Here is a 111,769-nt window from a genome sequence, read left to right as displayed (position 1 = left end):
ACTGATTAGCTTGGGAAATATTACTAACAGTCATGCAAACCCTTCTATAGTAGATATGAAAATCTGCATAACTATGATCCTATCTTATGAAGTGCATCTTCTCTGACTTTTGTTATCATTTATAAGAATGCTAATACAGTATTTGCAGATCTTGGAGGCAGGCAATTCACTGTCCCCCAGTTTTGTTGAATTATAACTCTCATGAACACAATCATGCTTTTGAGTAAAGTGGGCATTAAGAGGACAAAAGGTGTATTTATTTTTATTCCTTTATTACTTTCATAAATAAATCAAGGTGGCAAACACACATAACACTCTTTCTACCTATTTTCCTCACAACAACGCTGTGAGGTGGATTGGGCTGAGAGAAAATGATTGACCCAAAGTTACCTCTCTGGCTTTCAGGCCTAAGATGGAACGAGAACTCATAGTCTCCTAGTTTCCAGACTGGTGCCTTAACCATTAGACCAAACTGGGTCTCATTTTCCTGATGAAAATTAATATAATAAAAATAAGTTTCCTAATGCTAGAGAGCATATAAAACAATGAAGCCATAAACTGTTGCTTTGTTTTCTCTTTTGCTGATCTATGTTGCTTGATTCTATGCATATTTTAGTTCAATTCAGTTTCTTCATTTTTCATAGAAAAATAAAAAATAAGAGCGCAAGTGGCAAACAAGTAACTGTCCAGGACACTTCTCCATGAATAAATCTAGAGGCAGGGAAAGAATTGTGCTACCACTTATTAATATAGCAGCTGGAGTCTTTCTTTATGAGCAGATTTGCTGGCATGAAAAGATGCAAATTGCTGCTAGAAATAGCAGGTGCACTTCAATTCTAAGCAATTTTACTCACAAGTAAGTATATTAATCTGCCATTACAAACAGCAATTTGCACAGCTGCTGTCCAGCCTGCAAAATAATAAGCAGGCAAGCAATACAGGACCATGACAGCTTCTTTAATAAGATGCTTTAGCTGATTTTTTTAAAACCTGAAAATGGATTTTGGAGAGCCTTTGTATTTGTATCAATTGTTTCAGAATGTGGTCTTATTCAGGAAAAAAAATCCTGAGAAAATTTAACTCAATGGTTCAATTTATTTGTTGGATTAAGCATCATTTGTTTAAAGATGCAATTAACTTGATTACAGAGAACAATACTCTTTGAACATAAACATATCTTATTTATGTATCTTGCTACACCTTTGCTTACTCTTTAATTTTCCTAAAACTGATGTCAGAGTCTGAGAAAAAAAGATTGCTGCTCCCTTCAGATGTTCCATCCTAATGGTCAAGGGAGAGCTCAGACATAATGCAATGTATCAATCACAAGACAATTCTATTAGTTATATAAGCTAAATAATTAGGTGATGGGACAGATAAGGGGCTGGTTTTTTGCTCTTCAATCACCTTTTCTTTCCTTCACCAGGTGAAGCCTGTTTTTTCTCTGATTGGGTTTTCTGAATCAGAACACAGATGCACACATAGCTTGAAAAGCAATGTGACAGGCAAATATGAAAGCTAGGTTTTCTATACAGAACTTTGAAAGCCAAAGTAATTATAGCGTTGTCATGTAAATAAATTGAGATCATCAGAATCTGTGATTTGCCATTTCTGGATGTGACCATTGTGCTAATCCAGAATTCATTTTAGAATGAATTGTTCAGCAAACCATAAATTACACACAGTACTGAATCAGTTATGGATTGCAACACTTGTATTCATGCATCATCCTAAAACATAATATGCATAATATATCAAGCTAGCCATTCAGCTTATAAACTACAGCTCATAGTTTAGTTTGTATCTGAAGCTAGTCACCTAGCTATCAATAGACCATGGTTTTAAATCATAGCTTAATGCTGTGTGTTAAGCTAGTGTAATTATCCAGTATTATGGTTTCTTCAATAAATAGACTGTGGATTAGCATGCAGTGTGAACACAGCTCCTAGAATTTTTCCCCCCTTTTTCTTTACGGTGAAATTTCACATCAGGCAGTATTCCCTCTATTTTAGTATTTTTCTTCTAGCATTAACAGCTGAATGTTAAGTCAGCTGCTTTTCTTACGCTCTATGTGCCACTAAGCCACTAATTTCTGGTTGACTCATATATTTTACTGAAATTGACTGCTGTCAGGAGCTCAATAAACTTTATAATACCTTTAAAAACAGGAAACAATAGAAATCCGTTCCATCTAGATTCATCAGAAAGGACATTGGTGATACCAGGATTCTTGAGTCCACATTTGAAGGGGAATATCCCAATGCTTTTTGTAGACAACTAAATGCTACTACCGCACATTTTGCCCTTTGTGTTTTCATGGCTCTAGCATAGACACATTGGCTGCTATTGTACAAAAGGATCAATATTGTACCTTGATTTGAAATCCCACATCAGTATAAATGACTGCTGGAACTTTTTCTCATTCAGGTTGACAAGATTGAGGTAGAGCATTCATAAATTGAACTCTGCCATCCTATTAAAGAGATGTAATTGTATGAGTTATGAGATTAGTAAATTATAACTATTTGGAGACAAGCTAATTACAGTTCCATAGCTGTACAGGTGGGAAGCCTTCTTTCTTCCTTTAGAGATTATTGCTACTGGACACCCCAGTTCTAAAGAGGCATTCCCCTTCAAAAAGGAATGCCTCTTCTTTGACCAAGTGTAGAATCCTAGAACTAGAACCAACTTGAAGATTATCTACTCCAATCTCTTGGAAAAAAAGGACATATGCCATTACAGCAGCCTGATGTTTCTGCTTTTAAAAGCAGTAATGAAGTTACTAGGACTTTCCAAGGCAGTCTGTCCACTCTTGAACACCTCATACCATCAGAATGTTCCTCCTACAGTTAATTCTAATAGTTTGGAGGGGGAAGAGAGAAGAGGCATTGAACATTATACAGATTGCCTGCAATTGGGTTCAGTACTCAGCCACCATCCCCTTGCAAAAAAGGAGGAGTTAATAAGTTAGAAAGGGACGCGATGGCTCAGTGGGTTAGGACGCTGAGCTTGTTGATCAGAAGGTCGGCAGTTTGGCGGGTCAAATCCCGAGTGCTGTGTAACAGTGAGCGCCTGTTACTCGTCTCAGCTTCTGCCAACCTAGCAGTTCGAAAGCATGTAAAAATGCAAGTAGAAAAATAGGGACCACTACAGTGGGAAGGTAACAGTGTTCCGTGCACCTTTGGTGTCTAGTCATGCCGGCCACATGACCACGGAGACATCCTCGGACAAGCGCTGGCTCTTCAGCTTTGAAACGGAGATGAGCACCGGCCCCTAGAGTTGGAAATGACTAGCACGCATGTGTGGGGGAACCTTTTTCTTTACCTTAATAAGTTAGAAATAACTCCCCCTTTTTTTGCAAGGGGATGGTGGCTGAATACTGAACCCCACTGCAGGCAATCTGTATAATGCTCAATGCCTCTTCTCTCTCCCCCATATCAAACTATTCTCTGAGTAGATAAGGCCAGGCCAGTAGAACAAGATGAAAATCATAATCATCTGGAGAGGAAAATAGCAAACAAAATAAAACCCAGAAAATCTGGAGCTGTTTCCTCATTTGTTTGTAAGGGGAGAATAGCTCTGCATTCTCTTGTTTTATCTCCTGCGTATAGACAAAGGAAATGGAAGTTGGTAAATGGATAAAATAGAAATATTGGAACAGAAATATAGGTAAATCTTTGACATAAGCCCATGACTGAGACCAGAAATTTCTATTGCTAAGAGATATAGTTGATGTGCACCTGATTTTATTATCTTTTGGGCAAACATTATTATTATTTATAATATTTTATTAATTTTCTCATTTTACAATTGAGTATTTTAAAGCACTGTGATGACTGGGTTAATCAATAGTTCAACAGCATACATAAATCTTTAGTATAAACATCATGTTACAACATCAGATATTTCCTCTCTTTTTCCCTTAATACCTACTATCTCATATTAAGCTAATACAGTTCTTATTATTATCAACTAAATAAAAATATCTTTGTTACAATTATCAATAGTGTTTAGCTTATAGATATCATAATTGAGTTTGCATTCAATCCTTATATATAATCAATGTCCTGTTATTGCTTTCCCCCCCAAACTTTAATTTCCCATCAATATTCAAATTAGCATTTGTTATTTATGATTTCCAAGTGTTTTATATTTAGGTGACTAAAGTTTCCCTTATCTCAACTTCTTCCTTTTTCCCTTTTCATAACCAAGTCTAAATACTCTAAATACACATCTTATCTATTTGATCATAGTTATTTATTTTCCCCCATGTTAAACCATCTAATTAATAATACCATATCCCCTCTAATAAGTCAAAACCATTATATGTGTTATCTGGGTTAACCAATAATTCAGTAATATACATAAATATCTCATGTTGGGCAAACAAAATTCTTATTTTCAACTAAGTAAAAACATTCTTGTTATATTTATCAATACTTTTTAGCCTATCCATAAACTTTAATTTCCCATCAATATTCAAAAAAAAAACCCAGTTATTTATGATTTCCAAATATTTTATGTTAGATGATCAAAATTTCCCTTATCAAACGGAAGGGCTGCCGCCATCCTGTGATAAAATGGGGGTCCCCTCCTTGCTTGTCACCCCTACAGAGCGACTTTCGACCCTTTCCAGGGTCCCCCAGCGGAAGAAATTCAGATGTGGAAGACGGAGCTTGCCTTCTTGTGTCCATGCCGCCACAATGGCAAACTGGAAGTCCCTTTTTGGCAAACATTATTAAGCAAATCACATGATCATTAAATGAATCCCGCATTTGTTAAGTGAATCCAGCTTCCCCCATTAACTTTGCTTGTTGAACCTAGCTGGGAAGGTCACAGATGGTGATCATATGACCCTACAATGTTGCAACCACTGTAAATACATGTGGTTTACCAAGTGCCCAAATTTGGATCATGTGACTCTAGGGACACTGCAATAGTCATTAAGTGTGAGTTGTAAGCCACTTTTTTCAGTACTATCATAAATGAGGTCCAGGCAGAAGAACATCATGGCTTCAAAATCTAAGGGAGTGGTTTGGACAAAACTCAGCAGCACTTTTTTGTCTGACTGCTGATAAAAACAGGATCGTCAACATGTTCGCCAATGTCCGATAACAGATATGGCACAAGAAGAAGACCATAATTTTAGAATGCTTGTTAAACAAATGGTTGTAAGTCAAGGACTACCTGTACTCTCACTCTCCAGGTGGGTGATTCAAGCAAGGACAATGGGATATGCATCAAGACAGACTGTGGTGGGGTTTCTTTAATAGGTAGCTGAAAATTGGCAAAATATTATTGTTCATTACTGTTCATGAGGAGTACATGACTGTGACCTTTTAACTTAGCTGATTTTGATTAAAAAGTCTGTTTGACCTGACAGTTTAATAAAAGACAGGATGGGTGTCTGTGAATATCATAGGAAAGTAGTGTATATATCTATGATTCTGGCTGATAACCAAAAGACTTTGATTTGACCTTTCCAGTGCTGGCAATGCCTTTTTTCAAGAACTAAATTGCATATGACAGCTTCTGTTTTCCTTATGTCCTTTTTCTTTGAAAGCCTTTGATCCTAGAGCTGAGGGAGGTCGCTGAGAAAGCTTTGGTCTTGCCATTCTTATTGACCCTTAGCTAGTAGAAGTAAATTCTTACTGATATTTCCTAGGCATAAAATTGAAGTTCAAGCTGCTGATCAAAGGTTGAACAAACTTTCATTCTGCTGTTACCCACCCATAGACTGGAGACAAACCAATTGCCTTAGCTAAACCTGTGGTTCACATTGGTTTCTTTGAAAGGGAAAGCCTTAACTACTCTGCTCTTAAAAGAGCAGTTTTAAAAACTGTAGCCTTATCAGAAGCCTATATAGCGTAGGAAGTTAACATAATCACCTTGTCCCAAAATTTGGAACTGTTTCTCCCAATATTGCCAGTCAGTATTGTTCTGGGAAGTATATTCCCAATATACTATCAGTGTACTGTATTGCATTGGGACAAGTTTGCTAATTACAGCAAGCATAGGAACTTTGAATTTTGTGATTCTTGAAAATATGTGTCACGTAATATAATACCCATCTGTTTCCCACTATACTTTAAAAGTTACAAGACCTTTGTCTCTTTTTTGTATCTCACTCAAGGCAGTCCTGTATGAGTTCTAATAAAACTGCAGGATAGTAGATAGGAAATACCTTTGGATAAACTTGGAAAGTTATATATCAAACATGATATATAACTCAAACTCTATTCTCTTTCCTTCAAGAGAGGAAAACTATCTTGAAAAGATAGTTCAACCCTAGTTCTTGTATGGCACAACAGTGCCCTCTAAAGCATCTGGTAGGTTGACCCAAGCTGAGAGACCTGAATATATGAAACTAAGACTTCGTTTCCACAAAGTACCTCTCCCAGATAATCCCACTTATACATTGGCATAGCTGGCAGATAATGAGAGTGTATACCTTTTTAAAAGTTCACATCAAGATGCCAAGGCACTCAATAATTTCTGATCGGTTGGTTAGATCCAGGGCATTAGAGAAGACATAGGGTGTAATAAGATGTGCTCCTAAAAAGGCTAGTTTGCAACTATCCTCCATATTCTGCCAAATTAAAAATAATGCCACAAAGAAAGTCAGCCTAACCCCAAACAAGAGGCTCAGACATTATTTCTGCAAATATTCCCTCTGCACTGAACCCTCAATATGTGCTGAAATCCAAGAATATATTCAAAGAAAGAATAACTATAACAATATAAACAATGTTATTACATAAGAACAAAAGAAAGTATTTTGTTACATTGTATGTGACAAAAGAAAGAAAAGGTAGTGCCAATAATAAGAAATGGCTTAGGTGCAATCCAAAAGCACCACTTGAATATCATCAGCGTTGACAAAATCACCATCAGTCAATTGCAAAAGATAGCTTTACCTGGACCAGCTTATATCCTGTAACAATACCTTTACAACATCAATATCTGCCTATACCATGTCCTTAGGTGGATAAAAATACCAAATCCAGTATAAACATCTGACTAACTGTGCAATAAACCATTACATACCCACACAGAGAATACACAGATGTGTGTAAAAACTATAACTATTTTTCTAAACATATAGTTTAATTGATTTAATAAGCACATTTTTTCATTCAAAACTTGTCCATGTGCAAGGCTGCACAGTTATGCTGTCACTTTTTGTATTTCAAGATTACAAGAAGATTCTGCATTCCTGGGTTTTAGACAGAAGACGCAAGGTATCTTCTATTCTCATGTTCCCAGGATTCAGTTGAAGGAAGAAACCCTTTGTTAAGTCGAAACAAAATTAGAATGTGCAGAATGCCTTATACAAAGCTGGCAATGCACAAAGGAAAGTGTACTGGGACCTTTAAGAAGCAAACAGTAAAAGGCAAACTAACTTGAGTTGTATCATAACTATATTTTTACTCAGACAATATAACACAAAACAAAAACACAAATATAGTCCAGTTTTCAATCCAAGGTCAGTAACGAAGTATCACCGTTGAATAACAGTTCAGGAGTAAACAAAGTCAAAGTCAAAAAATCCTTACCAGTTAAAAGTCAAATATCAATACACACAGTAACAAGTCAGTCAGAGAAAAAACACTAGAGAGAGTGTAAGTCTAACATCTGAAATTCATTTATGCTGAATAGAATTAGTCACACCCTTAGGCCATTTCATTTCTTAAAGGTACACAACCATATTATATGTATTTCACCCAAACCAGGTTAGGACTTTAATTCCTAACACCCTTCAATGAAAACTTTACAGCTGCACAGACTTGAGAAGTCAAGAAATTGAAATTGATTGGTGGCAGCAAGTTACGATTATGTTTCAATGGGGAATTCATGGAAGAAGGACCATGCCAGCAGAATTCCTTCCAATTTGTAAAAAAAAGGTATGAAATGGATTTAGCACACTAAAACTAGCATGACTCAGAACATGTGAACCCCAAAGAATTCTTATACATACAATTACTTTTTTTAAAAAAAAAAGATAGCTTGGTATGAGTGAATCTAGTCTATACTGTCTCTTCCATCAGGAGTTAGGTAGCATCTAAATCAAATTAAATAAATATTTGCTTGATTAGATCTAGAATTCAAAACCAAGTTAGTCACTTGCAGAAAAATGATACTAAAATATTGGTAACACATTTGTTTAAAAAAGAATGTAAGCATTTGACATAACTGTTGCAAAACGTCATTGAAATCTTCTATGTGGACAGAATACACTCAAGGGATTCTTAACATTATGTATGTGTTAATGATAGTGTCATAAAGGTCTGTATCACTAACTGAAACTTCATGAAAGTTTTCTCAGAAGTACAGTTCAGTGATTAGTTTGATTAACCATGATTTCTGAAGTAAATCACAACTGGCTATGCTTACACAATACATTAAATCATAAACTGTCCTTTATAAAACATAATAGTTGGACTCACAGGCATATTCAGTCCCTAAAATCTTACAGTCAGGTAATTCCCATGAAGAAAACTTTCAAAAGCCGAACAGTATTTACTATGGATGAACTTGCTGATTACGAACCAAGAGAAAAAATTAGCTGTTCTTTCCTCACATTAACAACAAACACAAAACATAGAATCAACAAAACAATCATTTTAAGCTTTTTTCTGGGGAAAAAATTAAACCATCTCCCTCACTCCTAATTTGCTTATCTTTGCTGGCTCCAGAAGATCTAGACAATTTGGTACTGTAACCTGGAGAAAATAAGAGTTTAGAACATAAGAATGGACTGTGAATTTTAAAATTCAGACAAGATAAACTGCTGTCATGCGCGACTAAATCATAGTTTGCTTAACTATAGATTTCAACATAAATTTTCAAATTGCTGAGTCACAAACTATTATTTAAATCATAGCACCTGGATTCATACAATAATCTAAGCCATACATTATATTTTCCAAACTACAGTTACTGGGTTTCTATAGCCCGCTAAATCCAGATGAATGTGTCATTTTGATTTAGTATAGGGTATAAAGCTATGGAATATCCTTTATGGTCTCCCCCCCCCACAATCTATAATTACATTTGTATTATAATTTATATCATCTCCTAACAATATGGCCGATTATGAGAGTTGGATTATTTGGCTTTTTTTCATTGAACCTCTACCCCATATTCTTTCAGTGTCAAGTTCAGATTCCAGAAATGCAGCTCTCTGGAAGAGCTCTCAAACTCATCTGCATAATGTTCTTTCTTCTCTAACAGACAATGCTGTGGTAAGCAGTTGTCATTAATGAGGCAAAGCAGAATGAATAGAGAACAGTTTTCCTTAATTTCCTCCTCCATCTTTCATGAATAGAATCAGAGGCAATTCAAGAATGTCTTGCAGGGAAACTCAAGACAATGTTGTCAAGGTTTCTAGAATCAAGTTCAAAAATTAGGATTCCCTAGAATGGCACAATGGAACAGCTAGAAAGATATGGTAGTATGCAGGCTTTCTGTGAAAGACTTCTGGACTGGCCAGTAAGTTCTTGAACTGCTAACCTTTTCCATATATCAGAATCTAAATCTTAAATCAGACATTCCCAATCTGTTGGCTCACCTAGGCTGTGTTGAATGAAGAGGAATTGTCTTGGGCCGCATTATATATATATTGTATATAAACAAAAAAAATCCTTTATTTTTTATATGTTTTAAAAAAACTTTATGGGATGCATTGCTAGCTGTCCAAGGGTTGGATGCACCTGGTCTAAATATTTTAACCTGTTTCCCAAGACTTTATACAAAGAAAAGACTATTTAGCCATAATAAGAGAGCAGGCTATTTTTTATTTGGCTATTTATTCATATTCTAAACCAGTACAGTAAGTGTTTAGCCTGAACAGTCAGGTCTATGTGTAATCTCTCAACTTGTAAATATTAAATTGATGGTCCACCTCATGATTCCTCAATTAGATTCTAGTTCCCCAAGTCTGCTTCACAAGTCCTGCCTAAGTCTATTGTCTGTTTCTGCAGAATAACACATTCTACTTTGTAGATATCCCAGTCTCCCAAAAGACCTTTTTTGATTCCTATATTAAAAAATCACAGAATTCTCCCTTCCTGTCTCTAGTGATAATATTTCTGCCAGTGTAAAATCTGCTTTCCTCTGCCTGCAAAAGACCTTCTTTGAAAAAGTTCAACACTTCTGCCTTTTCCCCAATTAGCAATCGTTAAGTCACATTCCTGCACTCAGTTTAACACTTCTACCTGATCTGCAATTGTAAGGCCACATTCCTACATTCCATCTCTGCCTCTGGTGATAAAACTCTTTTCTTATTTACAACCACATTCCTGTCTCTGATTCACATGTGTATACAACAAAGACTTGTTTCATTTAAATTGCCCAGTATATAGTTTTCCTGTCTCCTGAAGTTGTCCTTGCTTCAAGATGGGGCCTCTGCCTTCCCCCATTTAAGTCTGCATTCCTGTGATAAACCTTTGCTCCTTGCTTCATTTATAACAAAGACTTGTCTTTTATAATTGTCTATGTTTCAAGTTATGTTTCAAGTTATGTTTCAAGTCATGACTTTCAAGTTATGACAACCCTTGTATTCTCTGTAATATGATAAGCTATGCTTTATTGTTTCCTGTGATGACTTTTGCTCTATTCATTAGCAGATGTGTACAATGAGTTATGTTTTCCTTTATGTTAATTCCTCATGTGTACTTTCCCCCTCCCAAATGAAACAGCCTAATAAAAGGAGGGTTTGTGGAGCTGTTCGGGGGGCACAACATCCACCCCGGGCACTCCTGTGCTCCTCACCTTGAGCAAACTTGTATTGGTGTCTCAGTTTGTCCTAGGACTCTGCTCTAAACTATCGCAGTTCCCAAGTGTGACCGTTGAAAGTCCGGCATACTGGGTCGGTAGCAAAGGGCCAGATCCTTCCATATTCAAGGTGCTCACCCTTGCGAGGGTCCCTCTAAATTCTCACCCCTGTTACGGGGCTCTAAGAGTTGAGGCCAGAACCCTGACCGGTCACTCATCGCAACAACTGGGGGCTCGTCCGTTGGATCGCTCAGCTTCAACTCCACAGTACGACTCCTGTCCAGGGGTGTGCTGCCTGCATTCTTGTTACCACGCACCTCGGAGAAGGCTTTTACTCGTGAGTAACGGGCTCACCTTTCAAAGTTTCGTCAGGTCATAGGGACGAACTTTTTAATATAATGCAGAAGGCTAATTTTGTTCAAAAACACAATGGCACCATGCTCCATCTTGTAGGAAAGAGACTTTTAACAAAACTTTTACAATATATTAACAAAAATTGTCTGGCTTATCCGGACTCAGGCACTTTGTCTGTTATAACCTGGGAAAAGCTAGGTAAATATCTTCACAATCATCCCAGGGTGCCTGCTGACATTCTGTCTGCATGGCAAGCCGTGATGGCAGCATTAAAACTCTTGCCATCTCCTTTAGATCTAACATCTTCTATCTCTAAACCTCTTGATCACTCTTCTGATCTTCTGCCTTCATCCGTGCCGCCCCCACCCTATGAAAAATCAGAGAAACTTCCTCCTATTGCTGTGCATGTCCCCCCCTCTGCTCTGCCTCCGGAGAATCTTCCTTCTGCCTTTTATTTTTGCCCTGCTGTGCCTGTCTCTCTTTCTGCTCTCGGCAAAGAGGAAAAAGCCTCTGAGCTTGTTGCCATTTCTAAACCCCCCCCTCCCCCCTTCCCTCCTCCTCCTTCTCCAAATCTCTCTCCTCACTCAAGCGACACCTTTTGTTCACTCTATGCTTATGGCTCATGCCTCCGGGACATTTCTTTTCCTCTTAATGATTCTCTTTTTCATTAAGCCTTTTCAGTTTCTCCGCCTCCCCCTCCTTATGAGGAAGATTTGTCATCTTGTTATCTTGTTAATTTTTTGCCGCCACCAGCAGCCGGAGGTTAACCAATCCACCCTTGCATCATGACTTCATCAACTATGTGCAAGGATTTTTTTAAAAAGTATAGGTAAGCTAACATGATTTTGACTCTATCACAATATCTTGTTTGGGAATCTGAATATAAATAAAAAAGAAATAGAGAAAAAATTCTTGCTGGATTACCTCAAGGAGTAAATAGGGATCAATTATTTGGCACGGGACAATTCATTACTAATGACCAACAGGCTCAAAGCCCAAGGGAGGCTTTTAATTTGAAGGGGCTTTAGCAACTTTCCACAGGATATCCTCACGGAAAAGCTAAAATGTCTTTTGCAAAAGTTTATCAAGATCCCAATCAGGCTTATTCAGACTTTGTGGATAGATTGCAGGAAGAAAATACAAGGCAAATAGACAATGAATATGCCCGAAATGAACTCCTGTTAAAATTGGCTTATGTGGGGCTTGAAAGAGCCTCTTGGGGCGAGCTGTTCTCAGTAAAGTCCAGGGGCGCGCCTGTTGATTTCAACTGCCTGGACCTGCCTGAGATCTAGCTAGCTCTCTGGATTATTGTTTTGGCCTAAAACCCCAAATTGATATGTGTGTTTTGTTCTGTTTTAAATAAATGATGTTTTATGTGTGTTTTGTTCTGTTTTAAATAAATGTTGTCTTAATAGTATCTGTGTATATATGTCTGTCTGTGTTGTTCTGTGTTATTTCCAAGACTTGGAAGAGGGTCAAAATCCTCTCTGATAACACCAAACAAAAAGGCCTTATTTAACAATGTATGGTTTGTCTGGAGAAAGTATGAAATGGAATTTTTGTAATGTATGGTTTGTCTGAAGACAGTATGAAATGGAATTTTTGTATGTGAAATTGTTTATGCAAGCAGTCAGAATGGAAGTGAATGAGTTAATTTGCTGATATGTAAATGTGAGTGTGTTACCCTCAAAACTGCAGATTTTATTGTTGTAAAAGCCATGGATGATGTGTGAGAGTAAATGCATGTAAAGGAGAGCAAACTATTTTTATTTATTTTTTTTGGTGGTGAGATTTTTGTAAAGTTTCTTTTACTCCCCCCCAACCCTGCTGTGTTACTTTAAGAGTGAGAAAGGGAGAGACAGCCAGAAGGAGGGGGGGTGGCTGGTCCTTTTAACCATTTTTTTTCTCTGCTTAGAATTCCAGTCTGAGAAAGGGGGGTGGATGTGAAACTTGATGCCCACTCTTGCAGTTTCAGCTTGCAATTTTTTTTACTCGAAAGAGGAGAGATTCTTTGTTGGAGAAGTTTTTTGGAATTCTTTGAGTTTTAGTTAAACATCACCCAAAAGAAATTACTCTGATCTTTTTGTGGAGTTGTTTTTTGTTTTTGCTTTTTTGTTTTTGATGTTTTTGTGTCTGTGTGCAGGACACATTGATAGAAGGTGATATCTGGGAGAATTTCCCTCCCTTAATCAGCACTAACCTGTGGATTTTATACCTTACAACAGGCTCTGAGATTGTTAATACAGGAAAGGAGGAACATATACACTGACTCCAAATATGATTAGAAATGTAGAGGATTGATTAATAGCTAAGAGAAACAGTTGGCTCATGCAAAAGTTGATAGAAGCTGCAGAAGTTAGGCCAGAATGGCAGAAGGGCAGTGACAGAAAAGTTGGTTTTTAAGTTGGTTTGCACAGATTTGTGAATTGCATGCATGAATTGTATGCCTTAACACAAGCCTTAGAATGCTGAAGGAACAAGAATGTACTATAGAAATAGAGAAAGGTGGATGTTGCATGATGGGACTCGGATGTTCCTTTTGCTGCTATTATTTTAAACACGCCTGGACTATTTACTGTTGCTATTGTTCAATATGCTAACCAATTGAAAATTTTGGAGTGGATTCATTTATCCCACACGCCCAAAGTTTCTATTTTAACCAGAGAAGCACAATTGGCTCAATTGATTTTTAAAATCCTGGAGATAGACACTCTTTTTGTGCCTATGTCTTTGCAAATTTGGGACTCATTTTTTCAAACCTCGAGTGAATTGCAATTTTCCTTAGCTGATTGGCATGGCAAGGTTTCTTGCCACCCACCACCCGATTATCGTTTGCAATGCAAATTGTTCGCACTAACCAAGCAAACAACACCCCAGCGGTCAGCTCAAACAGCTGAACTGGCTGCTTCAATTTTGGCTTGTCAACTTTTTTCCTTTCAACCTTTGAATCTTATTGTGGATAGCTTTTATGTTTATCACACAATGCAAGTGATTTATGGATCTTATTTATCCCCCTCCATTCAACCAGATTTGTTACAACTTTTTTTTTAACCTTGCAAAATTTGCTTTTTGAACACCAACATCCTATTTTTGTTGCTCACATTCGTAGTCATCAGCCTTTTCTAGGTTTTTTGCAAGAGGGAAACAATGTTGCAGATCAGGCTGCCTCCGGACCTTCAGCCTGTTCTTTGAAACCCCTCACCCCCTGGGAAAGTCATTCCTATGTTTCAATTGACACCTTCTCAGGATTCATCATGGCTACCCCCCTAAGGGATGAAGCCACTAAACATGTCATTAATCATTGTATTCGGACCTTTGCAGTGCTGGGATGTCCAAAAGAACTCAAACCAGATAATGGCCCTGCCTACAGCAGTCAAGCCATGGCAGAATTTTGTCATCATTGGCAAATAACACACAAATTCAGAATTCCATATAATAGCCGAGGCCAAGCCTTGGTGGAAAGAGCTAACCAAACCTTGAAGCATGCTTTAGATCATTATAAAAATCAGAACAGGGGAAAACGAAACTCCAACCTCCCAGCAGTGCAAGAAATTCTTAACCTTTGCCTCTACACTCTGAACTTTTCCAACTTGACTGGCTATCCCTTAACCACAGCTGCAGAGCAGCATTTTTCTTCTTCTTCTTCTTCAGATCTCCCTAAGCCACAGGTGTGGTATCGCCAACTTCCAGACCTAACTTGGAAAGGCCCTGCAGACCTTCTCACTTGGGGAAGAGGCTACGCAGCTGCTCAACTGCCAGACAAAGTGCTGTGGATCCCAGGTCGCCACATTCGCCCGTATCATGCCTCCACAAACACAACTGCAAAACCCATTAAAGATGACAGCATGGTTTGTGACTTTTTTCAGCTTTAACACCACTGACTGATGCCACTAAAACACAATTCCATCTGAAAGCTAACCCCAGACGTCAAAGTCTTGCCGCCTCTCACACCTTTGACATTGCTTCCAGTCAAAAATGACTCCTTTCACACTGTTTTTGCCCATCGCATGGACCCAGAAGGAACAACCTGTTGTTAACAACGAGTCTACCATCATCATCTATGTGAACTCTGTAGCTCATGTTCCTGTCCAAACTTGAAATGGTTTCAACTTTCAGGAATTACTTGGCTCCTGGTTTCCCAAAGTACCTGGTTTACAAGCTATTGTAGCTTTTATTAGTATGATTGTATTAGGATGTATTATTTTACCTTGTGTCTTGCCTATTTTTATCAGAAGTATTACTAACAGTATTTCTTTGACTGTGCTTGACTCCATGGCAGAATTAGACAAACGATTGAAAGACAGAGAAAGGGACCGCTCCCAGCATTATACTTGGTATCAAGGGATGTTTAACTTTTCTCCCTGGCTGACCACCCTTTTCTCAGCTATAGCTGGTCCTTTAATTTTATTACTACTTGCATGCGCAATTGGCCCATGTGTTATGGGTAAACTTTTAGATTTTCTACAACGAAGGCTGAGCAGCATTAGCGATGACATTCTGTTGATGAAACACACTGTTGACAGTGAATACAAACACCCTCTTTTAGAATTCACTTCTGACCCAGAGACTGATGCACCCTCACACCAACACTCTTTGAAAGGAACATTGACGCAGGCTCAGGAGGTATCGGAGGATTTCTCTTTTTCCCGCGTAAGTATCCTAGAAGAGAAAGTTCTGGAAATTGAGGGGCCTTCTCAGTAATTGGCTTTAAAAAACAGAAAAAGAGGAGTTGTAGATATCCCAGTCTCCCAAAAGACCTTTTTTGATTCCTATATTAAAAAATCACAGAATTCTCCCTTCCTGTCTCTAGTGATAATATTTCTGCCAGTGTAAAATCTGCTTTCCTCTGCCTGCAAAAGACCTTCTTTGAAAAAGTTCAACACTTCTGCCTTTTCCCCAATTAGCAATCGTTAAGTCACATTCCTGCACTCAGTTTAACACTTCTACCTGATCTGCAATTGTAAGGCCACATTCCTACATTCCATCTCTGCCTCTGGTGATAAAACTCTTTTCTTATTTACAACCACATTCCTGTCTCTGATTCACATGTGTATACAACAAAGACTTGTTTCATTTAAATTGCCCAGTATATAGTTTTCCTGTCTCCTGAAGTTGTCCTTGCTTCAAGATGGGGCCTCTGCCTTCCCCCATTTAAGTCTGCATTCCTGTGATAAACCTTTGCTCCTTGCTTCATTTATAACAAAGACTTGTCTTTTATAATTGTCTATGTTTCAAGTTATGTTTCAAGTTATGTTTCAAGTCATGACTTTCAAGTTATGACAACCCTTGTATTCTCTGTAATATGATAAGCTATGCTTTATTGTTTCCTGTGATGACTTTTGCTCTATTCATTAGCAGATGTGTACAATGAGTTATGTTTTCCTTTATGTTAATTCCTCATGTGTACTTTCCCCCTCCCAAATGAAACAGCCTAATAAAAGGAGGGTTTGTGGAGCTGTTCGGGGGGCACAACATCCACCCCGGGCACTCCTGTGCTCCTCACCTTGAGCAAACTTGTATTGGTGTCTCAGTTTGTCCTAGGACTCTGCTCTAAACTATCGCAGTTCCCAAGTGTGACCGTTGAAAGTCCGGCATACTGGGTCGGTAGCAAAGGGCCAGATCCTTCCATATTCAAGGTGCTCACCCTTGCGAGGGTCCCTCTAAATTCTCACCCCTGTTACGGGGCTCTAAGAGTTGAGGCCAGAACCCTGACCGGTCACTCATCGCAACACTACTTTTTGCATATTTTACTGCAACTCAAGACTTCTGATCTAGGGTGACCAGATCCAATTGTAAAATCTACACAATCTGATTTGATGCTGAGCTCTTAATCTGTAGACTGAAAACAAAGTTTGGATGTTTATCTTGAAAAAGATTTTAGCTGGGGGATACAAATAGAGGAACTAAATTCCAGGACTTGCTCAGCAAATAAACAGGAAGTCCATAAAATGTACAAGAATGGGCTAAATATATTCTAAAGTAAGTATATGTAGTACAAATTTAGGTACCACATTTGTGACGCCAGATATTGCTGAATTATAAATTCCAGCAATACTCCTTATTGGCCACACTAGCTGAAGCTACTAAATATTGGAATTCAGCAAGTTAAGAAGTTTAATAATTTCTAAGGTTAATAATAATAAAATAATTTGATAAGTGATAAAAATGCCAAATCCAGTCTAAGCATCTAGCTATGATAGTAGCACCTATCACATAACACCCCAGACCTAATAACTGTCAATAAGAAAGACAAAAAAGTCTGGATAGTAGATGTTGTAGTACTTGAAAACAGCAGAATTTAAGAGAAAATTACAATAAAGAAAAACCTGCAAATAGAAGCAGAATGACTATGGCAAAAGAAAGCAAAGTTAGTACCAATAATAGTACGGTAGGTGCCTTGGATGCAATCCCAAAACATCTGTAGCACCACTTGAACAGCATTAGCATTGACAATAGCCATCATTCAATTACAAAAGGCAGCTGTACTTGGAACAGTTTACATCCTACATCTTTAAAACCTATACCAGGTCCTTGGGAAGGATATGTGGATAAAAATGCAAAATTCAGTCTAAACATCTGGCTGACAGTTGACCAACAATAATAATTTGTAGTGATGCTTCCCAATTCTGGAGTCTCAATCTGCTAGAAATCTGAACATTGTTGCTCCCTGCTTCTTCAAATTCAGTAGTGATGTTTATAAATAAATGAGGTCCGTTTTTTGTAGACTGTACTGCAGGAAGCAATAAGAAAATATCAGTTAAATAAGTCTAGAAACAAAGGGGAAATCATCATCATCAACAACAGCATCACCACCACCACGATTTCCAGATTCATTTCCCCGTAATGTTTAATTGTTATTGATGGTATTGATTGTTTTGATGTAAATTGTGGTATGGTAAATCTAGATTCTGGAAGGCTATTGCACTTTTCAGTTAGGCTTTGCAAAGGTGGGTCTAGAGGTCATTCATTATAAATAAATTATCTACACTTATTCTAGAAATAAAAATAGCAGATAGAACTTTACATTTGGAACTTTACATTTACATTTGGAAGAATGCCACCTAATACATTTATTATGCAGCAGACCACCCTCAAACTGAAAAATAAGCCAGAAAAAGAATGTATTAGTGGGGAGACAGATATAGATGTGGAAATTTTCTCATTGTTTAAGTCTGCAAAATCCCAATAGCAAGAGTTTACCAAAGCCAAGGCTTAAACCAGTGTTTCTCAACCTCAGCATGTTGACTGGAAAATTCTGGGCATTGAACTCCAACTACCCCAACCATGGTGAGATGAGAAATACTGGAACAATTGTCCTTATTTTCAATAGATAAATTTAGAAATTATGAACACTATACAAAAAGAGATGATAATCTTAGACAATTGTATACAGGCAACTGAAATGTTCATAATGTTCTCATGAGCTGATGCTCATGAAAAGATGAACATGGAAAGAGTTAGAAAAAGAACGGGCACATCACAGAAGGTGAATAATAGGACAGATTGCAGAATTTTGCACAATTTCTGTTTTTACAAATCCTTATTCTCAGTGCCACTGTTTTGGCTTCCCCTTTTGTAATAACCGGAGACCTGTACAGCTTCTCTCCTTATTTTTCTACAGAAAAAAGGGTACCATTAAACAAAATTACAACAAATTTAGTAAGAGGCAACAAGAAAAGGCTGGCTGGTAGGCAGGCAGGCTCTTGTGATTTCTCCCACAAATTCCTACCCCACACATCTAAGACATTTTTTACTGCTAAGCAGAGTTGTTATCTGAAGGGTGCAGTGAGCAGGCAAGCTTAGGCTCTCTATGATAAAAATCAATAATGCCAGAGGACTATATTACCGCGACCTCCATTTCCAGCCTTTCCAGTTTGACTGAACACGCTGTGAAGCTACAAATCCATTCGGGGATGAACAGTATTCTTTCTCTGTTGGAGGCTGATTACCTCTTTGCAACAGTGAGTCTTTTGACTACTAGGACAAATGGCCAGAAGCAAAGGAAGGAAATAATGTTTGCACCCTGGCCCTGTATTTATCTCTCACTTGGCCTATTGTTACTATAGTAAAACGAGTCTGTATTTAAGAAAGTCCCCACCACTTTCAGTTATAGTTTAGGTAGCAACATGGCTTTCCTATCCAAAGAATCTTAATAAACCTATATTTTACCTCAAATATAATAAATCTCTGCTAGCGTTCAGTGATAACTGGGCTAAGCCTTGTGTCTGCACTCAAGTTAACTATATTAGGAGCAATTTTCTTTGAAGGAGACCTGCTGCTAGAGAACACTTTTAGCCCTTTTCATTTGTTCAGGAACACAGCTTCCGGTTGAATTCAAATTCTCTTTTCATCTTGCTGACATTTTTCAAAGCCTATTAATTCCAGGCAGATCCTATGAGAAGATGTTTTGGCGCTTTAGTTGGACAGAGAACCTGTGGCGGTTCCACGTAAGGAAAGCTGGTTTACCAAAAGCCTTTCTCATCCATGCTGAAGCATGCTTTGAGTTTCATAGAGCAGGGCTTTTCAATCTTTTCACCCACTTTTAGGATATTGCAATATCCGAGTACCACCAGTTGCCTAGCAAGGTGTCAAAAACTTGATGACCAAAAAAAAGAGGAAAAAAGTGATAAAGTACAGGTAGTCCTCGTCTTACAACAGTTCGCTTAGTGACTGTTCGAAGTTACAATGGCACTGAAAAAAGTGACTTATGACCATTTTTCACACTTATGACTGTTTCAGCATTCCCAGGGTCATGTGCTTTCCATTCGGATGCTTGGCAACTGATTCATATTTATGATGGCTGCAGTGTCTCAAGGTCATGTGATCCCCTTTTGCAACCTTTTGACCAGCAAAGTCAACGGGGAAACCAGATTCACTTAACAACCTTTTATATCAGGGGTGTCAAAATCAATTTCATTGAGGGCTGCATTAGCATTGTGGTTACCATTGTGTGGGGGGTGGGGGTGGTGTCCTTTCTGTTCTGTACCAGCCTGCTACCGGCCCTGCAGAAAAGGCAGGTACAACCCCTTTTACAAGAAGGCAAGAGGCTGGAATTAAGCCTGCCAAATTTATTGATACAAAAACAAACAAGACACGAACCAAGAAACAGGAGCTTTTCAAGCGGTTGCCTTCAGCAAACCAGCCCTCCCACGCATTCCCCTTTTATACAGTTTAGGGCGTGGCTTCTCTCTGCCTCCTTCCGAGGTGCCCCATTGCCTTCCTCTGTTTACTCCTGATTGACTGCCTCCTGCGTCGGGCGTCCTTGAACAGGGCCAGCTGTGGGTCATCTTCATCCATGCTGTCAGGCTCACACAGCTGGGTCTCCGTCGTGACCAGGTGGGAGGGGCCTGGCTGAGGGCTCTCATCAGCAAGCTCTTCAACACCCCTCTCCTCCTCCTGTGAGTCGTCCGACCCAACTGCCGAACCCACAGGCTGACCCTGAATCACAACACTTTCTTCCTTTTCCCCTCTCTCCCTGCCTCCCTCCTTCTCATTCCCATCTCCTTCCTTCCTTCCTTCCTTCCTTCCTTCCTTCCTTCCTTCCTTCCTTCCTTCCTTCCTTCCTTCCTTCCTTCCCTGCTTCTTTCCCTCCTTCTCATTCCCATCTCCTTCCTTCCTCCTTCTCATTCCCATCTCCTTCCTTCCTTTCAGTGCTAATCCTGGCGCTTCTGCTGAGCCCTGACAGCTGATTGGTGCATCTGCAGGGTTGTCAGGGCTCACCAGAAGTGCTAGGATCAGTGCTTGGTTCCAGCTGATCGGTGCTTCTTCAGGGCTCAGCAGAAACGCCAGGATCAGTGCCGGGTTCCAGCTGACCAGCACTTCTAGGCAGCTCAGCAGAAACACCAGGATCAGCACCAGGCTCCAGCTAATTGGTGATTGTGCAATGGCAAAGCAACAGTAGAATTAATATGCCCGTATATCATCATTATTGAATTCCCTACGTGCCGTCACATCAGTGTCAACTTTTAAGAGATGAAATTGATAGATTTTCTATTTGATCTGTCCCTAATCTGGTCTTTCAGGTCTCCCAATGTTACACTTATCACCACTTTAACTGAGTCCATCCACTTTAATGCTGCTGGTTTTCTCTTTCCTTCCAGCTTTTCCAGAATCAGAGCGTCTAGGGAGCTATTACCATTACAATTAATCTTCAACTTATGATTGTAATTGATCCCAGAAACATTGTCATAAGTAGTGAAGGTGGTGAAATAGGACATCTTGAGATCAGACCTAATTTTATGACTTTTGCAGTGGTCATAAAGAAAACACTGAGGTCACAAAGTGAGTGCAGTGGTTGTTAAGTGAACCCATTTTTTGCCATGGGACCAATTTTGCCAGAACCTGGAAGTAAACACTGGTTTCTGGCAAAAATGCCAAAAATCGTGACCATGTGACTGTGAGGCGCTTCTAATGGCTGTAAATGTGTGCTGTTTGCCGAATGCCCAAAATGCAGTTATGTAACTGGGGATGGGGAACAAAACCAGAATTCAAATTCAGATCATAAATCCCATTTTCTGGGTCCATCATAATTCTGAATGATCCATAAGTAACCGGTTGTAAGTTGAGGATTACCTGTGCTTCAGAGGTATTTCAGGAATTCCCACTGAGCAAGTTTTTTCCCCCCCAAGGAATGCAGCACTTTGGCAAATGAGGCTTCCTTCCATGACTATAATATTCGCACATATATAATAAAGAGCTATTTTCATCAGAAAAAATCCCAAGAGAGATGGAAAGATGGGTGAACATGTGCATAAAGGCCAAGAGGAATGGGTTACAGCAAAATTCTCCCCAGAAGCATCTTTAGGGTGGGGCCTATTTCTATGTATCCAAAATTTCCTGCTTTTCTGTCTTCCTTTTTCTTGCATGTCCTTTATACTGGCAGCTCTTGATTTTCTGAAGGTTACCTCTGCCTTTGAGGCTAAGGAAAATATCAGGCAGGTTGATTCCACGCCTGCTCTAGAAATAACCATTCCCCTGAAGAATAACCTAATTTTATTTTGGAGCATGACTTTGAAACTGCTGCTGCAGTGCATTGTACACATCTCCCTCTACTTTTCAGGGGCATTGGGCAGGTCAATGACATGAATGACCTGAAAGGAGAATTTACTTTGGAAACATGAATTAAGGCTTTATAGCATGTAGAGGGAGGGCAGGGACATGATCTGACCTGACATATTTTTAATCAGTTGGGTGAACAAAGCAGGCCAATGTGGGGAGGTATTCAAGGCAACTATAGATTTCACCACAAAGACACTGGATGCAGAAAATAAGATAAGGCAGGCAGTGCAGGGTCAATAAATCAATCTACTCTTTTGACCTAATAAATTTCACTCAGCTCCTCTCAGAACTTGTCAGCCTGACCAGGTAGATCAGGCAGGAAATATGACCACATGATCTAATTCTACTTTATTGTAAAGCTACACTGATAAAACTCTTTTAAGTCTGAAAGTACAATTCTCATTTACAGCCCAAGTAATAGGGAGAGTCCCTTGTTAGCCTCTTGCCCAGCCCCATTATTCAGCTGTGGGCTATGCTGTTTCTTACCTGTTTCCTAGACAGTATCTCCTTGCTCGTCTGCCTAGGTCTTTCTTAAATATCACTCCAGGACTCATTAAGGGTGGGAGAGCCAAGTGAGGCTTCAATCCCCTTGATTCCTATTATTTCCTTAAAAGCTTCCATTACATCTCCTCCAATAAACAAAGAGTTTGGGCAGACTGAACCCTAGAGGAAGCCAGACTTGCACCCCACCAGAATAACAAAATTGGAAGGAACCTTGGAGGTCTTCTAGTCAACCCCCTCCTCAAGCAGGAAACCTATACCATTTTAGACAAACGGTTACCAGTCTCAAACCATTGGCCAGGCAGTTGATCTCTGATTCCTGCAGCCATGATGGCAGACTTTCTTATGCTGTCCAATAAAAGGAACTCAACCCCACACAGAACTATTACGATTATAATTTTTGTGCTCATCTAATACAGGGCCCAGATCACAACCTTGCCTCAAACTGTCCTTGGAAATAAGCAGCACAGGAAAGAGGTTAGGAGATGGAAAAGAATGGGTGGTCATGTGGCTGGAGAGGAAGGAGTGTAGAGAAGCATTCAAACCAGCTGTGCTCCATGGTCCTGCTGGCTATTTTGTGATTTTTGTTGTGGGGGTCACCTTTTCTAAGCAGGCTGCCATCTACCCCTCATCTTTTAGGCAGCTGGGAACAATATCTAATTTCTCCCTCAATTAGCTTCTGATTAGTACCATCCCCTGGCTCTGGGCCAGCCTCCATTTAATGCACCATTAATAATTCATTTCTCACGCAGGAGGAATCCAGGGAATGAAAGGGCTGGCGAAGATCAGACTTTTGCCGGAACAGAGAAGGGAGAAAAGGTTAAGAGCAAAAGGCAACACTAAAACATTCAGTGCCCAATCTCATTTAGGGAGGAAGAGGCTCAGAAAAGCCTTTTTTTTTACAGATCATGTAAAAGAATAGAATGAACATTCTGCCATGATAAAGCTCTATTTAGATTCTCCATGATATGTTTTCCCTTTTTTAATGTTTTCTTTCCTTTTCTATCCTTTTTTCCTTTTGAAGTATGCATGTGTACAAAGGTTTGGTCTGGAGTTAGAGGCTGAGTACGCCAGGTGGCACTGTGGTTTGTGCATTATGATTTGTGGATTATTGTGAAATTATGGGATTATAGGTTAATCAATAAACCATAGTAAAAAAATGCCACAATCGTTAAGCCATGGAAAAAGCAGATGTTTGGGGGCTAAATAGTGATGTCAGCATATCAGGTATTGCTGTTTATATGCCATCTTATGAAAGTGGAAACTAATGCATAAAATGCTTAGGAGCATATTCATAAAATCTTGTTATCTGAGAACCCTAGACTTGTTGTAAATGTTGTGATTCAGGGTCAGCCTGTGGGTTCGGCAGTTGGGTCGGACGATTCAGAGGAGGAGGAGGGGGGTGTTGGAGACCTTGCTGAGGATAGCCTTGAGGCTCCGCAGAGCCCTCAGCCAGGCCCCTCCCATCTGGTTACGACACAGACCCAGCTGTGTGAGCCTGACAGCGTGGATGAAGATGACCCACAGCTGGCCCTGTTCAAGGACGCCCAACGCAGGAGGCAGTCAATCAGGAGTAAACAGAGGAAGGCAATGGGGCACCTCGGAAGGAGGCAGAGAGAAGCCACGCCTTGAACTGTTTAAGGGCTGGTTTGCTGAAGGCAACCGTTTGAATAGCTCCTGTTTCATGGTTCGTGTTTTGTTTTGCTCTGTTTGCTCTTTTATGTTAATAAATTTGGCAGGCTTAGTTCCAGCCTCTTGCCGTTTTGTAAAGGGGTTGTCCCTGCCTTTTCTGCAGGGCCGGTAGTAGGCTGGTACAGAACAGTAAAGTTCTGTTTGCTGGCAACATAGGATTAGAATGCAAATCCAGAAAAATATATTTTAGTACTATGCAAAGAAAAATTATGCTAAAAGGACTGAAAGGAATAAGGGCACCCATTTTACACACACATATATACAGTTCAGGAGCGATTACCTATCCTTTTCTGCTGTTTTATTATTGTTAAGAGGCCACTGTGGAACAACCACAGAGGAGCTGAGGTGGACCCCCACTCATCTGGCCTTCTATACAAGTATAAAAACATGGCTCAGGTGAGCATGTAGCTATGGGATTGACTGGTGATCTGAAAGAGCCCCTTCCCCACCTTTTAAGGAATTATTATTACCATCCCTCTTTCAAAGTTTATATTTTAATTTTAATTTTAACTGGGGTTTTATTTATTCAGGGACGGATATAATTTTTTAAATTTGGTTTTAACTTTTGTATTTTTGTTTTTAATCACCCTGTAAACCGCCCTGAGTCCTTCGGGAAAGGGCGGTATATAAATGTAATAAAATAAAATAAATAAATAAATAGAGTTTTTTATGCTTTTAATATTTTATTGTACATTGCCCAATCCCTCTATGAAGAAGTTGGCAGTTCTTAAATCTGACAAATAAAATGTTGTTTGCCAACCTTGGATGCTCCTGCCTGCCCTTGCTTTCCTGCATACACTATATAGAGCACATAGGGATAGTTGATGCAAATTACAAAAAAACTGCAAGTCTGAAAAAAGAAGTATTGCTTTAATGAGTTGAAGAGAGGTGTTCTGTACATGCTCTCTATACCTTGCAAAGCACCTCATCCGAAAAATTTGCACAACCCTAGGAAACAAAGATGTCATCATGTAGTAACTTTTCCATGAGAAAAGATGTAAGTCACAGTAGTACAATTTGTGCACAAGATGGCAGTAGAAAGCACAAATACATGACTTCACCGGGAGGAGGAAGAAAATGTATCATCTGAAGTTAAAAAAAATACACAAAAAAAGAGGGTCAGATTGTGATTGTTATATACCGGTATGGTAACTGCCTGTAAAATGATCTTTCATGTTTTAACATATTAAGTGAAGCATGATCCCACAATAAGGCCAAGAAGCTTATTAGACTTTATTCCTAACCATAGAACTGATTTGTTTTATACCAGAATCTCAGAATCAGAATAGGTCTTAATCCAACCCCCTGCTCAAGCTGGAGAACCTATACCATCTCACACAAGTGACTGTCCAGCCTCTTCTTAAAAACCTCCAGTATGAAGCACCCACAATTTCTGGAGGCAAGCTGTTCCACTGGTTCATTGCCCTCACTATTAGGAAGTTTCTCCTTAATTTCAGGTTGCTTCTCTCCTTGATTAGTTTCCATCCATTGTTTCTTGTCCTGCCCTCTGGTGCTTTGGAAAATAAGTTGACCCCCTCCTCTTTGTGGCAACCTCTCAAATACTGGAATACTGTTATCACGTCTTCCCTAGTCCTTCCTTTCTCTAGATTAGCCAAACCCAAATCCTGCAATCATTCTTCCTATGTTTTAGTCTCTAGGTCTTTAATCTTAGTTGCTCTTCTTTGCACTTTTTCCGAAGTCTCAACATCTTTTTTGTAATGTGACCAATACTGGATGCAGTATTCCAGGTGCGGCCTTACTAAGGCTTTATAAAGTGGTACTAATACTTCAAATGATTTTGATTTTATGCCTCTGTTTATACAACTAAGGATTATATTAGCTTTTTTGGCTGCTGCCGCACACTGCTGGCTCATAATTAAGTGATTGTCCACTAGGACTCCGAGGTCCCTCTCACAGTTCCTGTTTTTGAGCCATACAAATGGGTAACTAAAACTCAATGCACAATTTCATTGAGACTGAGAATTATATCTGACTTTGTGCTGTTAATTTGAGGATTTCACTCCGAAATAAAGGACAGAATCTAAAATGGGCCTGATCAGGTGAAGGAGGTCTCAAGGTGAAATGGGTGTTGTAAATCTTTGTAAAACTCCAATTTTATTCCTTAAATTTGCTCCAATTCAAAAAAAAGAAGAGTAAATTATTTACCTTGCCTAGCCTAGAGGATTACAAAAGTGATATTAGTGAGCTTTGACCCACTAACTACAGATTTTGCATTTTTGCAATAAATAAATTGTTGTTAATGAGGCACTCTAAACCTTGGATTCTGTTTTTAGTAATAGAGCACTGCAACTTTAAAACTTATCAAGATATAGCAGAGAACAAATTGTATAGTTTTTTCAATTCTATAGCAAAAGAATCTAAATGGCATTTTTGTCCAATCTCTGTTCTTTCAAACTTGAGATTATTATTGCTTTAATGCAATCCAACATGTGGGAGCATTTCTAACAAGGGGGCCAAGATATGGATATAAAACAATTTCTGAGCAGTTGGAAAAGCTGACAACAATTTTTCACAAGATTTTTTAATGCTATTACAGTGCTGCTCTTTTATATGTAAGCTGAAACAAAAACACTAAAACTCTATTACACAAAGGTGATGATTACAGGGAAACGATTCAGATTAAGCTAGTTACATTTATGACTCACTGAAATCAGTAAGAAAAGACAGTTATAACATAAATCTGAATTATTCTAGTGGAAAGCAAGCACAATTCATTTTTTGTTTGAACAGCATGTTTTGTTTTAACTAATCACAAACACCTCAAATTTCAGACGTTTTTAGAAACTATTACCTTTAAGAGGTGCCAGTGTGAACGCTATTAAATACAAAAGCAAGATTACAAAAATAAGGGTAATTCTTCCATACATCCGTGTGTCTTTTAAGTTGTGATCAAACGAAACATCTGATTCTTTAGGTAAGTGCACAGTTGATTCATTAAGTCTCTGTTCTGTCCATCAATCCAGTGCATTTCTATTAAAATATCAGGACCTTCTTTCTTCACAATTAATACACATTTGAAAAGGAACCATTCCCCTGAAGTACTATCATTCTGTCCAGTTTCAAGGGCCAGGATGTCAGTAGCAAAGGTCTTAGTCCCTTCATTTTGATTACTGGAATTATCTTTGGATTCTGAAATAAAGGATGGTTCCTCTGTGCTACTGCTTTCCTCAGTGTATCCCTGGATACTTTCATCCTGAATTGCAGGTGCATCATTGAGTCCATCCCCCTCTGATGACTCAACATCAAGACGAAGTACCTCAGATGATTTTTCAGTAGATCCATTTGCATTTCCTTCACACTCATTACTGGATGTTTTCTGATTCTTTTCTTCGGCTGATTGCAGAAAATCTTCAGACGCTCGAGGAAGTTCACGTAATTGCCTAACTCTGTCCCTCTTTTTTCTCCTTAAATGAATCCAGGAATTTTCCACAGCTGTTAGAAACAAGCTGACCTCATCTTTCCCACACGGAAGTGTTTTATGCTGAACCTATTGAAAGGGAATACACATCAAACTGTAGCGTGGCTCTTTTTTGGCTACTAGCCGTTGCCCGAAGCAGAATTTTTAAAAGTTAGCCTACCTTCAGGTCAGTGAGAAGTTTTCTAATCCATGCTGCAACCACTCCTAATCCTTCAACAGCACTGATTCCTACAGATGAGGCTTTCATAGCTAACTCTTTGGCTGTAGATGCCAAGACAAGAAATATGATTGGTTTCCGAGGTTTTTCTAGTTTCCTTTTCTTAGAAGGAGGTGACTGAGGGGGAAAGTACAACATTCAAGTTGAACAAAGTAATTAGAAAACAAAATGATATCCTGAAGAACATGAAGAGAACACTGAAAGGACTTTGATCCTAAGGTATGTATACTTAGTGAGTTCACAGAAAGATCTGCTATCCCATTCTTCACTAGGCAGCCACCCTCCTCCCCACAAAATGCCATTGGAAAGCCACGTCTGAACATGGTGAACACAACAGAAGGGATTATCAATGGGACTGGGAAAGGAAACGGAATGTATGAAGACAGAAACCTGGTTTTGCACTAAAGAAATTCACAAAAGAGAACCCCTTAAAAAGGGATGCCTCGTTATTTAGAAAGCTTCTGTCATTTTCCAGATATATATAGTTGGGGAGGTAGATGTTGCTAGAGAAGAAAGCCACAATGAGGTCGTTTCCTTCTGTGAATTTTTCTAATGTGATGTTCCCTACACGTTAGCATGCATCTTGTATATTTTTTGAGCCAGCTTAAGGATAAGTGCATATTCTAAGTATTCTGGAAACTGCAGAAATATAATTACATCACATCTGAGGGATGTGGAGCAGTGGGCTAATGCCTCCTTAAGTAACACCAGCTGCCTGCAATTAGTGCAGGTTCGCATCCCACCAGGCTCAAGGTTGACTCAGCCTTCCATCCTTCCCAGGTAGGTAAAATGAGGACCCAGATTGTTGGGGGCAATTAAGCTGACTTTGTAATAATGCCGCTTGGAGTGTGTGTGAAAGCCCTAATAAGCAGGCATATACATAGAATGAAGGCTACTGCTAAGCTTGTAAGCTGCCCTGAGTCTTCGGAGAAGGGCGGGATATAAATGGAATTTTAAAAAAAAACAATTCTAGAATTATCATCTCCTCCAATTACTTACTAATAAGTAGTTGAATTATTTTCAGTATCTTCACTGTTTGCTGAAACAATGAATACCTTTTGACTGACAACAGTCAAAAGGCTATCTCCCTGGGGATACGAGATGACATTCCAGGGGGTGTGAAAACTTGGGTTTAGAAGTTTTGAAAATTATACTGTATGTGAATAATTTGTTATTTTGAGCTTTTGTAAGGGGTGTGGTGGCTCAGTGGGTTAGGACGCTGAGCTTGTCGATCAGAAGGTCGGCAGTTTGGCGGGTCGAATCCCGAGTGCCGCGTAACAGAGTGAGTGCCTGTTACCCGTCCCAGCTTCCGCCAACCTAGCAGTTCGAAAGCACGTAAAAATTCAAGTAGAAAAATAGGGACCACTACGGTGGGAAGGTAACAGCGTTCCGTGCGCCTTTGGCGTCTAGTCATGCCGGCCACATGACCACAGAGACACCCTCGGACAAGGGCTGGCTTCTTTGGCTTTGAAACGGAGATGAGCACCGGCCCCTAGAGTCGGAAACGACTAGCATGCATGTGCGGGGGAACCTTTACCTTTACCTAAGGGGTGTGAGGTATAGAAAAGGTTGGAAGCTGCTGCTGTAAATGATTCCCCACAAAGACTCAAAGTAGGTACTGAAAGAGAACCACTTACTGGAACTCTGACATTTTCATAGAAGCTCCAAGCCAGGGCCCACCGCATAGTACGACCTTGGCAGAATTCAGTATGGGTGACTTTAGGAACCTTCACAGAAAAATAAAACCAGTCTTAAGTTTTTTCAGTTTTCCAAAAGCTATGAGGGCAATTCAGAAATAAACCTCCATTTGGTTATCAATGACAGACACTTGCAGATACAGAACTTTTATTATACATGTTAAAAACTACAACATTACTTTTCAAAATAATCGCCATTCAAATTGAGGCACTTGTCGTAACATCTTACAAGTCTTGAAATTCCTCACTTGTAGTTGCTCAGCGCCAAATCTAGACTCTGTGTGTGTGTGTGTGTGTGTGTGTGTGTGATCAAAAACATCTCAACAGAACTGCTTCAAAAGTTCTTGGGTGCATCTAGCGGTGTGTGAGCATTATTGTGAATCAACACCACACTAGAAGGGATGCCATGGAAAATCCCGCCAAATGTGAACATGCCAAAAGAGTACTGCTAGTGAACTTCATGAAGCATGGTTCAACCATCAGTTCAGAAGTCTATTGTGAAACGTTACAAAAACTCAGACAAGTCATCCATAACAGGCGTCTGGGCATGCTGACTTCTGGTGTGGTGTTAGCTTATGGTAACACTCGCCTGCACACCGCTAGATGCACCCAAGAACTTTTGAAGCAGTTGGGGTGTTTTTGATCACCACCCTCCATAGCCCAGATTTGGTGCCGAGCAACCACTAATGAATTTCAAACCTTGTAAGGCGTTATGACAAGTGCCTCAATTTGAATGGCGATTAGGTCAAAAAGTAGTGCAATACTGTAATTTTCTAACATGTATAACAAAAGTCCTATATCTGCAAGTGTCTGTCGTTGATAACCAAATGGAGGTTTATTTCCAAATTGCCCTCGTATATTCTGCAGTTGTCTAATGACAATTTAAGACATCTGACATAACATCAAAAAATATCTCATATTGATACTGTATTTTTTTATAATTAACCTGTTACAAAAATAAAAAAATAAAAATAAGGAATAGTATGAAGAGGAAATCTGGATAGGTTATAGCCCACACAAGTCTTGAAATATAGTGTCCAGCTCACAAAATGCACTTCCTCAAACATGCTGATTGGCAGTTCAGTAGGTTAAAGGGAAAGCACAGGTCTTGCAGGAGAGATGGTATGTGGAGTCTAAACTCTGCATGCTGTTTTCTCATTTTGCTGTGTGTGGGTGGGGAGGGCTGGATTTGAGATTATGTAAATTGGTGAGCATATATAACAGACATTGTACATATACAAGCTTGTGAGTGAAAATAAAAAACATAAGAGACAAATTTCTATAGGGGACATTTTTGCCCAATTTGCATAGAGCCAAATAAGACTGTATCTAAATATGCAGATAACAGCTGGTCTGAAGACTACTATAATCTGAATATGATCATAATATGATCAAATTTGAACTGACAACTTCATGTTACATGTGATTCAGCCATTATGTTTAAGCAATGCTAATGATAGTCTTGAAATGAACTTTTGTACATGCTAGTTGTATGATGTCCTTTGACTGTCAGATAGGATGGAATCAGCAATTTCACATAAACATAAGAAAAACCATTGTTTCTGCTCCAGATGTCTATGTAAAGTCCATATGGAAAACAAACAAGGTACAGTTTACTGCAAAAGCAAATTCTGAAATGCGCATCCCCAAATAATATTGGCTTCTAATATATCTATACTCAAGAAAACAGTGGTTTAATGCTTCATTATAAGAGTGTCAGAGCTACTGTTTTTTCTTCTTAGAAGTTTTTATTGTTTTAACTAAAGCTAATAAACAACTTAAAGACTATTTTTTCAAGATGTAACTTTATTTAAGTGGCAGTCTAGTCACGAATTTTAACTAACAGATAACATTAGTGTCTTTAAAGAACTACTTACTCCATGGATTCGTAGTTCTTCTTTCAATGGTGCCAAACTGCATTTCTTTCCCAACATACAACTATACCACCTTTAATAAGGAAAAAAAATTTCAGAACCACGTAATGGGAAATAAAGTTCAAGTAAAGGAAATATATTTCTATATCAGCAGAAGAAACCATAGACTGGATGTATTGGGATGGCTCGCTTTCTTGGAACCAACCTTTTTCAAACAGACATGTCACTCTGAGTTTTTTGAAACAGTAAAACAACTTTACATTAAGATACAAATAATTAATATTTATTCTTGCTTTATTTAAAACTGATATTCTGAGTTTTAATTTCTTGGTTGATTGTTTGGTATTAATCCCTGCTTATCTGGAAGCTGGCTGCTGGAAAAAAATGTGCTCTGGTCTTTTTTAATTGTGAAAATTAAATAAAAGAGAATGAAAACATGTATATTTGCCACCACATAAACATCATGATTATGGGCACCTTGTGGGAGGGTGGATTGTTATTTTGGTAATGGAGCATTTGATTAGCGTGGACTGATTTTCAATAAAACTTGCACTTCTAATTTGCTGTTGTTTCTATTGATGAAGGATAGTATGCTGTTTTCTTCCTCTCTAAATCTTACAGCAGCACTGATGTTATTTCACTGGGTAATGAAACGTTTGCGAGCAAAGAACCAAGCTCAAATTCTCCTTTCATGGACTCCTTTGGGATATTTACACATGGCACCTTGAATTAAACAGACTATTTCGGATACAAAATATATTCCATTAAAAAATCATTACACATATTGATTAGACTTTCAGTCAAGTTGTAATATTTGTGGATGTCCATATTGTTGTGAATTACATACCTACTACATAGGAACTGATGACTGGATAATGAAAATGGATTCTTTACAGCCTGCATATTGTTTCTTATTATTAAGAAACTTGTTCTTCAACATTGGAAAGTTAAATTTATGGCTACAATTCTTCACTGGATTGAAGGAAGTTATTCTGAAGTTAATTATGATGTATAGGCATCGTGTGTGTGTGTGTGTGTGTGTGTGTGTGTGTAATAATACCATCATTTTGCTTTTCTTTAAATACATACAGTTTATACTAAATATCAGTGTTTTTTTAATTCAATGTAACCTCTTACCGTAATCTTTTTTTAAGTTGCAAACTATCATGAATGATTCTCTTGACGAATTCTAGCTCTCCTCCTTCAGCCATGATCTCAGTTATGCCTCCTGTATTGACCGAACTAGGAGGGGGCCTTCTAGGATTACGAGAATTTACTCCCTAGAAAAGAAAGTATTTGGGTTGAAAACTAAAATGTAAACAACTAATAGTTATTACTGATTTTTCCTGTGAGATAATTATGTCATATCTTATTTTCCTTTGATTAACATTTTATTTTTTTCTGCCATTATAATATTAGTTCAAAAAACAAAACAGATAAAAGCAGATGAAGCAGTTGATAATAGAACTGGAGTAATCTCAGGAACCAGTAAATAAAAAGCGGGAATAGCTTAAACTAAAATGTGCCATTCATTAGAAAGATGAAATTAATTGCTTTATCATAAACAATTGGATAATGGTCAAATAAAACAGAGTGAGCGCCTGTTACTCGTCCCAGCTTCTGCCAACCTAGCAGTTCGAAAGCATGTAAAAATGCAAGTAGAAAAATAGGGACCACTACGGTGGGAAGGTAACAGTGTTCCGTGCGCCTTTGGCGTCTAGTCATGCCGGCCACATGACCACGGATATGTCCTCAGACAAGCGCTGGCTCTTCGGCTTTGAAACGGAGATGAGCACCGGCCCCTAGAGTCGGAAACGACTAGCACACATGTGCGGGGGAACCTTTACCTTTTACAAATAAAACAGAACACCTGTTGGTAAACTGCTTAAGAATAGATTCTAGTAACTTATATTTTTACATTTTCTTAAAAAAAAATATTGGGTGGCTTTTCTAATTACTTTCTACTGCCAATAACCAGGATATCAATAACCTAACCTCTCAGCCCTGTGCTACATGTATTCTCCACTACTATAACAGTAGTATCAGGACTTGTATTATAAAGCACATAATAAAGAGTTAATGTACTGTTTTGTAGATTTGCTCTAAATAAGAAAACATAAAATTCATGTAAGGACTCATACTGTTTTACTTTAATAATAAACATTAAGAGCATCAAAATGTATCAGAATCTTATCTATTTCACAATGAAAAATGAATCTTTTACTATTTGCAATTCTAATGCCCAAGAGATAGAATGACAAAGATGAAAAAAATTATCTCAATTTTTAAAAAAGTAGTGAAGAACTGTAGAACAATTTGTAGTAGCTAATTATAATAAATATATTTAATAATGGCTTTAGTCTCACTATTTTTTATGATGGAAAGATTTTTGCTAGAACAGAGAGGCCCTTTTTCAGAAGATGTGCTAGAAACATTTGATTTATACTTTTACTGTTATCAATTTACCTATATAAGCACTACATACAACACTCCCCTCTTGAATTAATTTGGGTAGAATTCATTTGTATAATTGTTATATAATAAAAAATCTAAAATCATTAGTGTGGTAATAAATTTGTTATAGAACTTTAGCAATATTTGCTACTACTAAAATGAGGTCATAATTATTGGAAATACACACCTACACAACCATGCATAAATAAACACACTTCACAAAAGCAAAATTGAAAAATGCAACATTGTTTTGATTTAAAAAAAATAAAAATGGTTGGTAACAACTTTGATTAATAGAATTTTCTTAGATTTGAAATTATGAGGTCAGTACATATTGTCTTGTAACAAGTTGAATGATTCACTTTACAATGATTGGACCTTACAATTAACAATTCTCATTAAAACAATAAAAACCGTATCTAGTTATAGTAAGACATATGTAGTTCATAATTTTAAACATTAGTTTTAATTCTAATCTCCCCCTCCAAAAAAACAGAAAAGAGGAAAGATTGTTAGGTAAAAACATGAATGCACTCCTGAATATTTAATCTAATAATATCTGTGGTCCAAGACATACTTCCACAACATCTACATTTCTGTTTCATTCCTTTAAGAGGCCAAAATCTATTATAACAGTAAATAACTATTACAAAAATACATTGGATAATAAGGGTCTTTATAGCACAGTATTCAGATTTTTATGTCCACATTTCAGCAAATTCTTCAAAATTTTCCTGGTAACTCACAAAAATACATTAATTAAAGGCCAAAAGAGATGATCAAAGGTATTGAAATAATTATGTAAGATACATAAGTGAAGCTGGTATTAAGAATGGAGAAATTTGTTGGGGGGAAAAATACTAAGTGGCAGTTTTTCCAATTTTATGGCCTCCAAATGTCTGATTTCAAATACCATAATGTAAAAAACATCCGGGTTGGGAATTTATGAGAAAAGTCCATTATATTTTTAACTATTCACACTAAGAAACCTCTGTAGATTTGGCAGCAAACAAATATTTATGAAATATAAGTAATAATGCTGGTATTATTGCTCTCTACAAATAACAATGAATGCATGAGATAAAGGTGTTCATTACCACAGGTGATAAGATGAAATAGACTGACACATATTCAATGGAAATATAAAATGTAAGTTCTCAATTAAAGTCCATTGTGAACTTAAGAAATTATATGGTAAACAGGGATAGGAAATCACCAAGAAATTACAGCAATATAGGTCGCAGAGTGAAAAAAAGTGAGACGCTTTCATAGTTCTCAAAGAAATAAAATGTAGGTATGTATCTACTCACCAGAAACGAGGGTAAAAGACTGTACATCTCCTGTTTGTAAGCATCTCAAAAGAAATACTTTTTGCTAGTATGAGAAACAAAAAGCTGGACTAAGATGGGTCCTAACCTGAGGGATGCTTTACTTTAAGCATTATGCAAATAAGCAAATGGGATAAAACCATTTTTACATGTTTAGTTTCAATTATCAAATCACCATTCAGCTTCAAGAATTATAAACATGAAATGTCCTTTCAACAATAATATTCATCAAATGAAGAAAAGGCTCATTGATAAAATCATAATAAACAAACCTTTGCTTCTAGTTGATTGGCAAAAAATGGAGGGTTGCACATACAGAAATCATAAATAACTTCAGACTCTTCTTCTAAGGCATCCAGGAGTAATGTTTTTTGTGGTACTTTAACCACTAGAAGAAAAAAGAATAAGTAATTAGTAGACAATCTTTCATTCAAACATTAGAGATCGTTCCTAATATGTCAAAATGAAAAATAAACATTTATGTAGTTTATATTAGTAAAAAGATTTTAAAATATTACACAGCCTTTTTGAGCTTCACGTTCAGAACATGTGAAGTATATAACTCACTCTGGACCTTAGATTCTCAGTTTAATAGCTATATTTTTATTATAAACCTAGTGGTACTTCATTGTAACAAATGAACAATTAAAAGAGATCACCGGAAACTCATATAGTCAAATAAATTTAATTATAATTAACCTTTAACACCTTCTTGTCATTATTTTATGTTCTTAATAGAGTGACTGGAAGAAAAGCTAGAAGTTTTGTTAATTGATATCCTATTAATTGCCAGTACTCTTTAACAAAGTAGTTTAAAAAGAATCCTGTGAATCAAATATAAATCATGTAATTTATATATAATTTTGTTTTTAAACAACAGATAAAGAACTCTGCCTAGGCATTATAAAAGAGAAACAAAGTGTTACCTTTTATAAGATCAGATAAGTTATTTTGCTCTACATTTTTCTTGGCATAACTGAAGCACACATCATCCACTTCTGTTGCAATAAAATACCATCCATTCAAAGTTGCACCAAGTAATGGGTAAATACAGGATGCACCAGTACCTATATTACATTCAAGGAGAAATCTGATTAATTAAAAGTGAAAAATAGGAGAGAATTCTGGCCCTGTGTGGTAAGAGATTGGTCACCCCTGCAGCTAATTTTCATCCTGCCTAGAGACCCTAATGGGCCCAAGCCGCCCCGGAGAGGCGGCGAAGAAAGAAGGGTGCCCCGGCGACTCTGGAATGACGGCGGTCGTTCCGTTCGTCTTGGGGAAAGCCTTCTGACCTGACAGGAGAAAGGCTGTATTTCACCGATCAGCCCAAGCTACTTGCAACAAAGTTCAAAAGAACTAACCAGCACAACAGTAAACAGCTTGTTTGAAACTGGGTGAGGAATCTGATTTTCCCTTTTCTATTCTACACTTAATTTCCTGGAAAAGATCCCCAAGAAGCAAAATACCTCCGAAAGTGAAGTAGGGGGACTTCCACCCCACCCTTATAGTAACGGAAGTGGCGAATTAAAATTTCCATGGAGGATCAAAATATATGGTAGTGAAATAAATTTATAAACTTGAAAGCTAAAATTTAACTTTGAACAAGTTTAAAATTGTTGAATAGTTAAGACTCTCATTTTAAAGACCATTGTTCATATTGAAAACTAAATATATGCTGACATCTAATGGTGGAGGAAGATTATGACAGTTATGATTTCCATAGAGAACTTGCCAAAATCTGGGAAAAACTAATCTGTGTTTGTGACCTTCAATGCTTTAATAACAAAGAACAGTTGTGACAAAAAAAGACAACAATCTGGGCTGCAGACAAAGAGAGAATTATAAACTTAAGGAAAAAAAATATTTTTTGAACTCTTTGGATTACAAATATCTATTTAACCGGGACTCTAAAGCTATTTGCAGATAAGAAGGAAAACTTCAACTTTTGGCCATCATGGATCAGAGACATGTGGATAGAACACACCAAGAAAACAGAAATACCAATTAATTCAAATAACACTGAGTTCAAATCACAAAAAAAACAAACACCAAACATAAATTTGAAAATATAAATCAATCTATTTCTAAGTTAACTCTACAACAAAAAAACTTTCAGGAAACAACAACAGAGAAGGAGCAAACAAAACAAATAAGTGGACATAAAACTGAAAGACAGAACATAACAAAGCAAGAAAAAATGATTTAATCCTAGTGGGGAAAAATTTACAAGAAATGAAAAAACAACTCATTCCTTAAGACTACAAAATAAATCTGAGGACAAAAAAACAGATTGGATTAAATGGAATGTAGAGATGTTGAAAACATCAGAGAGAAAGGAAGTGATAAGAGAAGCAAAGGAGAAAAAGTTTTTCAAGAAACATGGAAAGGCAAAAGCCTCATATAAAGACACTTTATTCAATTTTACTTCTTATACCTACAGCAACAGTCATGAATATATGGAAAAACTTTTTGATTCAGCAAAACACATTGATCAAGAAAGATACTGGTCAAAGGAAAAAGATTAAAGTGAAAATTAAGAAAATAAGATGATGGGATCTACCAGAGAGAATATATAAAAAAGAAACATTTGTTTGAATATGGTTAAAGAAATAGAAACGATTCTAAATACATATGTCATTCTAAGAGGGATGAATTCTTTAATATTGTATGCTTTTTTCCCCTTTTAATTTTATTTCTTGATGTTTTAGATAATTAAATGTGTTTGAATTTAGGGAAATTATAATGTATAAAAAAGAAAAAAATGTTTTGAATAAGAGTTGAAGGACTAGATGACTAGACACATTAAATGGAATATTTAAAGATTAAATATATTTTAATTATGGTTAAAAAGAATGAGAAATTTGGGGAATGAATATATATTAGTGTAGGAGGAATATATATTTTAAGTAGTATTTTACTTTTCATGTTTCTTTACTCTTGCTCTCTTTTCCTTTTGTTTACTATTTTTAACCTATTCTTTAAGAAATGTAAAAGTGTTGATGGTTTATATGGGAAAAATGGATTTAAATCTTTAAATGTAATTAACTGCTGACAAAATCTTAATCAGCAAGAATACTTTGAACTTTATGGGAGAAACAAATCTAAATAAGGACTGTAACAGGATATAAGATGAGGCAACCAGAATGATTAGATAGAAAAGAAATATACTGATGTGATCATTATTTCTAGGAATATTGGGAAAATCATATATGTAACTGTTATTTATCAAAATAATAAGAACTGTATTAATTCAAGCTTTGCAAAGAAAACATTTTGGGGAAAAGGGGAAATCAACTAAATGTACTATGTGGATTATGGATTATAGAAACCAATTGTTAATTATTTTTCTTTACAAATGTAAACCCAGCAAACACACTGTTTACCAACTAAGTGATTTATGTTTTAAAAAATCAATAAAATACATGAAAAAAGGTGAAAAATAGGAAAAACATACTTTCATGCCTTTTCAAGGAAATCACACTTAGTCTATTGCAGCAATGAATTACTAAATGAATTCTGCATGAAAAAGAGAATCTTTTTTGCTACTTTTTAGGACATAAACAGCAAGTAAAAAAATAGGTTCATTTGAGGTTAGCTCAGGGGTGTCAAACTCAATTTCATTGAGGGCCGCATCAGCATTGCGGTTGCCCTCAAGGGGCCGGGTGGGTATGGCCAGGGTGGGCGTGGCCTACTGGGTGGGTGTGGCTAGTGCGTATGGCCTACTGGGTGGGCGTGGCCAGCTCTACATCGTTGGCATCAAGGGTGCCTATGGGGGCCTGGGCAGGAGTGGGAGAGATCTGAGGGTCTCTGGCAGAAGGAGGGTCTCTGGGCCAGGGCCAAGGCAGTGGGGGCCATTCCCTCACTGTTTCCAGGATGGCTTCGCGGGCCACATGAAACCACTTTGCGGGCCGGATCCGGCCCCCGGGCCTTGTGTTTGACATGTCTGGGTTAGCTTAATTCCTGGTTGACTGCATGATCACATCCATGTAGTCTACAACATACCTATGTCTATTCCCCACGTAACAGAACCTTTAGTACCAGTATCTTGCTGAGCAATTAGATCTTCAACCCAGTGGATATAGTTAAGTCTCAAAGGAACAGTTGGAATAAGCCTTTCTAAAGGTATATCAATCTGAAGTCCAAAATCTTCTTTCAGCAGTGTACATGTCAGGGCTCTCACTGCTTGTGGATCCTTGAAATTTACACTGGAAGATATAAGAAACAAATAGAGAACTGTGGAATGAGTAAACAGATAAAAACAGGCTTTAAATAATCTGCTATATATGGAGTAAACTGCTGTTGTTTTATAATCATATTCTCAAAATGGGAGATCAAAGATAAAGCAGTATTTATCTAGTACGAGTCTAGGGACGGTAATAGTTGCCAAATATAAATGGATCCACGACGGACCCCTTAGGAGATGGTGTACTATAGTCTCTTTCAGAATTGCTGCAATCATTACCTCTCAAAGAGAGGCATTGTAACCACTGGTAGCTTTCTTTGTCCCCTGAATAAGCCATTTAGGTTCTAGCCCACAAATAGAGAGAGACAACCTAAAGCGCTCAACATTGCATTCACCGGAATTGCCACAAGATAGCTAAAAAAAAACAACCAAGCACCTGTCAGAACCCATTTGGATTCATAAGGTCAAATCATTTTAATTAACCAACTTAATATATAAATCTGGCTACTATTTCCCATTCAACAGGCATAAGTGCACACTATGTGAAAAAAGTGGTAGTAAAATCTCACGTACATTCTATAAGCTTGTGAATACTATCAAAAGGACATTCATGATTCCTTTTTATTATGGATAATTATCTGGCAGATAGTGCAGCAGAAATAATTTTAAGACAGGCTGAATGAGCATTGTCTATCAAATAGAAATCTCTAAAAATGTGCAGTAGAGGTACTAATAGTAAAGAGGCTTGAAGATCACCAAGGTGGTAGTGCATCCAAGCACCTATTGTGCATAAGTACAAATGTTAAAAACTATACATTTGCAGTATTTTAAAATTAGTAACTGGAGAGATTTTTTCTTTCTTTCTCTCTGTCTACTTCCCCTTCTTAGGAGTGAGATTTTAGACTGTGAATCCTATCCCATCAGATGGGAATTGATGTTACCTAGTTAGGGTAATGAAACGTCTGCAAGAAAACAACCAAGCTGAGAGAGCACCGAAGACCCTTCGTTTCAACCCTGAGCTACAAATATTTTCCTTTATTGGTACTGTGAATCCTCTTCCAGAAAACCTTTTCTTATCCGGTGAAACACTGTCTTCACTGACAGATATTTATATAAAGAAAAAATATAAGCAGGTGCGCATGCTGACCTACCTCACTCTTCCTGACAAGTTAACTTGCACGTGCTGCTTAAATTCTGGATATTTGGACGCCAGAAAAGCGAAGTCAGGAGGTTTGTTTTTGTACCTATTTCTCGCATGCATAGATTTGTTGAGGGCCATCTGGAGGGCCGAGCAATACCTACTGATACGAAAAGATTAAGAGATCACCTCAAAAGTGCGCGGTCCACCCAAAGACTATCCACTCGGATGTCTTCCAGCTAGATCCCCTCCCCCCTCCCCCCCCAAGAGAAGAAGGCGCAGAGAGAGAGAGAGAGAGACGGAAGCTCGCCCGTCCTGAGGGAAGAAGCATTACAAACCACCGTTCAAGTCTCTTTGGCGCAACTGCGCTCCTCCTGCCACACACCGGAAGTGTACCGAGTGATTTCGTTTGCTTTTTTTAAAAGGAAGTCGTATAGGGCCTCTCTGGACGTCGACACCTCTATGGTTAAAGCCGGTCTGGTTACCCACCTTCCCTTGGGAAGCGGAGGGGCGCGAGGCGTGTCGGGGATGTATCTTTTCTTCATCGTGAGCGAGAACTAGTACCACCACCCCTCCCCACAACACACCTTGGGTTGCTAGAAGTTGTCGTTCACTAACTGGAATCTCGCATGCCTACCACTCTCAAAGTTTAAAAGAACACTGAAGTGTATTTTAAAAGTACAATAACGAATAAAGAGCAGGTTGGGAATTATACAATATTATGGCGTACTAAACGTGAACCTCTAAATAATTGTGTAATTAGCACCACTCAGTTGTACTCCATCTCCCAACATTTAAAGCATGATTTGTGCCTACACAGATAAAGTTTAAATTAAAATTTAATAATAATTTACTATTTGAATTCTTTTACCATGCCATATCAACTATTAACCCGAATGTCTAGAAATTTCTAGATATCAGAGTAGGAGCAACTGGATCTCCAGACTAATAAAATATTTAGACATTTGCAGATGAATTGATAAGTAATAACTTGTAATATAATTCACAGGTAATACTTTTAATTTGCATAGTTTTAAATTTTTAATTGCTTTTCTATTTATCTTATGATCTGTAAACTTCCCAGTTTTTTATCAAGGAGATGGGTGCCATATAAATTAAATAACTGCATTTGTGTCACCCTCAGTAAGTAAATCAGGCAGGAATCACAACCAGCTTAGCTGATGTTACTGTATTGTAAAGTTACATTGTCTATGCTGCACACATGAAAGAAACATGAAAATATGGAACTGTTGAAGCACATCCAGTACACCAAATACAACTGGTATATCTGTGGAAATATAAAAGTAATGGCTCTGCCCGGAATGCACTTGACATATACCAAATACTAATTTTACATATGCAAATGGGACAGCTGTGCAAGAGAGTCCCATTACATTAAAAAGAAATGGCCACCATTTCAGGCAAAAATGTTGCACATGAACCACTTGTTGACTCGGCAAAGATGTTTTTGCCTCTGCTTCACATAAAACAGATCGATGAAAAATTTTGTGAAAGCATGAATGAGGAAGGTGTGGGTTTTTGTTATTTGAGACAGAGGTTTCAAAGAATTAAGTGATGCCAAGATTAAGGAAAGTATTTTTGTTGGTCCACAGATCAGATACATCATCAATAATAAGTGGTCTGAAGATCTGTTAGTGGGGCCAGAGAAAATCACCTAGTAAACATTCAAGGATGTTCTTGAGATTTTTTTTTTGGCAATTACAGAGCACTAAATATATTCAGCTGGTTGACAAACTGTTTACAAGGCCATGAAATGCAACATGTCACTGAAGATTCATTTTCTGTATTCACACTTGGATGTGTTTCCCCAAAGTCTAAATGCAGTAATGAACATAGTTCATTTCATTAGGGTATTGCCATAATGAAAATATATCAGGGCAACTGGAATCCATCAAGGCTGGCTGATGCACAAATGAAACTCAGCGACAAAGTATTTTTAATCCTGTTAAACTCATGGATTATGTGAGAAATGTTATGGTATATGATATAGGGTCGCCTTGAGCAGGGATTAGACTAGAGGACCTCCAAGATCCCTTCCAGCTCTATTCTGATTGAATTATGCAATTAAATACATTATATAGATACTTCTGTACTTACAACCATTCATTTAGTGACCATTCAAAGTTACAACAGCACTGAAAAAAGTGACTTAATAACTGTTTTTTCACACTTATGACCGTTGCAGCATGTGATCAAAATTCTGACATTTATCAGCTGGCATGTATTTATAACAGTTGCATTGTCCTGAAGTCATGTGACCACCATTTGTAACTGACAAGCAAAATCAATGCAGGGGAAGCCAAATTCACTTAATGACTGCATGATTCACTAAACAACTGCAGTGATTTGCTTCAATTGCAGTAGTGAGTTGGGGATTGCATACAGTCATTGAAAGTTAATTTCATATTTCTTGAGATTTGTATATGATATAGTCATTCTGAAATTATATTTGATGTTGTTGATCTACTTTGTTTTAGGTCCCTTTTGTGGACGCTTTTTATCAAGTGGGATCCATTTTATGACTGCCTTGGTCCACTTGCCATCAGTTCTTCTTGCTATGTGACCAGTCCATTTGCCAAGCTAAGCATAATTTTCAAGAACAACCTCTCACTATGCCTGAAAAGAAAAGTTTTCAATCAGTGTGTGCTATCTGCTCTAACATATGCCAGAGAAACATGGACACTAACCTCACAATTGATACAAAAGCTAAGAGTGGCGCAAAGAGCCATGGAAAGATACATGCTCAGCATTCCAAGACAAGATAGATAGATCTGCACATGGATTAGAGAACAAACGGAAGTATACAATATCATCAAAAGAGTAAAAGAATTGAAATATTCCATATTATTTCCAGGAATTCAAAGTGGCATCAGCAGTATATATTTTAATGTATCAAAGTATACATTAAAAAGGTATAAAAAGGTACATTAAGCAGAGAGATACTAACTGGTTCTAAATCACTGAGTAATCTTAATTATAAAGAGAGAAAATGAATTACTCTGCCAGCTCCAGTTTAAAACTTTGAGGAAAAGCCAGTATTCAGTTACAGAATGAAGTATAAAGTGTAAATACAATCACTTTAAATTTGTAATGTTAATTAAGAAATGTTAGTCATTTTATTTACCACATTAGAGGTTGAAGAATTTGCCATACACAAACATATAGCACACATAACTATTGTACTGTTTATCTTTGGGATAGGAATGTTATGCAGACGATAGAAAAAATGTTAAAGCCAGTAAGACAAAGGCAGAAGAAAAAGGAAACAGCTAAAACTAGTTTATCCCAATACTATGCCTCTCCATATTTTTCTGTCCTTACAACTCATCCTTTCTTTCACTAGATCGATAAGCTGCTGCTTCACACATTACCTCTTCCTTTTTCTTTATCTCATCAGTTGGACTTAATTGGAACTTTCTTGGTATTCCTGTTTCCCTCAATTCATTCACTCTTGTCTCATATATACATGTTCTGATTCATCCTCATTCCCTTGTGCTATAAGACTAAATCTGGTATAATTCTTTCATGATGCTCATTCACATTTACATTCAGTCTGTATCTTCCTTGATACTGCTTCTTGTTTTACTATGTAATGCCTACGTGCAGTACTCCATTCCTGCTGCTTTCAACTTTTTTTATATACACGCTCAACTCTCATACAACAAAGTACACAGGAGCATGTTCTGTGCAACATTTCTTTTGACATATTGTAATAAATTTAGTCACCACTATTTTTTAAAACATTTGCACATCTTAAAAATTTCTCCATTAGTTTCCCCAATTTCATTCAGATTATATCCTTCCCCTTTCTTAGTTTCAAAGGCACATAATGTATTTTATGTCGGCTTTCATTAGTTAATTCATATTTGTTATGATTTACATTTCATGTCAAACTCTTCCTTGTACCATGGTTATTGTCAGATAAGTCCATGGATGTTTACCCCTAGTGTCCATCACTGCTTTGGCCACATGAGGCTTTTATATTATGCTTGTTAGTTATTTACAGGCTCTTTCTCTTCGACCTCAGAGAACCCTCCATACGGCGTTGTTATCTCGTTTCCTGTCATTGCTTTAAAGGGAAACTTTCACAATGTCCAGAGGGCTTGATGTTCTACAAATGAAGGAGGAAGATGTCCTCAAATTCCTTGCTGCAGGAACCCATTTGGGAGGCACCAATCTAGATTTTCAGATGGAACAGTATATATATAAAAGAAAAAGTGATGGTATTTACATCATCAATCTGAAGAGAACCTGGGAAAAACTGCTCCTAGCAGCCCGTGCCATTGTTGCTATTGAGAATCCAGCTGATGTCAGTGTAATTTCTTCCAGGAATACTGGGCAGCGTGCTGTTTTGAAATTTGCTGCAGCTACTGGTGCAACTCCAATTGCTGGCCGGTTTACTCCTGGCACATTTACCAATCAGATCCAGGCTGCTTTTCGTGAACCTCGCCTTTTGGTGGTCACTGATCCAAGAGCTGATCACCAGCCACTGACTGAAGCTTCATATGTAAACATTCCCACCATTGCCTTGTGCAATACAGATTCTCCCTTGCATTATGTGGATATTGCTATTCCCTGCAACAACAAGGGAGCTCACTCAGTTGGTCTGATGTGGTGGATGTTGGCTCGTGAAGTCCTGCGAATGCGTGGTACTATTTCCCGTGAACATCCATGGGAAGTTATGCCTGATCTCTACTTCTACCGAGATCCTGAAGAGATTGAAAAAGAAGAACAGGCTGCAGCTGATAAGGCAGTTACCAAGGAGGAGTTCCAGGGTGAATGGACAGCACCTGCCCCTGAATTCACTGCACCTCCACAACCTGAGGTGTCCGACTGGTCTGAAGGGGTACAAGTGCCTTCTGTCCCAATACAGCCTTACCCCACTGAGGATTGGAGTTCACAGACTGCCACTGAAGATTGGTCTGCAGCTCCCACTGCTCAGGCTACTGAGTGGGTTGGTACTGCCACAGAATGGTCCTGATTAAGCAATAACAATTCAAGAATTACAGTTATTTACAGAAGATGTAGATAACACTGCCAGCCTTAGTTATAGCTGTGCCACATGCAATCTTGTGTACTAATAGTAAGGATAAGACTAGTCAATTTTGGCCAGTGTGCTATAAGTACAAAGTTTAGTTTCACTTCAAGTCTGCTCATATTACTCTATGCCAACTAGAATCTCTAGGCTAAAGGCTACACATTGATGCCTGCATTCCATCAACAACTCCCATTGCATTCAAATTACTTTCATATTTCCCCGATATAAATCACTCAATTCCTTGTAACAAAATAGATAAAGGCATTCATTCCTCATCTCAAATAACATATTACTCACCATCTGACTTAAAATTTCCATATCTGTTTTTCTATATTTAAGTGGATTAGCTTTTAGGACACTAAAATAATTATTCTTTTCACAGAGAAAAACAAACTTTAAAAGCTTCCTAAATTGTACTTTAAAACACAGGGAGGGGCAGCAAGTTTAATGCTTCTTCACAAAACAAGTTTTTTTTAAAAAAAAATCCTTTATTTTGTTTCTAAGAAAGATAGCCCATCAATTAATTTTCTTCCCAATCAACTGGCATATAAATTAAACTGAAGTTCAAAAATATCACAGAGAAACAGTGAATGAGCTCATGTATGGAAAAAATGCAACACAAACTTTATCAGCACAGTTTAGTGATTTTATTTTTGAGATTTTTTTTAATCACACCTTTATTCTTTTTATAACTAACTCAAGGTGACAAGCATATCTAATACTTCTTCCTCTTCCAATATTCCACACAACAATCACCCCAAGAGGTGTGTTGGACTGAGAAAGTGTGACTGACCCAATGTCATCCAACCAGCTTTCATGCCTAAAACAGGACTAGGACTCACAATCTCTGGGGCCTTAACAATTAGACAATGTCTATTTTGATCACATGGGTACTTCTTTGCCTTCTGCTTTGTTATTTTGGCCTTAAACGTTGAGGACTGAATCCTGTACTGTAGCCAGACTCCACGTCATCTTCCTCTTAGATAGCATCCAACATTTTTAGTGAACAAAGCTACAAGAAAATGAAAACTAGAAAGCAGGTATATCAGATCTGGATTGCAAAAATCCAGATGACCATTAGATGGTATCAAAAGGATTTGGAAAACACATGACTACCATCAAGAACAGTGGTCTTCAAACCTGGCCCTTTTATGACTTGTGGACTTCAACTTGCAGAATTCCTCAGCCAGCATGCCTGGCTGAAGAAGTCTAGGAGTTGAAGTCCACAAGTCATAAAAGGGCCAAGTTTGAAGACCCCTGATTAAGAAGATCATATTAAATTTTTGCAATCTGTGTACAGTAGATCTAAGAACTAAAAGAATAAGATGTAGACAATACTGGGCAAGCACATTTCCATTCATGCAACTTATTGAACAACAAAGAATTATGCCCTCTCATTTGCACTTGTTTTCCATGCAACTCAAATATGCAGCACAGCTGACGTCCACCTTACTGGGTTGGCTCAGAATAAATATTGGCAATACACAAGGAGTCCCTTGAGTAATTTGTTTACTCTTCTTCAATCTGTGACACCAGTATGCACAGCCCAGTATCCATTTCAGGAATAGGTGCGGTTTTATTAGCCATTTTACTTATTCTTTACATTAATTGTTAATTTTTTATTTTTTAAAAAATCTCAGTTGCCAATTGTCTATTCAGAGTCACTTGTTTGAGATAGGCAGCTATACACATTGAATAAAGTTCAATCAATCCATAGTATAAAGAAAATATTGTTGAGATCTCAGGTTCCATTTCCTTGTCCTTGAATTAATATCCTATGCTGACTTGGAACATATTCAAGCTTCTGAACTGTGATTCCTGCTGGAGAAAAATACATTCTTGATAACTTGCCACAAACTCAGGCAAGAGGTAGGATACAGCTATATCATGAGCATTCATAGTTTGGAAGAATATTGGCTAGGATTAGATTTGTGCTAAAAATTACATTTTCTGTGATCCAAATTTTGTGCTTGGCTGCTGATTTGAAGGCTTTATTGATGGACTTTTACAACTACACTAAAGAATATTGGGTTGGATCCAAAATAAGTCATGTTTTAGTTTCATAGATGTTTATGGAGTAAGTTAGCAATGACTAAGACCTATTCATTTCTGAAAGACTAAAGTATGACTTAATTTGGATGTAATCTAAGGCTATCAAGAGATCCAGTAATATTTAGTTGATCATCTGCATTGTAATAGGCTGTTTTTGGAATGCAAATAGAACCTAGAGAAAATAACACTAACAACATTGTGTTGGAGTATTTATTTCAATGATCACTTTTATTCTCTATCAGAAATAATTTAGCTTTTAAAAATTATTGATAGTTTTTATTACCTCTTCAAAGGAAAATTGCATCTACTGAAGAAAATTGAGTCCAATTAAAGTTTAAACTGATTTAAGTTAAATGGGAGGCAGGCAGACCTTGGGTCATATTTTTTTCAGCTTCTAAACTGCATGGTAAAATTTAGTGACAAAATATATTGAGCAGCATAATTTTTGGCAAAAATAAAAAAGATTTCATCATTTTCATCACTTATCACTATATATAGGTAGTCTTCAACGTATCAGTTCATTTAGTGACCAAAGTTACAACGGCACTAAAAATACTGAGCTATGACCATTTTTCACACAACCATTGTAGCATCATCATAGTCGTTTAATCAAAATTCAGATGCTTAGCAGCTAGTTCATATTTATGACGTGCCAGAGTCATGTGACCACTTTTTGCGACTTTCTGATAAGCAAAGTCAATGAGGAAGCCAGACCCACCTATCAACCAGGTTACTAACAATTGCAATGGTTCACTTAACAACTGTGGCAAGAAATGTCAGTAAATGGGGCAAAACTCACTTAACAAATGTCTCACTTAGCAACAGGCCCAGTTGTTCATAAGTTGAGGACTACCCGTATACTTCCTGCATCCCATGGAGAATGAACTTTCTTTAAAAATCAAAGTACAACTTCTAATGAGAAAAAGAACCTTAACTGAACTAAATTAAATAAAACTTCAATTTAATTTAATTTAGTTTCAATTTTAGCTGAAAATTCAACTCTGTTGGTCATCCACATTTTAAAGGTTGAAATATAAGCTTTTCAGATTCTAACAGAATTATTTAGCTTGTCTGTTTAATTAGTGCTTATGGACTTGGAACATTTTGTTTCAGAGATACAACCTTGAAAGTCCTTGCAGAACCAGTATTTGTGTTAATTAGTATAGAATCCTTGTTCTTGAACATTTAACTGGTAGACACTGGAATTTTTCTTTATTCTTAATATGATAGAGGAAATGAGTAACCTGGATAAAGTTCACGGGATGAGCTCTCTTTGACAGTTGACAAGACTTATCTGCCTAAATATTTATTTCAAAGAAGGGGTTTAATTGAGAGGTTGGGTAGTAGCCACTTAAAATAGCAAAGGCATGGTGCAGATCTTGTTAACACCTAGGGCAGGGGTAGGCAACCTCGGCTCTTTTATGACTCATGGACTGACTCAGGAATTCTGGGAGTTGAAGTCCATGAGTCATAAAAGAGCCGAGGTTGCCTACGCCTGACCTAGGGTGTATTTTAATACAAGGACATAGGACAATACTCAAGAACCTATTTATGATGATCTAGAACAGTCTTTTAGAAGACGTTCAATATGAAGACTGAAGTGGAAACTTCAGGTGAAGAAAACTAAGTATCAAGGTTTATATACCTAAGCTCTTAATCTTCTTATCCTTCACATATGAGACCCAACCATTCTGAGGTGTTACAGATTAGCAGAGGGCAATAATGACATCAGCTTGATCTTTCTTCTTCAGTGAGATGACGGTTTGAAGAATTAGCAATACATTTGCCTCATGTAGTTGTTGTAATTCCTGTTTTAGCCCTTGAAGGTGGCTAAATAAAAAAACAAAACAAAAGTAAAAGATTAAAAATGTAAATGAATGCTAAAAGAGAATTAAATACAGAGAGAAGTCCAAATAAAAGCTTAGGAACTACATTTCATTATTTCAGAGCAATGCAGAAAGCTTAGCTGCTGTATTTTGCACCAATTGGAATTTCTGGGTATTTTTCAAAGATAGCCTTACATGTTCCCATAGCCAAGATAGGATGGAACTAAGGTATAGAATAGATGAAATCTTCACTAGCTTTGAAAGTTTAATAGTTGGTATACTAGGTTTAATTCTGTAAAAATACTTGTTGCAGCTGTCATTCAGTGACAGCTGAGGATTAAAGAGCTCTCTCAGGGTGTGGACCTGCCCTTTCAGAAATTGAATCGGGTCCAAAACTGACTAAACAGTCAATAATTGTAGTTTCCTACTTATTTGGACTTTTGTCTTCATTTTTTCACTTTCACTCAGAATATTATCATACTTAGGAAATTTGAAAAGGAGGAAAAAGGAAGAATGGAACTGAGTACCATCAGTATAATGTTGGGATAGCTCTGACATGATCTCCCCTAACATTTTCATATAAATCAGGGGTCCCCCACACCAGGACCCCTTTGAGAACTGGGCCACTGAACCAGTGGGTGAGCATGTGAAGCATATGCACAGGATTTATGCTGCACACATGAAACCATTCACTGTCCACTGCTGAAGCCATCTGTTCGTGGAACCAAAAAGGTTGGGGAGCCCTGGTGTAGACTCTGAATGTGGGTCAATTGGGTAGATATTAATCAATAATAATCTCCCAGCATCAGTTTTGGGTACAAAGGATTGAAACTACTGGGGAATGGCAGCCCCATGTGACACCACTGTACAATATTGGATCATATGATCCAGAAGCACTGTGAATGATATGTACTGAAAATTGCCAAAAGGTCCAGGATAATTAATAACTTATTCTCCCATTTGTGTTACAGAGCTTTGTTGTGCAGCACTGGGGTATTTTAGATAGTTCGTATCTTTCATAAAGTTTGTGAGGCAACTGCGATATGACAGGGCTTCAGTAATAATTCTTAATGGAATACTACTGCCCCAGAAGTACTTGCAGCCCCTACCTTGCTGCAATTCAGTAGCCAAAACTGAAAGGCAATCTTCTCATTTTTCCAAAAATAGATGGAACATCATTGTTCAACTTTCCTGGGATAAGTATGGACATTAGAGGGCTTGTAATTCCAATTGAGGGCTTATAATTGCAGTTTTTAAGCGGGTGGGTGGGTGGGAGACTTTTCCCAACTGTAATATTGCACAGATTTACATTGGATACATGAAAGGGGATCTTATTTGCATTTTTAATCATTTTGTTGTGTATATTTGTGTAAGACTTCCAACTTGCAATCTTTCCTGCAGGTTTCCCAGGAAGAAATTTTTAAGTCCAAAGGCACTGGTATGCTTCCACCATCAGCTGCTATAACAAGATCCACACTGACTTTCTCCCTGCAAGTGTTCCAATTCACTTGTGGGAAGTTGTCAAGCTGATCTCCTCTTGTTGCAAATAAGGATCAGTCTCATCATTTTAAGTATTTGCTTACTTAGAGAAATAGGATTATCACTGGAGAGCAAAAAATCAGTGGGAGTGAGAGCTACTTCTAACTTCCTATCAGTTTCCCCACTGAATGCCCTTGTGGAAATCTGGCAGACAGCATGAGAAATCTTTCCCTTCCTTCCCTTTTTTCTCTCTTTCCTTTCCTCCCTTCCCTTCCCAGCCAGGCAGGCTGTGGCTATTTCTGAGTGGGGGAGAATTGAGGGATTGCACAAGTGATTGGGAAAATGTTATGGAATTTTGAAAATGTGAATGACTGCATCAGCAACCCTGCAGCTCTGACGCAGCCACAACTTTCCCAAATTTCATTCCATCAGGAGTAAACGGTTCCATCAATTTGTAAGTTAGCCTGCTTGAAATACCTTTGTTGACTAGGTTTTGCTCCATGATGCACCATTTCATCCAGTTGAAAGTTGCAGATATGAGAAATTTAAATAATTTATAGATTATTCCTTATCATTAGATGTTTACCTGGTTTGAAATTTTGCCTTCCTTTTCTTAATGAAAGCAAAATATTTTAGGAAAAAAAGTAAAAGGTGCTATAAGAAGATATAATGAACTATGTTCCCATAGAATGTATTTTGGACATGATAATGCCAGTAATTTATCACAGGCTGGTGTCTCATAAACAAAAAATATCATAAGGATTTTTTGTTTGAAAATGAGTTGGAATTATTTGAAATGTTACATGAGAACACTTCGCTGCAATTCACCAAAGCAGCCTGACTTTTTTAGGCGCTTGCATACATAAGGATGAAAAAAAGATCCTTTTTTATGCTTTTAAAAAATCAAGTGAATCATTTGCTACTTTTTAAAGGAATCATTACCTTCCTTAAAGAGTGGCATCACTGGTGCAAGTATGAAAAACAGAAGACACCTTTAATCATTAGAAATGAGCTGTGTTTAGGTGAGGTCCAAAGCAGTTTCTGAATACAGTAATTCTTGAAGTATGCACAGCTTTAGGCAGTTGTGTTTAGTCTGTTGTAGGGCTCTTATCACTATATTTCTGTACTAATGGATGGGGAAATTTTATTTCAAAATAAAGAGATTAATCCTGGGAATGATATTACTATTATGGGAAAAGGCTACAGCAAAAAAGTAAAATTATTAGAAATGGATATTAGCTCAGGAATTCAGTATGTTGCTGCCTTCAGGAATTATAGTAGCCTATATTATATTGGGGACAGAGGTCCTGTCCAAATATCTATCTGGAGAAAATTCTAAAATTTCACTAGGAATTTCTGATACTAAAGAACATTTAAGGCAAACAATCATGGAGATTTTCCCAGCATGATGGATTTGGCCTCCAATTTAAAACTTTTGCATTTGACGAATCATTTACATGATTATTTATATTTAAGGGAGGGCAGCACTCCATTTCTGCCCACTTTGCTTTTTTCATTTTACATCTTATTGAAGTAGTATTTTTACGTACTCCAACAATTTGCTTACATTGTTTGATCAGGATCAGTGAACGTCTTTTATGCAGCTCATGATTTTCATGCCTCCCATAATAACACAGCTTAAATATAAAACTAGGCAAGTGAAAAGATTCCATTTTTGAAAACGTGTTTAATATTCATATTTTTGTCTGTAGGGCAAAGCCAAAACAGTCTGGCCTAGTTTCAAGTCACAAATCCATACACCTTTCTTTTCCCCTTTCAGTTAAATGAACAGTGTGGCAACAAAAAGGCTTGGATACCTGAAATAAAACAGTTCAGCAACCGCTTAAAGAAGAGTCTGTATTTCTCATCCAGAGTGATTTAGCCAGGTTTAGTGATGAACTCCATGAAAAGAGTAGAAGCTTCTGCTCAGGTACAATTAATGAATATCAATATATCAATATACTATTTAATGGCTGAGCAGACAGGGAGGGTCATATTGGAATTTTAAAAAATTATGAGATTCCTTTTAAAGCAAAATTAAGTACTGTAAGCTTTATTTGGGATAGGATTCCTGCTAATGATCAAGAATCAACTAAATGATAAAGTACGAAATGCAGATTTCTATCTATTTCCAAGTAAGAAAACTGAAAAGCAAAAGACTACAATGTTAGACCTGAAGCACTGACATGGACAATCTTTCATATTTTGGATTCAGCTATGGAAAAATAAAGCAAACCCTATCCCAAAATAGATGATAATGGGTCAACCATTACTGTCCAAACAAGCTGAAAACAGCCTTATCTTGTCATGGCAGCAGTGATTTCTGCCTAGGTATTTTGATGTTTAATGTGAACTGCGTTTTGGTGAAAGAGCTTCGAGTAACCATGGCATATATGAACCCTGAAAGAAACAGACACACGAGTTGACTTCTTTTAAGACAAGAAAGCAAACTCAAAGCTGGGAGAAGGGAAAAAACAAAACAAAAAAATACCTATTATTTTCATAGGTGTCAAAGGTAATTAACCACTTTATTGGGAGAAACAGGTGCAATGGATGTAATTCACCAGCAATCTAGATAATCCTGGAGACTGCTTACATTCTGTCTCCTGTAAAAGATACTTAAGTATCTATCAGTTGTTTCTCTAGGAAAAGAAGCAAGAACTATGATTGAGAGTAAAAGAAAAAAGGAAGACACCGTCCATACTGATGAGAACCTCCCATTCTGTAGGTAGTCATAGGCTCTATTTGGGGGATATTATTTTAAAGATGACCACTATGAGCTTTCATATGGAATCTTTAGTGGTGAGAGTGACATATTGCATTTTCCTACTCTTTGTACAGGCTCATTTAATTCCATTTAAATAAGAGGATCATCTTCTCACCAAACGCTGCATGCACTGCGGTGCTTCAGAAGCAAGGGTGGGGAGTCCAAATAGACCTAATAATCAGGTCTTAAATCACCTGGTCTGCAAATATAGCCAGAGGATATCCTCATATTAGTTTACAAAGCCCTTATGTCTAATTTTGCTCTCTCCTCCCAATTCTCTTGACTTTCAAAATGTTTGGCCTCTGACTGCTTCTGTTTGTACTATTACCTATAAGACGTTAAGGGAGGACTGAGAATCATCAGCTGTAAGTGAAGAACTGAGGTCTGTGCCAGGGTACTTGATCATACAGTACTGCTCAAATAATTTGGGGCAAACATCCTTTCAACTGTTTGCAGAAGTAGCATTTTGCCACAGGTTTCAAGCAACTGGATTCTTCTTTGGTTTTTAAGATATTTTTTTAGAAGATGAAAAAGTTAAAGAATGTTAAAAAAACACTTCCTAAGAAAGAAGAAAATTAAACACAAGACAGAAGATTACAAAAATCTGCCTCTTTTACATACACTTCCTTCGAGGTGTAAATGCAGCAAATGCATCCACAACAATGCAGAAAGAAAGTATGAAAAATTAGGAAGGATAAGAACTTTGGCTAAAGGATTTGCTAGAGCCAGCATTTGTGTGCATGTTAAAGAGAACAGTTTTCTAAAGGAAACACCAATGAACGGATCAAAGAACTAGGTGGAGAAAGAAAAAATAAAGAGAAATTCAACATTTATTCAAAGGGGAGAACAGACAACTGTCAAATTCCTGACAAAATAGTAACTTTCTTAGGATGCTGAGAAGGGAGAGAAATCTAAGCTCACAGTTGTTATGTAATCTCTGCATTGCATTCCTTTCTCACAGATTATGAAGTCACTCTAAGGAAAAATTGCTGCCACACTGTCTTGTTATTTATTTCATCTTGTATCCAGAAAACAAATTTGTTACTGAAGATGAAATTATTTGGGATAACATGCTAATAATGCTGGTGCTGTCAATAGGCAGGACACTGCACTCTCTTGTAGAGAGCACAAAAATCCTATGCCAAGCCTTCAGTGCAACCTTATACCATTGACCTATGTGGTTTATTCCTCTTCCCTCCAATGAGATGTAGTCTTACAAAAAAGAATTTTTTTTTAAATATTGATGGCGGGCTGTCTCCAGCCTCTTTACCCTGCCACCAAATCCACATTTCTTCACACTAAATGTGTGCATCCTGCATCATGGAACCGCACTCTGGGTCTGTAGTGTTTGGAAGTTCACAGTACATGGAACCATCTTTTTCCTTTCACTGCCCAGAGCAGCTAGTGCTTTTGCAGTTGCTTAGCACTAGACCAACCAATCTTCTTTTCCTTGGCTACTTAACTTAAGCTGCCATAATCCTTGCTGAGAAGCAATGATGCCTTGCTCTACGGATGGGACAAGAATGCAAGAGGAAAACAAAGAACCTGATCCTGGTTTCTTGGAGCCATTTTGTGGACTTCTTGCCAGTCCCAAGGCTGCATCTCAAAACATGTCTGACTCTCTCTGTTTCCTTCTGCAGTTCCAGTTATATCTATATTTTTGGCCTATTGTTCCTGCTCAGTTTGAAGAGCTGTTATTAGAAGATCCAGAAGTTGAGGCGACAGCAGCACCCGCTGGGCTACTTGTTGATACAGATTTGCGGATGTGAGGAAGCAAGTATGGGTCACATGCCAATTGTTGGACATCTATCCGATCTTCCTTCCTATATGCTAGGCAGCGCCTAATAAATGCCTAAAAATAATGAAAGACAAGGAGAAAATAGGCACCAGAAATGAAAATTGGTATTCTCTCTCTTTTATAAAGATAAGAAACTAGGAGCACTAGCAAAAACAAATCAAATTTTTGTGTTAACGAAGTGTTATAGCAAATTAAAGTTAGAGAAAAATCTTCCTATCCTATATGAAATTTGCCCTAGATTTCTCTAGATCAAGTTTTCATTTGTGATATAGGAATTCCTCTTAAAAATCTGACTGAAATGCAGTTATGACTCTTCCCTACATTTATTTCACTGGTCTATTATGTTTTAAAGCAGGGCTTTTCAACCTTTTCACCCATTGTACCACTTTTTAGGATATGGCAACATCCAAGTACCACCAGTTGCCTAGCAAGGTGTCAAAAACTTGATGACAAAAAAAGTAAAGAAAAAAAAGTGATGAAGTACTTACAACAGATCGCTTAGTGACTGTTCAAAGTTACAATGGCACTGAAAAAAGTGCCCCAAGCCACAGCCGAGCAAGACCTGCCTGCCTGCCTGGCGGCGCTCTTCCTCCTGTCCAAGGTTTTCATTGTGAACATTTCTGTTGAGGATTGGCAGCAAGAGTGTGGTGGGTGGTGTTTTCTTTTTATTTCCCCCCCCCTCTGCTGGGGGTTGCAGCAGGCTTTGGTCCCTTCACATGACCCTGGGACACTGTGACCATCATAAATATGAATCAGTTGCCAAGCATCTGAATGTAGAGTAGATGCTGCAACATTCCAGCTGACTGATGCTTCTTCAGGGCTCAGCAGAAGCGCCAGGGTCAGGGCCGAGCTCCAGCTGGAGCCTGGCGCTGATCCTGGTGCTTCTGCTGAGCCCTGTCAACCCTGCAGCTCCAGCCGCCTCTCGCTCAGGCTTGTGCGGTGCTGCCACCGGTTCAGTTCATTCCCCTCCCTGCTACCACTTTTCTAGGATGGTCACATACCACCTGCCAGGTGCCAATGTACCACAGGTGATACCCGTACCACTGGTTGAAAAGCCATGTTTTAAAGAACCTATCTCCATGGAAGAAAGATAGGCAGACAACAGGTTTATGGAATGCCAGAACATTTTCCCCTTCTCAATCAGAAGTACGTGATAAGCAATCCAAATGATGAATAAACTCAAAAATTCAATGCTTTTTTTGTCCAATAGGAGAATTAAACAAACCCCTAAAAATAGACTAATCCTATTCCACTGTACGAAATATAACCCTTTTTACCTTTGCTTCTGGTGTTACCACTGGCTTAGGAGGAAATTGCACTTCTGTAGCTTTAAGGATTGTGTTTTCCTGCAGAATATCTTGCTGAGATTGGTTGTGACCGAAGGGCTGCAGAGGAAGAAAAAAACTCATCAAGTACAAGGATAACTACAAAACTAAAAAGTTCTAAAAGACGAACAAGAAGTGATATGAGAACATTCTGCTCTACTGAAAGGGATCATACAGAAGGCTGTTCACCACTGTCCCTGGCATGGCATGGTCAAGCTGTTGTAAGAAAGCTGGCTGGTAGGAACACCTCCTAATAGTAAGAGCAGTTCAATTGTGGAACCAGTTAACGAGAAAAACCGTGGCTCTCCTTTGCTGGATGTGTCTAGGCAAAGGTTGGCTGATATCTTGGGAGAATGCTTTACCTGAATTTCTTTAGTGAGAGTAAATTGCATTTGAAGTGTGAAACAAAACTGCTAGCTGTAATCATTAATCAAATTCCAAGTATATTTTTTCAGAAATCCTCTCATTTTTCTTTATATCATCTTTCCTTTCCCAAATTTCATCTGACATTCCTTTGAGTTAAGACAGCTAATCAAGATTTTTTAAAATATTACAAGTTCACAAATAAAAAAAAATGATTGAAATCTTCAAAACATTCATATTGTTGGTTAACCGCATTTTATATATAATGCTGATCTAATAGTTTTAACCATGTAAGTGTTAATGTTAATATGTATTACCTGTAACTACTGGGAGTCCTTGGTATTAATGGCAATATTAAAATTTGTTAAATTCAGAAACTTTTAATATATAAGCACAGACATTTCTAACAGAATCTGTTTGCACAAACTCAAGTTATATCAACAGGATAGAACAGGGCTTTTCAACCTTTTCATCCATTGTACCACTTTTAGGACAAGGCAATGTCTGAGTACCACCAGTTGCCCACCAAGGTGTCAAAAACTTGACCAAAAAAATAAAAAGAAAAAAAATGATAAAGTACAGGTAGTCCTTGATTTACAATTCACTTAGTGACTGTTCAAAGTTACGACGGCACTGAAAAAGTGACTTATGACCATTTTTCACACTTATGACCATTGCAGCATCCCCAGGGTCATGTGATTTACATTCGGATGCTTGGCAATCGATTCATATTTATGATGGTCACATTGTTCCAGGGTCATGTGATCACCTTTTGCAACCTTCTGACAAGCAAAGTTAGTGGGGAAACCAGATTCACTTAACAATCATGTTACTAATTTCTCTCCCTCTCTCCCCCTCCCTCTTTCTCTCTCCTCTCTTTCTCCTTCTCTCCCTCTCCTTTTCTCTCCATTTTTCTCTTTCCCTTTCTCCCTGTCTCTCCATTTCCCTCCCTCTTTCTCCTTCTCTCCCTCTCTCCTTCCCTCCCTTTCTCCTTCTCTCTCCTTCATTTCTCTCTCCCTTTCTCCCTCCCTATTTCTTTCTCCTTCTCTCTCCCTTTCTCTCTCTATTTCTTTTTCTCCCTCCCTATTTCTTTCTCCTTCTCTCTCTCCTTTTCTCTCTCCCTCCCTCTCCGATTGTCCCTTCCTTCCTTTCTTTCCTTCCTTCCCTCCTTCCCATTGTCATTTCTTCTTTCCTTCCAAATCCATTTTTATCAAGAAACCTGACGCCCACTTAACTCTTTATGAAGCATCGGAGGAAAGTTGGGGAAGATCTATCAATGATACTTGGAGGTTGCTAGCTCATTTAATAAGCTTTATTCCAGCAACAGAAACACCTCGTATTCGCTCAGTCAATCCACGCACGCCAACAATGCTGCTGTGGACCGCGGGGCAGGAAGGTGCCCTTCACACGGGAGGGATGGAAGACGCACCAAAGCACCCTTCGCCCCGCTTGCCTTCTGCAGATGCGGCCGGAGTCCCGGGTGGGGGGAGATCCGGCACTCAGGGAAGCGCACGTTGCAACTCACAACCAGCTGCTCTTTCCCAGGGCGGCCCCCGCAGTGGAGCACAGTGCAGGGCACCAGCATGCCCCACTGCCACAGAAGCGGCCCACCGGAGCAGCCCCAACTCCTTCACCCCCAACAGGCTCTCGTCCCGGAGCCTCCCGCTGCTGGAAACCTGTGGCAGCAGCATAGCAGGGCTTGCGAAAAGTGGGGCGGGTGGCTGCTCCCGGCAAATAGGGCAAGGCCGCTCCTGCTTGAAAGCTAGGGTTTGGTGGCCGGCAATGCGCTGGCGCAGGGCTCTCCCAGGGCTGGCGGGCCGAATGGGGACCGGCCTCTCCCTCTTCGCGCTAGAGCAGCACCTGTGGAGGCGGCCCTGCTTTCTCTTGCACAAAACAAGGTGAAACGGAGCGAGGGAGATTACCAGGAACATGAATCGGCCGATCTTGCGCTGCTGCAATCTCCCTCGCTCCGTTTCAGCTTGCCTTGCTGTAAGAGAAAGCAAGCTGAAACGGAGCGAGGGAGATTGCAGCAGCACGGGATCGGCCGATTCGCGTTCCTGGCAATCTCCCTCGTTCCGTTTCAGCTTGCGTTTTCTTGCAGCAAGGCAAGCTGAAACCAAGTGAGGGAGATTGCAGCAGCGTGAGATCGGCCGATTCGCGTTCTTGGCAATCTCCCTCGCTCCGTTTCAGTTTGCTTTCTCTTGCAGCAAGGCAACCTGAAACCGAGAGAGGGAGATTGCAGCAGCATGAAATCGGCGTTTCTCAGCACGTGCCAATTCGTGCTCCTGGCAATCTCCCTCGCTTTCCACTTGCGGAGGTCGGGGCTGGCCATACGGATCAGCTGGCGATTCTGTACGGCCGGCCCCGACCTCCGCCAATGGGCTCGTTGGTGGAGGTCAGGGCCAGCTGTATGGAGTTGCCAACAGTGTGTGGGGGGGAGGGAGTCGGGCGCTTTTTTCCCTCCACACCCGCGTTCTGATGGCTTTGCCTGCCCTGGCATGCATCAGGAAAACAAACGTGGGCCTCGATTCCCACCTGCTGCAGCAGGATGAATCCTCGGGGAGGGCGCGTGCCGTCTGGCCACTTTGCTTTCCCCTTTGCATCGGGAAGATGAGGGGGAAATCTCTCAAGCCCCGGGAGGGAGGCAATGTGAGGGCTGTGAGGGGTATCGCAAGCTTGTGGGCGGGGGGAAGGAAAAGAAGATGGATGCAAGTGGACGCAAACACCTACCTGCCGAGGGAGTGGATGGCTGTCCCCTTCAGGCTCGCACTTGTTTTGGGGGGAAGGACAACATGGTTGCTGCACAATGAGTCCCAGGGCAGGGCGGAAACTCACTCTGCGCCTGTGCTCTTCGCGCGGCCTGGTAGGTTCCTGCAGCATCATGTTTTTCGGCAGCAAGTAAGCTAGGAAGGAGCAGGGGTGAGGTGGGGGGGAGGAAGACGACACTGCGTACCACTAGCCACGTGCTTGCGTACCACCAGTGGTATGTGTACCACCGGTTGAAAAGCCCTGGGATAGAACAGTGATGGCGAACCTTTTAGAGACTGAGTGCCCAAACTGCAACCCAAAACCCATTTATATATTGTAGGGTGCTGGGTGGGCGTGGCCCATTGGGTGGGCGTGGCTGTGGTGGTAATGGCAGACTGTGTGGGACTAAAAAGTTCAATTGATCAATTCCAACTTTGCAAGATCTTTTTTTTCCTGCGAGAAGTTGAAATTGATTGATTGAACCTTTTTTTTTTTGCACACGCGGCAAAGGCCTAAAGCAAAAAGGTTTTATAAAACTCAGCTGAAGGCCTAGGACTGGGGCGATGGCGCGCGTGCCCACAGAGAGGACTCTGCGTGCCACCTGTGGCACGCGTGCCATAGGTTTGCCACCACAGGGACAGAATATATGCTTTAACACTTAAACCAGATGTTAACTTTAAAAGATTTTTAGAAACCTGTACCTGATGAAAGCTTATACCTTTTAATAAAATTTGTTAAATGGAAAAGATGTCACCACGCTCCTTCTAATTTTAGGAATTGTTAACATAAGACTTAGGCTCAAAATGATTGAATATTTTTTGTAGTATCTTAGTTGCCCTCTTGTTTACCTTTCTGCCATAAAGACATTGGTAGAAGATAACTCCTACTGACCAAACATCAACTTTATTTGAAATCTTCGGAGGCTCTTTTCCAACCACAAAACATTCAGGGGGTAGATACCTGAGGAAGAGGGAGCAATAGCTACATTTATTTTAAATACCCATTTTTCTCACCATTAACCATTTATGTCACAGAATGTTATTTCACCCAAGGACTATTACTGAATTTCTTATGGTTAATATTCAGGCTCCCCCCCCTTTTTTTTTTTGCTTATCAGGGCATGTCTGGTTCTATATAACATACACAGTCCCAAATACTAGTTGTTTGAAACAGCTACTATAAATTTCCATTAACTTTCTTTTTTGTTGTTGCAAAAATAGCAACAAGATACTGAGTTCCTTTAACTTGCTTCTTTGATTTAAAATTGAACAAAATGTCTCTTACTTCAGCTCTTTATTACAACAATTTAGTTGTAAATAGTAAAATTATTCTTAACAATACAAAAATTCAAGCATGGGAAATCAGTTAGCTTTATTAATATATGTCCAATTATTGGAATAATAATTGGAATAATGATATAAACATTACTGTTATTGCCAAATTTCTCTGTACTACACAATATGCAAATAATGTGGATTTTATACTGTTTCTATACGTTCAACTTATGGACTCCTAAAGATGTCCACACCTGTTTTACATTAATAGACCTGCATTTTCTGGAGAATTATTTGCAATGTTATAACCAGGCTAACATTGCAATTTGGTGATTAATTCTTCACTTGAAAACAGCAAGTATTCTCAAGTATGCTGCTACTTCAACTGATTTGTAGCTTATAAGGAAAAGACACTATACCTTCAGAGATACATATCCTCAAGTGATCTTTAGTCCATCCACAGCTTACAGTATTGCTTATTTGTTCAGGTCAGGCAAAAGACCATCCATCTTGTATTTCAAGTAACCTACCACAACTAGAGCACTTCCGATTTGCTTTTCTTTGGAAGTGTATGGTGTACCAATAGCTAGCTGTAATGTTCACCTCATTACCCATTCAGGATTCTCAGATATCGTGCCCTTCAGACAGTTGCAGTCAAATATGTGTAGAATGTGGACAAAATGTTCTGAACTTGAAATGGAAGTTATGAGTATTTCAACCTTGGAACAAAATATCCAGTGCTCTATAATTTTATCTCAGATATAATAGGTCCTTTTAAAAAGAAATACTAGGATATTGAAATAGGTTCTTATTTTCTCATTTTTTGTCCCAGGTCTACAAAGTTTGTTGGGTTAATAGGCTAGGGGTGTCAAACTGCTGGCCCGCAGGCCGATTGCATAATGCAGAGGCCATGCCCACCCCAGCTCCAGCAATGCAAAAAAGGTTGTGATACATCATGACACGTTACGTGATGTGACGAGTTTGACACCCATGGGCTATACTGACTTGCCTACCTACCTGCTATTCTAGAGAAAAATATTCATAACTATGATTTTTATTATTTTTTCAAATTAATTTCCATAGTAAAAATATACAAAAATAAGCATGTCCTTTGCAATTACTTTTCCCTTAAATATTCCCAGAATAATTTTTCTGTTGCCTTGAGATGCCATAGTTTGGAAATGAGGCAAGAGATGGACCTTCTCACATATCCAAAGGAGCCTTTGAAAATCATTCAATAGGTCAGATTAGCAAATGAGTAGGAAAAACAAAGGATGTGCAAAACTCAATGATTTAGGAATAGAATGTTCTGAGGTTCTCTAGAGAACACAAAAAGTACATTCTAGAGAACTATTCCTGAGTTGCTTTGCATACTCCTAAAAGATATCCTCTGAAAACTATGATTTTGATATACTAGATGAATCCTCTGTCCTCATTATTTCTCCTACTTTTACAAAAATCTTTTGACAAAATGTTTTTACTCAAGTTTTAATGACAAGTATTTTTTGTGGAATCAGCAGGACAAAAAACAGATTATATACCCACCAGTATGTACCAGCTCCTTGTGATGTCAGCTCCATGCCATCAACTGAATTGTAACTGTCATCGTCCATGATTTTTGAGAGGCCGAAGTCAGTGATTTTAATTTCACCACATGCAGTACCATTTACCAAGAGGATGTTTCCTGGGCAGGTAAAAGAAAAAAGCTTTGAAGTTGAACAGGCCTATTAAATATGTGGGTGGATAGAATAGCAAAAGAGTTATTTTCAATCAATGTGATACCTTGTTGTATTAACCTAAAAGATAAAAAGATGCACTGACATTTCCCAAAATTTAATGTAGTTTGTGTTTTCTCATGTCCAAAAGAAACTCTCCTTAGACATAATGTTACAGGACAAAATACTAGGTGCAGGGAAATGGTAAATTATAATAATAATTAAAAATCAAATCTTGGTTATCAGACACCAAATATGTGAATAAAATCTCACATTTGCTTTTCTACGGATGATCTGAAGCTTTGTGGAAAACCAGAAATCATTGTCGGTTATGGATAAATACCTTAAGAATTTTTAGCTCACACATAGCAATGGAACTTGGCCTAAACAAATGTACTATAGTAACAATAAATTGGGATAAAATCATGAATAGTAATGGAATTAAAAAGGTGAAACTATCAAGAGCCATCATGAAGAAGCCTACAAGTAATTTACAGTTGGATAACATCAAATACGAACAAGTTAAAAATGTGATTAGTAAAGAATACATCCAGAGTGAAAAAAGTGCTTAAAGACATGATTGAATGATGGAAACACCATCAAAACCATTAGTATCTGGGCCATACTCATGATGTGATATACTGCTGGAATTTTAACTGGACAGTTTGTACCACAAAACAAGAAAACTGATGATTATTCACTATTCATTATATCTCTACTGTGTTATTGATAGAGCATACATGCCCTGAAAAATGGAGGTAGATGTTTACTTCAAGTCAAACTACTGAAGAAAAAAAAACATGCATTGACTGAATATCTAAAAGGCGGTCAAGGACAAGCATTGATGAAAGTTAAAAATCGGATCTTAATGAATGTGCAGGAAACAAAACATGAATATCAAAATAACATAATAAAAACAAACAGAATGCAGTCAAGCAAAAGCATTATATGGCCAATTTCTACAAAAGATCAAAATGGAGAAGGATAAAACCTGGCAATGGCTTAAAACTGGAACATTAAAAAAGTAATCTGAAGCTTAACATTGTTTGCCCAAGAGAAGGCTATTCAAACTAACATAGTTTAGCCCTAGATTCAAATTGCAGATTGGGTAAAGAGGCAGAAGAAACAGATCATAGCTCCTGCAAGATCACACAAATCTGATATAAATAATGATGTAATACTTGCCAAAATATTCACTGGAAAATCTGCAAAAAATTACCATGTGCTAGTAATAAAATTGGTGGAAACAGAGCAGAAAAAGTAGCTGAAAATAAGCCGGTTAAAGTATTTTGGGATTTCCGAATACAGACTGATAAAGTCTTAACTATTAACATACCAGCTATAACTATAGTTGGAAAAAAGTATAGCTAATTGATATAGCAATACCAGAAGATAGCAGAATGTAAGAAAAATAATTGGATAAAATCACGAAGTATTAAGATCTGAAAATCAAAAATGAAAGATTATGATATAAGCTGGCTGTGGTGATCCCAGTGGTTATCAGCACACTAGGTGCCATACTAAAAAGCTTGGAACCTCAGAAGGATGGAAGGATGAGTCACCTTGAGTTGGTGAGAACCGAACTACCAGTTGGCAAAATTAGCCTGCAGTTCTACATTCTAACCACTGTGCTACACGGCTCTACCACAACAGCAATAAGGTTGCCATTGAAGCTTTCCCCCCCAAAATAGCTAGTACAAATATTAAGATGCAAATACTGTAATAACAAATATAAGCACCACCTCACTGAAAGAAACAAATCAACTAATATACAGAAATACATCAAGAATGCACTTTAAAATAAAGGAGGTAGATAAAAATTAAAAAGAAGCTGGAATGAATTTGTAATAATAGAAAAAATTCTGGAGAAAAGTGCAAGGAAAATCAAGAATTGGTCAGCTTTAGGTGAAGATGATCTGAATGGTTTAGTATTGAAACATCTAACTGGTCTACATCCATTCATTGCTAAGCAATTTAACAACAAACTGCAGGGTGGTGAAATTTAAAAATACATCTGGTAAAACCTACCTGATAATGAAAGTTCCAGCAAAAGGGGCAGCACCAGACAACTACCAACCAATTAGCTACTTAGCAATAACTTTGTATCTGTGTGGTAACTGATGCAGTCCAACAGTGTCTAATTGAAAACAAGCTCTTTCCACCTGAGCAGAAGGGAAACTGCACGAACAGCAGAGGAACAGAAGCTCACTCCCCAAACTGACAAGATGATTTTGGAAACAGCAAGAGAAGGAAGATCAACTGGAATGTAGCTTGGATTGATTATAAGAAGGCATTTGACTTCCTGCCATATGATTGGATAACCAAGTACCTAGAATTGTGGAATCTGTAGAAACATCAGAAGCTTTGTACAAAGATCAATGGAAGACATAGTTGCTGGTCAATGGTTTAAATCAGGAGAGGTTAATATCAAGTGAGGGATCTTTCAAGGAGGCTCACTACCACCGCTACTGATTGTTATTGCACTGATGTCAATAATACTGAACACATCAGTCTATAGCTCTCAAACATCAAAACAGATGATGTGAATAGAAATATCTCCTGAAATAGAATTGATTCTTAACACTGTTTCATTTATACAGCCAAGTTATTGAAGGGGTTTTGGACTGAACAAATGTGCTACTGCCACCATCATCAAGGGAAAAATATGGAAAACTGAAGGAATCAAGATGACATGAAAATAACATCAAGAATCTAGATGAAGACAATTATTACAAATACCTGTGCATCCTTCAAGCTGGCAATATTAAGCATACTGAAGACAAGAAGGCTAGAAGTGAATATATCATAAGAATGAAGAAGATCTTAAAATCCAAACTCAGTGGAGGAAATATCACCAAGGCAAAACCTGGACAATTCTAGTCATTAGATATAGAGGTGGAATAGTGGATTGGATTCAAGCAGAATTAAAAGCACTAGATCACGGGTCGGCAACCCGCGGCTCCGGAGCCGCATGCGGCTCTTTGAGCCGTCTCCTGCGGCTCCCAGCCGCCCAGTGCGCGCGCACCTCTTCGAATGGGCAGTGGTGCGCGCGCACCTCTCCAAATGGAGTGTGGCACCGCCCGTTTGGAGAGGTGCGCGCGCACCTCTCCAAACGGGCGGAGGTGCGCGCGCACCTCCCCAAACCTTTGGAGAGGTGCGCACGTACCTCCGCGCGAACGGGCAGCGGCTCCGCTTCTTGGGAAAGCTGCCGCGGCCCGTCTGCAAAGCTGGGCCAAATTTGGATGGGTCCCGCTCTACATGCGAGGCTCCCGAAGTTAATTCAGAAAGGAGTGGATCTGTGTTAGAGGCGCACGGAGCGAGTCCAGCGGAGCGTTCGTCCACCCCTCCGAAGCTCTCGTGTTTCTTGCGCGAGGTAATCGCCCAGAGAAGCCGCTTCGGGTTACAACACAGCGAAAGGTAACTGGAGATGATCCGCATGTGAGCAAACTCACCAGGGGACCCTTGTTGCCCCCCGGCTTTCCGTCCCCTCCACCCCAAAACCCTTAATTGCAAGACGCCTTCCCATTGACCGAGGTCTCCTCTTCTTTCCTCTGCCTTCCTCTGCCTCCTCCTCCCTTGTACACCTACTATCCACTTTTATGCTTCCTTAGACCCTCCCGCCCCCGCCCCGACGGTTCCCTTCCAGCGGCCGCAGACTCTCACCTTCGGGGTGCGCGCGAAAGCCGCTGATCTTTAGGTGCAGGGCAAGCTAAGGGCAGGGCGGCAGCATCTCGGTCCTAAATGGGAATGTGCAGAGCTCGCGCGCACATGCTCACTGGGGCCTCGTGAGGACTTTGGAGGGCACGTTTCCTTCGGGGAAAGCGAATCGCGCCTTTGCCGGCTGCGGACTTTCAAGCCCAAGAGCGGCGGCGGCGGCGGCTGCCTTTTAGCGCCGGCAGGCTTGTTCCTTCGCTCGAGCGCCGGCGGAGTCGGGGAGCTCGGCGCGCACATGCTCACTGGGGCCTCGTGAGGACTTTGGAGGGCACGTTTCCTTCGGGGAAAGCGAATCGCGCCTTTGCCGGCTGCAGACTTTCAAGTCCAAGAGCGGCGGCAGCGGCTGCCTTTTAGCACTGGCAGGCTTGTTCCTTCGCTCGAGCGCCGGCGGAGTTGGGGAGCTCGGCGCGCACATGCTCACTGGGACCTCGTGAGGACTTTGGAGGGCACGTTTCACGAAGGGAAAGCGAATCGCGCCTTTGCCAGCTGCAGAGCGCCGGCGGAGTTGGGGAGCTCGGCGGCGCCTACGCTCAATAGCAAACTGTGGTGGTGCCACTCTCCATTTGGAGAGGTGCGCGCACACCACTGCCCTTTAGAAGAGGGAGAAGCGGGATACTGGTTGGGTGGGGAAGCGGCAAAAGCAGGGGGAGGGGAGAGAGAGAGAAACGGCTCTGCCTTTGGTTCCCCGACCTAAAGCACAGGGGCGCTAGAGAAAGTTTGGAGTTGGGTAAGGAAGTGCAAAATTCAGGAAGGAAAGCGGGACGGCGGGCGAACGGGAGAACCGGGAGCATTGGGGGGGCGGAGGGGAGCGATTACTGTCTCGCTACTAAAACGAGGGCCGGCCACTCCGCTGGGGCGAGCGTGCCTATCCTGCTCCCTTTCTCTTCCAAGCGGCGCTGCTCAGCGGAGACGGCAAGAGAGCAAGAGCCTCTGCGGGCAGGGAGGGAGGAGCGGCGAGAAAGGGACGTTTGGGGTCTCTCGCCAAGGGGTGTAAGCCGAGGAACCCCGAAAATCTTTGAGTAGAAAAGGAGGAGCTTTGGCAGGGAGGGAAGTGAGGTTGGAAAAGCAGGCCGGGCGAAGGAAGGGAGCGGAGGCGGCAGCTTTGCAGACGGGCCGTCGCGCAACTGGGAACCGGTTCCATCACTCATTAAAAAAATGGCAACCGCACGCGCCCACAAGAAAAAACTGTTTTGCGCATGCGCAAAACATTTTTTGCGCATGCGCGTGCATGGACGCACGCACGCGGCTCCCACTTTTTTTATGTTTGATGGAACCGGTTCCCAGTGGCTCTTTTCCTTTTTCAGGTTGCCGATCCCTGCACTAGATAGAAAGAGCAGAAAAATGATCAATGAATCACACCCTTCATTCCCACAGTGATGTTGACAGACTCTGCTTACCAACAAAAATAGGTGGGTGTAGAATGTTGCAAGTACACCAGGCAACTGAAGAAGAGGCATTGGAGGAATATTTGAAGGACAGTAAAGAAAATGCACTGAAGCTAGTATACCAGGAAGATTTACTGAGTACTGGAGAGACCATACTGGTCTACATGAAAGACCAAATGAAGAATCAAAAAGAGACATGGCAAGGAAAAGTATTATATTTTATTTTTTTTAAATCCCATTTATATCCCGCCCTTCTCCGAAGACTCAGGGCGGCTTACAATTTAAGCACAAACCAATGTGCTTAGCAATAGCCTTCATTCTATGTATATGCCTGCTTATTAGGGCTTTCACACACACCCCAGCGGCATTATTACAAAGTCAGCTTATTGCCCCCAACAATCTGGGTCCTCATTTTACCTACCTCGGAAGGATGGAAGGCTGAGTCAACCTTGAGCCTGGTGGGATGCGAACTGCCACTAATTGCAGGCAGGCCAGTATATTAAAGAAATAGCAGGCAAAGCAGATAAGAACAAGACCTAGCAATGGCTAAAAGCAGGGAAGTTGAATTAAGAGGCAGAGGGGCTAATTCTGACTGATCAAGCATATAAAGGCAGCATTGAGAACACAGCAGCAGACAACAAAAGCCACCTCTGCAAAGAAGCTGAAGAAACAATGAGCCACCTAGTTAGCTGTTGTAAGATGATGGCACAGACTGGCTACATGTGAGGGAATGACAAAGTAGCAACAATGGTACACTGGAATATCTGCAAGAAATACTACTGTTGGCAAGGAAGAACTGAAGGGGCCACAAAATAGACAAAGTAATAGAACATGAAGAAGTTAAAAGTGCTCTGGGACTTTAGAATTCAAATAGACAAGCATCTGTCACATGACTTTACAACTGTTGATAAGACAAAAAATCTGGATAGTGGATGTGGCAATACCTGGAGACAACAGAATATAAGACAGGGAAAAAATCATAAAACATGAAGACCTGCAAATGAAGTAGAAAACCTGTTGTAAAAGAAAGCTAATATTACTAATAGTTATACGCACCTTGGGTGCAATTCCAAAACTTCTGGAGCATTATTGAACACTGACAAAATTGCCATCAGTTAATTGCAAAAGGCAGATCTATTTGAAACAGCTTATATCCTGTGACAATACCTTTAATATTATTAAACAACATCTGTGTGTCCTTGCAAAGAATTTGATTTAAACAAAAATGCCAAATCCAGTATAAATATCTGGTGGACTATGCAATGAACCATAATTTTCTAATTTTCTAAAATATATTAGTTGCCCTCCAAGTAAGTTCTCTTGTAACACTCAATCAAAATAGAGAATCATCCATACAAAGTGATAACACAATGAATTAAAGCACAGTTTTCCTTTGAGATAACTTTGTAGGAATAACCTTGAAGGCTAAACAGGACCAGAAAATCAGAAGAATCATCATTACATCTTAATAATAATTTCCATTCATCAGCTTTCTTCCTATCCCAGTCTAACTCATTTCACTGATAAAAGAACAACACACACACACACGAGTCAAATTAGAATCACACATCAACTCCAGTTTACTAAAGCACTTCAAGTTAAAACATGAATAAAAGATAAAAATTAAAGATAATTACTGATCTCCTTTTCAGAATAACACCTATCCTCCATTGAAAATATTAGTGCTACAACTGCAGCAGCATCTTTAACACTTTTCAAAGTAACAAAATGACAGTACCCTTTGGAAGAGAGAGAAAGGATTAACAATGTTCCCAGTTATGACTATGGAAGTTTACAGTGATGGGAATTGGGAATGTTATTGCTAAATAATCAAACCAAACTACATATTTCATATTTAATTTGTCAAGGAAGCATAATCTTGTAAAATACATCATATTCTGTTTTTCCCCCCATGGTGCCGTACCATCTTCACTATGAACTTACCTGGTTTGAGATCGTAATGAATAATAGGCGGCTTAATTTCATTTAAATATTTTAATGCATTTACAATCTGCATGATTATAGATCGGGCTTCTTTCTCTGTCATTAATTTGTGCTGTTTCAGGTAGAAATCCAGATCGTTCCCCTCACAGTATTCTAATACTGTACAAAACCTGGAGGAAGTGAAATCAAACAATCAAATATGTTTTATGCATGTATCAAAATCTACTTAATCTATTTTAAGAAATCAAAAATAATTTTACTAGATCTGTACATCTGCACTGATGTATGAATGGCTCCAAAATTTATAGTATTTATAGACCTATTAACATGAGCTTAGCCAAAAGGCCAAGAAGTGATAGATCTCATTTTTTATATGAGCTTTGTTTTAAAGTGTGTTTATTTACCGATAAAAAATAAAGTAAGTTGGAGCAACACAATAACATCATTTGTTTTATGTCTGATCAGATTCAGCATAGTAGCTATTTCATGAGAGTGACATGACATGCTTAAACATTTTAGGTATCTACTGATCCAAAAAGACTGCTTTTCTTTTTTACATAAATCTTGATTGGTATTAATGTACCATTTTTTTAAAAAAAAATATACTGAATTCACCTGCAACATATTTTAATAGAATCTCTATGAAGGTATTTTTAATTCATCTGGAATTTTAGTAAGAAATTATTCTTTGTAGTAATATTTGATACTATTCCTTTCAATACCAGAAAAGGAAAACTTTGGGGCAATATGTATTCCTACTGAAACTTCTACGTACTGTTTTGAGAAATGAAATTCTTCATTTTTAATATAAGAACCAAGGGTCAAATTGTCAATGCTGCCTACATTTCCCCCTTATATTAATATGTTCTTCCTTTCTTTGTTATATTAATTGTTCTTTAATTCTGGAGGAAATGTCCTTAAATATGGAAACCAGTATACTGTAGCATCTAACATGTCTGGAAAATAATAGGTCCTGATCTTTGGACAAACTTCTTCGATTCTTAGTCAGGAAATGTTAGTCAATCTCAGAGCAACTTATACATTGGCTGTCCTTAATTAGGTCAAATGTACTTGTTGAAAAGATCATTCTCAGCAACTAAAATCTCCTGTATATTTTGAATGTATAACTGAATTTTTTAAGCTGAAAAGTGACCTAAAACACTTCACATAAATAAATAGGAATGCTTCTACATGTAAGTGGCCCATGTTATGTAGTATATTTGATTTTCTTGGATTTATTTTATAATGCAAAATATTTTCAGGTTATTTTTAATTAATTTCACCAATACTTGGTAATTATCATACAAATACATTATTTTTGGCATAAACACATATTTCCTCTAATTTTTATCTGTTAACAAGACTTTAGTGTGTTTAAAAGTGTCCTATTTTCAACTTGGATTAAAAAGATAAATATTAAACTGAATAAAATTATTGCAAAAATGGGCTAAAACCAAATTTACTTAGTATATTTAACATAAATTTCAATTTCATAAAATTAACTGCTATTTGGTACCCACAAAATAAAATATTGCTGCAGCTTCTCTTATGTGCAAGGTGATAATATTTGTATTCCTTTCATAAATCCTGTTTTCTCTTTCATGAATTTTCCGAGAAATTAATTATATTGCCTTTTCACAATTTGTTATGTTTGTGAAAGAAGGCCCACATGTATGTTGCTACCAAATTATGGAATATGCATCCTCAGTTGTACTTGGTTTCTACTTACTTATTTTTTTTGGAAAGGAAAAAGGCAGCTTTAGCATGGCTCTTTTGATGTTAATTAATTGTGATTTTAAATGTTTTACTCTTATTTCAGCTATTTATATTTTTTTAATTGTAAGCCACCATAAATGCTGTGTAGAAAAAATATTATTTTTTGAGATGTATACCTGTATTAGTTATCAGGGCATTCTAGTCCTTTTAATTTAATAATTAAAAGCTCAGTATAAATATTTAAAGATAATCAAAAGCTAGGAATAAACATCATAGAATCTGGTAAAATTTAACTAATCTAAGGGCTGAACCCAAGCTGGAACAAAACTGCTTTTTTTTTTTTACAAAATCCTGATAGCATTTTGGGCCATCTGTTCTTCCAGAGAAAGGTATTTCACAAACATAGGCCCACCACTCAGAATGCTTGCTGCATTTTCTATGGCCCATGCATCTTTGTAAGGAGTGGGGACTTGCGAAAGGCCTTCTCTTAATCACTGGACTGGACAGGGAAGTTCAATTTCTGGCAAGGCATTACTTTAAATGTTAGAATCCTCCATTTCCTCCCCCACTAATTTCTAAACAACTTAATCACAAATTTTCAAATGACTTTATTAACAGTGAAAATTACAAAGACAGCAGCACTTACGAGTCAGTGTCCAATGAGAAATAGTCATACAATTTAACTATGCGAGGATGATCCAGCTCTTTATGGATTCTGTATTCTCTACATGCATGCCTAAAAGAAAAAGACTGAATTATTTGTTATGTTTGGCTTCGACTTATCCTCCTGCACTTCAGGAGGTGAAAAACATGTGGGTGATGCTTTGTTAGGTGCTAAACACAAGAAACGGTAACTTTGGTAACCAAAAGTCTTCCTCAAAATTATTTCATAGAATACTTCCAGGAAAAGTGTAAGCTTACCTCCAAACAGAAGGTTGAATATATCTGAGCTGGATATTTTAGAAATGTTAGGTCATATATCACAATTTAGTTCACACAATGTTAACTCAAAACTGAATGTATTGAATATCACTTAGTATGCCTGACTTCTAACTTGAACATGGCACATAAATGGAACCATTAAGAAAATATTGTCAAGATCATGACAAGGGAAGGCGCAGTAATGCACACTGCATTTTATAGGGTTAACCTGAACCTGAAAAAAAGAAAATAAAATTCTAAAGGCCTTTTGGAATAAATCCACCTTGACTCCCTTTTGAAATGGAGCCAAGGCAGCAATCAATGTTATCTCCAGATCATTATTCTATATTTTTCTCTGAGCATGTTCTAGTTTTTCTGAAAACAATCCAAAGAGTGATAACTGGAAGTGGACATAGTATCCAGCTAAATTCGAATTAACAAAGAATAAAATATTTTTGGTGATCTGGAATATAACTTGGCTGTTGTCAGGCCCAGTCCAAGAATGACACAGAACAATCCATCCAATGTTCAGCTCTTTGCTTGCTTACATCAACAGACAGAATCTTGCGGACTAAACTTTTACTATTCTCACACTAATAGATGTATCCAGGGGGATTCTAGAGAGTGGCTATTCTAAACCTCTTCTGTGTTGTCTCGTCTCGACTATTTTCAGTTAGGCTAGACTATGAAGCGTACAACTCCAGAAATGATGACATTTACTATGAAGAAATTTATTTTTGCTCTCAGGGAGCAAATGTTTCATGTTTTTCAATTGTATCTAGAAACAATACTTGCATTTACATTTTTTAATTATATTTTTATTTACAAGTTATAAACTACCGTAATAAAAACTTCAAGCAATACGATCTGAAGGGAAACCAGAGTATATACTAACACAAAACTATACCAATTATTCTATATATACCCAACAACCAAAAACTATAGTTGTTAAGTGAATCACATGGTTGATAAGTTAATTTGGCTTCCCAATTAATTTTTCTTGTCAGGAGCTGGCTGGGAAGGTCAGAAATGGTGATCACATGATTCCAGAATGCTACAATTATCATAAATACATATTGGTTGTCAAGTGCTTAAATTTTGATCATCTAACTTGGGAAATACTCACTTGTGATAATTTTCTTTCTTTTCATCCCTCCAATTTTTATTTAATTGGTGGATTTTTACTGCTACATACCTCTGTTCTGTTAAATCAAATGCCTGAAAAAGAAAGATAGCTAGTAAATATTCAAAACATTACAAAGACTGCCATCTTTAAATATGAAAAAGATCAATTATGAATTGTATTTTTAGATTATAAGTACACTAGTTATAAATATTTTAAATATTTAGGAATAAATATTACAATCCATAAATTATTTGATAAAATTTTATTCCCATTTAGAAAATAGGCCTTTATAGGATGACAGATTTTTACAATAATATACTAGGTAACAACAAATAGATAATTGACAACGTATTTGTGATTTTTTCTTTGTCCACATGACTAAACTTCTGAAACTTTTTTTAGAATGAGGATGTAAGAGTTTCAGCATTTCACTGCTTAGCACATTTTGGAAAATTAATACCCCTCCCAATCTAAAGAAAATATATTATTATTGTTATTGTTATTATTGTTAGATTTCATCTTCAATTTGAGTCACAGTCTGGGATTGGTAAAAGCTTAATAGTTGAAGTCCTAACTAAAGACCTACAAGCCATTAAGGTTGCATCTGAGTATATAGACAGTTGTGGTGATGATGATGATGAAGGAATTTGGTGACCTCCCTATAGGTCAAAATAAAGCTTGGGATTTAGACTTGGGAAAACAATTGGTAAATGTAAAATAGCAAACACTATGGAAGTCAGTCTTTTCATCAGCTTCTATACAGTAAGAGTTGCTATGAAAGTAAATACATTACTGATTTAACTTCAATAAGAATTGCTTAAATATCTCTCAGGTATTAAATAAAATGTTGGAGGGGTGTAAAAAAAAAGGAAATCTTTTGAAAGAATGCTTCTGGAAGAAAGTATGTAATTATAATTAAACAAAGAATAGAATGTGCTCCAGAACCGGGATTATTAAAAGGAATTCATTACATTTTTACTCTGGCAACTATATGAATCATAATTCAACAAAGTAGTTTCCCAAAAAATTCAATAATTGAAAATTGGTATTATTAAGGTATGGTCAATTGCCCTCCCTGAAAAAGTTATTGATATTAAGCTCCTGGGGGAATGAATTTTTTTTGCAGGATCTGGAAAGACTATATACATATATTAGTGAGAACAATAGTTCCTATTATTGCAAACTTTGTGATCTATGGAAACTATGAGTGAACTTCATGGATTTTTAAAAAAAGTTCCATTATGAGGAATATAGAATTAGTAAATAACACTATGGGAAATATAGAATTAGTAAATTATTCTATAAAATTTTCTAAAGATTATTTAAATTACACACAGATTAATGGAAAGAAGGACTAGAGGTGATATGATAGCAGTGTTCCAATATCTCAGGGGTTATCACAAAGAAAAGGGGGTCAAACCTATTTACCAAAGCACGAGAAGCAAGACATGGAAACTAATCAAGGAGAGAACCAATCTAGAACTAAGGAGAATTTTCCTAACAGTTAGAACAATTAATCAGTGGAACGACTTGCCTCCAGAAGTGGGTTCCAACACTGGAGGATTTTAAGAAAAGATTGGACAACCATTTGTTTGAAATGGTATAGGGGTTCTTGCTTAATCAGGGGGTTGGACTAGAAGAGTTCCAAGATCCCTTCCATTATTCTGTTACACTATTCTGACTGACATGCTAAAAAAAACCTTTTAACATAATGTCAAATTTGGTGAGTATGAAATGACAATGCTAAAGTAAAACCAAAAAATTCATTTACGGTAATTGTAATGAACATACAGAGATAACTTTCATTACTTGAACCAATTGACTTCTCAGGCCAAACAAGTCTACTTAAAACTGATAAAAGACTCCTTAGAATACAAAGACACAAATAACACAAAGAGACAAATAACTAAGACTTTATCTTCTACACCAGGGGTGTCAAATTCAATTTCATTGAGGGCCACATCAGCATTATGGTTGCCCTTGGGGGGCCCGGGTGGGTGTAGCTAGGATGGGTATGGCCTACTGGATGGGCGTGGCCAGCTCAACATCACTTGCTTCAGGGGTTCCTGGGTAGGCCTGGGGCAGACCTGAGGGTCTCTGGCAGAGGAGGGTGGGACTGGGGCGAGTGCTGGGACATGGTCCCTCCCACCTCCCTCCCTTCCATCCTCTGTTCTTTCCTTCCTTCCTCCCTCCCACCCTCCATTCCTTCCTTCCTGTTCCTTCCTTCTTCCCTCCCACTCTCCATTCCTTCCTCCCTGTTCCTTCTTCCTCTCTCCCTTTTTCCCTCCCTCCCTTCGCCTTCTCATCTCTTTCCTTCCCCCCCCTGCACTCGGAAAGGGGTGATAGGAGGGGGAGGGACTGCCAACACTAATATGCTGCTGCTGGCCATTCCTATATATGTGGGTGGGTGGGGGCGGTCCCGTTGAAAGGGATGCCTCGTGGCTGCAAGGCTGGAGGTGCTGGTGGGGAGGGTGGCTGATCTATAACCTGGTTGCGTCCATCAAAGCCAGAATGCACTCGGCCTAAGATCCACTGGAATCAGCAAGGAGCTGCCTTGCCACCTCTGCCCAGCCCCCCGGGTGCGTGCACAAGAGACAGCCTGTGCCGGCATCCTGGGTGAAGTCAGCATGTGTGACAAGACAGCCAGCAGGGACACTGGACTCTGCTTGCGCACACACGCAGGGGGCGGGGCTGCCCCGTGGATTTAACCAGCTTTTTTTCTAAAAAAAGGTGCCGGAACTCTCATCTTGTTAATCTTTTATTTATATAATTTTATTTATATATTTATTTATATAATTAAACAGTTATATATTCAATTCTTAACATACATTTAATTTATTGTATTTAAGGCAAATGTTCATAGAAAATTCCAAACATTTGTCCAATTCTCGTCTGGCAAATCTTCTTGACTCCTTTCCTTGCTCTTAGTATCTATGGCCGAATGTCGTCCTCTGAGTAACCACAGATCAATGTACTTTGAAGGAATGAAAAGTCTGAGGTGGTCCGACACGTTTGATGAACAAAAGTGCTGAAATTGTCTTAGTCTTTAACGAAGCTCTTGTTGGGGTGGTAATTAGATTCATCTGTGAAAACCCACGTTCACATTCACTTGAAGAAATAGGAATGGTATTCAGAGTCTGTATCAAATGCAACAGTTTTTCTGGATATATCTTTTCGAGAATTTATTCACGGAATCCACGAATCATTTCTCTTTCATTTAGTTGCAGTCTGATTGATGTTTCTAATTTCCACTTCTCCAAATGTCAGTTGAGTATTAACATCTTCAAGCCAATGTTTTTGATCAAGTACGCGAGACCAATACGCCAACTCATCGTCTTTGCTATCAAGTAATCTTTTTTCAATTGACTCTTTCAATTTTGTATAAAATATACTTGGGTCAATGGGAGGATCCTTTTTTTGAATCTTTTTTGTGAAGTAAAACTCCACAAAAGCGAAGATCACTTACAGCAGCAACAGCACATTTATAATAGAGCCCAAAGTTCTGTCTTCTTTCTTCAAAAACTTGTACCAGTATTTTTATTTTCTTATTTGCCTTATACAGGTCGATGTTGCGGTCCTGTAGATCCAAACTTAAATCTGACAATTCTTGGAGAGCATCACACATCAATCCAAGGTCCAATAAAAATTCTGTAGATGTTATTTTTCTTTTCAAGCCATCATAAGTGCATTTATCATTTTTATCTCTTGTAGGATCATGCACTTCTTGTTCAAAATGATACACAAGGGATTCAAAATTATTCCATACAGCCAAAACTAGATGACACCCATCGGGTACTTAAAATTCTTCCAATTTTCAGCAGCTCAGTCCCCAGTAATTCTGCACATGAATGCAACTCTCTTGATATTCTTTGGTGAAGCATGGTATATGACATACAGTTTATCAATAAATGATTGGAATCTATTTATTCCTGAAGTTTCCTTGGCAGCATCACTTACTGATAATTATAGTCTGTGATTAGCACAATGCCAAACTATAATAGACAGAAAATGTTCTGACAGCAATTTTTTCGCTCCACTTTTACATCCCATCATCACAGCGGCGCCATCGCATGCCAGAGAAATCAAATATTTTTTCAAATAATCTTCTGTCATCCCATAAGAGTAAAGACATTGGAGTAAGGAATCAAATATCCCTTCTGCTGTTACTTTTTCAAGTTCTACCAAGTCCAAAAACAAATTTACTGGTGAATTCATTCCCATACCTTCGATACAGCATCGAACAAATACTATGAGGGTAGTTTTTTTGCTTATTGTGGTTGATTCATCAATTATCAATGAAATTTTATTATTGGATCAATTTCTTTAACAACAGTTTTCCTCATTTCTTCACTTATATGATTAACAATATATAATCTTAAAGGGCCCATTGTGACAGAAGATTGCTACCACTGCTCCAGGGTTTGGCTAACTTAAATATGCATAGCATAATTAGATTTATTATTGCTGCTAAAGCTATTGATTACGGATTCACATTTCCCATGGATTGTCTTCTGTCCATGGGAGGGAAGCTTGGTAGATTCTAAATTTCATAATTTTAGTTATTCCTTTGAGGTAGGGCAGACATGTCAAACACAAGGTCCGGGGGCCGGATCCGGCCTGCGAAGTGGTTTCATGTGGCCCGCGAAGCCATCCTGGAAACAGTGAGGGAACGGCCCCCACTGCCTTGGCCTTGGCCCAGGGACCCTCCTTCTGCCAGACCCTCAGATCTGTCCCACTCCTGCCCAGGCCCCCATAGGCACCCTTGATGCGAACAATGTAGAGCTGGCCATGCCCACCCAGTAGGCCATATGCACTCTAGCCACGCCCACCCAGTAGGCCACGCCCACCCAGGCCAGACCCACCCGGCGCCCTAAGGGCAACCGCAATGCTGATGTGGCCCTCAATGAAATTGAGTTTGACACCCCTGTGGTAGGGTATATATGAGAACAAGCTGCAAAGGTCTTTAAAAACATGTTTCTCACATATTTATATTTTTAAATCATAAATATTAAACCTTTTTTCTTTCCAATGATCCAAACTAATGCTTTAGAAATATAATTTCCAGTTTTAGCTACAGTAAACAAGCAAATTACACTAAAGCTAAATTTAACGTTATTTGTTAAAGATATTTACTATATTTCAGAATTAGTATTCTTTCAGTCACAATCTTATTCCTATTCAATTTGGCTGATTTTAAAATGTGATGTAAAATCATAAGCACATAAAAAGAAAACAGCAGAAACAGCTGCAAATTAACTCAACAGTTCTATGCTTAGCAACATTTCCATTTAATCAAAGTCCTTGCTCTTTCCAAATCTATTTCAGGGTTTACTTTCTATATACGCAAACAATGGGAAATGAGTTTCTGGGCTGGTTCAAACTTTTTACACATTCCAAAAATCTCAGGTAATGTATCTGTTCCATATAAATATAAAAGCATGGTAGGCTCTGTATTTGTACAATGGCCGATTATCCCAGTGTGCAGAAACGTGGATAACTACAAACAGAAGTTGCAAGCCCTCTCCTTGACGTCAGTGTCATGCTGGTGAGATAGTCAGCATATAAATTTATTAAATAACTTTTTTTTTCAAATGCCCCTATCAGGAATTCAATTTGAATGAAGTTTCAGAAAAGCAAATGTTCTGTGCTGGTGGTATTAAGCTCCCAAAGATCTAGCATGGGATAAATGAATTCTTTCTAATAAAAATAACTTCTGCCTTTTTTCTAATCATTTCTTCCCTACAGCAATTTGAAAAGTAAAACAAAGTGAAACAAACCACTACTCCCTCCATGCAGGGAAAATTTCCTTGAGTCATACTTGGATATCCTATTTGTAAATAATATCTTACTTACCTAGTTGAGATGGTGTAGTTGGGGAGCAGGGAGGAGTGCAAACTTCCTGCCTTCGCTTGCAACATTTGCCTGCCAGGTCTTTTGGCAAGCTCAGCAGCAATTCCTATTGGCTTCCAAATGCCAATAGCATAGCTGACTCAGGAATTCTGGGAGTTGAAGTCCATGAGTCATAAAAGAGCAAAGCCTGCAATAGGCTTAGCCTTAAGCCAATAGCAGCACAGCTTGTGCAAAAGCTTTTTTTTTTGCAAAAAAAAAAAAAAAAAGGTGCCGGAACGCCGATCTGAGCGTTCTATGAGAAAAAAAGCCCTGGATTTAACGCTGAGCATGTTCTGGCTTTGATGGATGCAATCAGGTTGTAGATCAGCACCCGGTCGGCCTGGGCTGGGCCAAGGTGCAGCGGGCCAGTTCTTCGCTCTTTTCAGAGCAGGTCCCCGGGCTGGATGGAACCACATGTCGGGCCACATCCGGCCCAGAGGCCTTGTGTTTGACATGTCTATTCTACACCAAACAAACAAAATAGAAAGATGATCTAACTTACCTTATATACTTCACTAAATCCTCCTCTGCCTAGGAGATGTAACAACAAATACCTATCATTTAGTGTTGGATGGTCTTTAAACCTAATGCAGAGAGAACAGGAGACTTTATCCATATAATGGTTTGAACATGGTCTTAAGCAAATCATCTAAAAAGATAAGTTATTTGACAAATGAAAAGCTCTTTGTCTGAGTTGAATGGTTTGAGGATGCAAGTGAACTGGCAATCTATTTCATAGGCAAAGCTACTGTAGATTTGTTGAAACGCAGCTGATAGGCTTGCACTGCCCACCACAAACACATTTTTGCCTGTATTATCTTTATGTTTTCTTGTTTACATTGTTGCTTGGAAGGATATTCTATCCAAATAGCTAGGAGTCAAATAGTATTTAATAAATATTAATTCTAAGCAAAGTTAATTCCAAGCAAACATTTCTAGTGTATTTTAGCAAGCTGCTCATCTTTCACAAGGTTGTAATTTGCTCCTCTCTTATGGCCAATACTCACTGTGAATTATCTTCATTATGTATCCTTTTCAATTCCCTGATATGCAGATTTCTAACCCGTTCTAATCGCTCTAATTCCGCTTGAATCTCAGCTTCTTCCTGCACAAAGAGGAAGATCACTTTACTGTACTATAAAGTGCTGTACTGAGGATTTAAAACCGAATTTGCCTGATAGGGATCTTTGCAGAAAGGTTTTCCTTTATACAGTATTCCTCAATCAGAGAAAGATGTCATGATATGTAAAAAGTAAATGAAAAGACATTGAGTGTCTTTATAAAAAATATCTAAACATTGGACTTGACAGCAGCCTGCAAATTACTGGCTAAGACTTCTTACAATATGCTTATTATCCATAGAAATATTGTGAACCAAATGTCTTGCTTGAAAAGTGTTTGAACTGTTTAGATGACAGGAATTTTTTGGAAGGAAGTATTGAATTTTGCATGGCTCTGAGCTATTTTGACACCTCTATATTTTCACTTGCGAATCTTTTGTGTTCTTACCAAAGTTTGGAGAGATCCTTTCGCTAATGCTCACTCCCTTCTTTATTATTTGCTGCAATGTTGCAAGGAATAACATATTATTTCCTAACTCCTTGTGTAAGCTTGCAAAAGAACAGAGAACATTTCTGGTAATAGATTTTTTGTTCTGATATTATAAATGGAAGAAATGCATTGTTTCTTTCTTCTTTTTCCATTTTCTTTTATAGAAGATCTCTCTAATTTTTCTTAATTTATCACAAAACATACTTTTTACATAATTATAAAAAAGTAGGCTCAAAAATTCAGGAACTCTATCAGTTTTCTAAGAAACAATGACTGTGTTTCCAAAGGTAATAAAACAGCCATCAAGATTAGTAATAACTGATAGTTCATTCTATTCTTAACTTTGATAAATCTCCATTCAAAACTATTTAAATAATCCATTTTCTAAAAAAAGGTACTTTCACTTGTTAAAATTTCCTGTATTTAGTTATAATGGGTGAGCTAACATTGTAAGATGTCTGTATTTTGTCTGCATGCCTCTACCATATCTATCTACCTATATTTGCCATCTTCTAAAAATCCCCAGATAATTTACTACAGCCAAGTAGATTTAGCAGATTAGTCTTCTGTGAACAAAACACAAATAAAGTGGTCAGAGAAACAGGAAAAACTTATGTTTCCTGATACTGGGCTAAAATTGTAACATTGAAAAAAAGAACAAGAAAATAGGCAGTTTTTTTCTTCTTTAGTTACTGAGTAAAGCAGCTGATTTGTGATTTTAAAATGGTTTTTCAATGATTGAAGTTCCTAAAAATAGAGAATCAATAATGGCAATTCTCCCTAAAAAAAAAGTTAGAACAATTAATCTGTGGAACGACTTGCTTCCAGAAGTTGTGGACGCTCCAACACTGGAGGTTTTTAAGAAGAGATTGGACAATCATTTGTCTGAAATGGCAAAAGGTTTCCTGCTTGAGCAGCAGATTAGACTAGAAGACCTCCAGGGTCCCTTCCAACTCTATTATTCTGTTAAAAATACCCATCATTAATATTATTTAGCAATGCATATATTATTTATTGCTTTAGAATAAAGTTTTGGTTCATGCAAGCATGCAGTGAGAGCTAAGAGTCTGCCAATATTCCTTATAAAATGACCTTATGCATTAAAGAATCTTCCAAAATTCTTCATATTGTACTTCTTCATATTGTGCTAAAATAGACTCACAAACATAGCTCTGTGTAAACTACTTCCTAAATTTTTTGAAAACCATTTGTAGAAGAGCTAGTATTTCTGGTGTTTAGAAACAGATAGCTATAAAGTTTGAGACAGAGAATTTCATAGAAGGGCCTAACCTCTTAAACAGAATAAACAAACATAAATCAATAAAGAAACAACTAAGGACTAGAACAGAGGTGTCAAACTCAATTTCATTGAGGGCTGCATCAGCATTGCGGTTGCCCTCAAGGGGCCAGGTGGATATGGCCAGGGTGGGCGTGGCCTACTGGGTGGGCGTGGCTAGAGTGTGTATGGCCTATTGGGTGGGCATGGCCAGCTCTACATCGTTCGCATCAAGGGTGCCTATGGGGGCCTGGGCAGGAGTGGGACAGATCTGAGGGTCTTTGGCAGAAGGAGGGTCTCTGGGCCAGGGCCAAGGCAGTGGGGGCTGTTCCCTCACTGTTTCCAGGATGGCTTCGCGGGCCACATGAAACCACTTCGTGGGCCGGATCCGGCCTCCGGGCCTTGTATTTGACATGTCTGGACTAGAACAAATAGGAAGTCAAAAACATAATTCAATGCGTACTTGAAGTTATAATGTATCTTTTTACCTTTTTAAGATGGCCTAGTCGGAGTTTAAATATTTCCTCTTGTTCATGATATTCTGCTAATGTTAACCTGTACATGTATAAAATAAGTGGTTCAAAAATTAGAAATGCCTTACACCAAGAAAGGTAACTTACACAGAGGAATATATTCAGATGCCATTGGCAACCCTCAGAGTCCACTAAAAGTTACAAACAAAGTCTATTTTTATTGTTATCGGATGAAATCATTACATTCACAATAACAATAATTAATAAATTAGCCCCATCAATTTAACTAATTGAAATGAGTCCACTAACTTTTTGTTCCAAGCCTGATTACTTTTTTGAAAGTAGACCTAGGCCTGCCACTCACATGTCAAATATGACCATCAGTCTACAAAAACCAATATAATTGTGGAGAGAAACTTTATCACAAACACAGAATCTGGGGAGGCCTACTTGGGTAAAACCTAGGAAGTTCCTCCCATATGACAGCCCCAGAAAGGATTCTGAAATGTTTGTGCCACCTACGTCTCGTTTTCTGCTCCATTGGTTTTGTTTTTGCGCTGCTTTTGCTCATTGGTAGCTGGAGGAGCCTGGCCCATGCCAGGTGGTTTTCGTTTTGCTAACAATTTCCGTTGCCTTTCTATTTCTTCCCTTTGGGAATTTATCCTTTCTTGCTGCCTAAATAGAAGTATAACACGGACATAATTAGAGAACATAAAATAATATATCCCACATAAGGGGGTTGATCTTCTACATCCTTAGTTAGCCACATCCAAACAGTGCATTTCTGGTAATCTGTCAGTCTTTAGAAGACCAAATATTTAGAAGCTTGGGCTTTGGAAACGTAACTGACTATTATCAAGCAACAGAATAAACGGTAAATCCAGTTTCTAACAAATAATCACCTTGGTTTTAAATTTAAGAAGTATTCATAGTTGCAGACATTTTTCAAATGAAGAGGCTAATTTTTAGGGGCACGATAGCTGCTTTAATCTCCTCTGTGGAAAATTTTTTTTTTTTTTTAGCCTTGTTATCAGTTGCTGAGTTCAGGGTCAGACAGGTATATGTACCTTTGTATTTCTTTTCTGTCTTGCACACCAGATAAGAAACCAGTTATTTTATGCATGATAAGAAGCCTAGTTGTTTTTTCCCCCTTTTTAAGATATAAGGTATTTGAGGATTAGGGAAACAAAATAGTTCCATCAGCCCAGCAAAATATTTGCTTATCATATTGTTGAACTAGAAGAGTTCTGCAAGGAAGAATAGGAGGAAAAATCCGAAATTAAGTCTAGAAAAATTCTTAACTGGGTATAGGAAATTTTTGGAAGCTGTTATTTTTTACCAAAGGTGGTGTTACAAAATACTAACTGGAAAAATAGCCAATTTTTTTGCAGCTGCTTTATTTTTTTCATATTTAAAATCTGTACGCAATTACACATAGCGAAGTATGTGCAAAAGCAAATCTTTAGAAAGAGATTTATATTGATCATGTGTAAATAAATCTGGATTTAGTCCTATGTCCCCAAACACCAAACATCCATTGTCTCATGTTTACCATGGGTTACAATCTTTGAGAAGGAAATGTTCCCTCTAGTCTGCTTAAGAACAAAGGAATCTCTGCATAAAAATGTGCCTTTATTTACAAAATAAGACCTGGATTTTGCAGTTATAGAATTAAAAGTTTAAAAATTATTTTTACATATTTTAGATAGTAATAAGTTATACTCATCACACTAACACATGTAATGGCAACCTTAAAATTTTAATCTATTTAACAGCAAGATGTGCAACAATAAAAGAAAACAACTATGTAAGATTGTTAAAACAAAAAAATTGGATCTGGAAAAGCGGAACAATTTATAAATTTCAATGCTGGGGAGAATAGCAACAGTGAAAATGAATATCTTACCAAAAATACTCTTTATTTCGAACAATACCTATAAGATTGGGAAAAACCTTTTTTGATGAACTAAATACAACAATACTGAAATTTATCTGGCAAGAAAAAAAGCTAGAATTAGACTGAAAATGCTACAAGAAGCGAAAGAAAATGGAGGACTTGGACTGCCGGACTGGACGCTATACTATTAAGCAACTATATTAACATGGCTAATAGAGTAGATAATGCTGAGAGATAAAAGACTATTATACCTAGAGGCGCATGACCTACAACTTGGATGGCATGCCTTTCTGTGGTATGGGAAGAATAAAACATAGATACTTTCAAAACCACTTTATAAGAAATGCACTTCTTTTAGAATGGGAAAAAATAAAAGCAATTTTTTTTATTAAAATACCTGGATGGCTTTCAACAATGGAAGCATTTGCTTACCCAAATTTAATCAATTATGAGAAAGTTGTGACCTATAAAGATATTTTGGACAATGAAGGGAAATTGAAAGACAGACAAGATTGATCTATTATGGTGGCCATACTTGCTAATTCAAACAAGATATGAAAAATATGCTAAAACAATGGGATATTATAAAGAACAGACAGAATTTGACCAGATACTGCTAAAAACACATGAAAAATTGATTAAGAAACTCTATGAATATTTGTTAATTTAAAGATGGAAGAGGAACAAGTAAAAGAAACAATGATAACAGGGGCAAAGAACTTAGAATTAAATACTGGCAAAGATTATGGGAAAGAAATGCTAAATTAATAAAAGTGGTGGCTTACAAAGAAAACTTATATAAAATGTTTTACAGATGGCATCTAACAGCAGAAAGATTAGCGAAAATATTCAAAAATACATCAAAAAGTGTTGGAAAGGTAAACTAAAACCAGGTACTTATTATCATATCTGGTGGACATGCCCTAAAGCTAAAAGATTTTGATCAAAAATACACATATGGATGGAAAAAATGACTAAAAAATATAGAATTCAAGCCAGAACTGTTTCTGTTAGGCACAATAGGAGGAAACTACGAGAAAGATTGTATATATCTAATTTTACATTATTAACTGCAGCAAGAATTGTATTTGCCCAATATTGGAAAAATGAAAACTTACCAACAGAAGGAGAACTAATTAAGAAAATTTTAGATTATGCAGATATGGACAGATTGACATTAAAGATAAGAGAAAGAAGACTCAGTGTACTTTAGAACTTGGGATAATTTTTACCAATGGCTAGAAAAGCGAGTTAGAGAGAAAGAAACATGATTTGTACTATGTAACATTGAATATATATTATTAAGATTATTAAGCAATTAATTAATATAATATAGAAATTAACTCTTACTTACTGTTTTTTAAATACATGAATCCAGACAATATGCTGTTTGCTAAATATTAAGAATGTTATTTAAAAAACCCCAACCCTAATCCTAACCTCAACCCCTACAAATTTAATAAAATATTTATAAAAAACAACAACTTTAATCTACATATTTCCTATGTTATTTCAAAAAATGATAACATTCAAAGACATATAGTAAACAGTGGTGAAATTTATGACAGTGATATGAATAAGGTTCCTATATGCACTTGCTATGGTCAAATAAATATCCATATTGTTGAAGTTAAGGCACTGATGAAGATATGATGCGGGCTTGTTCAACTCTTGACCTGCCAACTCCAGTTGTCCTTTTCCTGGCACTACGATTTTCCTAATTATATATGATAGGCAAGCATTACTTACTAGCAGTAGAAGCATGCTTATCCTGTATTTCTAAGATTGTTGTTGCATTTGCTGTTTTACAAATATTATGGAGTTATTTTTGTTTCAGTAAAAATGGTACCTTTCCTGATTTCATGCAAACTTTTATTTAAAAGAGAATAACCACAAACCTTGTAAGTTATGTATGGATTAATATAAAAAACCCCAACTAAATCATCAGTAATCTTTTCTGCTTCTGGAAAAGGCAAAATGATAGAAAAATACATACTTGATTAAATTTTGGAAAGCATAGCCATCTGTCCATTGCTCCGTGTAAGATGCCCCATGCCGGACTGTGGCAAAGTGACCTAATCGCAACCGATCCTGCATACTCTTATCTCGGCAAGCCATCTTTTCCTGTTTCGACTGAAAAGAAAAAAGTAAAGTATCTGAATGATTTTGCAAAGTATCTCTATTTATTTATTTAAATGCTTTGAAAGGTCATCCATCTTAAGAATGTAATTCTGAACAACAAGGTTGATAAAACAAAGTTGATTCTCGAATGTCTGTCAATTTTAGATTTTTATGTAAAAGATATACAACTGCTCTTTGCTTATCGATCATTTGTTAGAATTATGAAGGAACTGAAGAAGGACTGGTCCATGAAGCTGCAATCATTGCAGCGTTCACAAGATCATGTGATCACGATTTGGCCACTCAACAATTAGTGCATATTTACAACAGTCACAGTTGCTCATTGTTACACACGTATTTAACCATTAAATATTTACCAGCAGACAAGTCAAGCTCAAGGCCCACAGATCAGATCCAGCCTGTGATGTGTTTAGATCTGGCCCACAAACAACTAGAAGGAGAAGGTGATTGAGTATATAGGGTCTGTATGTGAGCTGAAGGGTGGCAGTGCCAGAGAGGCCTGGGGAGTCAGCTGCAGCTGCAGTGTTGCTGGGGCTCTGCTGAGGCCCTGGGATCAGCATGTGCAGCTCCAGCTGATCAGGTCTTTGGGCGGCCTTTGGAGTGGCCGGCAGCCACACACAGTCTTTGGGGGAAGAGTCAGCTAGAGCTGCAGGGCTTGGTGGGGACTCCAGAATCAGTGCACACAGCTCTAGCTGATAAGCACTGTGTGAAAAGGCCAGCCGGGCAGTGAGTGAATGCATGGGGGAGGAGATAAGAGGATATAAAAGGAAGGATTTTGGTGGGAAAGAGGAGAGGTGATGGGGAGATGTTGGTGGGACAAGCCTAAGGGAGAGAAGGGGACAGCAACTGGCCCTTTGAGGTCAATCATAATGCTGATGTGGCCCTCAATGTAATTGAGTTTGACACCTCTGTTCTATTGCTTATTTTTTCAACATTCTAATGTTTTTATTAATACCAGTTGACTCCAAACATTTGATGATGCAACTATGTAGTATATTATTATTATTACCACTACTACTGCTTCTACAGTTATTATCTGAAACCTAATTATGCAGGTTATGGGGATATAACTTCAAAACAAGTTGTGCTGGTTATAACTCACCTTTTCTACAAGTAGCTTCTTGCTCATTGTTACACACCTATTTAACCGTTCTTTGTATTTCTCAAGCATTTTTTGATGTTCATCTATCTGTCGTCTTAAGTCACAATTTGCCTGAAAATAAAATATCAAGCAGGTGAACAAAACAAAAATTATCCCATATTAGTTACAATTATCTCTCACAGATAAGGAGAAAAAAATTAAAGCTCTCACAGTTACAAAATACAACAAAAAGTATTGTCATGCATACAATAAATTTGGATTTACCATTTACTTCAATTGTTTGAATCTCAAGGAGGGGAATTCATATCTCCTAGAGCAAGAAAGAAACGTCCATTTTGTCACTGCCTCTCCAGATGGAGGAACCATCCTGGCTCCTCCTGGACTGGAGAATCAATGTGCAGCCACTCAACCCAGCATTATTATTTCTTTTAGAAATCAGACAACTTACATTTAGAAACCATTATTAGCAACACTGGAGAAACAATAAAAAACAAGATCAATTTCCAGGTCAGCTAAGAATGCTTTCTTTGTCATTCTTCTTCCACAGTAATAATATAACTGCTCGATTCTTTTAAGACTGAAGCATTAAAATTGCAGAAATAAATATATAAAACTGACATGAAAGTTAACGTTTTGATGTGTCTCCTGGTTCCATAAAGGTTTAACATAGGCTGTCCAAACTGGTATACCATTTGTGGGAAAGTTACAAAGGCTTATTCGCTATTTGAATTATTAAGCAGACATCCTACTACGCCGATCTGCAATCTAGTTCCTTTTCTCTACTAAATTATCAACTATTAAAGGATGCTTGATGGACCAACAGTCTATGGCTGTCAAAACACTATTATGCTCAAAAGAGAAAAGTCTAAGATCTCCAGGCTCCATTTAATGACCTCTATCCCCCCTTCTGATCAGAATACATAGAACTAAACTGGATCTATTGACAACTCCCAAATATTACAGAAATATGAAGCAACTAGAGGTCCCCTTCAGTTCTGCAATCACCCCCATTATTTTTTAAGTAGGCAAAGGATATCTGAAAGAAAAAAGGCATTTATGTTCTGATGTTGCCCGAGTGCAATGCCGTCCAAACACGTAGAAATGTTTCCTCCATCCTGAGAAAATATGTGGATGAGTAAATAACAAAGGTATGTCTGACTCAATTAGTGATAATGTTTATAGTAAAAGCGTAGCAAAGGTGTCCCTATTGTACTAGAATGTAAACATATCCTTCTGATGATCCATAGAAATTAGAAAATATTTTCAAAGGATGATGCTACTTTATTTTCGAAGGATGATGCTACTACAGATCTGAGAGTTCATGATTGCTTTAATTATTTTGGATCAGAATGATTTGAGCATTTCCATTCTGATGCCATACCCGCCCTTTGAAATACTATCCTGCATCAAGGTCAATATGACCTTGGCCTGTTAGACTTCAGAATGATCTTAGTGATCTGAATTTTTCCAGAGATACTGGATCAGGACAATGTATAAACTTACTCAATATTGTTTATTTATATCTGTCTTGTCCTCGGTATAGTTGTTTTCATTGTATAAATTTTGCCCATATCATCATTTTAATGGCAAAAAATTACTGAATGGCTTTAAGGAATTTTAATTTGAAAATATTTGAGATATTTTTTGGATCATAAGATTGAGTAAAATTGTTCTGAAGTCACTAACAGAATTTTAGGAAGAAGCCATGAAAATCTTTTTTTGAGTCACTTCTCTGAACTAAACTTGGCTGAACTAAACCACAGCCATATAAGCACTAAGAGCTTGTCCAATTGTTCATTGGCTGCCTGGCATCATACCCAGGAAGTAATTTAGTTTGTTAAGATTTTTTTTAAATGTCTATGCTTGATTTCTCCTAGAATGAAAATACCCAGATTTTAATGCTTTCTGAATCTGTTTGAGGTCACAAGAGGAATAAACATTTTGGGCCATAAAAGAAGGAAAAAAGCAAATAACATTTGTGTTGGTTTAACAGTTGAAGCCATTCTGCTTTTAAAAAATACACAGATGTTTCTGGGAAGGGCATGCAAGGAAATTGGATGGCGTATAGGAATCCAGAGATCTGAAATTTCCCATCTTTTCCTAGTCCTTGGCAACTGCAGTGTAACAGTACCGTATGAGAAAAATGTTAAGAAAAGATAATTAAGAGGAGAGGATTCAGAAAGTTTTATTAGTTTCTTTCAGAAATGGATGATTCCGCACATCTTTCTAAGCTAACCAATACTTCAAATGGATCACTTTTGCATGCTATATAATCTAATTCCTTCCTTTCCTATAATGGGGACAAGGAATGAGAAAACATCTTGCAGGTTACCACTGGCACTGTGTTGTTTCCTACCCTAAGATTAAAGCTAGCCATATGGAGTATTTTTTGTTGAAAGATAAATTTCTCTCAACTTGAGGAAAGAAATAGCTTGGAAGAGAAAATGTGTCCCCCCCATGAGATATTCTTTCTGCCCTAATTTCTCTAGGACAGAACGTCTGCATATTGGGGTGAGGGAGAGGAATATAGAAATGATGGAAATTAAGGCAATATTTACAAATAACGAAAAAACCCCGGTTCTGAATTCTGTAAGAGCCCCAAACTATTCCAATCAATTTGTTTGATAGTTGTGGGAATTTTCCCCACACAGAAAAGCAGTTGAAAAACTGACTTTTCTTACATGTTCTACCTGAAACTACTAAACTGAAATTAAAATGCTCTATATGGTATTCAGGAATATACAGAAGACAATAGCAAAAATTCAGATTGCTCAACTATTTGGAACACATAGAATTACTGTTTCATTAAAAATAATTGTTCAATTGTAAGAAATTTATATATTAGGATTTGATTGTGTTTAAGGAAAATGTTTTGCAAGTTAAAACTAATTATTACAAGAGTTATCAGAATACAATCCATTTAATGACATTTTTATTAAGTGTCACAGGCTATTTTAGTATTTTTTTTATGCAGTAAATTACTGACAATCCTTCTAGATGTTCAAATTAAAAAATACTTTGTAGAGGAAGTATAAAAATGAGGGAGGTTGTTTGAGTATTGTAAAGTTCTTGAGTAAATCTAAAGATATATATTTACCAAGAGAGGATACAATTTCCTTCTTATCAAGGGCTTTTCATGTAACTGATTATATGTCATCTAGTCAATGTCAAACCTTAGTGATTGCTTAGATTTTCTCCATGACAGCCCATTTCCATTTACATAACTATTAAATAATACCCTTAACTTCTTACCTATGTATTAAGATATATTCTATGGCTTGAAATTTGAATATAGGATGCAGAATTACAACTACTTACCCTTAATAAATCATCTATTCTGCCTTCTTTTTTCTCCAGATCAGAGTTCTTGCTGTTTTCTAATGCAGATAATTTCTCCATCGTAAGATCAGACTTGAGAGGGAAAAGAAGCGTTCTTAAGAAATAATTTACAAAGTAATCAAATGTGTTATGAACACAAAAAGTAGCAAATATTTCTGTTGTGTAAAGTAACATAATCAAAGATTGGAATGTCTTACAATTAGTCAGGAAGATTATTATTAAACAAAATCGGATGAAAAATATAACTAAGCCTGGATTTCTCAACTTTTTTTTTAAAGGCTTTTCTGGTCTACTTTAAAGAAACGGCTTGATTTTTCCCATATTTATTTATGGTATTTCTATGCTGCTTTGCTCTAATTACTGAATGAATAACAAATCTGGGAAAACTATTTCAATATTGAAGAAACCAAGGAAAACAGATAACCAGGCCATACAAGTACTATGTTCTTGATTTCCACAAACTCACACACACTTGTGAAATAAAGGGAATTCTCCCAGAAGCTGCAATCCATAAGAGGGATGCTACAGAAGCTTCAAAATCAATGGAACTACGACAGTGTCTACAATTTGTCTGTGAACATAGTTTTGATTTTCCCTATGCATTTTATGTAAGAGCACTTTGGATTAGATAAGGCTCATATTGCATAGGAATATTCTGCAATAAAAGCATAACCACCTTGAAGACTAAAATTCCCCCAAAACCTACTATAGGTTCATAATATTTTATTTATGAAATTTTTATACTGCCCATCATACCTGCATGGCTTTGGGAAGTTTACAAGTTTACAAATAAAACAGTAACCCTTGAAAACTTGGCAAGCTGATAAAATTTTGAGACAAAAATAGCATAATATAACATATATAACATAGTATAACAAACAAATGAAAGATCTAAAGAAACAAAGCAGAGCAACAACAAAGTTTAATAGAAGTTCTAGCCTTGGGAAAAGGCAAAAAACTGCAAACAATATATAATATTGTTTGGCTTTCACTTATAAAAACAGGTGATTTTTAAATATTCTGAAAATGGTAAACTAGGTTTCCTAAAACACATTGTCCTCTGACTGAAAAATGTTCCTTGCATATCCTCAGCTATATAAGGCTATGATGGGGCTTGCATGAATTTATATTTAAAGTTATAATTGTAATCAACAGCAAAAATGAAAGCAAGGAACTTCCTAGATGGCACAAATTTTAAAAGAAAGATTTTCCAATATTGTCCTGATCCAGGCAAATGAATCCTTTAAAGAACTGAGAAACCTAAGTTAAGTAGAAATATACTAAGTATATTAAAGATGAGTAAATCTTTAGCCAAAATATGAACAGAATATCCATTTTACAAACTAGAAAAAAACAGAACGTTTTCATTGATAAAGCAAAACAAAAGATGTTAATCATTCAAAGGGGAGAAGCTGCTGATTAAAGCATGTTAGCAATTCGAAGGAACAAAAGTAAAATTATTCTAGAATATGTTGTCCAATAGAGACTATTTTACTTCAAGACAGCCTTTAAAGCTAAAACGTTCTTAGACGGAATAATCACAATTGAGTAAGTTCGAAATTTTTTCTGACTGTATTATGTTCTTACATCTTAAGTTTCCATTTCTTTTTCTAGTAAAAGGTGAAAGATTTACATGATCTAAAGAGAAACAAGAATATATTTCTATTTATTTGTCAAATGGACAATATATTTGATTCTAATCAGATACAACTTTGCACTGTGTTATTCATTAGTCTTGTACCTGTGTCTGTTTGTACTGGACGGAAATCTGTTTTTGAGAGCAGCAGGAATGCTCTGTGTTTCCTGAAACTGCAGATGAGGGACTACCTTGCTGGGTCTGTAATAAGAAGAGATGCAGCATGTAAATTATACGTACAGTATTTTACAAAATACATTCTTCCCCACTGTTATTTGAAAGAAAAATCTTTAAGCTAACTATCTGTATGTGATCAACCTTAAGAAGCAGCAAGTTGCATACTCATTTTTTCCCCTAGTTCTATACTTAAAAGATAATCCGATAAGAGAGATCAGGAATAATTTTTTAAACTTCTGTGTAAAGACATGATTCATCCTGGATTATCACCCTCGTGTTAAAGTTCAAGTTTTTCTGCTCACACAAATAATGTAAACTACATTAACATTTTCACTAAAACAGTTCAAATAATTTTTGTGAAAGGATCTTTTTTAAAGTTTGAATGCTGGCTTCTGTGACAATGGCTTGAATAGTAACCTCTAAAATTAATTTTGTTCTTGCAGATGAAAGTCCCTTCCTCTTGAATATATATGAAGACAGAATTTGAAAAAGCATTGGAGAAAAGAAGTAACTGAATGATTGATGAGGAATAAACTTTTCGAGATAATAGTTGACTTCTAAATAAAGTTTAATAGCTCCAAATTAACACTCATTTTTACAGAAACAATTTTTTATAACTACACTGTAGTTTATTATTACTTCCAACATCTAAAATTCCTACAAAATAGGAAGTAATAATTTTCATATATTGGGAAATTTAGGTTTTGAGCCTTTGAAGTACTGTTTCATCATCATGTAAGCATGGAAACTATGCAAATGCAGGAATATGCAGGAGATAAGAAATGATCACTGCAGAAGAAAGAAATATATGTTTATCAAAAAAATAAGTACTTAAATAAAGGATAATTCCAAAATAATTCTGTGTAGAGGGATTATTAATATTATTTGCCATTATACTGTTATAAACTGCAGCAATCAAGTACCAGAATTTTAAGAAACAAAATAGATTCTACTGCAGCAGTGGAAATTACATACTGTCTAACCATACCTGATCCTTTCAGCCCCCCTTGAGAGGTCTATGACAATTTGCCGTGGCAAACTCACTACAGCCAACTCATTGCAGGACAACCCGCCATGGCCAACTTGCCGCAGGGCAACTCGGGACAAGAGTTAAACAAATATCAAAGAAATGGTAGAATACAATCATTAAAGAAAGGATGCAAAATAAGGGACAGAATGAAATGTGAATGGCAAAAATTTAAATATTTTGTTATTTATTTTAAATAATTAAATAGAAATATTAAATTGCCCCGTAGCAAGTTGCCTGTAGTGAGTGGTCCATGGTGGAATTGTCCGTGGTGAATTGGCTGTGGCAAATTGGCCATAGCAAACTAGCTGTGGCAAGTTGTCCCATTCCAACCCTTGAGTTTGGTCATTAGGCCTTGCTTACCGAAGCAAATGGAAAACAGAGGCTTGTAGCCCTCTGCGCCAGCTGCTCGCCCTCTAGCCGTTGTTTTGCTATCATTGTTGATACCAGTGTTGGGAGAGCAGAAAGCTCCTCTGGCACTTCCTTGGCTGTAATGCTGTCTACTCCATAAAGTGGTTGCTCCATTCGCCGCTGTAATACATTAAAGAAAATAATCATTAAAAAAGGCTATGTGGAAACAGTTATAAAACTGAGCCATGCAGCAGCTTGGACACAAAGCTAGTAAAAATTTTTTTTCAGGGAAAAAGATACATCTAAAAAAAGCAACTTTTAGAGTACTCTCCACATTTTTCTTAACAAAATGAAATGATCAGTGTTTTTTCTATTATATTAGAAATGCATGCTTGAGAAGCAGAAGCCTAGGTTCATGTGATACCTTCTGAATGCTTCATTCTTCATTTCTGAAGCTCCAAGAATCAACAAAAATTAACAGTCTATTGCTGGTTGTGTGATTTTGTTATATTAAAACAAAACAAGGTAAAAAAAATAAGTTCACTAATGCCACAGATGGCCCAATAAACTGGACACTGGGGGAGAGTCTTTGCTCTTTCTCATGGTATTACCACCTGGTCTTATAGCCACAGAGATCTTGCTTTTTAAAAAATAAAGTGATGCTCCTCCCCTTCCAGATAGTAAAAGGTTAAATATTCCTATTGACTCTAATGCACTATACTCATATATTTCATTAAAATCTTCCCTCCAGAATGTATTCATTGGATTTTTATTATATCTTTTCTTCAGAAGCTCAAATTGGCCAATTTTTCTCCACAATAGCAAACTGATTTTTTAAATACCCTTATACTTTTTGCTTCCTTGTAGTAATAGAAGCCAAAGACAGCAGGCAAGAACAGCAAACAAATACTCTTAAGCTCCACTGCCTCTATCCTTAGGATCATTTACTGGACTCCAGAGTTCTTTCTCTCAGGTCTTGATGAAGACCATATGACAATGGATTTAGATAAAAAAATGTTTACACAAGCATCCTCAAATACCATCACCTCATTTCTTTTCTTATGGTAGTAGGCTTAGTAAAGGGCATCCTGGACTCTGAGAAAAACAAACCTGTGTTTAAACAGAATATTGAGAAAAATGTGCCAATGGCACCTTCTGCTCAAAAGGCACATGTAGGAAATCATTGCAAAAAAAAACAACAATAAGCACAAAGGGTAGCTGCAATATGAGCATGCATAAACAGGATAGAATATTTTTGCAAATATACTTGTGTACTATATACCTACACGTTAAAACATTTTGCCTAAAATGAGATAATGAATGTTCTTCATTTCTTTGAATAAGTTATGAAAACACTTGCTAGTCATACTTCCAAGATTAATCTTTTTAAGAAAGGCAAAATACATATATTTCATAATAGTGGAGACAGAAGGATAAGTCGACCAAAAGTCAACTTCACAGGCATTTATTTTCCTTTATGGTGAACCTTAATTCCTTTTTAACACGAGTCCATTTACAGCAAACCAACATATGGAGTTGTCAGTATCAGATTGCAGCTTTAGCAACATTTACTCACACTTGTACTATATGACTTAATTACGTGAAATAGGTCTTAATTAAGCCCTAGTCAGAATTGGATTATAAAGACAATTATACAGCTGAGAATTAACACAGAAGGACAGGAAAGGAAGGCAAAGAGATTCTACTATATAATCCTAGAAGATCTGCACTGTTTCTATCACATATACATATTAACAGATCTATAAATGTGCTCGGAAAATTCTCAGGATATGACTCTATCCTGTTAAGTACTTACAGGTAAAGGATTAGATAAGGAATGTTGTGGTGAAGATCGCGCTACTGGTGGCACACTTCTGCCAGGGCTTGTTCCTGGACCACTTCCACCAGCAAACTAAAACAAGGGAGGAGACAAAAGAAAAAATAAGTTACTACACGAATGTTCTTTACAGCAGGTCAAACGTAGAAGTAAAACCAAATTATGTCTGGGAAGGAATTAAGAAAGTAATCAAGACAAATTGCCTGGAAAACTTAATCATATATTTTCAAGGGCCTACCATTGAAGAGTACACATAGAGTTTGGAGGCTGTTTCTTAAACTAATTCAACATATATTTATTTATTTATTTATTTAATTTATATACCGCCCTTCTCTCAAGAGACTCAGGGCGGTTAACAGGGCAATACATAAAAACAGGTACAAAAAAATTAAAATTATTAAAACATGATTAAACAGTGCCCATAATAATACAAATTTAAAATTAAAATCATAGTAACAATCCCACCCCGTCCCATCAGGCCAGGCCCGCTTCGTTAAAGAGATGGGTTTTAAGGTCGCGCCGGAAGGAGCGGAGATCGGGCGCCATCCGGAGCTCTACCGGAAGATGGTTCCATAAATCCGGTGCACCCACAGAGAACGCTCTCCCCCTGGGGGTCACCAGTCGGCATTCTTTGACTGGCGGCACCCTGAGGAGGCCCTCTCTGTGGGAGCGTACTGGGCGGAGGGAAGATGACGCCGGCTGCAGGTGCTCCCCAAGGTATTCTGGACCCATGCCATGGAGGGCTTTGAAGGTCATTACCAACACCTTGAACCTCACCCGGAAGACAACTGGTAACCAATGCAGCTCGCGGAGCAAAGGTGTAACACGGGAGTATCGGGAGACCCCCGATACAACTCTCGCGGCTGCATTCTGTACCAGTTGGAGCCTCCGAGTGGTCTTCAAGGGTAGCCCCATGTAGAGAGCGTTGCAGTAATCAAGACGAGAGGTCTCGAGCGCATGAGTGACCGTGCGCAAGGCATCCCGGTCTAGATAGGGCCGCAACTGGCGCACCAGGCGAACCTGGGCGAACGCCCCCCTAGTTACAGCTACAATATGGTCTTCTAAAGAGAGCTGTGAATCTAGGAGGACTCCCAAGTTGCGAGCCCTATCTATAGGAGATAATGACTCACCCCCCATAATGAGGGGTGGGATATCCTGAATATCCCGAGATGCCGGTACGCACAGCCACTCCGTCTTGTCAGGGTTGAGACGAAGCCTGTTCCTCCCCATCCAGACCCGGACCGCCTCCAGGCACCGGGACATCACATCGAGGGCATCACTGGGGTGGTTTGGGGTCGAAATGAAAAGTTGGGTATCATCAGCATACTGATGGTACCCAACTCCAAAACCACGAATGATCTCGCCCAGTGGTTTCATATAGATGTTGAACAGAAGGGGCGAGAGGACCGACCCCTGAGGGACTCCACAAGCGAGAGGCCTCGCGGTCGACCTCTGCCCCCCTGTCAACACCGACTGCGAGCGTCCCAGGAGATAGGAGGAGAACCACTGAAGAACCGTGCCTCCCACTCCCAATCCCCTGAGACGCCGCAGCAAGATACCATGGTCGATGGTATCGAAAGCCGCTGAGAGGTCTAATAGGACTAGAACAGAGGAGTATCCTCTGTCCCGAGCCCTCCAGAGATCATTCACCAGCGCGACCAATGCCGTCTCCGTGCTGTACCCAGGCCTGAAGCCCGATTGGTACGGGTCTAGATAATCCGCTTCATCCAGGACCAGAGGGAGCTGGTGCGCCACCACACTCTCAACAACCTTCGCAAGGAAGCGAAGGTTGGAGACCGGACGAAAGTTATTCAAAACAGCCGGATCCAAGGCAGGCTTCTTGAGGAGAGGTCTCACCACCGCCTCTTTCAGGGCGGCGGGAAAACTACCCTCACTCAAAGAAGCAGCTATAACCGCCTGGAACCAGCCTCGTGTCCCCTCCCGGGCTGCATAAACCAGCCAGGAAGGGCACGGGTCCAATAAACATGTGGTGGAGCTCAGCCTCCCCATGATCCTGTCCACTTCCTCCGGAGTCACAGGATCGAACTCCTCCCAGGTGACATCGACAAGATCGCTCGTGTCCTGATCGTCCGATACTGCCCAGTCGGAGTCCAAACCGGTCCGAATCCGAGCGATTTTGTCCGACAGATGTTGACTAAATTCCTCGGCACGCCCCTGCAAGGGATCCCCACTAACCTCCTGGTTAAGGAGGGAGCAGGTCACCCTAAACAGGGCGGCCGGGCGATTATCTGCGGACGCGATGAGGGCAGCGAAGTAGTTAGATCTCGCTACCCTCATCGCAGCGAGATAAGACCTAATATGGGTTCTTAGTCGCAATCGGTCGGATTCAGATCGGCTGGACCTCCAAATGCTCTCTAGGCCCCGTCTCCGACGCTTCATCTCCCGGAGCTCCGCGGAGAACCATGGAGCCCATTGGGATCTGCCCCGGGTCAGGGGCCGCAAGGGTACAACTCGGTCAAGTGCCTCCGTGGCCGTCCTTTCCCAGGCCTCCACTAAGGCATCCGCCGAGCTGTGAGCTGGGGAGGCAGGTGGGGCCCCCAGCGCTGCCTGAAACCTCTCAGGGTCCATTAAGCGCCTGGGGCGGAACCATCTAGTTGGCTCAACAACCCCACGGTGGGGAGTGGCAAAACGGAAGACCAGCCGCAGGAGATGATGATCGGTCCATGACAGGGGCATAACAATTGGAGAGCCCCCACCAAGATCATCTAACCACCGACCAGATAAGAAAACCAAGTCAAGGGTGTGGCCTCCCTCATGGGTCGGTCCATGAATTACCTGCGTCAGGTCCATGGCCGTCATGGAAGCCATGAACTCCCGAGCTAACTCAGATGCTCCTCCCAGGGATGGTAGATTGAAGTCTCCCAAAACCATAAGTTTAGGAAACTCAATCACCAGCCCTGAGAGGATATCGAGAAGCTCGGGCAGGGCTGCTGCTATGCGACTAGGCGAAAGGTACGCGAGAAGCAAGCCCAACTGCGCCCTAGGACCAAACCTCAATAAGAGAGATTCACACCCGACTATCTGAGGAACGGTGGCCTCCTGCGGGCATAAGGTCTCCCTCATAACCACAGCCACTCCCCCACCCCTACCCTGAGTCTGAGGCCGGTGCAGCACCCGGAAGCCTGGTGGGCAGAGATCCACCAGGGGGATACCACCCTCTGGGCCCAACCAGGTTTCCGTAATGCAAGCCAGGTCCGCTTGCTCACCCTCAACTAGATCCCGGACGAGGGGAGCCTTATTAGCAACGGACACACACAGAAAAAGTTCTTTGACATAAGTTGCAAAATGGGCTTACCTCAAAGTAGTCACTAATTTTATGTCCCCTGGGAGTAATTTTGTCTGGAAAGAAAAACAAACAGCATTACCATAAGTTATATTAAATTAAATAATTTGAAAATACTATAATACTTTAATTTTTTTACTGAAATTTTCATTTTGAGATATAAATCAGCATATATGGATAAACCGCAAGAAACATATGCAACCAAAAATAGCTCCCAATAGATAAACTGAAACAAAATTTCCTCTTAGTTTCCCTTAGCCTCTTCCTAGAAGAATACTAAAAGGAATAGTATTTTAAAAAAGGACATATGTAAGAAAAAAATGTGTACTTATGCAAAACTGGTCAGTGAAAAGGGGAGGAAATAATAATAATAATAATAATAATAATAATAATAATAATAATAATAATAATAATAATAATAATAATAATAATAATTTTATTTATATACCGCCCTTCTCTCGAAGGACTCAGGGCGGTGAACAGGGCAAATATTAAAAATACAAAAATACAAAAGTTAAAAGAAAATTAAACATATGCCCGACTAAAACAATAAATACAAATATTAAAAATGACCATAAAACCCAACCCATCCCCCATCAGGCCAGGCCGGCTTGTTCAAATAAGAATGTCTTCAGATCGCGACGGAAAGAGCGAAGGTCGGGCGCCATCCGGAGCTCAACCGGCAGCCGATTCCATAGCTCCGGGGCGCCCACAGAGAAGGACCTCCCCCTGGGGGCCACCAATCGACATTCTCTGATCGGTGGCACCCTGAGGAGGCCCTCTCTGTGGGAACGCACAGGGCGGAGGTAAGTTGATGCCGGCAGCAGGTGCTCCCTAAGGTACTCCGGACCCATGCCATGTAGGGCCTTAAACACCATTACCAGTACCTTGAATCTCATATCATGCACATATGAGGAAGACATTAAAGAAACAATTCAACACAAGAGCAACAATGGCAGACCAGAGAAATATGCAAATGCTGCTGAATACAACTTAAAGTTCAGAGCTTCTGGTTGTGCTTTATGAATGTATTATAGCAGAAAAGACACATTTACATAACTATCAATTACAATTTAAAGTAACATTTTTCAATATACCATTTGCAATATAGCCCATTTTAATATAACTTTCCCAAGAAATGTTCCAAAATAAAATATAGTATATATTTTATAATTTTATTATCTAATATCATAATAATTTCATGATATATTAGAAAATTGTTGCATATGTTCTGTATATATCTGCAGAAAGCCATCAATTTTTTAGAGATCCTAAATAAAAGTCTTACTTTGACTGGTTTCAAATGGTTCACCTTTCCTTTTCCTATTGCGCTGATCATTCTGTTTTTTTTCAGGAGTCTTAAAAGAGTGAAAAAAATCCCACATGATTTTCTACAAATATCCAAGACTTTAAGGTCACAACTTTTTTAAAAAAGAAATATGGTTATCAACAACTCCTCCACGGGTATTTTAACTTTCAAAACAGGTTACATTTCTCCTTTTTTATATTTTTAGATGTAATTATGGAATACTATGCTCAAAAAATAACCATTTACTGATTAGTGAAAATTATTTAGTTAAGTTGCTGCAATAGTACTGAGTTAAGCACCTCTTTTATTGTGAAAGATTAAATTAAAGCTTTTTGGTCAACATTAGCTGCAATATATGCAGTCCTCCATTTATGATTGTTTAAAATTAGAACAGCCTTGGAAAAGGTGAGTTACAACTGTTACATTGCCTTGTGGTCATATGATCACAAATTAGGCACTTAGCAACTGGTTCACATTTTCAACAGATGCAGCATCTTGTGCTTACAAGATCAAAATCTGTAACCTTCTCAGCTGGCTTCTGACAAGCAAAGTCAATTGGAGAAGCCAGATTCACTTAAAGACTGTGTGATTCATTTAATGATTCCAAAAGTATGCTTAAATGTCTACAGTGATTTGTTCAATAAGCACATAGTAGTCATAAAATTGGGTCTGGTCATGTAGCGGGACCTGCTTAACAACCATATCACTTAGTGGCTGAAATTCTGGGCTAAACTCATCTATGAGGATTATTTGAAAATTATCACTTTAATTACCTCCAGTTCCTTGTCACTCAGGGATCCCACACTGCACAAACTCTGATTGGAAGATTCATTGTTCAAAGGACCCTAGTGTAAAGGAAATAAAAGTGTGTTACCAACAGGAATTTTTTTTCTTCTTCAAATCAACTGCATATTTAACCATGGAAGTCACTGATAATTAAACTATAAATTATGTCAATTCAGATCGTTCTCTCTCTTTCTAGTATCACACAAGAGGCACTGTTAGTTCCTTGATCTGGATGTTTGAGATTTAATCATTTCAAAGAATGTTAAACAACCAAGACCATGACCTTCTTGAATTCATTATTGCCATTAGTTTTTACCATTTAGAACAGACATGTCAAACTGCCAGCCCACGGGCCAGATGCATCACGCTGAAACCACACCCACCCCATTGCTGGCAATGGGGAAAAATCCCGATACATCGTGGCTTGTCACGTGACGTCGTGAGTTTGACATGCCTGATTTAGAATGCTATTTTACTGACAATCTTACCAGGATACGACTTTTGAGTTATATGCTGTGGTAACTTCCTATTCAGATAATTATGGTGTTAAGAGCAGTCAGATTTGAATGAAGCTCAGTGTTATCTCCCCCCAAAAATAGCAATTAAATATTTAAATTCAAAAATACAAATGGAGAGGAATCAGAAATCTGTAGTAAACCTCCTAACAATATATTAAAAAACATCTAATTTTGAACCACTTTGTGTAAAGTACTGGTAATATAAATGAATTAAAATTTATAGGACCAGATAAATTACTTTCCAGGGTACTAAAGAAATGACCAGAAGTGAATGCAGACTGATTAACTGTGATCTATGAGAACTCCTGGAGAACTTGCAAGGTTCCTATAACTAAAGGAAAACAAATATTATCTCTTTCTTCAAAATAGGGGAGAATTTAGGAAATTACAGACTTGTCAACCTGATGTCATTACTCGGCAAGGTCCTCAGATTATTACATATTTGTGAGCACTCAGGTAAGATTGTATCAATTAACAAAGTCAGAATGAGTTCGTCAGAAACAATTAACGGCAGACTTGCCTTTATGTCCTAACAGTACTAGGCAATGCTATTTTTATAAGATCAGCAAAGCATTCCACAAAGTCTCATATGATACACCTTTATTAATAAAATGGTAAAATATGTGGTAGACTATAGGGTAAGTTACAAACTGTAAGATGAATTTCTACCTGGCTGAATGACTATTAAGCAGAATACCATAGCACTCTGCTTCAGGTCATTTGCTATTCAACACTTTTTATTAATAACCTGGATGAAGAGGTTAAAAATGGGATTATCAAATGTATGTTATACACACAAAAAGTGGTTAACACTTTAGAAGACTGAAAAAATAGAAGCTTGAACAGGCTAAAATGAATAGGGTCAAATTTCATGGAGAAACATAAATGATAGCAACTTGGGGAAAAACAAATGAAAGGGGGAAACCCACCTTGATAATACAGTAACTGTGAAAAGTATTTGAATCTTCTAGCAAAACACACATTGAATATTAGCTAACAGTGTGATAGTCACTAATAGCACTGAATTTAGACAACTGGATATAATTGTCTCATTCTATTCTGTCTCTATCAAGCCCTACTTGGAATATTGTTCTGGACACAGCAGTGTAAAATGAGCACTGACAAACTAAAACAAATCTGACAAAGTTGGAGACTAGAAATCAAGTTCTAAAAGCAATAGTAAAGGTACCGTAACTATTTTAGTTTGCTTAAAAGAATGTTAAGTTTCAGATAGGGTTGTCATACTGCTGAGGAAGTAGACTCATCTACTAGAGATGGCAGGTCTAGAACTAATAAGTTACAACTACATAGAAAGAGACTTGGATTAGATATTAGGTTTTATTTCATGACAACTAAACCTATCAATCACTGGTACAGGCTGTCTATACTCTCTGTACCTCTACTGTATATGATAATTTATTTTGAAAATTTGGAGGATGCCTGTAAGAAACAATTTTGGAGGATGTGGTAATGCAGCTAGTTACTTTAATTATTTTTGGCATTTGTAAGTTGAATTTTAGCTACATTTTTAATGTTTTATTTTATCTATGTGGCCCTTTACTAATTACACAAGTCATGTTTAGAGTGTGATTTAAAAAGGCCAGTCACAACTATCTTGTTTTTGAAGATGCAGCTCAGTAGACCAACAATTTACATGGCTTGGGCAAATTCCATTATTATCATACTTATCACTAAAATCAACAGGTTGATAATAGGACTTTGAATCATTTCCTTTGTGTGAAATATGATTATGTGGATCTTGACTGTATCCCTGCTATTTGACATATTCCCACCTAATAAAATGTTACCCAAACATGAAGAGATGTACATACAATTAGCCAACTGGTTATGCACATAACTAACCTTAGCAACACCTGCTCCAGTAAACCTGGCCTCTAACAGTTCCTGCCGTCGTGGATCCAGGCTATGCAATTCTTCCATCATATCTGCTAATAAAGAATATACAACACTTTAAGAACAGTCAATATTCTTCTAATTACTGGAGTGATATGAACTTGTTTATACAATTACCCATAAGGATTTTTCATGGTACACTATTAGTTTATAATGATACCACTAGAACAGATATATCAAAGTAGCATTTGCATTTCTATAAGGTTAAATATTCTTTTGTTCAGGTTTAGTTAGTGCATTTATTATTTATTTGTATTCTGTCTTTATTATTTTTACAAATAACTGAAAGTGGTTAACATATCCAACATACAGTATCTTCCTCCTATTTTTCCCACAATAACCCTGCTGTGAGATGAATTGGGCTGAGAGACAGTGACTGGCCCAAAGTCACCCTTCTGGCTTTCTTAGCTAAACCATGGGTTGAAATTACAATCTCCTGCCTTCTAACTTAGTGCCTTAACCACTAGACCAAACTGATTCTTTACATTTTTATATATGTATATTATACAACTATAAGAATGTGGTACAATTACTTTCTCCATTTAACATAGTTCCAATGGATTTTTCAAATTTAGTCACTTATCACTTATTCAGTTGAATTATCTATGGTTTACTAAATAAACAATTGACTGGGATCAGTCAACATGCTAAGCCAAAAGCTATGTTTATAAACTGCAACAGCTAAGTTTACACGGCACATTTAAACAAATTAGCTTAGTCTAAAAGTGCCTTAAATCTCCATTACTATAGCAAAAGACTACAGACCAGCATTTTCTCCTCTAGAACTGTCAATACTGCTATCTACAAGCCTCTTATACATACACACACACACACACACACACACACAAACACAGAGTGTTCTTGGAAACCGGTTATCAATAAAATCCTTTACGTTAGAATTATTCTAGGAGGTAAACATCTCTTTACTTCCCATTAGGAAATTAAGGATAGAGAGCTATTGAACTCCAAGTGCACACCAATGCTGTAAAAAATAAATGGTATAGAAAAAGGTTTAATTATAGATCTATAGCATAACTGCAGAGAAATAATACAATTGTATACGTACATAGAGTACCATAATGTGGTCTAAAACGACTGTACCCATCAGATATTTCCTTGCAACAAGGGAGTATACAATTGCATTAAATATTGTCATTGCTCATCATTAACTATTCTTCACATCAAACCACAGAAAACATGACTTGCTTTTTACTATCCAAGATATTCAGAAATAGAACAGACAGTTTCTTCAGACAGAAGACTGAAGGACTCCTTTCTGATATGTTTATTTCATTCCTATGTTCAATTAACTGGGAGGGACAAGTTCCAACAACATGCACATAAGCAACCTGATATATCAAACTGTGTAAGATACAACTCCAAAATGATCTTATATGCACACTAACAATTGCATGTTCCTAGAAATTCAATTCTTAATTACATTCCCCTCTAAAACTGACATTATCTTTGGGAAATAACTAGAATATAGCAAGTATCCTTTTTAAAATTTAGAATGCAAATATATTCATAAACAAAATAGTTAATATATGTCCTCCATTGTATAACTAATTAACCTCTAAAATTTTTTAGAGTACAACAGAAATGAGACCTTGATTGATAAGAAACTTTTACTTTTCATTTTCTACTAACTGATTAAATTCTAGTCAGCTCTACCAGGAACATATTGCTAGGGTATTAAACAATGATAGCACAAGGTTTTCGAACTGTGTATTGTGAATCTTTATGGGTTACCAGCAATTTAGAAGGAAGCACACACATTGTTTAAAGCTAGTAAGGCCTATGCAGGCAAAGCTGGAGCACTGTCAAAAGTCACTCCTGCTTTGCTTGGGCAAACCCATAATGGGAATCCTGGCAAACAGGCAGCAGATCCTGAAGTGAACTGTAATCCATTTACACAGGCAAAGTCCAGAGGAAGTTTTGAAAAATAGCTGAATCTGTGGGTCTAAGCCATCTGTCAGAACAATTCACCAATCATGAGGGTTTTTTTAACTTTGTAGTTTTATTCATGGGAATAACCCAAATTCATGTATCATTTAAGGCACTATACTATTGCAAACTTTAGAGAACATCTTAGTTATAGAACTAAATGGAAGTGAGTTATTGAAATGGAGGAGATAGCAAAATTTTCCGTGAACAGTTTCAATGAACTAAGTGAACTGATTTTAAGCAAAATGGCACAATTGAGAAGTATCAGACTGACTGATTCATACATTTCCAAACACTTTATTCCCAGATTTGTTCTATTTTCACTTCCCCAACAAATGATAAGGCACTGAATCACTCAGCATCTAGCACATGCTTAAGAGGAATATTCCTGAAGGGCAGCAAATGCCCTTTAGAGAGGAAAAAAATGCACAATGACATCATACCAATTATTCTCTTTGCTTTTTATTTTACTCCAACATCACTTCTCTGGAAGATTGCTGTAGAAGAAAACCATCTATGGATATTGTTAAAGTTCAGTGGCCATTATAAAAACAGGGAGATCTTTTTTATAATTTGACACCAAGTAGTACAACAAATACCTAAAGGACTGTTTTCTCCCATATAAGGCTATAGGTTCAGTTACATTTTCTGGACAAGTTTACCTCTAAGATCTGCCAACATCAGAGCTAGGTTTACTCTGGATTATGGTGCAGTCTGTTTGGAATTCTCTATATAAGAAGATTCACTTCATCCTACTGGCACTTCAAATGGTAGATTAAGATTCCCCATCCCCACCAAACATCAGTTATTCCCTCTATTCTTTTGTTAAGTCTTTCTGAGATGTTAATTTATTTTCAAATATTTTAATAGGTGGATGCAAATAATTGAGATGACCAGAATGGTTATAATACTATAAGGGAATATCCAATGAATTTATGAACCAAAGCCTTACAGAGGTAGCTTCTAATTATGTAAAAAAAAATCTGCAAATGATATAACATCCAAGAAAATGAATTTGGGAGCAGAGAATGTTTAAATAAATCCTTTCCTAAATTACAATAATGTAATATTTTAAAGAGACCTAATTATTTACTCCTCTATATCCCCATCAGAACCTTTGATTAAAAAAATTGAGAAATTAATACAGTTTGTTTGTAGGATGGGTGGTAGTGGAAAGCAGTGTGTTAGTGAAGTGTTCCTTTCAGCTTTCTCCAATTTAGTGAAATTCCACATGTGCTGGGATTACAAACTGCAATTTCCAAACAGCATACCATACTTTTTAGGAATTTGGAGAACTCCATTGTAATACATGTGGAGGATACGAAACTGAAGAAAGCTAAGTCATCTTCAAGCACCGATATGAAAAAACAATCCCCTTTTAATTTATAAACCTATTTTTATAAGAAGCCATCAAACTTTTTGTTCTTTTCATAAGTACATTTACTGTACTCTTCCATTCTGTTTCCTATGCTTAACTTCCAAAGATACATTAACATTCATTTAACAACATTCATGTGGGTCTTACAAATTTCTCAGTTATTGGCTGATCCTAATGGTAATATAATATAAACTAGACCTAAATATCTGTGGGAAACACTTGGATACATTACAAACCATTTTCACTAAAAAGCTGAAACATACACCCTCCCAAATTTTTAACAGAGAAGTTGCCAAGTAGTAACTTGGAGTATCAACTCTTAAAAGTAATTGCTCATTCCAAATCCACTCATTGACACAAACAGGAATTCATCCAACTTAGATCTAGAGGAACAGTCCCGCTCCTCCTTTGAACCCCTTTTAATCAATTAACCGGCCCCAAACATACCCAAACTTCCAGCTGAAGTTACTACTACTCTTCCCGGCCTTCCCTCCCCAGTGGACGTGGTCGCAGCCATCTCGCTACCTACAGGATACACCCAAATAGCTCCACACTTCTAGGCCAAGATTCAATCCTTGAAGCTAGGCCCAGCCAACCTTTAACGGCACCCCGAGTTTCGCTCAAGGAGTAAACGCGACCCCACGCCACTCCGAGAAAAGAGTAACGCTAGTCTCTCCCACCCACCACTTTTATAGCCGCGAGGACGGCTCCCCCCAACCGACTAGAACGCTCCCATAGCAACAGCCGGGCGTTCGCCCCCCATTACTCGCCCTCTCGCAGCCTTCAGATGTACCCCTTTAACTCTACAATGTAGGCCCGCCCCAAGGCCCGCAAATTTGGGTCGCCATGCGCGCCTATCAGTTTCGTTTCTCCCCCCCCCATAATATCTTCTCTCCCCAATTGATTTTTTAAAAATTTTAAACAAAATAAACTCTTCTCTACCCGCGGCCTATAAAATACACAAGCGTGTGCTGGTAATGCCCCCCATAACGTTACCATAGCAACAAGAACCCCGTTTCTGAGGCTTAGCACGGGGTGTGTGTGTACGCATTCCCCTTTCCTCCGCATAGTTACCATCGTAGCAAGCAGGCGAGGGGCTCCGAGGCCCGGAGAGTCGGCAGCAACCTCGTTCCCGGCGGTATCTGCACAGCAATTAAGGCAGCGGGGCGGAAGAGGAAAAAGCGAACCCAAGGCCAGCGTCCCCCTCCCTTTAAAAGATACGTACATCACCGCCAAAGAGGCTTAAGTAGTTGCAGGAGCACCACGTCCCAACCCCGAGGCCTTCAAGGAAGACCGGAAAGGAGACCGGCCTGCTCACCCACCTACTAGCCACAGTCTTGATGGCTATGGAGAGAAGTGAGTCCTTTTTCTCTCCCAACAATGTGGGGATGAGTGACTGATTCACGGGACGCATCTCACCTGTGGTGGCTCGGCTTCACTCCTAGCTAGCCAGCTGCGGGGCCTTTTTTTGTTTTGCAACAAGAAGATGGTGAGGGAGAGAAGGAAGGACGGAGGTGGCGGGGCGGGAGAGAAGCAGCTGCGGTACCTTCTCAGCAGAGATCGGGAGAAATACAGGCCGCAAAATCCTCGGCCTCGCGTAGTCTATGTCCCCGACAAAGGTAGCTTCCCTCCCGGGAGGAATGAGGGACTCTTCACCTCCTTTCCCCCAAGGAACAGATTACAGAGGGAAAGGGAGGGTGGTGGGATGTGAAAGGGGGTTACAAAAAAAAGGCTAGTCAGGTGTGTGTGGGGGGGGATTGCAAGTTGCGATCGATGGGGGAGGGGCACCCCCACATTTCACTTTTTCTCCCCCCCCTTCTCTACACCCCCTTTCCCCCCGCCCTTCTTTATTTAGTCATTTTTTTTTAAGCCCAGCCCTGGATCGATTGGTGCAAAAAAAAAACGGGGGAAAAGCACTACTTGTGAAAATGCATATTGTCTCGCGAGATTTGCACTTGGGGTGGGGAGTTGATGTTGGTGAGAAAAGGTTGGGGGAGGGGAGAGGTCAGGCAAGGAGGTGCTAAAAGCATGGGGTGTGGCGATGGGTTTGAGGGAGGATCTAAAGAATGGACATAGTTAAGTCGGTTGATATAATTATCTCGATCTTAGTGGAATTATAGCGATGGGATAAGTGTTCCCCAGGTCAAAGGGAGAAATCAGATTATTTTTCCGGAGAGTTGAGACCTGGTCCAAGAGATTCCTTTTTCATGGCAGTCATTGCAAAACAAAGACTCGAGCAGGGTATCTTGGAGAGAAATCGTAAAAGCAGCTTCTGCCGCCAAGAAGGGGCGTGGCAGGGGGTTGTTTTGACACAGGGTACCCTAAGGTAGGTACGGTAGCTATTTTGATGTGGTCGGACTCAGGCCGGGATGCTTCTTCAGAAAGGAAGAGACCAAGAGCGCGGAAGAGCCTTATCAGTATGATGAAAGCAAACTGGGAGGGGGAAGGGTGCGCGTGTATATATTTAAAGGGAACTGTAGCTTTAAGCATGTGTCCTCATTAAGAAAGTCAGGTGTACTAGTGTTTATCTAGGGAAGTTACTGTGTAAAACAAAATGGGAAACTCTAATTTCATCATCTTCAGTTACAGAATGCAGATTGTTACATAGGAATCATTAGGAGAAAGCTTAAAAGGGCATGTCTACTCAAAATTAAACCTTATTGAATAGAGTACAGGGTTTCAATTGTTTTGTAAGGTTGATGGGAGAAAGAGGGAAAATGACAGGAAGTGTGCAGTTGGCTGAAAAAATTCTGTCAAATGGACAGTAAAGCAAAATGATATAATGTACACTGAAAAGATAATGAACTTTGTTTTTATGTTAATGAACATGTTAAACATGTATGATCCTTGTGTCTATTAAATTCAGTAATAGAATCGTATCTGTGCTGTTTAGTTTTATTCTTTGTCTCTTGAAAGAATTTCCATCTAAAATTGAGAGTGGAAATCATCTTTATAGATGCACATCTATACCCTTAATGGTCTTATTCTCCAAGGAATTTGCTACTCTGAGACATATATGGTGTTAATTGTGACATTTAAGATTCAGGCAACTTGGCTCCAATTTTAATCTTATCACAATATTTTGGAGACGAAATTAGAAATACAATGAGAAATTCACAAGTAGTCACATACAAACCACTTGAAGTCTTTTCAAATACAAGTTTACCAAATGATAAGCCAGTGTTATTGCTTATCAATTGGTAAACTCAAAGAGTATTGTTCAGAAGAAGCATAAAAAACCCCATTCTGCCTATAAAAAAGGTAAAGGTTCCCCCCGCACATGCGTGCTAGTCGCTTCCGACTCTAGGGGCCGGTGCTCATCTCCGTTTCAAAGCTGGAGAGCCAGCGCTTGTCCGAGGACGTCTCCGTGGTCATGTGGCCGGCATGACTGGACGCCAAAGGCGCACGGAACACTGTTACCTTCCCACCATAGTAGTCCCTATTTTTCTACTTGCATTTTTACGTGCTTTCGAACTGCTAGGTTGGCAGAAGCTGGGACGAGTAACAGGCGCTCACTCTGTTAATGCGGCACTCGGGATTTGACCCGCCAAACTGCTGACCTTCTGATTGACAGGCTCAGCGTCCTAACCCACTGCATTCCTTTTATTCTGCCTATAATTCTGCCTAATTTGTTACCAGAAACATGCAATGATAGGTAAAAATAGGCATTATATATGTCTTTTCAAGGTCTTCAGAGTACAGATTTGAAATGAGACTATCCCTGTTGTTGGGAGAAAGTATTTTATATACACCTATTGATTAAACACTCAGTTGGAAGATTCGGTACCATTAAGGAAAGAAATATGCAACAAATATGCAGATGTAACAAAAAATGTGATATACCCCAAGTACAATACTTCATTCAAAGCCTTTCCAGTCTTAAGAACATTCCCATTTTGCTATTACCTTCATAGAAATTTAATCTTCTCTCCCTTGCTGCATCTCCTACGGTACCTACAATGAGATGAACTCTTGATGACGTATTAAATATGC

At 38.2% G+C, this 111,769-nt stretch overlaps 3 protein-coding genes across 8 annotated transcripts; 1 reads left to right on the top strand and 2 right to left on the bottom strand.

The window, feature by feature from the left end:
* Nucleotides 1–26,907: 26,907 nt before the first annotated feature.
* On the bottom strand, nt 26,908–41,075 carry METTL16 (methyltransferase 16, RNA N6-adenosine). 2 transcript variants are annotated; one of them, XM_081344977.1, is made up of 10 exons: nt 41,050–41,075; nt 40,725–40,871; nt 39,393–39,595; nt 36,317–36,457; nt 35,663–35,778; nt 32,746–32,888; nt 31,612–31,681; nt 29,675–29,764; nt 27,981–28,154; nt 26,908–27,889 (listed from the first exon to the last, which is right to left on the bottom strand). In XM_081344977.1, the coding sequence occupies exons 2-10, from the start codon at nt 40,850–40,852 to the stop codon at nt 27,281–27,283; spliced, it is 1,674 nt and encodes a 557-aa protein (XP_081201103.1). In that variant the 5' UTR covers nt 40,853–40,871; nt 41,050–41,075; the 3' UTR covers nt 26,908–27,280. The 2 variants fall into 2 exon arrangements, with proteins under 2 accessions (XP_081201103.1, XP_081201104.1); XM_081344978.1 differs by lacking the exon at nt 41,050–41,075 and having other exon boundaries at nt 39,429–39,595; nt 40,725–40,983.
* A 3,655-nt stretch (nt 41,076–44,730) lies between these two features.
* On the top strand, nt 44,731–45,737 carry LOC308676868 (small ribosomal subunit protein uS2). Its single transcript, XM_081342909.1, has one exon. It carries the CDS (start codon nt 44,823–44,825, stop codon nt 45,711–45,713), a length of 891 nt encoding a protein of 296 aa, XP_081199035.1. The 5' UTR covers nt 44,731–44,822; the 3' UTR covers nt 45,714–45,737.
* Nucleotides 45,738–46,145: 408 nt separating this feature from the next.
* TLK2 (tousled like kinase 2) lies at nt 46,146–109,571 on the bottom strand. Of its 5 annotated transcripts, XM_081345321.1 has the most exons (24): nt 109,196–109,571; nt 104,401–104,486; nt 102,007–102,078; nt 101,213–101,282; nt 99,937–99,980; nt 96,600–96,695; nt 94,796–94,963; nt 93,334–93,429; nt 91,572–91,664; nt 88,254–88,364; nt 87,006–87,142; nt 83,635–83,787; nt 83,128–83,194; nt 80,820–80,917; nt 80,315–80,396; nt 73,924–74,015; nt 72,523–72,612; nt 70,161–70,330; nt 62,948–63,086; nt 60,977–61,088; nt 56,970–57,077; nt 55,440–55,746; nt 49,468–49,652; nt 46,146–47,588 (listed from the first exon to the last, which is right to left on the bottom strand). In XM_081345321.1, exons 2-22 carry the CDS (start codon nt 104,479–104,481, stop codon nt 55,573–55,575), a joined length of 2,253 nt encoding a protein of 750 aa, XP_081201447.1. In that variant the 5' UTR covers nt 104,482–104,486; nt 109,196–109,571; the 3' UTR covers nt 46,146–47,588; nt 49,468–49,652; nt 55,440–55,572. The 5 variants fall into 5 exon arrangements, with proteins under 5 accessions (XP_081201447.1, XP_081201446.1, XP_081201448.1 ...); XM_081345320.1 differs by having other exon boundaries at nt 49,468–55,746; nt 108,851–109,571; XM_081345322.1 differs by having other exon boundaries at nt 49,468–55,746; nt 104,401–104,483; nt 108,851–109,571.
* Nucleotides 109,572–111,769: the final 2,198 nt, after the last annotated feature.

Source organism: Vipera berus, assembly GCF_964194415.1.
Source record: "Vipera berus genome assembly, chromosome: Z".
Taxonomy (NCBI): domain Eukaryota; kingdom Metazoa; phylum Chordata; class Lepidosauria; order Squamata; family Viperidae; genus Vipera; species Vipera berus.
Note: the sequence above shows the minus strand (reverse complement) of the source record. Positions and strands in the feature narration are given on the sequence as shown.

Bases quoted from the DNA above. Each gene is read 5' to 3' on its own strand.
- LOC308676868 (XM_081342909.1), top strand. From the start codon at position 44,823: ATGTCCAGAGGGCTTGATGTTCTACAAATGAAGGAGGAAGATGTCCTC.
- TLK2 (XM_081345320.1), bottom strand. From the start codon at position 104,481: ATGATGGAAGAATTGCATAGCCTGGATCCACGACGGCAGGAACTGTTA. The intron at 99,981-101,212 runs GTAAGACTTTTA...TTTTCTTTCCAG, and splicing joins ACCATTTGAAACCAGTCAAA to ACAAAATTACTCCCAGGGGA. The intron at 70,331-72,522 runs GTAAGTGCTGCT...CACTTCCTCCAG, and splicing joins TTCTCATTGGACACTGACTC to GTTTTGTACAGTATTAGAAT.
- METTL16 (XM_081344977.1), bottom strand. From the start codon at position 40,852: ATGGCCCTCAACAAATCTATGCATGCGAGAAATAGGTACAAAAACAAA. The intron at 36,458-39,392 runs GTATGTTGTAGA...AATGTAATATAG, and splicing joins TACGTGGGGAATAGACATAG to GTACTGGTGCATCCTGTATT. The intron at 32,889-35,662 runs GTTTGTTTATTA...TTTCTTTTCTAG, and splicing joins CCAATCAACTAGAAGCAAAG to GGAGTAAATTCTCGTAATCC.